Source organism: Melospiza melodia, chromosome 24 (assembly GCF_035770615.1).
Source record: "Melospiza melodia melodia isolate bMelMel2 chromosome 24, bMelMel2.pri, whole genome shotgun sequence".
Taxonomy (NCBI): Eukaryota; Metazoa; Chordata; class Aves; order Passeriformes; family Passerellidae; genus Melospiza; species Melospiza melodia.
Window position 1 is genome coordinate 3873238 of NC_086217.1, and position 116483 is coordinate 3989720.

General features: G+C 50.0%; 3 protein-coding genes across 8 annotated transcripts; 1 reads left to right on the forward strand and 2 right to left on the reverse strand.

The window, feature by feature from the left end:
- Positions 1-2360: 2360 nt before the first annotated feature.
- Positions 2361-29409, reverse strand: PRPSAP1 (phosphoribosyl pyrophosphate synthetase associated protein 1). 6 transcript variants are annotated; one of them, XM_063175869.1, is made up of 11 exons: positions 29257-29409; positions 28480-28591; positions 20392-20444; positions 18688-18754; positions 13410-13582; positions 12898-13013; positions 12149-12204; positions 10915-11060; positions 4980-5050; positions 4168-4314; positions 2361-3454 (listed from the first exon to the last, which is right to left on the reverse strand). In XM_063175869.1, the coding sequence occupies exons 2-11, from the start codon at positions 28560-28562 to the stop codon at positions 3296-3298; spliced, it is 1071 nt and encodes a 356-aa protein (XP_063031939.1). In that variant the 5' UTR covers positions 28563-28591; positions 29257-29409; the 3' UTR covers positions 2361-3295. The 6 variants fall into 6 exon arrangements, with proteins under 6 accessions (XP_063031939.1, XP_063031940.1, XP_063031941.1 ...); XM_063175870.1 differs by lacking the exon at positions 29257-29409 and adding an exon at positions 29097-29194; XM_063175871.1 differs by lacking the exon at positions 29257-29409 and adding an exon at positions 28871-29049.
- Positions 29410-36343: 6934 nt separating this feature from the next.
- Positions 36344-43669, forward strand: SPHK1 (sphingosine kinase 1). The gene is made up of 5 exons (XM_063175846.1): positions 36344-36761; positions 40752-40901; positions 41602-41696; positions 41910-42025; positions 42471-43669. Exons 1-5 carry the CDS (start codon positions 36344-36346, stop codon positions 43246-43248), a joined length of 1557 nt encoding a protein of 518 aa, XP_063031916.1. The 3' UTR covers positions 43249-43669.
- A 1730-nt stretch (positions 43670-45399) lies between these two features.
- UBE2O (ubiquitin conjugating enzyme E2 O) lies at positions 45400-107910 on the reverse strand. Its single transcript, XM_063176044.1, has 18 exons — positions 107528-107910; positions 74087-74146; positions 68967-69077; positions 68223-68320; positions 66718-66781; positions 64910-65053; positions 64167-64276; positions 63212-63362; positions 61974-62479; positions 58994-59148; positions 58002-58114; positions 56843-56968; positions 55791-55880; positions 52856-53513; positions 51861-51997; positions 51154-51357; positions 50432-50489; positions 45400-49078 (listed from the first exon to the last, which is right to left on the reverse strand). Exons 1-18 carry the CDS (start codon positions 107900-107902, stop codon positions 48372-48374), a joined length of 3867 nt encoding a protein of 1288 aa, XP_063032114.1. The 5' UTR covers positions 107903-107910; the 3' UTR covers positions 45400-48371.
- Between the last annotated feature and the right edge of the window lie 8573 nt (positions 107911-116483).

A 116483-nucleotide genomic window follows, 5' to 3' on the forward strand; every position in this document is an offset into this window, starting at 1 on the left:
GCACAGGCCAACAAAACGGGAACAAATGGCAAGCTGTCAGGATGATGTGTGTGTTGTACAGGAACAACAGGGATTTATTTGTGAGAGTAACACCAATGCTAATGGCCAAGACATTTGTCTTGGCACTGAACAAAATGTTTGTCATTTTGAAATACATCCTGCTGAAATGCTTGTAACTGTATTTATATACATTGGGAAAAGCAAAAACTATTTGTGATTCCATAGAGACCACACCACTATAGAAATAAACCACGATTCAAATATTTGGGTTTGTAGTTTTCTCCAGAATTAGAGGGTGTGACTTCAACTATTCAGTTCTGTCCCAACCCATGGATTGTTACAATCTACCTCCACATCCCAGCAAGATTTCCTGCTCACCCCCACTGGAATGAACTTTGCACTGGTGCAAAAATTACTGCAGCACAAAGAGCTGTGTTCACTGCTGGAAGGTGTGTGAAGCAATGGATGGACACAGAGCTCACCATATTCATTAAACACAGAACAGATATATCATGTGATGAGAAATGGAGAACTCACTGGTGGGATTGTGTTTGGGTGGTCACCTGCTGCAACAGGAATTCCAGATCTAACACTGCATCCTGTTATAATTTTGCTGATTTCTGTCATTTTATGTTTAATGTGCTGTAGTGTTCTGTATGCTGAAGTGTTTATATCAGCTAGACAGGTAGCACTGTCCCACAGATGTCCTTGCATACATAATATTGTTCCCTCATATTCAACAGTCTTAAAAATCACAGCATTTAGCTAACCTGATTGAAAATTTCTCACAATTTAAGTTGGACATAACAAATCCCTGTTAATAGGCACAGAGGCAAGAGGTGACCACATGGCCACTCTGTGGAGCAGGACAAGTTGTTTTTAGTCACAGGGTGGATTCTGGTGGTGCCTTCCCCCAGCTCTTGAGCTGCCCTGTGATCTCAGAAATGCTTGTTAGGCCTTGAGAACAGCACCTGGGCTGAGCAACTCTCAATCTTATCAGAAACACTGTCTGCTCCCAGGAACTTGTGCTGTCTAACAAACTCCTGGTTCTTAACAAACAGCCTTGGAAACTGTTTTTCTTGCCTGATTAACAACCCGAGCAGAACAACATTTTTGTTATCAAACTTTCAAAGAAAGCTGCTGACCTGAATTGTGGCCAGGATGGAGAGGAACTATGACCATTCCTTGAGGCTCAACTCTTTGCCTGTTGAGAAGATGCAAAGATATCTGATGTATTTCCAGGAGCTCGAGGGGAATTCTTCAGAGGTTCTTTCTTCATAGACTCCTTCAGGGCTGTGTGTGAGTGGGAATGCACTGCAGCAAATATATTGTGGACATTGCTCTCCTAGATTTTTAGGTATTTTAAATTTTTAAGTAAATGCTATATGAAATTGTTAAATTGTTAAATTTCAGCCTAAGCAATAGCTTAACAGCTTCTGCTGTTCAGTGCTGTTGAACTTTGGGGCCTAAACTGTTGGTCAAGTCTGGGGCTCAGTTTTGCAAGGGGGTCTGCTCTGAACCTTGTGACTCATCCTGTGTTTCCTTTTTATCCTTGCCCTTTCCTACCCTTCCCCTTCCCCCCCTCCCCAGCCTCAATGTAGATTTTTTGATTAATTTTGGGTTTAGATTGATTGGATTTCGATTTTAGTTTGCTTTTACCATGTTGTAAGTAGTAGAGTGAACCTTGCCAACAACTTTGTGGAACCTTCACTTCTATACTAAACCTGGTCTTGCAGATACCTTAGCTGGTGATTCTTTAAGCATCCATAAAACATTCACTCATGACAAAGGCCCAGGGCACACAGGCTCAATCCTCTGCTCTGAAACCTCATCCAGTTCTGCACATCCCTCATGGAATTTGACATGGGGGTTTAATCCGTGCTGGATACTGAAGGTGGCCCAAGCACTCCATGCCAAGGTTTGCCTGTTATTCAAGGTTTGTCCTGCTCAGTCACTGCTGGCCCCTTGGCACATTTTTTATGTTGGAATGTATAAGATAACCCAAACTGAACAACTAAACATTTCCTGTGCTGCTTCCAGCAGCTTTTATTTGTCCCTCACATCAGCAGACCAGTGGTGTAGGTTTTTTCTGGAGTGTGTTTGTCTCATCAAGGGGAAAGATCAGTTTGGGAGTTTATCCTTATATCATCCTGGAGACAAAGCCTTCCACATGCATCTTGTGCTGTTTCCTCAAGTGTCCCCTCCACCCAAAAATCAGCATCACTCAAGAAAGGAGTGATCAGCCAGTCCTACTTCCCCATGGAAGAAGGCTGCAAGCTGAGCATTGTTACAGCAACAGCCCCACTGAACAGACACAGCAGCTCCTCAGAGGGCACAGCATTCATAGGAAGCACCAAAGCTGAAAAATCTTACACTTTTTATTGCAGGTTCAGTGTTAGTGTTTTGGAGAGCACAGCTGCATTAGAAGCAGATATTGTTCCAACTTCCCTTCCCCACAAGACTCTGCCACAAACTCAGCCCCAGGCAGCTCCAAAAATTGTGCCTGGTTTTGCAGTGCAGACAAGTGTCCCAGAGAGGAGCAAGACCCTCACGTGATTCATCACTGAAGAGCAATAATGATCCAAAGCTTGCAAAATGAAAAGGCCAACACATTATCTAGCACTCCTGCTCTGCTGGGACACACACAGGAGCCTTTCCCAGCTCCCTGCCCCAGGGATGGCAGCAGCCCTGCCAATGGGTTGCCCTAAGCTGTCCTTTGGGATGTTCTGCTCACTGAGCTTTGATGAAAGTCCCTGCTCTGCTGTGCAGGAGAGGAGAGGCCACTGAGCTGGCACAGAGCTGCTGTTGGCTCAGCTCTGCCAGCAGCACAGCCTGAACATTCCCTTCCATGCTCTGGGGTGAGACACAGGCAGAAACAACCCCAAAGGCTGCTCTCACTGCCCACACAGCAATGAGCAGTCCCTGTTCCCTTCTCACAAGCTGACAGCTACTTCTGTTTAGCTTTTCTTTCTGCCCCTACAGGGCAAGAGAAAACACACTAAAAAAAAAAAAATCATTAAAGGAACTTAAAAATTCAACAACACCACCTCATTTCTCCATCTCTCTCAATTAAGGTGTAATTCCCCCCACTGCCAGTGGCCCCTTCTATTGACTTGTAAAGTGCTGGTCAGGTTGATTTTTTTTTTTTTTTCTATTAGATCTCACGCCTCAAGACCCTGAAAACCTCAACACTCCTACAAAAATAAACAGCTGTGTTATGCCTATGTTTTATGGTATTGCCTTTCCATGCAGATTTCCTTCTCTTGTGGAATCCAGGACAGGGGCAGGCTCAGGTCTAATCATCGACGGTGATGTTGCGGAAGAGATAAGCCATGGACTCGCCGTTGTGGATCCTCCTGATGGCCTCAGACAGGATCAAACTGATATCCACAGTCTTTATCTTGGGGCACTGCAGCTTCTGCACCTCGTGGGGAACAGTGTTGGTCACCACCACCTAGGGAGGGCCAGAAAGGAAAGGAAGTTGTGCTGCTGAGATGTTCACCCTCCCTGAGCAGCCACGCTGAGGGGTGTGTGCTGCTGCTCCACAGTTCAGGGGGAGAACTCCCTGAATATCAGGAAAAAAGATGAAAATAAATGGTCTCCCCTCTGTGACAGTCTGTTGAGGGGACCAGCATAACCAGCACTCTCCAACAGGCTGATGGGTCCACTCAGATCACAGGATCTAATACTGAGTGCATAACCAGCACTCTCCAACAGGCTGATGGGTCCACTCAGATCACAGGATCTAATACTGAGTTCATACCCAGCACTCTCCAACAGGCTGATGGGTCCACTCAGATCACAAAATCTATTATTAAGTTTGAAATCCTGTCCTCTTCATGTACCAGCAGCCCCTGATCAGCTGGGGGAGAGGGGCTCACAGTGAGATGGCAGCCACACAGCCCCAGCTGCAGGGAGGGAAGTGTCCAGGCAGGAATGACTAATATTTTTGTTAGGGAGAAAATGCACTAGAGGGAAGCAGATCTGATCTGAGCAAGGATTAATCACACACACTTTTTTTTCTGTGTGTGTTCCAGTGAAGAACCAGCTAACTGAAAGCACCTGATTAAATGAGTAATTCCAGACATGAGCTACGTGCCTTGGGAAGGACATCAATTTGTGAATTTTGGTGCCACCCCAGCTCTGCAGTCTGGAGAGCAGCCTCACCTCATCAATGGAAGATTCCTCTATGAGACGAGGGGCATCTGCTGACAGGAGCCCATGAGTTGCCATCACAAAAATCTTGTAGGCTCCACGCTCTTTCAGGATCTCTGCAGCAGCTACAAAGCTTTCCACGTCATCAATGATGTCATCCTGAGCAGAAACAGAAATAACATCAAACCCAGAGGTTTTCAGAGCCTGCAGGGCAGGAGTGGATCTGCAGGCTACTGCAGCTTTGGCCATGCACACAGATGAAAAATAGAATCCCTGTCCACTTCAGCTGCTGATGAGGACAGCCACGTGCATGACTAATCTGTGAATGCTATTTCCCTGGTTTAATGACCCTTTTGCTAGTGTGGAGAACAAGTGTTGTGTCTTGGAAACAAATCAGTCCCTGCACATGCACTCACAGTTTATCATCAGCAAGGAGTATTTTTCCATGGGGCAGGAGCTGCATGTTGATTACTTACACTGCAGCATGGCATAGCAAGTAAGAGAGGCTTGGCAAGTGTTTTGTTTGGGGTTTTTTAACACTTCAGGAGTTTTCTGTGTGCCCTGGATTTATTCATTACTTGCAGACATCTGACACACAGAATCAAGGCAGCAAGGACATTTAAGGGCTTAAAGAGCTGAAGTGCAAATGGTTTTCAACAGAAAGTTGAAATAACCAAAGCTACCAACATTACTGGAGAAAAGAGTGTCTAAAAACCAGGTTCCCACTCCTACACCAGGCATCCCTGTGACCCTCAGGGATGGAACAGCTGAAGCAAAGATGCTGTGAGGAAGCCACCCCCCACCTGTCCCCCTCACACTCATACCACGATGATGGCAATCCTTCCTCCAACGTCTCCAACCACAGTTATTGGCGGTTTCTCCTTGGCCATCATCACTAAAGAAAATTGAAAAAAAAGAGTCCAGGTGACTCAGGCTTGAGTCAAACCCCCACAGTTCCACCAGACAAGAGGCTGAACCATTAAACATCTTACACTGATGCAGACACAGATGTGCTTGACATGATCCTGACACCCACCTAAGTGAGGAACTCGTTTAACCATCATTTTTCTCCTCAAATGAACAACACTGCTGCATAAAGAGGAGATTCTGTTTCTGTGGGGATTTTGTACTGACCTCAGAAACAGAAAGCAACTCCAACTCTCTAACAGACCCCTGTGCAAGGAGAGTTACAAAGCAGCACCTGGTTTATGGGCAATATCAGTGACCTTCTCTGTGCTCCAGCACAGGACTTGAAAAAGGGTCCATTCCATGACTGGGAACAACAAATGGGCATTTCTAAGCAGCACCTCTCAAAGGGCAGGTGCTTTACAAGGTACAACTTTTCACCTCTTGGACTCAATAAATCATCTGTAGGACCAGAGACTTGCAGTGCAGCTCATTTGCTTTCTCACATCACCAAACACAGAGGGGTCTTTGAGAGGGTGTAAGAACCTTAACACCACCTGCTCAGGCAAAGAATGCTTCAGGAAGTTTGCAGAAGCAAATTTGCTGATTATTTTTTAAGTGGATTAATGGAAAGAGTAGGACAAAATCCAGCTGAAACTCAGTTCAACAAGCTCAGTGCAACCAGCAATTGGATCAAAGCACACACTGACAGGCTGTGCTACCTGGCACACAGTGAAGAGATGTCCTGGGAAATAAGGTTCCATTCCCTCCTGACACTACTTTTGCACTGACAGGGTCCATGCAAAACCACACCCTGCTAAAATTCCAGCAGCATCATGAAAACACCAGAGATCTGAGATGCACTGAGAGTGTTCAGATGTAACACAGCCCTCAGACTTACACCAAACAGCAACCAAGCTCCAGCACAGGCCAGGGCCTTGCTGTCCATCTGCCAAACCTCTCACCTGCCATGGGGGGCTGGTGCAAAACCCTCCAGCATGGAAAGGACACTGTGGTGGGCACACATGTGTCAGCAGGTGACAATCTGGGCTGATCTAACCACTGAAGCCAAGAGGCACCTCCAGCATTTTGTAACACTTACCTGGCCCACCTCCACACCCCACAGCCCTATTTTGTACTCTTGTACTCTCCACAGTGAGTGCAAAGTGTCCTACCAAGGCACTTGGTGCCCCCCTCCTTTTGTAAGCTCAGGTCTTGCCAGGATTCTGGCCACAGAGGCTTCTCAAGTGCCTCAAGGAGTTCAGACAAAGCAAGATTTTTCTCTTTTAGGATAATTCACTTCAATGTAATACCTGAGCAGCAGGAGAACACACAAGGCATTGCCCAGCAAAAAGCCTGACTAAATATTGATCTCTGCTCTCCTCACCAAAAAAGTCTCACATCAAACTCCCCATCCTGCACAGCAGGATGATCCAGCAGCATTCCCATATCTCATCAGTGCCTGGGAATGCTGAGAGTGCAAGCACAGCTGGGTGAGTGACTCACACTGAGGGATATGATGAAAGCAATTATAAACACCACAACTTCCAAGATTCTAGTGTAGAGCTGTTCTTCACATCCATGACCTACTCCACAGGCTGGTTTGCCATAAACCTACCAAAACTGTATAAAAGGTGTCCAGTAATTCTGTTCTGCCCCAAGTCCCATCACTAACTGCAAAACCTGGCAATAAAAGTCACAGCTACCTTGGACTGAAGAGTTAATCAACAGCTCTTCATGGCACAGACTCCTCAGCCTCCCTTGCATGGTTATTTCTGAGTCTCCTACCAAATGCAAAGTCACATCTAAATCCTGAAGGAAAAATATTTTTATGAGAAGGAAGATTATTTATAATAAATGAAGATTAAGCACCACCAGAGATAAGCAGATCATAAATTCCAGTTCCAGGCACTACTGACCTGCTCAGATTAGTTATGAGTTTACTGTCTAGTCTGGACAGTAATAGAGCTCCTGGTGGGAGCTGGGAAGTATCAAAAGGATTCACCTGGCTGCCATCCCAGCCTCTGTGTGTATCCAGTGATGAGTGCCATCTCTGTTTACAACAGCCAGCTCAGGGGAAACTTTTCTACACAAATGGTGAACAGGCCTGGGGAGCTGAAATTCAGCACTGTTTTACTCACAGAGATATGGAGTTTCAGCAAATCAGTTTCCTTCTACTCCATGAAGGAAGCAGCCACATTCCTTGCTATGCTTAAAGGCTAACATGGCAACCAGCAACATTAGCAGTGCTTTGCATCTGTCTGGTTTTTAAAAGCTGTATTTCAATTTTGGTTTATTTTTAAAGAATGGTAGGCAACGTGTCGACCTACCCGGATCTTAAAGAGATGTTCTCCCTTTTCCTTGTTCAATTTTCTCTGCAAAAAAAAGAAAAAAAAATTGCAAGCCAAGGATCTACCCACAACCACATCAAATCTCAACTGCTCCAAGGTGATGAGAGTCTACACAAGGGTTAGTGCAGCCAGCTTCTTCTTCAGAATCTTTGAACATATCAAGAAGTGCAAGTCAGAACTGCTACGAGGAGGTGCCTTGAGAAATGATTCAAATAATAAAAGAATATTTTCTTCCCAGACACAACCCTCTATGTTTGTAGACAGAAGAGAACAGAAATAAGCCATGCTGGTATTTCTGTATGGTGTAACCCCTTGGATCATGTACAAGTTTGGTTTAAAGAGTTGCTGACATTTTCTGGGGAGTAAGAAAAGATGCTTGTGGTATCTGTAGCTTCTGAGGGGGAAAAAAAAAGAGGAAAAAACTAGACCAACCACCATTTCTTTTTAAAACAAGAATTTCAAAGAACATTTTCATTCAGATGTGCATAACATACACCAAAGTACCACATGTTAAAGGCAGGATCACTGGCACTAAGAAAGAACATTCCCAGGTGTGTAAACATGTTGCTTTAATTAAGTGGTCAAAACCAGGTTAAGAAACACTAAAATAAATTCTGTTTGGAGCTGACAGTGCAAATTAAAGTGACAATCACCAAGAAATATAATGCTGCATTTACATCAGAGCCTGGGAGCAAAAGGCTGCTCAAGAATGAAGTGTTTTGGGTAGAGATAACCTTGGAAGGACAGCAAACACCCCTGTGCCCAGCCTAAACACAGGCAAGATGGGGGTAGGGAATAGGAACAGAGCCATGGTCACTCCAGTTTCTCCCCCAAACTCCCTTTGTGGCAGTTTGCTGGGCTCTGGGACTCAAGCAGACCATTAGCTCTCTGTACAAAGTTCTGGAATGATTTAACAGATGGTTCCCCACTCTTTTCTCCAGGAAACAGCCAAAGAGCCCCCCTGCATTTGTTAAGGCACAGCCCCGAGCCAGCTGCAAGCTCAGAGACACAAAGGCACAAACCAAAGGGAATAAATAACCCTGGAGTGACATCCTGCCCCCAAGGCTCTGATCCCAGGGGCTGCACTGCTGAGGGCTCTTGCTGCTGCTCCAGTGAAGCATCTGAAGTGCAATTAGAAGCACCTCTGGCATTTTTCTGTTGTGGCTCCCTACCAACCACAATATCACATCAGGCCACACTCAGAGGACAATAACTAAGCCATTACACTGCCTAGCACTCATTAATTAGAGGCACATGATCCCTGCTAGAACAGGGGGAGGAGGTGCATGCCAGGACACAGGGGCCCATGGAGAATGGCACAGAGCATGAGCCATGGCTGTGGGGCTCTGGGGCTGCTCCCCAGCACAGGTCTCACCCCTCTCCTGCCTCTAACAAACTGTCTGGAGCTTCAGCTGCCAAGTCTGGGATGCTCCACACTGATCTGGTTGTAGCCCAGGGTGGGATGCCCCACAAGAAGTCTCAGGCACTCCCCAGGAACATCCCCAAGCTCCCACCTGCCAGGCCCAGGTTTGGTTGCTGGGCCAGGCAGACTCAAAGACAACTTTTGTTTTGACAATCAGAGGGTGTGAGGGCAGTTTTGGTGTAAGGAAAATCCAGTTGTGAGCAGCAGCACGTGTCTGACCTTTCACAACCAACCACAGAGCTGAACCCTGCTACACTCTGCCCTCAGAGCTTTCACCAGCAGGAAGGCAGAGCTGAATGAGGGTTTGGAATCATGTGACATTGAGGTGGGAAGATGCTTTGAAAATGCCTGAATTGGAGAAGAAATGAGGCACAGCAGAGGGGGTCAGCACAGACACCCACAGCACTGCCATCCCAGCTGCACTTTCAGAGACTGTGACACCACCAGAATGCACAGACTGCTTTTAGATAGGGATAATCTCAATTCTGCACCTCCAGAACCCAGCTCACTCAAAATCAGGCATCTCTCAGGTTAGAAAACTGCAGAGAAAAGCAGCCTCTGCTGAGAGTTTTGGGCAATTGTGCCTCACAATCCACCCCATGACAGAGCTGCCAAGCCACAGCTCAACTGTTTTACACTGTGCCTTAGGCATGCTGGGATGTAAGGTCATTGGTCAAGTGCTGAGTCTGTGCAGCAGGAGATAAAATAAGAAAGTGGTGATACACAGCAAATTAGTCTGTGTTTGGATAGCTGAGGACTGAAAACAATTTCCCATTGGATTCATAATTAAACTGGACAAGGGCACATTTCTGTATGAACAACCATTTACAGGGTTCTCCAGCAGCACAACCTTCCACAGCTGAGCTTCTCTGAAGTGACATGGCTGGAAATAAAATTACAATCACATCAATTCCTCCATAGCAGACAAATGTCAGCTACTGATATTCTGGAGGACAGCATCCTCCAGAATAGGAGGGGAAGGAGAAAGTGAAGAATAACCATGCAAATTCCTGCTTTCCTGGACAGGCATGAAAAAATCCCCTTGTCAGAAGCAGAACAATAAAGCCCTAAACTACATTGCCAAACCCCACCTGCCCCTCAAGGCCCAAGAGGAGTTTCACCAGCAACAAAAGTACTGTTTAACTGATTGTACTGCAGTGAGACACAGCTGGGGTGATGTAAAAGGCCTACAGTCTTACTTGCCTCCCCTCCACAAGCTGCCCACTGACTGGCTGGATGTTCTCCCTAAATTTCCAAAGATTAGATGATTATCAGCAACCCAAACCACTGCTGGTGTTGCCACACACAGCAGCACACAGCTTTTCCCACGGGCACTTCTCAGCCACCTTCCTGCTCTCAATTTCTGTCCTGCCACCACCTGCCTAGAAAGCTGAAATCCTCCCAAAAGGGAGCTGGATTTTGATTGTACTGTTGGTATTTGGCTGCTGCAGGAATACAAGCAATCCTGAGGATGGCATTTCTCAGAACACAAAAGTTTCCTCTTTTTCTTTTGCTCTCAGCTCCCAAATCAGTGGCAAGAGCTCCAGAAGCAAGTCAACAATGTTCTTGGAGAACCTACTCACCCCAGCCACATAAACCTCAAATCCTTGACATTGGAATATGATCATCTGGGTGCCAAGGTGAAGATTTCCAGCAGTAACAATGGCTGCAGAGAAGGGAAGACAAAGACCAGCCCTCCCCTCCCCAGTGGAGCCAGCAGCCTGTCTCAGTGGTTGTTATCTCATTACTTACACTTTTACATCCCCCTTGTTTCATCAGCTCAATGAATTCTGTTGCTAAACACTGTAAAAGCACCACCTTTATCAGAGGTTTGTCAGTCTAACACTATGGAGCAGGCAGAGCCATGGAGAAAATACTGCATGGCCAGAAGGAGTTAAATAAGAACCCTGTGACCTCTCCCACAACTCACTGATATCAACCTTTCTATGAAAAAAAATCCCACTGGTCTAACTGCCTTTGGGTTGGTTACACCCACACAGATAAACAAACAGAAATTTCCCACCAAACTTTCCTTTTTTTTCCCCCTCCCAAAAGGTAAGCAGAGAAGCTTGATCTTACATGGCAGCTCCAGGCCAGGATGCACAGTTGCATTTTTGAGCATGGGAGGGGAGTGCCGCCCGTCGTCCATGTCCTGCTCGGTGCACTGAGCCTCGCCATGGATCACTGCCAGCCCCAGGCGCAGCCTCTCGGCGTAGGACTGAGCCCTGCAAGGCAAACCAGCCCCTCAGGGACCTGCTGGGCTCAGGCATTTCACAGCCCACCACAGCAAGGCTCCACCACACCTGCAGCAAGCACAGGCCGCGCCTCTGCGGCTGTTTCGCTGCAAGAAACCTCACTGGATGTGATTCTTCATTCCTTATTAATATCCCGCTCTACCCCTTTGTTGTGGTGTGCTGTAATGTCCCATTTTGGCCTTCCAGGTCACTTCCCCAGGTGTGCCTATACCTCTCTCCCTTCCCCCTTGCCCCCTTGCTCAGTGAGTCCTGTCAATCAGGCTGAACATTCCAGCAAGGCCTCGTGTGGTTGGTCAAGTTCAAAGGATGCCCCTATGCCCAGGGGTCATTGGCCTGACTGGGTGTCATCTTCCCCTGAGACCCTGCCCCTCTCACCTGGTTGGTGGCTCACCTGTACCTCCCCTCCCCTGTCCCTGAGCTTAAAAGGTGATCAGACCATGCGGCCGGGGTTCTGTTGGAGCAGTTGCTCACGTTCAGACCTCTGTAACCATGGAATAAACCTCTGGACATTAAACCCTCCAGCAGAATCCTCTCCTTTTTCTCTTCACCATCGCCTGAAGCCATTCCTCCCGAGGTAAACGGGGTTCCTAACAAGCCTGGACTTGTTCAGTGCCCAGCTGCAACCACCAGCAAGCCAAGGTATCTCTGGGGTGACACACCACAGTTGCTGCCTTTGGCCCAGCAGCGAGGGTCAGACTGGCCCAGGCACAATCTAACTGGGAATATTGGGAGCATTTTTCCAATACCCCTTGCCTCCACCACAGGCTCTCCTGTGTTCCTTCCACATTTCTAATTTCTTTCTGAGATGGTCAGGCACTGCTGAAACTCCAGCAGCAAGGTGAACCCCAGCTGAACCATTTCAGTGAGACTGCCAGAGTTACACCCATAGGGGTGGGAATACAAAGTTCTATCTGCACCGTGTCCATCCCATTTCCAGCCACAAAAGAATTATGATTCTCAACCCATCTGCCACCCTCCCATACTTTCCCTGGTATATCTTCCACCAGCTCAGGTATTTTCCAAGTAACTTTTAACCAGCTAGCAAAGGATCCATTTACCTTTTAGCAGCACCAGGAGATTTGGCTACAATAACTGCGTTTCTATAATCTGGAATCTGGATATGATAAAAAGTTAATTAATTTAAAAAATATATTCTTCCTAGGGTGTAAGTAGTTTGAAACATGGCTGAATAATTTCACCCATCCTCCTCCCCAGAACCAAATAATCATTCTGTGACAAGAAACTAGAGAGGAACTGCACTTGCTTCCAATTTGTGCATTCTGCAAAGGTGGGAATGTTCACTATGTTTAACCCTTCCCATATGGGGAAGCCTTGCTCTCTCCATGTGGGAATAAATCATCATCTTTTGCACATGGAGAACAAAACCTCCATGCCCTGCTCCCAGCCCTGCTGTGCTCAGCACTCCTACACTCAGCCCAAGACAAAGTCTATCAATAATTCAGAGCAGACAGAAATCCAGGACAGCACAAAGGGAGAAGGGGAGCAGTTTAACAGGATTTCAGAGGTGATTAGAGGCAGAGGCACAAGTAGCATCTCTCAAATGGCACTAACTCCACAGAGAGCAAGCTTCTCTCCTGCTTGTGCTGCAGTTCAGTTTCTACCCAGTCAGAGAAGTGCAACATCTTCCCATGAAACATGCAATAGGTATCCCCTGAGAAAGAATTCATTAACAGAAGGATTGACCTAAACTGACACCATCACCTCTACTTAAGGACAGCCCCAATGCTGGCATGACATGAAAATGAGCTCAGACAAGTTGATATACACAGAACTAGAGTAACCTCACTTCTTCCTGTATATACTGAAGCAGGAAAGGGGATGCTCTCAGGTTGTCTACTGGAAAGCTGAAGAAGCCTTGGATTTCCTTTTGATGAAGGTCCATAGTGATAATGTGTGTTAAACCTAAGGGGGGAAAAAAGACAACAATTTATTGAAAATATTCCCACGTGGCTGGAGTTCCTTCAACATCTCCATTTTCCAGACTGTTTTAGCTATTACTCAGACTATTATGCCTTGGCATAAAATAATCATGAACAGATTAACACAGAAAGTTCCACAGCCATAATGAGAAGCAGGCATGTGATGCCACACTGCATTTCACTGTAACATTTCTAGGCCACCTCCCCAGGTGCAAGTTACAAAGAAACACAAGAAAGCTGAAGGAAATTAACTCCCTTAATGTGGCTCAAGATCTCAGCAACACATCCCCACATCAACCAGGAGAATGGAAGGGCAGATGAGCTCTGGGATGCCCAGCAGCACCAAACCTGCTGTGCTGCTGCTCCCTGGGACACTCACCTGCCTTGGCAAGCATTGAAGCCAGCAGCTTGCAGACTATGGAGCCCCTCTTCCTCATTTTGCTCTGTTTGCTGTAGGGGAAGTAGGGGATGACCCCAATGATGTTCCTGGCACAGGAAGTCTTCAGTGCATAGGCCATGATCAGCAGCTCCATGACAGCAGTATTCACATCTCTAGGAAGTTTGAACACAATTCCAAATATCAGCAGGTGTTTTTCCAGTGCAACTCCTTTTCCATTTATACCCAGATTAGCCCTCACCAAAATCCCAAGGAAATAATGCTGCATCTCAGGCTAATGTATGCCAGACCCAGATTGCAGCCACACAGCTCCTTCCACCACGCCACAACAAATTACAATCAACTCTTACACATACAGGACATGACACCAGCACTCAAGAGCTGTGGGCTGGAATTTGATTTTATATTCTAACATAAGGTGAATGATGATTTCCCTCCATAATCTGACAAAAAAGGCTTTTGATAGAATTTACTTTGGAACAAATGTCACTTGATACAGTGTAGTTTGAAATAAAATAGTCTTTTAAAGAAGCAGCACACATGTAGCCAACATAACTTCATCCACATTGGATTTCTTAGGGTTTTTCCTCTTTAACAGTGTAAGGCAGGTTATTTTTCCTGCCTTAAGAAATGCTGCAATTGGAGCAGTATAAACTCCAGATATAGCACTTTGGTGGGCAACAGCATCTCCACACTCTTTAGCTGATCTAGAGATGGAAGGAACAACAGCACAGGAAATGCTAGAGGACTGTTTCTTGAAAGAAAAAACAAACAAACAAAAAAGTAACCTAGGCAGAGGAATCACAGAAGATGCTGAGTTTGAGCATGCATGAGCACAATTGCTAATCCTGCAAAGGACACTCCAACAATCCCACCCTGTCCCTGAGTGCTGCTCAAATGCTCCTTGAGCTCAGACAGGTTTGGTGCTGTGGCCACTTCCCCGTTCCAGTGCTCAACATCTCTCTGGGTGAAAAACCTTTTCCTGGTATCAACCTAAACCTCCCCTGACTCAGCTTCATGCTGTTTCCTCGAGTCCTGTCACTGGTCATGAGACTGAAATATCCCATTTACAGTTTGCTCTCCCACAATGACTGGAGTGGCCCAGTAGAAGTGCATTAATCTGCATTTTAATTCATTTTGGGATGGGGGAAAAAAGCTAAGTTCCCTTTAGTTCCCCTTTATTTCTTAAGGCCAGCACCAAGAGACACTGTGTGCATCACCACAGGCCCTGTTTTCCTCCTGACACAGCTTCTCCAAATGCCCAGAGACATGACCCATGACAAACCTCTGACCATTTCCATTTCCCCACTGCTCTGCCCTCCTTTGGAAATTAACCTCCACTTGTGCCCCTTCTTTTGTCTCTGTTGTCCTGCTGGCCCCAGCAGCCTGTGCACACAATGCCATTTACACACAAGAAAGCTTTGTTGGCTCTGGAGCACCCAGCCAAGAATTACATAAAACACAGCCCCCTGCCACACAGGACAACAAAGAACTGTTTCTTCCCTTTGGTGATTTAGCTGTGCCAGTGGGGCTGGGAGAGAAGAAAAAGATGCTACTATCAGTGTCATACAAAAACAAAGTGGTCAAGCTGAAGCCTATTGAAAGTTCATCTGAGAAACTTAGTATTTTTCATCATTATTTTTCGACTTATTCTTTGAAAATCCATACATATTCACATGGAAAGCAGGTAGAGAACAAGACTGGGGCTTCAAAAGGCACCAGCAGTCCTGGTGCTGCTGCAGGACATTGTGACAGTGTTCACAGGGGTCTTAGGATGAGGGAAGAGAGGAGAATCTGACTCCATGTTTCAGAAGGCTTGATTTATTATTTTATGATATATATTATATTAAAACTATACTAAAAGAATAGAAGAAATGATTTCTTCAGAAGGCTGGCTAGGAATAGAATAAGAAGGAATGATAACAAAGGTTTGTGGCTCAGACTCTGTCTGAGCCAGCTGACTGTGATTGGCCATTAATTAGAAACAATTAACATGGGCCAATCACAGATGCACCTGTTGCATTCCACAACAGCAGATAATCAATGCTTACATTTTGTTCCTGAGGCCTCTCAGCTTCTCAGGAGGAAAAATCCTAAGGAAAGGATTTTCCATAAAAGACGTCTGTGACAGGACACCAGCAGCCACATTGATGAGAAGTTATCCAAGGAGGGGACTTCTCCCAGCATTCAAGCAGGATCCCAAGCTGGACTCTGGGAGGCTCCTGCAGTGCAGCAGCCACAGGCACTGGGCAGAGGTGGATGTGTCTGTCTGTCCCTCCAGCAAGGCCCAGGGTGGGTGGGCTGAGATGGTTTCATGCTGAGCCACCACTGAGCTGCTCCTCTGCAAGGGGCACTGACCCCAGCCAGGGGCACCAGCTGGGAAAAATGACAGTGGTGGAGGAAGCCCAGCCCCAGCATCTCCTAACAGGTACCCAAGGGAGCACCCCAGGCTCCTTGCCGCACCCCAAAGGAGCACCCCAGGCTCCTTGCTGCACCCCAAGGGAGCACCCCAGGCTCCCTGCTGCACCCCAAGGGAGCACCCCAGGCTCCCTGCTGCACCCCAGGCTCCTTGGTGCACCCCAAGGCAGCACCCCAGGCTCCCTGCTGCACCCCAAGGGAGCACCCCAGGCTCCCTGCTGCACCCCAGGCTCCTTGGTGCACCCCAAGGCAGCACCCCAGGCTCCTTGCTGCATCCCAAGGGAGCACCCCAGGCTCCTTGCTGCACCCCAGGCTCCTTGGTGCATCCCAAGGGAGCACCCCAGGCTCCTTGGTGCACCCCAAGGGAGCACCCCAGGCTCCTTGCTGCACCCCAGGCTCCTTGGTGCATCCCAAGGGAGCACCCCAGGCTCCCTGCTGCACCCCAGGCTCCTTGGTGCATCCCAAGGGAGCACCCCAGGCTCCCTGCTGCACCCCAAGGGAGCACCCCAGGCTCCTTGCTGCACCCCAGGCTCCTTGCTGTATCCCAAGGGAGCACCCCAGGCTCCTTGCTGCACCCCAGGCTCCTTGCTGCACCCCAGGCTCCTTGCTGCACCCCAAGGCAGCACCCCAGGCTCCCTGCTACATCCCAAGGCAGCACCCCAGGCTCCCTGCTGCACCCCAGGCTTCTTGCTGCCCTCCCCATCTCCAGCCCTGAAGTCATGCTCAGTTAAGTTACTGCTGGGAGGGCTGAGCCAAGACCTCACACAGGGGTTGGCAGCTCATCACCAGGACACTCAGAGACAGCTCAGCTGTGCCCCACGCCCTGCCTGCCACACCAGAGCTGCTCCTGATCTCTGCCTGGGCCACCCCTGACACCCCTGCTCTGGAGGCTGAGCAAACACCCTATGGGAAACTCTCCATGGGCTTTGCAACAATCAGCACCAACACTCAGCACTAAAAGGCTCCTTTTGCCTTTATGGTACCACAAAATCACCAAGCCCTTCATTTTTCTATTCCCTAAACACGAGCTATTTGATTTTTCCCTCACACAAATGCCAGTCCACGCACCAGTCTTGGATGGTAACTGTCCTTGTCACCCTTTTTTTTGGTTGTGCTACAGCTTCTGTGACAGGGAGCCTGTATCAAATATTCAGGTCTTTCTGTGATCTCTGTGCATTTAAGATGCAGACTGTGAATTCACACTGCAGCATAACAAGGTTGTTTTTCTCTCTACTAACAAGTCCTAATATTTACTTTTCAAACCACTACTGAGTGTAGAATTCCTATTCTTAGATTATTCCCCACAGTTGTTGTTTTGACTCTCCTGAAAAGCTCCCTGGAAGCCACTGCAGAACTGAGATGTCCTTGAACCTGTCCTCTCCAGCAATGCAGCAAGGCACAGCTGCAGTTCAGGAATGAAAGATGACTTGGCTGCACAACACTGGCTCCTCACCTGGAGGGCCTTGAACATTCTGGCTAAAAAAGATCCATTTCTTGGCCCAAATCACTGAACTCAGTTAATGGAAAAACAAGGGGATCAACAAGTTAAAACCAAAGGGGAGGTTTTCCCCTCCCAAAACTGCTCCTGTCCCCAATGCCCTGAGTTAGCTCTCTGAACACTTGATCTGTTTCATGTTTACACAGCTCTCAGTTACAGGTTATTCCAGAAAACTCCTTCACAAGGGACAACAGAATGGCACCATTCACCCAAAACATAATCCTGCAGCAGGGGATTTTCATCTTGCAGAGATTTAGCTGCTCCCTGAGGGAGGAAACACTTGGGGCATCTCTCTGGAGAGAGATGAGCCCTAGGAACATGTTTCTGCCTGCAAGAGGAATTCCAGAAGTGAGTAAGCTGCTCTAGGAGTCCTACTGATTTCTCTGCAACAGGCCAAGCATTTCACAGAGGAAATGAACTTCAATTCTCAGTGGGTTCTACTTCTCTGGCAAGCAAGGAAAAATCCTGTATCCAAGCAATTGTGCTCCCTGCTACTTTTGAGCTAAAATTAAGCTCTGCTAACTTATTACTTCTTGTGATCTCCAAAATCTGAGCAGAATTTGGTAACTTGGAAAAAGCTATCAGAGCAGGAATGTCCTTGGTTTGCTCATATCAATACCTCATCCCTGAAAACAGCACCTCCTCTATTCACAGTAGGTCAATTGGAAGTTATCATTTATTTGTAGGCTCCCTTCCCTAGCATTTATTTGTGGGCTCACCCTAGTGCTGTTCCTGAGGCAGCAGGCAGCAAGGTTCCTGGGGTTACCCATGCTTTTCCAGGCCCCTGCTTATTTGCAGCACTTCTCTTACTGCAAGCCTAGAACAGCCCAAAATAAAACCCAAAAAGACCCACCATCCTCACAAACTGTAAAAGCACAGGAAGGAGGCTGTGGAATTCCACCAGTTCAGTTTCACACCACTCCAGCAGAAGGAGAAGGGTAATCCAGCCTGCAAGGAAAGCAGCAGCTGCTGTTTGATGGTGGCTCTGCTGCTTGGTGGTTGGGAGGCAGAGGAACTCCCCCATCCTGGGATGGAAATCCAGTCAGACATCACCCAACAGCTGAGCCTGCAAGGCCACAGAGCAGGGATGCTTCAGTGGAAAGCATCAGTCACTCTGCTTCTGCCTCAAGTGACACACTCCAGCTATTTGATGGGAAGCTGCAACCAATCCCCTGGGAATGTTAACAGCTTAGCACTATGTGAGCCTTAATCTCAGTCACAGCAATGACAACAGTGCAATCCCACTGCTCATTGTGCTGCTTCACAGTGAGCAAACCACTGAATCTGCTGATCCAGGCATCCAAAGCACATCCCAGGTGCAAACCTGAGCCACAAGTGCCTCACCTGGGGATTGTCTGTATGATGAAGATATCCTGTCCACGGACAGACTCTTTTATTTCAACTCTTGTTTCTGCAAAGGATGGAAAACAGAGTCAGATTTGTTTCCAAACATCAGGTTGACAGTGACAACACACCATGCTGTAGCAGGAACCTTGCCCCCTGGTCAGGGCAGGTGAGGACTCACTCTTCTGCCCTTTGTGCATGCACATACACAGATGAGCCAAGTGGATTTTCCAAAGGCTGGACCTGGGTACAGTTGGCATAACACACCAGTGAGTTAACTGTATTTACAAAGCAAAAGCAGGCTGAATTGCTGTTTATTTTTTATAGAATTTAGAATTTTAGAATTTAGAAATTAGAATTTTAAAATTTAGAAGACAATTTACCTAACTCTCAATGAGAAATCATTTTCACACTTCCATGGAGGGCTGAGAGCTGTAAACAGCACATTCATTAGTGAGCAGTTAACCACCCAAGGCAGAACAACCTTCAGTACTTCCAAGAAGGTAACTCAGCACTTTTTGCACTTTGCTCTTTCAGCTCTCCAGCTCCAGGCTGGCTGGAGAGCTCAAGGCAACACCAGCAGCACCAAGTTCAGAGCAAGAACTTCCCAATCTCAAGACATTCCAACACTGACACAGGCTGGAGGTCTCTGCTGAGCACCACCCCTACAGTCCCTGACTCAAATGCAGAAGCTGAGCCTGGAGCAGCTCTGCAGAGCCAAACAATGAGTGCAGGTTTCCCAAGGTGCCTGCCTCAGCCATTCCCTTCCCACACAGTCCTGGCTGGAGGGCAGGGGTGAGGAAAAGGAGAGACAGCTCCTCAGCTGTGCAATTCCAATTGCCTTGGCCTGGCAGTGACCCTCCAGGGCTCTGCTGAGAGCACTCATTTGCTGTGCAGTGATGAAAAACGACTTCAGACCTCAGAGCAAGCAACCTGATTTAAAACCAAGCCCAAAGGGCAACGAGCTCTCCTGGGCAGGAATGCACCAGCCAGCCCAAGCATAACCACAGCAGCTCTCCCACTGTGAGGCCCATCCTGGCTGCAACAGCAGCAGCACCCCCACAAATCCTCCATCCCTCCCTCCAGTCTGGAGCAGCTCTCTGGTTCTACTCTCTCTTGCAAACAAGGTATCAGAGGTCTTGAAACAGTAAATGACTCTTGGCCGCAGAACTCTGCTGGCCAATACCTTTGTGTTTTAGCCCAGCATCTGAAAGTGGTCACTTGCAGAGTATTAACCTCCTTAAAAACAAAAGCAACCTCCAAGAGGCATTTTCCCCAGCACAGCCATGAATTTGCACTTTTAAAAGCAAGGGCAGCTGTAAATTCTGTGTGACAGGGAAGGGCTGAAAGAAAGGGAGAATTTAAAAGCTCACAAGGCAGACACTGAAAAAGCAGGGCATTACTTTTAAATCTGGAGATGTTTTGCTCAGCATAGGAGCATAAAAGATTTGGCAGCAGCTAAAACCTGAGGCAGAGCTCTAGAGGAGAGTTTGCAGATGGGCAGACAAACAAGATAACCAGGGAAAACAAGAAACATGTTTAATTGCCTTGTCCAAGGTCAGCCTTGGAGGTTTAGCAGTGCCAGGAGCAGCAGTAACATCACAGCTGAATCACTGCACTTCTTAGACAGGTCTGGCCAATGGAGGTGCCCAGCATTTCTAAGATTACCTCAAAACAGTTGCAAATAGCAGAGATTTCTCTTACCTCCATTGGTCTCCTGGTACACCACAGATTTCCCCAGCTCAGCACCGAGACGCCTGCAAAGAAGAAAAGGACATTAGACATGGAGAAATGGAGGAACCAGCAGTTTGTGCTGCCAAGCAGGACTGGACCAGGTCACACACCACCAAAACCACCTGGTGTGTGACTGGACCAGGTCACACACCACCAAAACACCAGAGCCTCACTCAGCTCTGCCCATGAGGGAGCTGAGTGAGGCAGCCAGGCTGCAGAACTACATCATCCTCCCTTCCCTGGGGGTCTCCTTCCCTCTGATGCCCCTGGGACACAGAGCTCTGCAGCAGGTCACTGCTGTACCCAGAGCTGCAGGAGTGACCACAGGCTGTGATCCTGGTGGCAAAGGACACCTTGCCAGCCTTGCAATGCCCCCTCGGGCAGGCCTGATGTGCAACTAGAGTTCAATGATTTACTCAGACTCAATTAACGGCACCTGAGTCACTTCTTTTGACTCCCACCTCTTTTCCTTTTTCTCCTTGAACCTTCCTTCTGAAATAACTCAAATGATTAATGAGATTTTAACTTCAGTTTTTTTTATTTTATCAAATTACTCCTTCCTTTTCTCAAATATCAAATCTACAACACTCATCGCAACAAAGATTAGTCACCCTCCTTCTCTTTTTCATTCCTTTCTTACAAAACAAAGACTGACTTTGAAGAGCATTTTAAAAGGCTCCAAAATGCAGACTTTTCCCTCAGGTGACACTTCAGTATTTAACTGTACTGACAAGTAATCCACTAGTAAGTACTTAAAGGCTTTTGTGCTTTAACCTGAGCCTCAGAGACCCTGCAGCAGTGGAGATGCTTTGGCCAAGTGAGATGGAGTGGGGCAATTCCCTCCTCTCCCAGGATCTGCTCTGTGGCCACGGCCACACAATGAATTAGGAAACAGTTTATGCCTGAAAAAGACCTTTGTTCACCACGCTGACTGTGGCAGCAATTTCCTGCCTGCACTTGTACTGTATTTACCTGGATATGTGCCAAAATCCTGCAGATCAGGACTAACTCCAAATAGAAGAGTCCATATCTTCTGCTGGGTTTTTTTCTGGTCTACAGCCTTCAGCAGTTGGTCTCACTCCATCTCCTCAGCCACTAACTCAGCCCTGCACTTCAGTTCTCACAAAGATCTGTGCTGTCAGAAGTGAAAGCAACACAGCCTGACCCTGGCTTGCTTCTGTGCCATCAGCAACTGCAGGGCTCAGCTGTGAGCCAAAGCTGGAGGTCCCAGCTGAAGCTGGCCTGGAGAGTGTGCCTGGGACAGCTGAGATAACAGACACTCAGATGCCATGGGATATGTTTGCTTAGCTGGCTCCAGAGCACGTCCTGGCACACACCCCCTGCCCACTGAGTGTCTGGCAGCACCTTTTGCAATGGCTGGGCTGGTGACTAAACTGCCACCACGAGAGCTGGACGTGCCAGACTGTCACCAGCCCTGCTCAGGTACCAACTGCAGCATCTCCCTGGAGAGCTGGATGTGCCAGACTGTCACCAGCCCTGCTCAGGGTCCAACTACAGCATCCCCTTGGAGAGCTGGATGTGCCAGACTGTCACCAGCCCTGCTCAGGTACCAACTGCAGCATCCCCCTGGAGAGCTGGACGTGCCAGACTGTCACCAGCCCTGCTCAGGTACCAACTGCAGCATCCCCCTGGAGAGCTGGACGTGCCAGACTGTCACCAGCCCTGCTCAGGTACCAACTGCAGCATCCCCCTGGAGAGCTGGATGTGCCAGACTGTCACCAGCCCTGCTCAGGTACCAACTGCAGCATCCCCTGCAGCCAGACAAGTCTCACAGATCTCTGCCTGGGCTCCTCTCAGCTCAGCTGGGTTAAAACTTGCAGCTGCAATGCAAAGGCATCCTCAGTATCTTCAGTGTCAAGTATAAGCAAGCCTGGGCACCTCAGGGCCAGACTGACACAAGAGGTGAGTTTTGCAGGTGGGATCTTGCTGTCCTGATGAGGACAGTCTGGCATCTGCAAGCACCAAGCTTAGTCCTAATCACTGCTAAGGCAGCTGAGTCCAAACAAGCTCAGAAACACACACCCCCAGCCCAGAGCAGTGTGTGATGGGAAATGTTTAATGACTCACACTTGTTCCTCCACAACTGCACAGCAAGTCCTGCAAGCTCCCCTTGGAGGCACGTGTGCCCTGACCTCACTGCAGACAGCACAATCCCACCTCAGTACTGGGGAAAAGAAATCCATTGGAGAGGCTGTGCAAGTGCTCTTAGTCAGCCCTGCATCTCAAGGCAGGAAGGAAAGCTTCAAAACCAGTCCAGGCAGACTCATCTCAGCAAAACAGCCCTTGGAAGGTGGCACTTGCAGTGCTAAGTGCTGGCAAACAAAACCAGATTTGTGGTGCTCAAGGGGAAATGCTCTCATGTTGTACTAGAGGAGGTTTGGATTGGATATTAGGAAACACTTCTTCCCTGAAAGGGCTGACAAGCCTTGGAACACACTGCCCAGGGAAGTGGGAGTCACAATCCTTGGAGGGGTTCAGAAGACATGGAGATATGGCACCTTTGGCAGAGCTGGGTTAACAGCTGTGCTCAGTCTTAAAGCTCTTTTCCAACTTCATGATTCCATGATGCAGCCAGCAGAAAGCAGAGCCCAGTGCTCTCCTACTCAGCACAGAGCAGCAATGCAGTTTGTGTGCTGCTGAAACAAGAAATCACAAGTGCAAGTTTGCTCCCATGGCAAGAGGAACTAAACCAGCCTGGCTTGGGGCACTAAAACAGCTCAGTTGTCAAACCTGGGTGCAGGGAGCAGCAGACACAAGGCAGATGCCAGCTTAGGAAAATGAGCAGCTCTAGTCAGACAATAAATCCCAGCTCTGCTCCAACTGTTGACTACAAGTAAACAAGAGCAGTGGATATGAGATAAAACTGCCCATGAGAGTCCCAGAGCAGCCCTGCCTGCAGCACTCCAGAGGAGCCACAGGCACAGCAGGATCCAGAGGCAGCTCCCCCAGAGCAGCTGAGGTATGTGCACCCCAGGGGCACACCTGGCACCAAATCCCCTCCTCCAGGCTTCAGTTAGACAAGGTATCAGCCAGGGAAGGAGTCTGATAAACCCTGACTGAGTCAAGAACAATAAAGAGGGGAGTGTTGGTACAATTCCTGCTGTGAAGCACCAAATTCCAGAGGACTTTATCAAAAGGGATATTTGCATGGAAGTCAAGGGCAGGGCACACACACAGCCTGGCAGCAGCCAGAGTTCAAAGACAAATTTCCTCTTCCTATTACCTCTCCCTTGTTTTCTCTTCCATCCCAAATCTTTTCTCTCAAAATCCTCTCCATCCTGAAGCTCCCAACTGGCTATTGCTTTAGAGGATAGAGGAATTGAATTGACAGCAAGAGCTGTTTTCATCCAGCTCCAGGACTAACAGCATAATCACAAGAACCTGGGCTACCACAGTTACTGATCACTCCTCTGCAGACACAGGCAGAGCTGCCCTAGGACAGAGAAAGTGGCACTGCAGGTAACCCAGACCACACACCCAGAGAGATAAAGCTGCTTCTAGGAAAAATAACATTTTAAGTCCTGCAGATAAATCACATCTCCAAGCAAAATAAGCTGCTATCCTCACGCTAGCTCCATCACTGCACCAACTCCTCTGGGACATGACAGCATCTAAGAGAAAACAAACAAACAAACAAACAAAAACAAACCTCTTTATGGCTTTAAAAATCCTACTCAGAGCGTTTGGCCAGTAAAAATTCCTATTGATCTGGAATCTGTAAACATTGCCCAGGAAGGATGATCTAACTTTCCGCAGTCTCAAAACATGCCAAGAGGATATGAAGTTGTGAATACAAAAGTGTTTATAAAACATGGCTCAAATTCACATCTAAATGCAAACAGCTCAGGAGTCACCTGTGGTTTAATGAGGAAGTGACACACTGCAGCATTTTAGGAAACATTGTATCAGACCGGACTTCAAAATGCTCCGCTGAAGACTCAAAAATCACCGTGCCAGGCTCTTGAGACAAAGGGCAGCCAGAGAGACTCCACGTTCAGCTGAATCCATTTCGAGGGGCAGATGTACTCACAGTGTTCTGTGCCATCACAGCCTGTTTCAGTGCCCTCAGCAAGGCCGTGCTTCCTTGTCCCCCTCTGTGACCAGAATCCAAAACATTTGTCAGGTTATCTCCAAAGGAGCTTCTGGCCAGCTCACAGCACAAACATTCCATGTGAAGAGAAATCTGCACTCAAAGCTCTTAATTACAATAATTTTATTTTGGCAATATCCTCTTCATTATAAACACTTTCCCCGGTCTCACCTCTGCAAACTCCCAACTCTCCCTACATGTACAGACTCAGGAGGAGCTGGAGCAGAGGACAGAGGGTCTGTGCTGTGCCTGACTGTGGCCAAATCAAGCCACAGCCTGACTCTGAATTGCTTTTCAAACTTGAACAAATCTTTAAATAAAGATCAGTCATGGTCCAGCCAGCACAATGGCAGCTCTGCTGTGCACTTCCTAATCCCCCAGTATGAGAACAGCCAGGAAAGGAAAGGGAATGGCAGCTTCCTGGATACAATCTGTTGGGATATCCTTAAAACTATCTGAGCTCTCCTTTGCCTCTCTCCATCCACCCAGCACAACTGGGTATTTGAAGAAAAGTCCCTGCTGCTCATTTGTCACTAGAATCACTTGTTGCAGCCACACCAAAGCCATGCAGCCCAGCTAGTGGCAAACACCAGGCAGATCTTGCTCTGCTCCCACCAGCCCACTCCTGGTGAAGGAACCTCCCCTAAAGCTGTGCTGGCCAGCACAGAAAGCTCCACATGAGCCCAGCCTGCTCATCCACATTCTGTGCTCCACCTGAACAGCACAGAGATGCTCTGACTCCCCTCTGCCAGCCTTTTATTGACCTAAAGAATACATTTCCTACCAGAAATCCCCCTTCAGCTGAGGGAGGCTGCTGCAAGTCCTCTGAATGTACACTCTTCCCCCATAGCAGGGCTCCCCTCCTACCCAGTCACAGAAAACACCACCCTGGGTTTAGTGCTGTGACCCAGCTCCCTGCAGCCACAGGTCAAAACACAAATCCCCATGTTCTCCTAATTCCATGTTGTTTAGGCTCATGGCAATGCTTTATCTTCAGATCACCAGCGTTTTCCACGCTGCAAACTGAGTGAATCTCTGGAATACTCACATCCAGGGCTAGCAGTGAGACAGTATCACATCCCACATCACAGAGCTGCAGGAGCTCTGGGGAGGCATTAGCAAGATTCAATCACCACCCCCCTCCAAGCCAAACACATAAGCAGTGAGTAGAATCTAATATTTGTACCTGCTGAGCCAAGCACTGCAGTCAGAGGGAGATCTAAATGCATCTGTTGGATTAAAGATCAAAAAGATTTCCCAGATCTCCCTCCCCCCCAGCACACAGGCCCATTAGGGACCAGAATTAGGACCCATTAGGTCACAGAAATTATCTTTCTCCCCTGAAAATGCAGTTTGTAATCAGGTCCCAAGTCTCCTAATTACAGCAAGAGTTTTCTTTCCATCATGGAAAGAATTTTAAATAAAATAATCATCACTCTGAATTTATAAGGGAAAAGTAAATATATGGGTTTATTTATGTTTCAGTGGTGCTGAATCTAAGGAACATCTTCACTATTTCAAGTTTCACAAGGTCTTCATAATCCAGAACCATCTCCTCTCCCTGGCAGTCACTACCACCAAGTAAAGCTCTGAAAACCTAAAGTGAAAGTAAGACTGACCATTTATCTCTGTCCCATAACTATAGAATGCTCAAGGGGAATGATGAAGATCAGAACTGTGCCAGAACATGATGCTCAGAGCCTGAAATGAAAGCAGCTCTGGAAGTTCTGCAGAAAACAAAGCAAGGAGATAAATCAGGTGTCTGAAAGTTGGGCAGTGTCACACTGCTCCTCTCTGGGCTTGAGATTTTAAAAAGGATAAGTCAGAACCACTCAAGTAGAGATCTTAAGCTCACACCTACAGGTAAAGGACAGAGCTCAGATGGACAGGTGTCTCAAGGGGCCCTCCTAATATTGTGTGTTGTTTTAAAGTTCTTTTAGTACTTTTACTCAAAGTCATAAAAAAACTTTAAAAGGAACGCACAATATTAGAGGACAGACTCACCCTTGTAAGATGGCTCCAACTCTATTTAAAGGTGCAACTGACCTCCCCAGCAAAGAACAGGCTGAGATGTGAGATGGGGGAAAGGCAGCAGCCACGCATCTTTTGCAACCTGAAAGAACAAGGGATGTGTTACAGATCAGCTGAAACAGCCCTTGAGCTCCCAAGGGAAGGCAGTGCAAAACCACAGCACTAGATGCTGAAAATACCTTTAATTTTGGGAGACTTTTTACTGTGGGCAAATCTGTACTGCACAGAGTTCCAGATTTTGCACCCACAACAAAGGTAAATGTCCTTAACCCTCAGTTAAACAGCAGCTGTGTGTCACAGGGTGCCACCACCAGAGCATCCAACATCCCACTGATGGCAGAGCCAAGGCAGAAACCTCACATTGCTCCTGCTAGAAATTTACTTGGTGAGAGATCAAGGAGGGAGTGGAGAGGTCATTCTGGATCCAGATCCTCCTTCTTTCCCCCTCAGAGCATCCCTGGGATAACATCAGCACATCACCCCAGTCAGCACCACAGCCTGGGGAAGCCTCTGCGTGTCTCTTCTCATTTCATCTTTAAAAAGAAGGGAGTTATTTTTAAGACAAAGAGCAAGGAAGAAGGATGGCCTGTTTGCTCCTCCAGTCCTGAGAACTGGGAGCTCATCCCCAGGGGAATTCTGTTGTGCTATGCTGATGCAACAGAACAAGCCCTCCAGAACTCTGTTCCATCTGCTGCAGCAAAGCTTACTTTTATAGAGAGACATTAATTTCAGAGTTCAGTGAAAGAACTGACCAAAGATAGCAAGAATACATGAGCCAAAAAAAAAAAAAAAAGCTTTCCACTCCCAAACACAAGGATTTTCCTCTTAGCCTCACACTTGAAGAAGTTCATCACTATTATCCAACACACCTCCCAGCCAAACAGCCAAGTCAGCTCTGTGGAGATAATCTGTGCTAAGGACTGAACACTATTTATTAAGTGAGCAGGACAAACAGCAAAGTGTTTTCATAGTTTAAGGTGGCAGCACACCTGTACTTAAGTCCTACTTCCAATTTAAACACACCCTTGGAGATGGGAATGGGACACAGACACCTACAAAGGATAACTGGGATGCTGTAACCTGCAGCAGGGAAATAAGCACTGAGACCCCTCGATTTTGGGATCAACTGCCTATGAAAAGTAGCTGAGAAACAGCATAAAGAAAATCCAGACCCTGTTCTAAGCTGACAGCCCAATACACAGATACCCTTCTCAGAACAGTCCCTTCGGCTGGGACTGCTCCAGTTTGAACCAAACTCATTCAACCCCTAAGTTCAAGTGCTGGGGGAAACTCAGAGCTCTGTGCACCAAAAGCCCCATTTTGGAGGCAGCTGTGACACCCTTCACTCAGCAGGACCCAGCGCACCTGTCCCGGACAAGACAAGGTCAAACTCTGCCTAAACCGATGGGGTGAAGAAAACGGGGCAGACTTTTACCCCGCACCAAGCAGCACAGGCTGCCCAGCTCTCCCAAATCCGCTCTGGTCAGCGCAAGGTGCGGTGCCGATGTGCACATGGACACTCCCCTCGCCCCAAGCACCGAAGCTGTTGGGAAAACAAGGTCAGGAGTCGGAGAAAGTTTTGAGCATCTCCCAAAACTGCTCAAACTGCTTTTCTGAGGTTTGTCCGGCCAAATTTCACCTCCTCCCTCCCCAAAAGTAACAGCTTTTGCTGCAGCCCAGCCTCTCCAGCAGTGAAATGGACGTCAAAGAAGGGAGCAAGCGGCGGGTCCATTACCATCGCTGGCTCAGGCAGAGTTGGTGAAGATTCTCAGTGCAAAATCTCCACAAAGGTGTTCGCAGGAGACGCCTTGGCAAGGCGGGGGGATGCCAGAAGCTTCTCCAGCCGCTCGGAAGGGCTCCTGCCCGCGCAGGGGAGCGATGGGGGAGAAAGAAACTTGAAAGAGAAGGTAACTTACTCCGTGATCTTCTTCGCCAGCTCGGTGGAGGCTGCGGTGGAGTTGGCCGAGAAGACCCGGTAGCCACTTCTGGCCGCGTTCATCGCCAAAGAGTCATGCAACCCCCGGGGAGCTCGAAAGTGAGAAAAAACAGATTTATAAGGCAACAACAGCTTCCGTGGCATCCTTTTCTTTCCTCTCCGCCGCGATCACCGCCCCTTAAGGGGTGGGGAGGAGGAGGGGGAAGAGGAGGGTGGGGACCCTTCCGCTACCTATGGACTTGCTGCTCCATTCCTGCGGCAAAGTATGAACGGGAGGGTGGAGATTATGATTATTAAAATAAAATGGAGCAGCGGCTGCCTCGGGGAGCAGAGGGGTATACAGGCAACGGGTAACCCCACCCCACACCCACCCAGTGGCCCCTCATGCAGGAGGGGAGGGATGAGCCCAAAATGAGGGCGGGAGCAAGGCGGAGAGGGGCTGCCTTGGCTGGAGAAGGTGCGGGTGAGCTGAGGGAGAAAGGCTGGGGGGGTTCTTTGTGATGCAGCAGGGCTGGACAGAGGTGTCCGTGGCAGGGTAGGAAGTCCCTGTGAAGGGGGAGGTCTCTGGGGGGGACGGTCCCATCCCGCTCCCCTCACCCAGCCAAGCACGTCCCGCCACCCGGCTAGAGCGGCGCTCCCTCCGCCGCCATCTTCTCGGCGGGAAAAGCCCGCCCCCGCCGCCATCTTAGGTGAGGGCGCCGCCGCCGCACTCCCCGTCACGGCGTCCCCTCACCGCCTGCCCCAACTGCGCCGGTACCTCGGGAGGACAGCGGCAGAAACGTCCCTCCTCGGGGGATAAGTACACTTCCCGCTGCCTGAGGGCGGTTCACAGCGCGGCTGCCTCCCGCTTGTGCTCGGCGGTGAGAGGCACGGGGTGTAGGCGGTGGCTGAAGTGCCCGTGCCGAAGATGGCGGCGGGGGAAACGGAAGCGCGGCAGCGGCGGCGCTCGGGCCCCGCTCTGTGGCGGGGGCGGCGGGAGGATCCGCCCGGGCCGCGGCTCCCGCACCTCCTTCCTGAGGGAACGCTCCGTGCCCGGCGCTCCGCTGTCCGCTCTGGAATCCTCACGGGTACAGGCACTCAATGGCTTAGTTAAATAGGAAAGGTCAGCTCCAGCCCATCTGGCAGAGCGCTGGGCTGACCTTTCCATGCACTGAGAGTGTGCTTATATATCTATAATAACACCTATAAATGAAACGTATTAACGCGTATATTATAAATAATATACACTTTTATAGGTAAAATACATAGCGTGTATAAAGTATTAAATATATAACATAATATATAGTGTGCATATCACATATAATATGCATAATATACATTATATTATATATTAAATATTATACAAATGTGTTAGTAATTATATATAAAATATATGTTATATGCATATAATACATGCATATATGTATATAAGGAGGAGGTGAAACTTGGCTGAACAAATTTATTTTATATATATATATATAGGTATTTACACTTCGTTTAAAAATTTTTAATGTATGTACAATATGCATCTCAGCCTTGGCAGCTGGAAAATGACAGGAGGTGACAACACTGTCAGGATCCGTCCCCTGTGGTCGGGATGGATCAGAGCACCCCACAGTGCAGCAGAAATGGGGGTACATGACAGAAATTGTGTTGCAGGGAAGGCAAACTGCACTAATTTAGTCACCAGCATCACCCCACATCACTCAGCTCACCTGGAAGGAGAGATTTTTCCTGGCAGTTCTCTAAGTTGCCTGTGTCCTCCCAGCTGGGAGTGAGGGAGAAGGAGAAGGAGGCCTGGTGGGCTTCATTCAGGACACTGATGAGGTTCCCCTCCATGACCCAGTGGCTCTGCAGCTGCTCTGGTGTGTGACAGCCACGGTGCCTCCAGCAGTGAGTCCCTGTCACAGCCTCAGCTGGACAGCGCTGCCATCAGCCCCCTTACACTGACACTTCATTAAAGGTTGTCTCTCTCAGACATCCTCAATGCAAACAAGACAGAACTGTCCATGTCCCCTCTGTATGCCAGCACTGCCCAAGGACTGGCACAGAGAGCTCTGTCTCCCTCCACCACACCTGGTGACACCTTACCTGTCCCTGCAGTTCCAGCCCCACATCTCTCTCCTGCTGTGCCTCCTGCAGGTCCTGAATTCATGGTTTGTCAGAGCAGGGGCTATTCCAGCTCAGCTCCCACATTCCAGCTCATTCCCCCAAGGCAAGGCAAGAGCTGACAGCATCAGCTGCCCGAGTTCACTCTGAGGAGGCAGCACAGCCAGGCGTGGGATTCAGATCAGCCCTCCAGGCTGGCATCATCCTGGGGTGAATCCACAACATCCATCAGCCAGAGAGCCCTGACACCCCTCCTGGGCACCCCAGCCCAGGCTGAGAGCAGTCACAGCACCCATGGTGCAGGCAGTCACTCCTCACAGGTTCCTGCCTTTGTCCTTCAAAAAATTTGGTGGGAGCCAGACTTTTTGTGAGGTGGGAGGCTGGCTGCTTCCTGCACCCACCACAGAAATGGCAGTTCCCAGGGGAGCCAGGGAAATGCCCAAAGGGTGGGGAGGGAATTGTGCCACTGCAGGAGCCGTGGCACTGCAGAGCACTCAGCTCTCCTCTATATAAAGCCCTTCTCTGCCTGGAATCAGGCATGTGGAGAAGGAAGGACAGTTTATCCCTTCCCAGCTGGCTCCTGGCTCAGCAGCCTCAGCACAGCAGCCCAGGGATGATGCTGTGGCATCTGAGTGCCCTCAGCCTCTGCTTTACCCTCCTCCTGTCACCATTCCTGCTGTCCCGTGAGGTGCTCAGAGCCATCCCAGCCATAAGGGATGGATCTCATCAGCATTGTCACTTCCCTGCCCTTTCCCCACCTGCTGAGGCTGAGATGCAACAAGTTTGTAGGTTCTGCTGCAGTGCAGACAAGGAATGTGACAGTGCACACCTTGGAGGGGCTGGGTGTCCCAAACCCCCTCGTTTTGTGCTCCTGAGATTCCCCCTCAGTGAATCACCGGGGGAGAGGCCAAAGCCTCGCGGGGGTGGCCCTGCCAGTCCCACCGGGCTCGTTGTCGAAGCTGCAGGGTTGGGATCAGCCCTGGCAAGGGTGGCAGGCAGAGATCACGCTGTTATCACTGCCACAAGCAGCCTTGCTCCTGCAAAGGGGAGCGACTCTGATTTCTCTGCGGGCTGAAGGTCACGCTCGGTTTTACAGCCACGCAAAGGAGAAGAAAGGAGCAATTTTGTTTACTTAGGGAGTCATTAATATCCCAGCTGCTGGCATGTACCGAGGCAGCAGGAACCTCCCCCACAGAGCAGCAGAGAGCGAGGCTGTGCAGCCTTTTATTATTCCATTATCAGGCAGGCAGGATTAGGAGGGCGGGTCAGGGAACAGTGCCGGCTTTGAGCAGGTTTAGCTCCTTTCCAAAGGCTTATCCCGGCTCAGTCTCACTCTCTGGACTCCACTCACTTATTCTCTACGTGGAGGGGTTTGAGTAATGCTGGGGAGAGAGTGGGCACGGGGTCACGGAGCTTTAAGGGCCCAGCAGGCAAAACCTGGGAGGTTCCTTTAGCAGGAACTCATTTTATATGTGGAATTTCAGAGACCAGGCAGAGCAGTTTCTCAGCTCCGCCAACTCCTGCATTGCTCCCCAGGGAAACCCAAGCCTTGGTGCTGCTTTGGGGCACTTCTGTTCTCGGAACAAGCTGGTGCTGGGGCGGGACGGCCATTCCATGCAGCTTCCTGCAGAGCTGGACGAGGTTTTGCTCTTTATTCTTCCCCAAGTTTCTCCCTGGAGCCCGGGTGGGGTGGCCGCAGCGTACCGATCCCAGCCCGGCAAGGGAGGAGGAGCCGTGGGAACCGAGGCAGAAAATCCCTTTCTTCTTCCAGGCCAGAAACGGGGTCTGTGATGGGATGTTTTGTCCCCCATAAGTAATTCCCCTCTGGGAGTGCTGCCCGCCGCCATCGAGCATCGCAGCAGGGATCACCCCTGCATCGGGATGGAGCCTCCCAGCCTAAGCCCCAGCCAGGTGGTTCTCATTGCAGCCTCTGACTCACCTCCCAAAAATTCCTGCGCTCACATCAGCGCAGGAAACCGCTACCGGGAAGTGGTGAAAGCCCTGGACGGCCTGAAATTCGGCTTCCCCCAGCGAAGGGGGAGATCAAACGGCAGCCTTTGGCCTCAGTCCCTGTGACGCCAGGGCTTGTCATCGGGGGGGACGGCTCGGCCAGCGAGTGGTGGGTGTGTGGTTCCTCCAGACTCAGCAGCTTTTTGCCTGGCGTTTGGGAGTGTTTTCCCTGAGGAGGCCTGAGCTCAGAAATATTTTTAAGCAAATTATCAGCTGGGAGGAATGAGCTCAGCTCGTCGGCATTGTTCAGGGCCTCCTGGTGAGGCCTGCAGTCCCGGGCTGTGCCGGCTGCTGCAGGGAGCTCAGCTGAGGGTCAGTGGAGGGGAGCAGCCCCCAACAAGTTGCAGGGCCTGGCTATGATTTAGGAACTGCCACAGAAAAACTGAGCTCCTTAGAGGCTGAGAGAAGATGGATTTTGGGGTCATGGGGGCAGATAGAAGGTGCAGCCACTTTCCCGAGGCTCAGGTGGGATGTGATCCCAGTCGCTCTCCTCCAGGAGATCTCTGTTAGCTGCGTCCCCTCTGCACTGTGCTGGACCCCACGTCAGCCCCAGCCCCACGGCTGAGCGGGGCTGATCCGCACTCCCGGGGCTGGCTCTGCATGGAAATGGCTCCATCTCCGCCCCGGCCGCTCCCGCAGGAGCTGCCTGGAAAGTTCCCACTGCTGCAGTCGCTGCCTGTCCCCCTGCCAAGCCTGCAGCCCTGCCAGCCCCGATGCAGCGCCAGCCGCGCTATTTCTGGCTCCACCTTGAGACGTGCACCTTCAGCAGTGGGAGCGATGCTAAAAGAGATGGATTCGGGAGGAGTGCATCCCCCTCCCGTCCCCGTCCCCGTCCCCGGGTGGCTGCCGGCGGCCGCGGCGGAGCGGGCAGGGATGTGGAGGAGCTCTGTGCCTCCAAGGGAAACACTGCAGTTCATCTCACAGCACAGGCACGGCCTCTGCACGCCTCCTCCGGGGCTGTGATGTGGCAGTGGGGCCGGCGTGGGAAGCCCCCAGGCTCTGTGCTTCTCTTCCCCCAGGGTAACTCCCAGTGCAGATCAACCCCTCCAGCAGCTGGGGGCAGGAGCAGGAGAAGCCCGGGCGGGAGGGAGCTGAGGGAGGCTGTTGATTTAACCCTTGGCTTCTTGCACAACTCAAGAGAAACCTTGTCTGCTGTTTCTGCCTCAGTTTCCCCAAACTCAGGGCACACATCATCTTGCCCAGTGAACCCAGGCTTCAAATGTACAAACCTTCTCCACCAAATGATGTCTGCAGAGTCTGGGATGCCCCAGGGCTCTTCCCGGGACAGGAGCTGGAGGGATGTTTGCTCCTGAAGGGAGACTGGTGCTCGTGGCTGGACTGGACTCTGCTCCATGGGCGAGTTCCCTTTGCAGTGAGGAGTGAAGGGGGGGATTCTCCAGGGGCTGTCCCCCATCACACCAGCTCTGTGCCACATCCCCACCTCACATCCCGGCACTTCCCTCCCACACACAGGGCCCGAGCAGCGCCACGCGGGCGGGAATGGAGCCGATCAGGACTAACCCGACCAGCAGTGGCCTGCCCACAGCCTGGGAGCTGCTGAGCTCCCTTCAGGCTGCCCTTGGGGTCGAGGGGCCTCAGTAAGGCTCTCCTAATTAAGATAGCCCCAAACAAGTGGTTATCAGTGCAGGGAAGGAAGTGATCCCACTTCCTCCTTAGACATCACATCTGGAGGCAAACCAGCGGTGTCCGTGTGGGACCGGGCTGGATCAGCCTGTGCCTGTGGAGAGCCAAGGGACTGCCTGGGGCTGGTGGTGGCCACGGTGCTGCTCACGGCATGGAGTGGCCATCCAAGGGTGGTACAGCACCGTTCAGTCATTGGGAAGTCCCCACAGACCAGAACTGAGATAGAAAACCCCTGTCTGTCTCCCCTGCCATCACAGAGGCTGAGCCTGTGCCAGTCCCATTCCCCATCTGCAGCCCCCAGCCCTTGGCATGCCCACCGTGCCCAGCCCTTCCTGCACCCACCTCCAGCCCTGACACCTCGCCATGAAGCCACTCTCAGCACCTTTCTCCACAAGCATGGAGGATGGCCAGCAGAGCCTGGACGGGCATTCCACTCCTATTTAAAGCACAGGCTGGCAGGACGAGGGGGGATCCCTGCAGCCCCAGGGCACACGGCCTTGGACGGATGTAGCACGGTGAGGACGGAGCCCAAAGCAGCCTCATCGTCCCATGGCACCTGCCAGGAGCAGTGGGACAGCTGCTCTCACATCCTCCCAACACGACTCACGCCTTCCTGAACGGAAATTGGGAGCGGGTTAGTCACCGGGAAGGGTGAGGGGCAGGTCAGGACGCTGCACTCCCCGGCATGCAGCCATTTCCTCCCATGACACCTTGCTGAGGAACCTCGGAGCTGTTTACAAACGCGGGACTGTGTCATGGCAGCGGCGGGGAAGCGGCTGAGCCCGGATCTCACCCACAATCAGCTGTGAGTGCTGCAGTTCCCAAGCCAAAAGCATCAGGGTTGGGAGCAGGTTTTGCCCCTCTGAGCATCCCTTTGTGCCCACAGCGCCCAGGGAAGTCTTTCTGGAAAGCACAATGCTCCAAACCACAGCATCTCGGCTCTCCTTATAGGTCTGCTCTGGGAAAAGAAGACTCAACCTTGTTTTCTGCCCAGCTGGTCATCCCGTGCCCTCCCTGCAATTTCTTGGCCAGTTCCAGAAGGTTTCAGTAGAGACAAAGGGCTCGCTGCTAATTAAACTGCCCTAAGTGTGAGAAGTGATGCCTCCCTGAGGTGCAAGCTCAAGGTTAGGACAGAGTTACATCCATGGGGAATTGGTTGGTAAAAAAAAAAAAAATCTTTGTTGGGCTGGGCCAGACCCCTTGGAGCCCAGCAGTCCCTTGGGAGGGTGAGGTCAGTCCTGTTGCCAGCAAAAACTGCTGTCAATGATTTTTGCCAGCTGCCGTGAACACAAAGCAACTCCCAGCCTTGCTGGCACCCTCCAGACGAGTCCCCTGGGCTCTGTCCCCAGGGCTCTGTGCCCCAAGGTGGGGTTCACTGCACAACCCACCTCCCTCCACGGGGCTTCACTCCCATGGCAACCTCGAACCCCACGGATGCCTGATGGCGAGCCACCGGTAATGGGTGGGACATGACCCTTCTCCGTCCTCCTCCCCCGCCGTCTCCCACTGTCCTCACCCCTCACCGTGCCTCGATTTCTCCAGGACCCCGCCTCATTCCTTTCGTGCTTGGAGAGATGCAGAAATTGTATTAAAATTCTGTTCAGTCCGAGATGGGCGCTCCGGGCACACCTGCCAGCGCCCATCCTGCCTTGCTGGGAATGATGTGCAGGAGCTGGGGCGGGGGTGGCTGCCGGCTGCTCTGCCTCCCCTCTGCCGGCAGCGCCGTGCCTCTGTTCTTTGCATCCCCGGCACCGTGGCAGCACCCACGCCAGACACCCACCCCAGCAGCGCAGAACCACCCGCGGCAAACCCACGGCGTCCCTTTGCCCCCGCCCGTCTGCAGAGCCGGTTCCCCCGCGGAGCACTGCCCGGAGCGCGGGGCGGCGCTTGGGGAAACTGAGGCAGCCGGCGGGGGGTGTGGGGGGTACCGGACCGGCCCCGGGACGGGCCCCCCTCGGCGGGGGAAGAGGTGGCTGGGGGGGTGGGTGGGTTAAATTTTTATGAATGGGGCCGCCCCGCCTGCCATCGCCGGGCGTCAGCAGCGAGCGGCGGCGGGCGGCGCTCCCCGGTGCCTCCCGCTCCGCTCCGCGCCCGCTCCGCCGATGGCCGCCGGCCGCCGCGCTCCCCCGGAGCCCGGCGGGGGCCCGGTGCTACTTCAAGGCATCTTCGGCGCGGGGCCGGCCCCCGGTGCCGCCGCCTGCTCGCTGTCCCTGACGGCCCGGGAGCTGCAGGTGCGCCGTGCCGGCGGCTGCTCGGGCGGCTCGGCCGGTCCCGACGCCGCGCTCCGCCTGGCCGACTGCGTGGGCTCGGCCGCTTTCCCCGCGGCCGCGGCCGCCGCCTGCTTCTCGCTGGTGTGTTACCCGCTGCGGGGGCCGCGCTGGGGGCCGCCCTCCCGCCAGCGCCTGGAGCGGACCTTCCGCGTCTCCCGGGGTCCCGACGCCGAGGGCAACCTGCGCATCGCCCAGGCCTGGAGCCGCCGCATCCGCGAGCTCGCCGTGCCCGCCGTGCCCGCGCAGGACGGTGAGTGCCGAGCCCCCCCCGCGGCCCCGGCACCGCTGCCCGCGGGGCTCGATCCGCCGGGGCCGGGCGGGGATCGGGGCCGGGCTGGCGGCCGGGGTCGCTCCGCCGCCGGGCCCCACGCGGGATGGCTGTGGCCGAGCCGCGGGCGCCGCGCGGTGTCGCGTTCCGGGGACGCGGGGGGGACACAGAGCGGGTGTGACCGTGCCACCGTGGGGTCACTCGGACACCCCGTCCCCCCACTTTCGCCGAGTCGGGGGGGACAGGGACATCCCCGCTCGCAGCCCCAGACAGGGGTTGGTTTGTTCGCTTTCCTCGCACCTTTAATTTGAAGGCCAGCAGGGACGTGGCCACACTACGGGGGCCCTTTGCACCCCCTATCCCCATTGCTCCCGTTCGATAACTCCAAAGCTCCAAAGGGCAGCATGATCCAAGGAAAAAAAGTAATCATTGCTGACGCAGGCAGGACGGGAGCCAGGCACTGTCCCCAGCAGGTCCCATCCATCACTTGGGATTTGGGGACAGGCAGATCCCCCCAGGACCCCCGCGGTCCAGCGGGCTCTCAGGGCAGCCTTGGGGCTGTGTTTCTGATCCTGCTCCCCTCGGGAGCTGTCCGTGTCTGCAAGGGGAGGGTCCTGCTCGGGGGCCGCATCCCCCAGCTCCCGCAGGCAGGGCAGGGCGTGCTGGCAGATAGTTGAACATCTGAGCAGAGATTCAATTATATGCACTACTTCATTTATTTGGCTGTCCAGTCGCTCTGATCAGACTTGGAAATTAAGAGGCATGCGGTTAGAGGGATCCTGTCAAATCACATTTAGCCCAGCTCTTCCTTGCTTGGATTTTAAAATGCAGCTCTTTTTTTTATATGACCTGCAGCTACAAAACAACTTTCTGTCTCTCTTCCTAAAGAATTACAAAAAAATCCAGTGGAATGGAGTGAGGGCAGAACCAGTTCCCCAGCTCTATTTCCAGCCTGAACTCTGCAGCTGGAAGTCTCGGAGCGCTTTCCAACCCTCGCCCTGTGAGCAGGCGGTGCGAGGGTGCTGGGGCAGGAGCAGCTCATTGCACGCAGGGCCCTGAGGGCAGCGGGGGGAAGGAGGATGGGAGAAGGCAGCGCAGAGTTTTGCAGTCACTTTCCTCGCTGAAGGCCATCAGGATTTGCAATCCTCCTCCGTCAGTTTGGGACAGAGCTAAAAATGCCCCTGGTCCACACCCAGCGCTTGCACGTGCCGGCAGAGAGGCCTGTGCGGGACTGATAAGGCCGTGCTGGAAGCTGCGGGTGAGTCCGTGCAGAGAGTCCTGTCACCCTGTCCCCATGGGGAGGGGACCTGGGGAGCCACCAGCGATCCCATCCTGCTGCTGTCACAGCTCCAGCATCCGCTGGGATAGAATGCTGCAGGATGAAGGGATGATTCCCCCTCCTCAAGTTCCTCAGCAGCTGATAACCCCAAAGCTGGGGCTGCCCGCAGCATGTCCCAAACTGCAGCTACCCAGGAGGGAACAAGCTGCCCCCAGGCTTGTGTCCCAATAGGGAAATCCAGATTAGGAAGCTCAGCCCCAGCCTTATTCCACCTGGCATGCCTGCTCCTTGTACCTGGAGTTTCCAGAAGGATGCAGGGATGCAGTGGAGAGGTTTGGGCTGCAGACAGCAGAGCTGTGGCAGTGTGGTCCCAGCCTGAGCACAGCCAGGGCACATCACACAGGAGGATGTGGGCAGAGGGAGTGGAGCAGAGTTTGTGGCAGCAGCTGGAGCCCCTTCCTCCTGCTGACTCAGATTCTGCTCCACTCAGCATCTGAGGCTGAAAATGACCACACTGTGCTGGGAAGTGGAATCTTGCTGGGATGCCAGGGACTGGCCGGTGTTGTGCAACAGGAAGGGTTGGATGGGTCAGGATGCTGCTGAAATCTGTCTGCTGTGCATCACCAGTGCTGGGCTCCAGCTCTGATCCAGCACCCTCCAGTTCCAGCACAGGGCTGAGCCTGGTGCTGTGGTGTCACCAGTCCCACACTGGCATCACTGCTCACAGCCTGGCACCAACAATCTGTCCCCTGGGAGGGAGTCATGGCATCCCTCTGTGCCCTGAGTGGGGTTTGTTTCCCCCTCCAGCCAAGGAGCTGATCCTCGGGGTCCCAGCCCTTTTCTGCTGTCCAGAGGAGGCCACAGGGCAGCACCCACAGGTCTGGGCAGGATTTTTAGGCAAGCTCCAGCTTTCAGCTGCAGCTCCCTGTTTGTGTGAGAAACAATGTGCTTGGTTAACACTGCAGGGCTGAAAACTGCATTTAGGCTTTTGAAGTGCCTTTGGCTTTTGCTTTTCAATATCCAGGGCTCAGGGGAGGAAATAGAGAGAAAGCCCCCCAGAGAGAAAGCAGCTGGGCTTGGGTTCAAAAGCTGTGTGGGCCTTGTCTGCATTTGCTTGCAGGGGATTTAGTGCCTGTGGGGACCAGGGAAGCTCCAAAGGGCTCAGAGCAGGGTCAGCCCAGCCCTGGGCTGCTTTTTGTTACCCCTGACCCAGCCTGGAGTGGCCTCTGCTCTGGGTGCTTCACTGCTTTCCCCGAGGGCAGCTGGTCCCTTTGTGTCTGGAACCCACTGATAAGGGGCTGGGGAGGGGGGTGGGGGGAGCCACTGGCCCTGGGCAGCAGTGGGGACAACCAGCTTGGAGCCAGTGCCTGGAGCCAGCACCCAGAGCTGGCACCCAGAGCTGGCACCCAATGCCGGCCTGGAGCCAATGCCCAGAGCCAGGCTCAGCCCTGGGGCCCTCACAGGCAGATCTTTGTTGTGGACTTTGTGACAGGTCCCAAGCAGCTGGCAAGGGGACCAGGAGGTGTCCTGGAGGGTGATCCATGGGGCCAGGAAATAATCCTGAGCTCTGTGTGCTCCCAGGCATGGACAGCAGATGGGATGCTCCAGTGCCACCTCCCTCCAGGCAGCTTGTGGAGCTCATGGCCGTGACTGGTGTGATGCTGGATGTCACCCAGGGGAGGTGACACATGTGGTGTCCTCCACGGCCCCTGCTCACCTCTCCCCACCACTGTCCCCACTGTGGGTGCTGGGAGGGTTTAGCTGTAGAACACCAGCTCAGCTCGTGTGTTCAACCAGCTCAAATCACTGCAGGTGAGGGGGGACACCCCCAGTGCCAGGGGGGCTCAGAGGGATTCCCAGCCCAGGATGGTGCTGGGAGAGGCCTCTGCTCTCCTGACTCAGCAGCTCTTCCTGCTGAGTCAGCAGGGGCAGCCTCGAGCTGGCTCTGTGTGCTGGGGTGGGCACCCAGGCCCGGGGGCACAGAGCTGGTGGGGACAGCCCCAACAACCCCAAATGTGGCTCCTCACTGCAGAGCCAGGGATCTCCAGAGGCACTGGGGGAGCCTGAGGCTGCTGCCCTTCCTCACTCCAGGGCTTGTTCCTGCCTCCTCCTCCTCCTCCCCTGCCTCTCTCACAGGGCAGCTCCCCCTGTCCCCCTGCATGGGGACCACTGGGCTTGGGGAAGGAGAGACTTGAAACAACTGGGGAGGCAGAGGGCTGGGAGCCCTGCCAGGCTTGTAATTACAGCCCAGCCTGGGCCCTCGCAGGCGAAACCTGAGCCCCGTGGGGAGCAGGAGAGGAGCGTCCGTCTGGCAGCACAACTGTCTGTCCTGGCCCCGCTCCATCTGCGTGCATGCAGGGAATTGGGGCCTGCAGGTCTCATCCCCCCACTCTGCAATGGCTGGAGTGCTGCAGGCTCCATCCTGCCTGTGAACATCTCTGCTGATGGCTGGGGAGCTCCAATGAGTCCCTGCAGGCCCCTGTGTCCTGTCTGTGTCCTGTCTCTGCCACCTCCCCAGCATTCCCAGCAGGGACCCTCCATCCCTCTCACCCCCGTGTCCTCTGGGTAGGGATGCTGCTGAGGGTGGGGGAGGGCCAGTTCCCCTTTCCCTTTTCTGTATTGGCAAATGCTGCCCTGGCTGGCAGAGCCCTCCCAGGGCAGGGCCGTGGCCCTGAGCCCCCTGTGTCCCACAGGTGACAGCTATGGGGTGCTGCCCCGGCCCTGCCACGCGCTGGTGCTGCTGAACCCCCAGAGCGGCTCTGGCCGTGCCCTTGATGACTTCCAGGCCGTGGTGCAGCCCATGCTGGCTGAGGCTGACATTGCCACCACCGTCTTCGTCACCGGTGAGTCCATGAGCAGCTCCTCCTCCTCCTCCTCCTTTCCCTGGGATCCTGCCTGGGCCCTGCCACGTGGGGACAGCTTCCTCCAAGGGCCTCTGACTCTGCATCAGCACTGCTCTGGGTCCTGCAGAGGAGCAGGGACTGCCTTGCCTCCTGCATCCCTGCCTGGGGTCACCATCTGGGGCTGGGGTCTCCATCTGGGGCTGGGGTCAACATCTGGGGCTGGGGTCAACATCTGGGGCTGGGGTCACTGTCTGGGGCTGGGGTCACTATCTGGGGCTGGGGTCACTGGGGCTGGGGTCACCGTCAACATCTGGGGCTGGGCTCACTGTCTGGGGCTGGGCTCACTGTCTGGGGCTGGGGTCACCATCTCATCTGGGGCTGGGCTCACTGTCAACATCTGGGGCTGGGCTCACCATCTGGGGCTGGGGTCACTGTCAACATCTGGGGCTGGGCTCACCATCTGGGGCTGGGCTCACTGTCTGGGGCTGGGCTCTCTGTCTGGGGCTGGGGTCACTCTCCGGGGCTGGGGTCTCCATCTGGGGCTGGGCTCACTGTCTGGGGCTGGGGTCAACATCTGGGGCTGGGCTCTCTGTCTGGGCTCACTGTCTGGGGCTGGGCTCTCTGTCTGGGAGGTGGCAGCAGGAAGGGCAGAGGGATGGATGGAGGGTGATGCTCCAAATCTCTCCCCTCTCCCCAACAGAAAGAGCCCACCATGCCCATGAGAAGGTGCGAGACGAGGACCTGTCACAGTGGGACACCTTGGTGGTCATGTCTGGGGACGGGCTGCTCTTCGAGGTGAGGGGCACAGCTGGGGTGCCTGGGGCAGGAGCCAAGCTCTGAGTCACAAAGTCAGGCTGGGAATGGCAAAGGAGAGATGGCACCAGGCTTGGAGCAAAGCAGCCATCACCCCTGCCTTGCCCTGGGCAGGGGCACTGTGGGCTCTGCTCCCCCCAGGCTGGGCAGGGGCTGCTGGGTTCCTTGGGTACCACGGGTCCTTCATCCCCACAGGTGGTGAACGGGCTGATGGAGCGTCCAGACTGGAGGGAGGCCATGAAGAAGCCGCTGTGCATCCTGCCGGGAGGCTCTGGGAACGCCCTGGCTGCCTCTATCAATTACTATGCAGGGTGAGTCCCAGCCCCGAGGCACCCGCTGCCCCCTGCGGGAGGAGAGCGGCTCTTTGGGGCTGCAGCCCGGGGAAGGGAGCAGGGGTGCCCCGGGGTGCCTGGCAGGGCCCTCACTCCCCACAGGCTGTGAGCAAGGGATCAATCCCTGTGTATCCAACTCCCCCCACTCCCTTTCTCTGGGCTCAGGGACTGGTAAAGCTTTAACCCAAAGGACCCACCCAGGCACAGCCAACCCCCCAGGATTGCCCTGGCTCGGTTCCCTCTTTCATGAACTGGTTTATCCCTCCCATCCCCAGCAAAACGACTCCCAGCAGCTGTCCCTGAGGGACGCTGTGACCCAGCAGGGACACGTCCCAGCCATGACACAAGGGTGAGGTCTGCAGGCGGATGCTGGGGCAGCAGGAGAGTTCCTGAGCTCCAAACTCACTCTCTCCATCCCTCACAGCTACGACCACGTCGCCAAGAAAAAGCTGCTGACAAACTGCACCTTCATCCTGTGCAAGGGGCTGTACACGCAGATGGACCTGGTGTCGCTGAGCACGGCCTCGGGCAAACGCTTCTTCTCCTTCCTGGGCTTTGGCTGGGGCTTCATCTCGGACGTGGACATCGACAGCGAGAAGTACCGCTGGCTGGGCAGCGCCCGCTTCACGCTGGGCACGCTGCAGTGCCTGGCCAAGCTCAGGGTGTACCAGGGCCGCCTGTCCTACCTGCCCGTGGCCGCGGAGCAGGGCGGCAGCTCCCCGGCGCCCCGGGACGGCCCCGCGCCCGTCACCAACGGGCACATCCCGCAGGCCGCGGGCACGGCGGCGCCCGCCTCGCTGCCCCCCGACTCGCTGCTGCCGCCGCTGGGCCAGCCCGTGCCGCCGCACTGGACCGTGGTGCCCGAGGAGGAGTTCGTCCTGGTCTACGCCATCTACCAGTCCCACCTGGGCACCAACCTGCTGATGGCGCCGGCGGCCCGGCTGCACGACGGCTGCATCCACCTCTTCTACATGAAGGCCGGCATCAGCCGCGTGACGCTGCTCAAGCTCTTCCTGGCCATGTCCCGGGGGACGCACCTGGACTTGAACTGTCCCCACCTGTCCTACGTCCCGGTGCGGGCGTTCCGCCTGGAGCCGCGGGTGCCCGCGGGCGTCATGACAGTGGATGGGGAGGCGCTGGCCTGCGAGCCCGTGCAGGGCCAGCTCCATCCCCGCCTCTGCCGCGTCCTCAGCGGCTCCTGAGCTCCCCCCGTTCGCCCTCCCTGCGGCGCTGAGCTGCCGGCACGGCCCGGCGCGAGGGTGGCAGAGCCTTCCTCCCACTCAGGAACCCCCTCCTTCCATAGCAATAGGTCTTGGGGGGGCGTGGGGCTCATCCCCTCGCTTGCCCCCACGCTTAGCTTTACCCCCCTTGGGACGGCCACCAGCGCTGTTCCCAAAATGAGCCACAAGCCCCATCAGGTACTCGGTGCCGGCGAGACGCCAGCGTGTTTTATCCCGGTACGAGGTCCCGGCCCCCAGGCGGCTGCGCCGGCACAGCCCCGTCCCCTCCCCGGCTCGGACGCACACGGTGGCATTGCTGTGTCCCCGCCCCGGAGCCAGTGCCACCCCCAGGGAGGGTCAGGACCAATAGATCTAATACAATAAACCGACTTTTTGAAGAATGTTTCTACCCAAAGCTTCCTGTAGAAGCGGAGTTTATTCTTGTGAAAAAAATGCAAAATAAATATCTAGCGTTTGCAAAAAAAAAAAAAAAAAAAATCCTTCCTGGGTTTTGAATCCGAGCTCACGGCCGCTCTCAGGGGTTGGGACAGGTTTAGCTCAGCACTGCAGCCTTTGCTCCCTGACATCCTGACACGAGCAGCCCTGAGCGAGGGGCCCTGGAGATGCTGCCGGGGAGGTGCTGAGGAGGCAGGACAAGGACAGGGCATTGCTGCCACCACCCATCCTCATTTTCGGGGTGCAGCGCTGCCTCCCTGCTCAGCCTCATGCTGGGGCTGATCGAATCCAGGGAGCTCAGCCCTGCAGTGACACTTGGGGACATGCTGGGGAATGTTCGGTGCCTCAGCGACAGCAGGGAAGGACTCATGGAAGAGGTTCAAGGAGGGGTCGCTTGGCTTTCTGCCTGCAGCAGGGGCCTTTTGAGGGACCCTCGCATCCTTTGTTCCGGCTGCCCGGGGCCAGCTGGAGCCCTGCTACAGGTCCCTGCCGTGGGGCTGGCCTGGGGGGGATTACTCAGCCTCTTTGATATAAAATTGCAGTAATTAAACCTCATTTTCAGCGCTCAAGTACAAAGCAGAAGAGTAAACAGTGGTGGCTGTTTGCATTTATTCAACTGCAAACGATGCAATTAGGATGGCAGATCCGGGAAAGAAGAGCACGATTGTCCTTCCCCCATGGCCTCACTCGCTCATGGAGAGGAGCCCTGTTCCCGAGCCAGCAGCTGGGAACCACCTCCCCAAATGAAGTTATTTCCCCCGTGGCATGGGGCCGGGTGTAGGAACAGGCTGAGCAGTAGCTCTGTAACGCTGCTGAGGCAGAGCCCCGGCAGGGGATGCGCTCGGAGCTCTCGCTGTCGCTGTCGCCGCGCACGGAGCAGCGGAGCGGAGCCGTTCGGGCTCACAGCCCCTGAAAGGCTCCCCGCAGGCTCCTCGGGATCCGTGTGCCGCTCTGCAGCAGAGGCTGCCCGGGATCGCCCTCGCCCTCCCTTTCCTGGGTTTCGCAGCCTTCACCCATCTGCTGCCAAGCCCTGCTGGACGGCAGGAACGGGCTCCTAGCGGGGAGCCCCTGCACAGCCCCGCGCTCCCGGAGCGAGGGAGGGGGCAGAGGGTGCTGAGAACAACCCCAGCACACCGGGGCGCTGCCCGGCTCGGGCACCGGCACCTCGAGCTGCCCCTGCAGGGAGGGCACCCAGGGGGACAAAACCCAAGTCAGGATCCCGACTCCACATCTCCAGATCCCAGCAGCACCCGGCAGTGCTGCGTGCAGCCCCATCCATCACACCCTTACCCGTGTGCCGAGGTGCGGGGCAGGGCAGGGCACAGCTCCCAGGGGCCCACAAAAGGTTTTCTTTTTGCCTGAGTCTGGCCATGAGCACCGGGGCCACCAGAGCCGTGCTGGGGCAGGCACTGAGCCACCCGCAAGGAGCACGGAAAACAAAAATCCCAGCCTGACAGATGTCCTCTGTACATCAGGGGCTTGGAGAACATTTCATGGAGAGCCACAGAGCAGCCCCTCCCTGGCAGACCTGCCTGGATCCCTCTGGACTCACCGGCCTTGGCTTCAGCCAGCGGGACCCCGTCCAGCCCCGAGGCTGGCACAGGATGGGCCAGAGAGGGGCAAGTGCCAGGAGAGCGGCAGGGGGTGGTGGGGAAAGAAAGAGACAACTCACAGGTCTACTCACAGAGGCAAAATTTAATGGCAAGTCATCTTCCCTCCTTTATTACACCTTGGTTAGCCAAACAAAAAAAATCTGCAGGTAAAAAAAGTTTTAATGGTCACACAGCACTTTATACATATATCATAAGCAACCAAGCATCCACATCTGCACGTGAACGACACACCTCTAAGCATGGCCTCAATAGTCAGGTTTGTTTTTTTTATTCATTAAATACTGTACAGAATCAAGGCTACAAACTGATTTTGTAATGCTTCTTCCCCCTCCCCAGCACTTAAAACAGTTACAGGCTGCTCTCATTTGTACATCACACAGTCGTGTAGCCAGTTTTAAGGCTAACAATATGCATCATGCTTTGGCTTTTTTTGTGTTTTTAATTTTTTTTTAAGGTTTTAGCCTTTTAAATTTTGTTACCCTTAAATATTACATACATACACAAAAAATTACATAGCTGCAGTGTGCTCACCACCAACCTCATCACCCAGGAGCTTCACATTATCAAAAGCTTTAGAAAATTTGTAAACCTCTGTGCACGCTTGGGTTTGGGACAGCTGCAGAGAGCGAGCGGTGCTGGGGGGAGCAGTGTCCCCTTCCAAAGGCCAACATCCACCCCCTCAGAGGGAGCCCAGCCGGTGCAAAAGCTCTTGTGTAGGGTCAGAGACTTTTTGGGCAAAGGGGAGGACGTGGTGCCTGCCCTGTGAGATGAGAGCTGCAGAGTAAAGGAGGGGAAAAGGGGAACTCAACAGCTCCTCCATGCCCAGCAGGTTTCTCCCTCCCTCCTTCCATCCCTGGTGCTGTGGGTCACGGGGCAGCCACAGCCTGGCTCTGGGGACAGAGGGTGTCACTGTCTGGATCACAAACTGTGCTTGTGCCTGCAATCAGCCTCTGCCTGTTCTTCCCCTGCCCTGGAGCAGTGGCCGCCCCTCTTGCCCCCAGCCCTCCGAGACACAGTGCTCTGTTCAAAGGGATCCATCCACTCCAATCCTGGCTGTGGTTACAGCTCCAGCCTGCCCTGCCCCACCCACAGCACCCAGCACCTCTCTGCTCCCCAAATCGGCACCTGCCCGACTTCCCACCAGCCAGGAGGGCTTGGGGAGCAGGGCTGGAGCTGCTGCAGATGATGCACCCACAGAGCAGTGGCTGGAGAGCTCTGCAGCCCAGGTCTTCATCACAGCCAAGCCCTGCATCCTCTGGAGCACCGGGAGAAGGACACGTCTTCCAAAACCCCAGTGGTGGATGGGGACACGAGAAGGGCTTTGTGCAGCCAGCCCCCGGCTCAGGAGCACCATGGGGGCAGCAGGAAAGCACAGGGAGCTGAGATTAGGGGGGAAGGGGGGTGGATTTGGGCTGTTGGGTGCAGCCCTTGGTGTTTCTGGGAGCAACAACACGTTTGCATTCTCCTGCTGTTCTCAGTTTATAACTGCGGCCACAGTGAGCCAGAGCAAAAGCAAAGGAGAGCTTTGGCTCCATCCTTACCTCTGGCAGAGGCACCTGCTCAGCCTGACTCCTCCCTGGGCAGCTGCAAGGACTCTCCCTGACACACCGTGCTCCCCATGGATGCCCGTGGGTGCCTCTCCAGTGCCTGAGCACTGGGCAAAGGCAGCAGGGCTGCAGTGTGACCACCCAGATCCAAGTGAGGGTGTGTGCAGGCTGGACCAGAGGCCTCAGGAAGGGGACTTGAGCAGGGGACAGGCAAAACACTGCCTCAAAGTGCTCATGGGCACCAGCTCAGGCTGCCAAACACAGGCTGCCCTCAGCAGGTGTCTCCCTGAGTGTCCAGCAGCACCGTGGCTGGGAGCAGGGATGGGAAGTGCTGTGCCCACAGTGCTGCTGGCCACAACCAGGCCACCATGGGAAAACAGCTGGCAAGGGAAGGAGCTGATAGAAGCCCAAAAGAGTTGCTGTAACAGCACAGGAACCAGCACAAACTGGTGCTGCCACAACAGGGCCTGGCCATGACACGGCTCCCTTGGCGTGACCCTGAGCACCCGTGTGCAGCTGGAGGAGGGAGCAGCAGCCACACCAGGCTCATCCAGATCTACAGCAGGCCCCAGGGTCACTCAGTGCTGCCTGCCCGGGTGAGGCCGGGATCCAGGGTGGGTGTAGTGCTGTGTGACAGCTGGGATGGCTGGAACAAAAGATACCTAAGCAATAACAAGGGCAGAACCCTGAATCCCATGTATTTCTAGAAGACAGGCATGCATGGTGGGGAAAGGGAAGTTTGCCTCACTCTGGAGAAAAAAGAAGTGGGGATGGCTAGACTTGCCTCCAGGAGACTGACCTGGAAGTTGCAGAACTGCATGGAAATCTGCAGCACTCCCAGGGCAGCACAAGTGCCAGTGCAGAGCTCTGGCCCTGCCTACCAATCCCGACTGGAAGAACCTTGTAGCTATGGGTGAACAACTAAGACTAGAGCAACTCCGTATGGTGTAGACAACTCCAATGCAAACACAATCCAATGTCTAAGTACAGATAAGCTGGGGTAGACTTCATAGAACCCATGGGAACGCTGAGAAAAAGAAAAGACTGGGAGGGCATTGCCCTTCATTTCCAGAAACTACAGCAATCCCTTCTCCTGGCTGGAACCCCACCAGAACAAACTGCTGGGTGTAGCGCTGGGTGGGAAGAGTCCTTGTGTGGAAAGGTGCCCCAAGATGAAAGTGCAGAGGGAACGTGGCTGCAAGACTGCTTCTGTGCAGGTCTCAAATCTTACCATTGCAGGGTCAAACTTGCGAGAAGAGCACGTACATGGGACAGGGAGAAGGAAGAGGGGTTGGGGGAAAAAAGAGTTATTCATGCTTAAACAACCTTTCCTCAGAGGAGCAGTCAGGCCTACCACCTTCTTTGGAACAAACCAAGCTGAGGAAGAAAAGCTGGAAGGAGAAGCCAGTTGATTGATAACAGCATTTGCCAATTTACTTTCTGCTGCTTTCCCTTCTCCCCTGCACCTGCCTGTCCCTAACCTGATGGTTTATTTGTCCTCTGTCCACTCTGGGATGTTGGCCCCTGCTAAGGCAGCCCGGTACTGCTGCAAGACACCGCGGATGCTTTTAATGAACCCCTTGGACAAAGGGAAGAGGGGAAACCCGATATCAGGGTAACCGCTCTTCTCCGGCAGGAAACTCCTGTAGCTCTTTCTCCTTTTCTTTGGTTTCACACTGGGCTGCGAGGCCGAGTCCTGGGCAGCCTTCCCCTCGTCCGTTCGGTCTCTGGCCAGGTCCCCCCTGGCTTGGCCCGTGCTCTCCGAGTCCGACAACTGTTGGAGGTCGCCGGCGTCGGGCGTCTCGTCCGGCTCCTCCTTCGCGTCCGGCGCCGAGTCGGACAGTTCAGCGGCGCCGCCCTCGGCCAGCGCCCCCGCCGCGTCCCCGGGGCTCTCGGCGCACGGCAGCGAGGCGCAATCCGCCCCGTTGGCCCGTTCGTGGCTGCGCTCCACCAGCTCGTTGGTCTCCAGCCAGGACTCGATGCGGGACACCAGGCGCCAGCCGTGGCAGCGGAAATGCTCGCGGATCTCGTGCTCGAAGACCTCGACGGGCCGGCGCAGCAGCTGCATCATGGACTGCACCACGCGGATCAGCGTCATCTCGTTGTAGCAGCGGCTGTTCTCGTAGCCCTCCTGCAGCCCCCGGTCGCTGTCGAAGCCGGCCTCGTTGTAGTAGGGCTCGTTCACCAGGATGAGACCTGCGGGAGAGCGGACAGCGAGGGGTTAAAGCATCGCCATCCCCTGCCAAGGGGGTGAGGCACAGGCCGGGCTGAGCCCCCAGAAGCTGCAGGATGCAAAGGTCTGCTGTGATGTGGTAGGGAGTGGCATCTATGCTCCTTGGCACAATGCAGAAGGCACACAACAGCTGAGGAGTTCAAAAGGGCAGGAAGGGAGAGGTTTCACAGCTCCTTTCACTTCCCTCCTGCAGAAAACCCCACAAACACAACAAAAGCTTTTATTTTCCTCCTCCTCTAAATCAGAACAAAGGCCAGACTGCATCAACAGGATCTGAGCTGGCCATATTCTGCTCTGTGCAGCAAAGTCCCATCCCACAAGACATTACAGTTCTGAGACACAGAAGACTGTGACAAGCCACCTTTACCAAGATTTCTCCTGCTTACTTCTGGTCTAATGAAATTACAGGTATGTAGCAACAGCTCCAGCACTGCCAGGCTGCTGGCAGCCTGCCACAAGTTGCATTAGAGCTGGAGAGATCATGTGTCTCTCAAAACCCAGGCAGCAGGAGAGGAGATTTTCCCCTAACACCAAGTTGCTCCAGTAAAACATTTTGTATTTCATTTTCTAAATTTGGATCCTTGGCTTTGGAAACCAGAAAAGGCTTTTATTGTGGTGTCCTTCCCCCACAGGAGGATACAGGTGGACTGTGGGAGTTCAGAGGAGCAGGAACAGCCTCCAGTCAGCAGGAACCCTTGCTCTGTGTCAAAGGTTTCTCATCACATGCCTGAGCTCCCTGCACAGAAAGTCACCCAGGAGGAATTTATGTGATTTAGTGTGTCTGCTCCCAAACTGGATGGGGCAGAGCAAAGCCCCATGGCAGGAAGCCCTGGGGCTCGTCTAGGCACACCCCTGATTATTCTCTGCTTTGGTAGGAGCATAAACACCAGCATCATGTGAAAAACATGTCCCAAGTAGGATGGGTGATGACTCAGTGGGGATAAAAAAAAGTCCTGCAAAGGAGGCCCAGTTTGGCAACTTCAACTAACTTTGGTAACAGGCTGAGGACACGGTGGTTCACCTCTGTCAGCTCAGAGTAACAAGCAGACAACTCTGTGCTTGGCTGCTGCAGTGAGAAAAGGGAAAGCATTGTGTCAGAGCCCTGGGATGCAGCCAGAGCTCTGGGCATGAGAAAAGCTGGCACTTGCTTCCACTGCTCAAGCAGAGATAAGGACACTGCTTTGTCCAGCAAGGTGAGACCAAAAGGCAGCACTGACCCAAGTGGGGGGCAGATCCCAATTGTGTGCCCCCCATAAATCAACATCCCTTCCTCCCTCCGCCTTTTCCTGCCCCACAGGCTTGGCAGGAGCATTTACCTTGGATGGAGATGAGTACTTGAAGGAGACTGGATTTACTGGTCCACCTTTCTGTCCCCTGAAATGCAAACACAAATATGTTAAAGGACTGAAGCACCATCAGTTTGCTCTGTGACTATTGTCAGATGAAGTGAGGCCCCAGCTCTGCATTCCTGTTGCTGACATCCTGTGGCTCACAGCAGGAACAAGGAACTGACTCCATGAGCACGTGATGTGCTGCTGTCCCATCTCAACAACACATCTCCCCGTTATTTTTTTACCAGCACCACACTCCCTCAGGCCAGTCCTGTCTGGAACTGTGTAAACTTACACACCAACCATCAGTTCCAACCCCTTCCCAGCTGCCCTGTCCTGCTCAAAACCTATTTCCCTGGCTCTGCTTATTCAAAGTCTCCAGCTGCACTTTGTACCACATGATTTGTCCACAGTGTTGGAAGACAGAGCCCTAACCCACAGGCACACCCCATGCTGGTGCTGGCATCTCTGCTATGGCTGGACTGACCACAGACTTCTCATTGAGGAGAGACAGTTGAGCCGAATACAGACCCAGAAAAAGCCAAACAACACCAGTTATCTGCTCTAGACACCTAAACCAGTGCCCAAAGCCCAGGCCACTCCAGCTCAAGCACCACCCAAGAGAGAAGTCTGGTAGGAAGTGACTTGCTCCAAAAGCAGCCCAGCACAAGCCCTGCTCCCCAGGGCCAGGTGGAGGACAGCATTACCTTGCCAATCCAGGTGCCCAGGAGGCTGACACACACTTTGCCATTGTCGTAGAGGTTGGGGTTCAGCCTCCCACTGCACTGGGACAGGTAGCGGAACAGGGGCGGCACGGCGGGGTAGATGTTGGGGAGCTGGATGTCGAACAGGAAGAGTCCATCTTCATAGGGTGTGCGTGTGGGCCCTTTGATAAGTGCTGAGAAGAGATCCTGTGGGGAGAGGCAGGAGGTCAGGCACTGGGAAACACCCTCTTACCCTGGCAGAGCTGTATTTACACACAGGGAGAGCGGGGATGTGATTGACTGGGCCCTTTCGAGTGTCAGGTCAAGCAACACATCTCAGGCACCTTCCCCTGCCAGAAGTTGCACCCTGAGAGCAAAGTGAGCTTTGCAACTGAAACAGGGCTTCAAGGAGGGCCAAAAATGCCAAATTTAAAATTTCCCTGCTGACACAGCCCCTTGCTGGTTGCCTTCCCAATCAGCACCCAGAACAGGCTCCCTGCAATCAGCAGCTCCTTTTTTGCCACCCTGACTCAGGGAATGCAAAAACAGCAAAAGCAGCCATTTTGGGTAATTACAGCCCTGCTTCACATGATGCACACATTCCTGCAGCTCTAATGCAAAGGATTAGGGCTAAGCAGGCAATTCCAAAGACAGGGATCTGGATGCTGAGCCCAGCACCAGCACAGAGGCATCTGAGAGCTGGCACTTGCCATTCGATCCTCGAAGGTTTTCACCATGATGCCATCGGGCAGGGAGGTGGCCAGCAGAGCCATCTCCTTCCGCACTGTGCTGAAGAACTTCTTGGCTTCTGGGGGCTGGAACTCCATTTTCTTGAAGGCATGGGAGTCTGTGGGACAAAGAAGACAACAATTACAGCCTGCCTTTGGAAACTGCCACAGGTTCGTCATGAAGGCAAATCTACCCATGTGTAATATGCATCAAGTGGAAGAGAGGAGTTCACTTGCTTTGGTGCTGAGCCAGGAGGCAGGAGAGAGATTTCCCACACAGTGCAGCAACCACAACCTGCATCTCCTGTTCTCACTGTCCCACACAACACTGTCCCCTGTGCTCCAGAGAGGAAACCTGTCCCACAGCTGGGACAATCCCACAGAACAACAGCCCTGCCAAACCTAACACAGCTCCCCACTCTCCCTTGCCCACACCTGCAGCTTCACAACAGTCTGGCCACCTTTCCCACCCAGGTTGGAGCACCTTGGGTTCCACTGTCACCAATGTTCCACACAGCCAGGTGCTTTTTTTAACACTGGTGCCAGTGAATAAGGACACTCACTCACCAAGGACACCCAGCACAAGAACACCAGCTGGTTTTGTTCTGCTTCTCAACCAATTCAGCCTCGAAAAAAAAAGCCTGAACAAACCCTGCAACTTGCAAGGAAATGTGTGCAATGGAAAGCAACTGATGTCTGCAGCCCTCCAATGTTAGTCACCACCCTGGGAAAGAGGGAAGCACACTTCTGAGGCTTGGGAAGGTGCAGGAGTGCCTAGAGATGCTATCTAAAAGCCATGCTTAGGTCCCAGAACACACTGTGCTACGGCACTTGGCTTAATTTCTCTTCTCTAGTTAATGAGCTATGAAAAGGACTAAGAAGAAGAGAGGATACAGAACCCAAAAGGTTTGAGGCAAAGGTTTTGGATAAAGAAACACTGCAGGAGAACAGTGAAGGACTGAGTGTCCCACACCCACCTGGAGCATACTCCAACACAGAGAACACTTCTCCCTTGGCACTGGTGAAGGTGACTCCAGGCTTCCCTCCGCTCTGCTGGCAGAGCACTGGGGTCTCACTGGGCCACTCTGACCTCACTGGTGTCTGTGCCTCTGCTTTTTCTTCCTTCTTCTCCGTCTCTACCATGGCTTCCATCTTTTCCTCCTCAGCAATAGCCACATTATCCAAGGTCTTCTTTAGATTTTCCTGCAGCTTTTTAATATCGTCCAAGAACTTCTTCTCTCGAGTGGGTTTTTCCAGTTCCACAGTTGGGGAGGTGGGAGAGCCAGTCAGCAGCTGCTCCACAGTCATATTTTTCAGGCTTTCCAAGATCTTGATGGCCTCCTTTAGTTCCCTGAAGCTCTTTGGGGCTCCATCCTTGCCAGTTTTTTCTGTAGCAAGATCTGCAACTGCCATAGCCACAGCTCCCTGGACTTGTTCTTCTACTTTTTTCACCTCCTCTGCTGCTGGTTCCTCAGGCTCAAAGTCCTCAATTTTTGGGTGGTCATCTTCCATGAGGCCATTATCTGTCTCCCAGCTGTCACTCTCATCCTCCCACTCTGAGGATGCCCCGCTGGTGCTGCCATCAACAGAATCATAGTCTGACTCCTCAATTTCTGATTCAATATTGTACAAGTGCTAAAGGAGGACAGAGTTACATGAGAGTTAGGCTGAAGCATAGTTTTAGACGTTTTTAAAATAAGTAATGAAAAAGGAGTTTCCATTTGGAATTGTTTGGGCTGTTTAAACCCATTCCATCTATACTGGCACAGATTATGAAACCACACAGTCCCACCCTTCACTTTTCCAACTATGCCATTGGGGGTAAAACTAGGGCAAGTTCTAGATGGGCTGCAGTCCTCCCACTGTCTGGGATCCTGCCCTGGAGAGCAGGCAGGTGCCCCACAGCTCCCTGGATGCCCCAGGGTTCCAGAACACAGAGCTTCAGAAGGCATTTAGTATCATGTGAGGAGTTGGTATTTCTGGTCCTGCTTCTGCACCAGCAACTGTGTTTGGCACAGAGCCCTGGTTTGGCTGCCTCCACACTCTGTCCTTCCACAGAGACAATGCTGGAACCAGGAACACATTCCTGTAGCAGCTCTCCTCTCCTGTAGCACACAATATTTGCCAAGAGAGCCTTGCTAGACTGCTTTAGCTGTTATATGTGGCTACTGCTTAAAATTCAGCTGGGACAATGGAGCCTCACCCAAGTTGCTGAATAAGCTCTTACATAAAATACTCTCTTCCCTCTCACTACTGGAAGCTGAACACATCCCCACTCCATCCAGCCTCACCTCCTACAACTTGCTTTTGCACATGCTACGTCTCAGGAGGTCTCTCTGCAGAGGTTTACAGAGCTCCTCCAGCTTTAAGCAGCAACACAGAACCAGGGGAGCAAGAACACTTTTACAGGGCTGTGCTTGCAGTGACAAGATAGAAGCATTTTATCCACAAGCTTCTAATACTTGAGTGGCAGCCCAAGAATCCTCTTAATCTTGCAGCATACAACCCCAGAGGCTGAAGCACAGGGACCCTCAGTCATCCTGTCAAAGGCTTCAAGTGAACCAGCACTGTTGAGCCAGTCCTGTGCCACCCAGAGCCAGGCAGCCAGCAGAGGTTAGCTGGGTTCAACACAAGTGACTGCAGGCACCAAAAGCCATCAAAACTCACTGCCCTCAAAGCTAATCCAAATCTGAGTTGGAAAGTTAATTAGTCTGTTATGCCATCTTTATTTTTAGAGCTGTGAAAAAGCACCCAGACAGCTCGTCTCTGGGCACATGGTCAGGCATTGATAAATCATGGTTTTACCAACTGATAATTCATGCTCCTGACATTTCCCTAACTCCCATCATTACGCAGAGGAGCAGAATCGAAGGGACTGGTGTGACACAGCAGGAGCTGCTGCTGCAGAGCACACTGCAGTGTGAGAACAGCCCTTTGTGAGCAGGCATCAGACCTCTGATTGTGCCTGTGATCCAAGCACATGTGACAACGGGGAAGGGAGACAGCAGCCTGCTTTGTACGCCCCAGTCCCCTGCCACAGTGCAGGCATTGACTGTTCTACTGTAATTAATGCAGAGCTGCTTGCTTTAGAAAGGGATCTTGCTCAAGTACATTGTATTTGCTAAGGCATCTCTGCAGTGGAGGCAGTGGCTGTTCTGGCAGGGACAGAATGGACTCTACAGATGTAGGTTGTCTTCTATCTTTAGGCTGTCTGCCTTCATTGCAGGCAACAAGGAGAGAAGACATGGGATGAAACTGTATGGGGAGTAGCAAGTACGAGTACAAGACATTACAACAAAAGCCTTAAAAGAACCCCAGACAAATGAGCAGGGAGCACTGGATTAGCAGTGTGGCTCTATCTGTATTTTTCAGCTTGCATTCAACCCTTTCCCTCCCTGCCTGGGAGAAGATTTGAGTCTGATCCCTAGGTTAGCTAAGGTGACAATTTGTGGCTCTGGCCCAGCTTCTGGAGGAGTTTCTTTAGTGAAAACCCCACCATGGTGGCGTTTCACAAGAGAGACAGAACATGCAATCGTCTTTTGGCAGTGCCCTGGTTGGGCAATGCACTAACCTGGGCTCCAGTCAGAACCAATGATCCCTGAGCTCTGCCAAGCCCCAGGTGCCTGAGGCCAGGAGCAGGGCAGTGGGCAGAGCTTGTGAAGGCAAAAAGAGCCTGTCCAGGCTTTCCTAACCACTAGATTAGAGAGCAGTTATGACCAACTATCTGCCTCCTGATAAAAGGATTTTCCTGTGATAACAGAATTGGAAAGCCACCCTATCACATGAGACTGCACCAATCAGTAGAGCAAGAGTCCCTAACCCAGTGAATCTCTCTACACACAGCATTTAAATCCACATCTCGTCACTCAGCTAAGAGTTACAGTGACACTGGGAGCTGGAACAGGACCTCACCTGAGGCAGAATGATAGTCTTGGAATTGTCAGCCCACACCACTTCCACCTTGCTGCTGACATCCACACGAGCCACCTGTCCGACTGAGGGCTGTGGAGACAAGAGTGCTTTGTCAGTCCCTTTTCCTCCCCAGGCACTTCAGTGCAGAGCAGGAAGGATTTGAAAAATACATTCTCCAGCTGGAGAACCACCTAGAGCAACACATCCTCCATAGAGAAACCACACAACTCTGCCATGGAGGGGGCTCCACAAGGAGCAGGAGTGCTGGTCTGGCAGGAGATCCTGGTATTTGTCAGGACCAGCAGCCTTTCAGTGCCAGCCCTCTGTGGGATGGGGGTGCCCTCTAGTGGGGTGCCCTCAGCTCCCCCAACACCCAGCACCAGGGGCTCCTCAGAGAGAGAGCACAGGCATGAACAAACAAGCCACAGTCTTGCAGGGTGTGCAGGCAAGGAGCACCTCGCCCTGCAGCAGGTTATTTAGGTCAGCTGAGCAGGCTGGGATGTGTTTTGTGCTGTAAGAGCCACACTACACTTTTCAACACTTTTTTAGGGCAGCAGGCTCAAAACACCCCAGAGGTGTTTTGTCTACAATATAAATTGTTCCTTCCTCCCCCAAGGAAATCAATCAGCTCAACAAAATTAACATGAACATAGCTCAGTCACCATAGCTGAACCCCAGTCTTCTGTTGCCAAGTGAAACAGGTTTCATGACAAATCCACCTCATGGTTGCTCAGGAGCCCACAGAATATCCTTTTATTACAAGTTACTCTGAAATCCTAAGCACGAGTTCTATGAAAAGCCCTCAGGCATATGTTCAGTCCTTGTCTCAGCTTCACTCTTGCTCTGCTGCAAAGCACCATCAAGGCCAAAGCATTTCAAGGTTGCATCTCCAGCAGCCAGAGCTCTGATGTGTTACTCATGACAGCAGGGGACACCAGTACAAAATCAGGAAGCTAGGGAGGTTATTTAGGATGCCACTGCGGGGTCTAACACCTTCCTATCCACCTGTCCCTGTGTGACACAGTGGGCACAGCAGCAGGCCCAGGACCCACCTCGTCCTCCTTGGCGGCGGCGCCGTCGGAGTTGCCGATGCGGATGACGATGTCGGTGGTGCGGAAGCGGAAGTCGGGGTGGTCGGCGATGTCGTAGACGCTCACGTCCTCCTCCTCCCCGATCAGCTGCACCCACACACAGGGACAGGTCAGCCCCAGCAGGCTGCACTGAGCCCCAGAACACACCCTCAGCCCTCCAAAGCACTTGGTGTTTTGTTTGATCCCTTTTCGGCCTGCACGGGGCTGCTGCTGTCCCGCTTTGTCACCTCGCCCAGTGGATCAAGGCACAACAACGAAAGGAAGCAGATATTCTGTCTCATCTGCTCACCCTCACTTTTACCTCAGGGTTCATGTCACCATGACAAGGAGATGTGCAACCACAGTGCTTTATTCCCTTCTGAACACCCAGATTTCTCAAAGCAGTTCTCAGGGGCCCAAAGGGCAAGAGCTTACTTTTGAAATTATCCAATGCAACAGGAAGTATATGACAAAAAACCTGTCATTTAATGGGAAACATCTTTCCTTTGATTTCTCCTGGAGAAAGAGAGCTAGGAGCTCACGAATTATGAGATATAAGTGAAGCACAACCCTGGGTCAGACACATGTTCTGCTTCTGCATGTGAAGGGCCCTGCTCAGTTATGACAATGTGCTCTGGCAGGCCAAGACAAAGCAGTGTCGAGGCCCCCTCTGCATCTTGATAGACTACAGTCTGTCAAGACTCTGGAAAATACATTGCAGCATTCCTACAAATCCCAAGAAAAAGGTTAACTGTGGGCAATAGTACCTGGCAGAGGCAAACACAACAATGTGCAATAGATTGATCCTATTTCTATGAACCATGCAAAGACATGGGGAGGAAAAATTTTCACAGTGAACTCAAGAAATCAATTGTCTGTGACAACTTAAGCAAAAATATTCATCCATACCAGAACCTGATGATGCCATGGGATGTAAATTATCTGCCTGATCTTTGCCACCTCACAGGCATGTACAAATATGAAGTGACATCACCTCTAGCTAAGTCTCTCAGGCCCATAAGCATTGTTCCCTTCCTCAAGGACACACAGTCAATGCAGAGCTGATTTCCAGGCTTATCTGCGTTTATCTGTGAGGCATGTGTTATTTTGTGGCTGCTTTCTCTTTGCTAGCTGCACTTACCTCCACATCATCTCCACTGGGTTTCAGCTTGAACCACTTCACCACACAGGTCCGGCCGATGTGGTCCCCAGACTGCACCACTCCATACAACCCAGGGTCCTGGGAGCTCTGAGCTTTTGGTCACAATGGTAGGGAAGAAAACAGACAAATCAGACAAAGGAGCACAGACTTTGCTCAGTGACTGAGGCTGTCAGCTCCTGGGCTCTCATGGCTAAAGCCTTCCACTTGTGAATGGCATGAGGAAAAACACTTCTTCCTACACAGTGAGAATTGTTGCCAAACTAGAATGGTAGAGCTGGAGCTGATGGGTAACTTTACTTTCCACAGACTACGTGCAACCCAGAAGACCAGTCAGACATTACTCATCAGAAATGGCCACATAAAACAGCCTCTATTTATGCTAAGCCAGATTTCCTGCTTCCCAACCTAAGTGTCTTCTGGTCCCCACTGCTGAGGGTCTACCCTTGCTAGAAAAGGAGCTGAGAGCCAGATGGTTTCATCAATATTTCATATCCAAAAGCTCTAAGTCTCCTTGAACTTGTCCTGTAGCCTTCACTAGCATCAGCAATTGGTTTGGTGAAGAAAAGGGATACAAGAAGAGGCCTCTGTATCCCAAAACTCTCAATGAAAAAAATGTGAGGGTCATGATAAATCAGTCACACAGAGATAACAGCCTGAGGTAAGCTGTTTGCTTCTCCCCTCACTGTGGCACAGAGCTCAGAGCTGTTGGCTCTTTTAAGGTAGGCAACTCCAGCTCTGCAGAAATACTGAAAATCTTAGTTTGGATCCTTGGTATTTATTCTTTCCACATCCTTCCTGTTGTCATAGTTCAACTTTGGTATGTCAATAATGGTTCTCTGCTGCCCTTCCCACCAAGTCAGCTGAGTCACTGCTGTCCCTGTCAGGTACCCACCTAACAGCTACAGAGCAAATTAAGGGATCCAAACTGAACAATACTTTGCAATTAAGAGCATTGCTCTGACACCCAATACCTCTTTTGTCCACCACAAAATCTCCAGGGCAGAACTCGTTGTTGTCCAGGTGGTGGACAGGGATCAGCTCGTTGGAGCGGATGTTTGTCTCCACGGTGCCATCCTGCCACATCACATCAGCTGAAGTCATCGTGGTCACCACTTCCACAGCAACCCTGGCAGCACAAAAAGGCAATGAATTAGCAAAGGGAACATCAAGGATCAAGATGGACCTCAGCAACACAAAGGAACACAGATCAGCAGGCTGGGAAGGCAGTCAGAAAACCCTCTGCAGGGCACATGGACACAGCTACACAGCAGGCTTTGTTTTGATGGGCTCTCAAGCCCTGCAGGAGTTACACTGCTGAAGGAGCACTGACTTTCCAGGGAGCTCCTGCTGAGTTCACTTTTATTCCTAAGGAGGCAAATTAACATCTACTAGCACCCACTTTCTGCCCCTGACAGGAGATGCAAATAGTTTGAAGCTTGAGATCTTCTCCACTGGAGCACCTTCTAGCTCTGAGGAGTCTTTGAAAGCAGAAGAATACATGAGTGGAAAGATAAATCATCACAGCCCTTCCAGAGAGAAAAAATAAACAAAACAAAGGAAAGAGGCTACACATTGAATGTGAGTAAAGCAAAAGGATTTTGTTTAAAAGAGAAAAATGTCCTCCCCAGCTGTTCAAACACACATGTGTCTCTGCAGCTCAGAAATTAAACCCAAACACACCACAATGGACCACATGCTGGTTCTCTGCTGTGGGGCTTGACAGGGATGCTTGACAAGGCAAAGTGCTTGGGGCAGGAGGGGCAGCCTAGCTGGACACTCTTCTAATGAGCCCTCCACTAATTTCATGTCTCCTACAGAACAGAACAAACCAAACCCCACACTGGCTTTAAATCTTCCCTTTACTTTGCTGGCCAGGCCTTCCAGAATAACACAAGTGCTGGATTTATGTTGGTTTCAAAACCAAATCAGAATGAAGATACAATAGGCAAATACAGCTGGTTTGTCCCCAGCCCTGTTTTTATCAATGTCAGAGAAATATTTTTAAGTGGAAACAAGATGAAGTTTTAGCAGGGCCAGCACATAACAACAGAAATTATCAGAGCAGAGTCTGTAAAAGGCCAAGTGTGTGTGTGATACACAACAAGATGGTTTCTGGGTGACAGAGGACACGTCTGGGGGACAGAGGACACGTGCAGCTGAGGATGGGAGTGGAAAGGCTGAGCAAGGAAATGAGGCACTCTTGTCTGCAATGGTGGCTTTAAACAAAAATCAAGACTTGATGTTAATAAAAATCCTTATATATCCTCACTGAAAGATATCCAGCTGTCTGTGTGCTGCACAGAGAGCTGCAGCAGGTCACTCACTGATGGCAAAGCCACATGCTGAGCTGGCCCCTGCAGCCACACTGCCCAGGAGCTGACACATCACATGTGCATCACTGAGTGCAGGCAGCCCAGGCATTTCTCAGCAGTGCCTGGCAGAACATCTCTGATGACCAGAGAAACATCTCTGATTCCTCAGCACCCCAGAGGAATATTCAACAGCACTGGTCTCTCACACTGAGCTGTGCCCAGCTGCCCCATGTACCCTTCACAGCATCAGCTGGGGGCTCTCAGTCTGTGCTCCTCTAACTCCTACTCTGTGTCATGGTTGTCTCTGCATCTCCTTGTATAGAGCTGCCCTGATCAGCACTGGAATTTCCTGGGGCTGACACAGGGATTTCTCCCCTCTGCCTGCATGGTACAGGGAGCCACCAGGTGCCCTAGCTGAGCTCTCCTTAGCAAAACCTTCAGTAAAACAGAGACACTCAGCGGGGGAGTGAGACATGAAGAGTGAACCGAGGATCTGTTCCCAGCAACTCTATCACACACTCCCATTTTTTCTCACACTTGGATGCTGCTCTGCTGGGCTTTGTGACCTTCAAATCTAATTTCTCCAGAACTTACAAGGACTACAAGAATCACTCACAGGCAAGGCTAAATACCTACAAGAAATGCCAATGAAGTTCGTGACATTCTCAAACTAGTGAATCTCTTGAATAATTTCTGATAATGTCACTTTCCTGAGAGAATTCTCCCATGTTCTCTGGCATCAGTTGATGCAGAATCTGTACACAACTGAGCAGCCCAGGGAAGACAGGCAGACCACTCCTCAGATATCCTTCCATCCCATGAAAATAGTTTAAACATTCCTAAGTTAAAGGTAAAAACTGCTGACATCCAGTTTTGTCTAGAAATGGGCAGATATATGCAGTGCTCCCTCCTTCAAGCTACTGAAATAAATTCCTCCAAGGAAATCCCATGAAAACAGTTTAAACATTCCTAAGTTAAAGGTAAAAGCTGCTGACATCCAGTTTTGTCTAGAAATGGGCAGATATATGCAGGGCTCCCTCCCTCAAGCTACTGAAATAAATTCCTCCAAGGCTCTCAAGGAGTGAGTGCAATTTATTCATTAAACAATTCTAATATTGAGAAGTATACTGCTGGCAAAAATGGCAGACCTCTGCAGAGCAGGGCCAGGATAACAGAACCCACAGCAGCACTACCCTTGCCAGCTCAGAGCTCTGGAGACAGCTCTCCAGGATAAGCTGTCCATTCCTAGCATGGTCTGTCCTCAGCCTCTCTGCAGAAGCTGCCAATAAGGGAACAAATTAGTGTCATGTTTAAGCTGTGTGATCTTTATTCACCTCCTTCCCTGCACACAGAATCTAGCACAGCACAGATATGCTGTCCATGCCCTGAGGCACAGCTGAAATGGAATAGCATCAGTGTCAGGTCACATGGCCCCAGTTTCATCAGAAGCTGGACTGAGACCAAGCTGATTCCACACAGGCCACTGCACAGTCATCACAGGATAATTGCTGTCAGTTACTACCAAGCAGAGACCAAACTCCCCATCGTCCAGCACCCGAGTTCAGGTGCTGATTTACAGCTGAGCACTTGGGGAAAGGAGATTTTGGCAATTACACATGGGTGTGGAAGTTCAGCTCACCTGTCTCCTGGTTTAAACTCTCGTGAAACCTTGGTCTTCTTCTTCTTGTGCTTCCTCTTCAAGTTTTTGATGGAAAGAGGGATGCTCTTCTTGCGGCAGGTGCCACTGCCACTCTGGGACGAGGCAGTGGAGCTGGCAGAAGAGGTGACAGAACTGGTGTCATCAGTGTCATCAGCTGCCTCATCATCAGCATCCTGCTCCATGGACTGCAGCCTGTAGTCAGGCAGCCCTTCATCCTTCAGGAGAAACGGGGCCTGCTGCTGCTGCCGTGCTGCTGCTCCCCCTTTCTCCTTGCCTGTTTCTTCAGGCTGCTCCTCCTTTCTCTCCCCAGGACTTGGTGCACTGTTGGAAGAGTCATCCAGCTCACACTTGGATTCAGGCTTAAGCTCCTCTGATTTTTGGTCAGCAGCTGCAGCAGACTCTTTGTCAGGGGCTTCACCTGTGCCCTGAGACTCCGGGGAGCACGACATGATCTTCACAATCTGCTTCTTCAGCAGCCGCCTCACCTGGACAGAGCAGATGTGGGTCAGACCTGTGCCTGGGCACTCAGCAGCCTGGGGAATGCTCAGCTTTGTGCAGGAAAAACAGCACTCATGGGGCTCTGCAAATTTCACCTGCACCAGACTACTCTGCAAACCAGCAGCTCACAGTGCTCTGCTCAGGAGCAGCACTGCACTAGCCCATGTAAAGTGAGCTTTGCTCCTTCAGCTTATTTTAGGCATGTTTTGAACTTTTTTATCATGGAAGGTCACAAGTAAATCCATGCAACATGCACAGAGGTCACCATCTACACACTGATGACATCCTGTTATTCTAGGAACACCATGACTACAGCCAGCAGGTACAGACATGATTCATGTGGCCTAGGAAGCAAAAACAACTTCCTTGCTTCTCTGTAGCAAGGATTTAACCAAACATTTCAGCTCCATGAGAATGCTAAGGAAAACAACGTGTTTTTAAATCCCAGCTGTCAGAGCATACTTGACCCTTGCAAGGTGCCATTTCTGTGCTGAGGCCTTGTTTATGCTCTCTCAAGGTGTAGCTGCATGCTTCACCCAGAGCGGTCAGAGTGCTCCACAAGGTGACTTCCCTGCTGGCAACAACAAGCCATTACTCCTACAACCACTCCAGGAGTCACATTTCAGACCACATGACTACCAGGAAGATCTCTGCTTTAAAAGCCACAGAGACCACAAATGTTCAGAGATGTCAATGCCTCCCTGGACCCTCCAGCTCACCTTTTTGGCAACTGCTCCTTCACCCAGGACACAATTCCTCTCTGGACATTCACAGGTGATTTTTGCAGGTTCCACCTTGTCTGGGAACACGTAGAGGCACCTTTCCCCAAGCTGCCTTTGGGCATGGTCAAAGCAGCCCAGACGCTTCACCCTGGCAGAACAGGAGAGCCATGAGCACAGAACAGAACCAGAACCCAGCAGTGCCCAGGGCCCTGACAAGGCTGGCACGGCCTCACACCAACAGTGTTGCTGCAGGGCTGGCACAGCACCACACCAAATCATTTCCAGGCACACAATTCTAAAGGAGAAGTGGGAATCTCACCAGAGACTGGGTGGGGATACAAAGGGTTTGGGTGGGACACAAATCACTCCTCTCCCTGTAGCTCCCCTCCTCCTCCCAGAGACAGCTGCCAAGAGACATTTGGGGCTTTTTGCTGTAATTTGAGAGTTGCTCCCCTCCAGCGCAGGAGCTCCAGGCAGGACCTACACTGACAGTGCTGCTGCTCATCTGACTTGTCTTTTGAGCTTTCCCAGTCCATTGCAGCAGCTGCAGCCTGCAGAGGGCACCAGTTACTGCCTCAGCACCAGCCCGGGCTGCAGCCGCACCCCTGACACACACGGAGCTGCAGCCTGCTCCAGGAGTCCAAGGACAAGGGAAGAAGGAAGCTGCTGCCAGACACCACCCTGTGCACGTGTCAGCTGGAGAGAACTTGGCACTAGCAGGATGCTTGCCCTCGTGCTGGTAACTCAAGTGTCTGCTAAACTCATTTGGAAGTTCTCTTGTATTTATTTTAAATAAGAGATTTAAATGCTCTGGGATATGCAGGCATGTAACATAGAAGAAAAAGTCCTGCTGGAAACAGAAGCATTGTGTCCCTTCACCTGGTATGCCTGTCACCCACAGTCAGCAGGGCCTGAGTGCTGGGATTAAAAAGGGGTTTCCAAGGGATCTCACCTGGACAGCTTATCCTGGCTGATTATTGAGGGAGGAGGGCTCACACTGTCAGTACCTCCAGGACAGAAGCTTTTAGTGATCCAAGTAACCTTTAGTTCTACCACCTGTACCTACAATATAGTGATAGAAAAGGCAATTACACATTTCAGAGACTTTCCCAGACCCATATCTCAGATGTCAAAGTTTACACACAGAAAGTGGCAAACCTGCTTTTATCATTTAATATGGGCAAGTGAAGTTTCACCCATCCAGGACAATCACAGTGCCCCCACAGCCTGACCCCTGACAACAGAGATTCTACAAATTTAACTTTAAGGAAAGACCAGTGGCTTGGGAAGGAAGCTATGGTACATGTAAATCAGCAGTCCAATGTCACAAAGAGATATGCTAATGGACTTGGAGCTGCTCCTTCTTTAAGCAAAGAATCAGCAATATTTCTCCTTTTTGGACAGCATACAACATTAAGTTTCAACAGGAGATGTGCTCCTACTGCCCTAATGATCAGCAGTACTGCCCTCTGAGTGTGCTGACACATGATCACTTTACAGGGTGCCAGCAGGGACCCTTGCTAGGATGCTCCAAAGTCCTGCCAGTCCCCAGTGAGAAATTTGTCACCTCAGAACAGCACAGGCACAGCACATTTGCTCTTGGGAGGTTACCATGGCAAGCTGACTCTGCTCCAAACAGCCAGCCAGGGACCATGCAGGCAGAAGGTGGCCATGTGTCAGGGTGTCAGTCCTTACCTCCTCCACCACCACTCTGAACTTGCTCTTTGTGCTCAGAACAGGCTTCACACCCGACAGCCACTGCACACTGGAGAACACTTTGGATGGCCCAATGAGGACTTGTCCAGGATAAAAGCCATATGAATCATCAAAGAAGAGACCCTGTGGGAGAAATAGAGGGGAGAAATAAAGGACTCTAAGATTTAATATCCCAGCATTTCCCTTCCACATTTTGTGGTCAGTAAAATTAACTATAAAGGTAAAGTCTGCAAGATGCCCATCTCCCGTATCTCATCCTTTCCTGAAGGCAACCCAACAGTTCCTATAGCAACTTGCTGTGTCACACATTCCACCAGGACCAGGACTTGGTGCAGGAGAAGCAAAGGGACTTGCAATAAACTAAAGATGCACATTTCCACACAGAGGTTCTCAGTAACAAGGTAGCCAAGGTCAGCAGGGCAAGGACATCTCTTTTTCATGCTCTAATTCAAGCACCTATATCTTTCAGAGGGAATGGATGTGTGCCTTCACTCCCCTGCTTGTCATATTTAGTGTGTAAGTATTATTCCTGTCTCAGGTGGATTAGTTAATATGACAGTTCTTTGAAAACAAAAACAGGACAGTAAACACAACAATTGCTTTCCTAGAGCTCCTTCCCACTGATACTGAGATTCAGAGTGTGGGGGCGGACAGAGCAGTTTAGGGTAGATAAAACACTGAGCACAAAACTGCAGCAAGTCTTGTAATTTGTCAGAAGGGATAAGAGCAGTGTGACAAGATCTAACTCAGGTACCCAACTAACACACAGCAATTCTGAGCACAGGATCAAGAGTAGCACTGGAGACAGCTGATTCAGCCCAAACTGAATTCCCCAGAGGGCTGTGTACACTTTAAAGGCAGCCTGACTCAAAACAAGCCATCTCAAAATTAGGTAACCAGAAGCTAAATGTTGCTACAACATCCATTTAGTGAGCAGAAAACACACTGCAGAACCCAAAGTAGCAGAGGCTATTGGAGAATATCGAGTGACAGAGCACTCCTTTTCTGTACAGAACCAGAAAACCACAGCAGCACATCCTATTGAACTGCTATTCCATTTACTCTTCAACAAGCTGGCATCAAGTTTTAGCAGAAGTGCAGTTTTAGATCAAAGAGACCTTTGCTTTCAAGGCTGGGAAGGATAAGAGCTCAGTGCTTTGCTAGTTCCTGAGCATCACACGTCATCCTCTGTCATCTCCCAGCACTGCTGCCAGGAGTGCAGCAAGGCCCTTTGGAAGAACAAGCAGGCTGTCATCAGCCTTTGAAGGTGAGAGAGGTTAGATCCCATCACACAGCAAACTGTTTTACCCAAAAGCAAGCAAAACCTTCCCTGCCATGTGATTTGGAAAATGCCAGTGTGGTGGCAGGTCTCTGTTCAAAAAACACCACGGACTGCAGTAACAAGAGACATTACATTACATGACCTGAAAACCTGCTTCTAGCAGAGCACCTGTTAAACAAAACCCCTTTTTCCAGAAGAGGAACAGTTTTTAAAAGCAGCAAATGGCGTAAGAGCCTTCAGAAGCATGCGCAGACAGAAGGAGCAGTGAGTGAACTGCCTTGACACCAGCCATCTGACAGTGTGTTACACAAGTTGTTTACAAAGAAACCAGTTGGATGTATCAATTGTAATACCTCCTGAAACCCTGCTCGTGACTAACATCACCTTTAAACTGTTACTGGAAGTGATACATTCTTAGGATTAATAAATTCATATGAATTTTGCCTTCTCCCTCTGTCCTGCACAAAAAGTTTCCAAGACAAAGTCAGGAGAGGCAGCAGCTCACCGAGTCACTGACGTGGGGACAAACATCATACAGCTTGGCTCCATCTTCTGTGCTCATGGAACACCTGGAAACAGACAGGAGACACAGGGTCACACTTCCAAAGTCATCTACCCCAAAGGCAAACAGCACCCAAGGAACAGCCTGAGCACTTCTGGCCATGCACCCAGCAGTGTATCACTGGGCTTTTATGGGCCAGAGAAAAACTGCTCATAGACAAGCTGTAAAAGCATTAAAGGTATCTAAAGGTCCCATTCAACATGTAAAAAAGCAAGCTAAGTAACAGGCTGGGTGCTGGACAAGATCTGTCTGCTGCAGAGGTCCCATCTCTTACACCATGCTGGGACTTAAAGGCAATTTGGGCACATTTCTTTTAGTAATTGCTTCATTTCCAGAGTAAGTTCTGGTGGCATTTCAAATGATTCATTAGGAAGAGGTTTTGCAAGCAGTCCCTCACTTTACACAGCTGTGCAGGAGCTGCTACAAGATTCCAAGCAAAGTTTTAAATTGCACCAATAACTGCAGGCATTACAGACAGATGTGTGGCTATTTTTCACTCCTAGTTTAACACAGACCTAAGAACCTTCCAGCCTGGGCTAACCTCACAATAACAGTCAAAACTCTCAGATCCATCCATCCACCAATTATCTGCTACAGCTCCCACATTACTGACTTCTCTTAGACTCAGAGCTGGCTGCAGGGTTGGAGATTTGATTGTTGTGTTTTAAACATCAATGTCAACACTCAATTTACAAGACAGATGTGTTATTCCCCAGCTGCCAGGCCCATACACCTCTTGGCCCTCCACTGGTTCCTTCCTTCCCTTGCATCAAGAGTTTGTTGGATAAGACAGGCCTCAGTAACAGAGAATGTAGTGAATCCATAAGGTTAGCACACAAGTCACTGTCTCACATGCAAGAGGAACAGAATTCAGATCCTTCTGCTGGCTTTGCAGAAATTTCATCACATATTTCTTTCAATATCTCTGGGTAAATCTTTCTCTAGACTTTGGATTGTGTTTTCATTTATAAAAAAATCAGTGAAAAAAGAAAGCTGTTCTATATTGGGTTGCTTTTTCATATTTGATAAAAACCACAAGCCTGCAAATTTCCATCATTTCACAGAGCTTTTTTTAAGGTAAGAATTCTCCCTACAGCTCGGTGAAGTTATGCTCTTCTACTGAGAAATAGTCTGGAACAACCACCCATCCTAAACAGCTACTTTTGCAGAGGAGAAGTACAGTTTAAAGTGTGCTTTACTTCTGGAGCACTGATCTGCTGGGATTGAAAAATATTGCCACCTTTCAGGCTACAGCTTTTCCAGAGGGTTGTCAATGAATCTCAATGTTTTCAGAGAAAGAAATATTCTTTTGCTCTACATCTGAAGATCATGCAAGAAGATAACTCAGCATTTTGTAAATGAAGCCCAAACTGTTTCTTGTTCTCATAAAACAGATCAGGATTGTGAAAACCAGGGAGGACAGTCTTCCAAAGGAAGGAGAGAAGTACCTGGCTCCATTGGAGAGCTTGAGGATGACCTGGTTCTTCAAGTCATAGACCTTGCCCAGCCAGCAGTCATAGGCTATGTAGTCACCATACATGAAAGGCTGTGATGAAAACAGGAAACAAAACTTTTTAAGTAATTGTTGCAGCTGGAGCCAATTTTTATCACTAAGACTAATTTTTCATCCCAGAGGAGCTCATATCCTACTTTCTTCCCACAGGCTGTGACTTGGGATGAGTTATGACATTCCTGCTCTTCACTCCCAAATTATCTTTATCTCAGAGGAAAAGCAATGATGAAATCCTATCCTACCTAGTCTCTGGAAACCAACTATACACTCAAAGAGAGAAACAGATATGTTTGAGACTGTTCCAGCTCAACAGAAACATGCTTGACTCATCTCAGCATTTTTATAGCCTGTTTCAGCAGCAGTGGTGTCACAGCTCAGCAGCTCTGGGCTGCCCTGGTCAGGCTTTCCACACTCAGTGCAGAAGTTCTCACATAATTTCATGTCAGTCTAGCTCTTCAAGAAAATTCGGTCTCAGCAATGTGATGAGAAACACAGAACAGATGGGGAGATGAGGAGATGCTGCATCATCTTCTGCTAGGGAGGTTTTTAAAATAAAACCAAACTGCAGATGCATCTTGCACAACATGGATGCTTTGCCTTCAAGAGAGACTCGAAGTGCAGCAGCATCCCTGCACACCACCAGGCCCTGGCTCCCAGTGTGTTTTGGCTGTGTTCTCACCCAGATATGCTGCAGGTCTTTGCTGTTGACAGGGTAAAGGATGCAGTTGGTTCCCACCAGCTTCACAGCACACTCGATGTTGACATCAATTACGGTTCCACACTGACTGTCCTGAAAACACAAAAGGAAAACAGGTTTGTTACCTAGGGAAGGTCCTACATACAAATGTAATTGTTTTGTGTACAAGTCATAAATTCAGAGACAAACTTCAAGACTAAATCCCCTCTTACCCTTCGGGTCCTTGTTCTGCAGGGGAATTTCATACAACACTATGAGAGCTCAGAGGTGAGATCACTATTACAGACCTATAGTGTTTTCTTCCCAGGTAGAACCTGAAACAGATGCTAAAGCAGAGACACCTACACCTGGTCAAATAAGACCATACTGTATCAGGTGATTAGTGTTTACTTGTTTTAAAATCTGCCTGGCTCACAGCTCCACAGGACCATTGTGAGGTATTGCCTTGAGTCAGCAAAGGCAGGGGCAGATCAGCAACAAAACAGAAATTCTTTAAAGCTGTCGTGACTTTAACTCACAATTCTGAAGGACATTATAAATAGTCTTTATTTTGTGTCATACTGGAAAAAAAATCTGGCACCTGTGGTCAAACTTCAAGGTTTGCAGCCAGATAATTCACAGTTGGTCTAATTATAAGATGGTCTGTCATTATCTCCCTCACTTTTTAACGAAGTTTTAATCTTTTTTGTCCCCAAGAAAAGAAGGCATGCTGTCAGGAGCCTTCTGGGGGCAGCTTGGCAGGGAGCACACAATGTGCACGTTGCTCACACATATGGTGAGGGCCTGCAAGGAAGGGCTGCTAACCCAAACAGTGTCAAAGGCAGCAGCTGCCCTGGCCTCCTGACAGCTGGGACAATCAATAGTTTTATTTATTAAAGACCACAAGTCCATTATCAAAGCTGACTGAGGGCCAGCATGACAAATGCCCTGGTATGAGCTGTCCTTATCTCAAACATCAAGGTCTCTGCTCTAGCAGGACTTGAGCACAACACTCAGAGGGCTCATACCCTGTGAGAAGTGAATTTGTTTGCTCAGTTCTGTTCTTTCAACCAAGGGAAATGTTTAGTCAAGGCTTTCACTCAGAGCCCTGGGCAGCCCTTGTGAGAGTTCAGGAGTTTGCTGGTGCTCAACTCATTCAGTTTTACCTTGAGGACCGGCAGTTGGAGCAAAGACAGTGCAGGTGATTCCTGGACAGACTGCTCAGCCCTTCTGGCTGGTTTGCTTTCCTCTCCACCTGCCTGCTGCTGGCTCTGTCCTCACCCACACCAGGGCCCTGCAGCCCTGAGGCTCCCAAGGCAATGGGATCAGGAGAGGGGGCCAGCCCCAGGCAGAGCTGTGCCAGCAGGGCTGGCAGAGCCCAAAGCAGCAGGGGCTCACTGCCTCCAGCTGCCCCACATATCACTGCCATGCCTCTCCAGAAGGGCTGCAGAGCAAAGGGAGCCTTTCCCAGCTTCAGCTCCATCACAACACACTGCAGCTAAGCCTGCTGCCTGCACAGGCTGCCAGCAAAGAGCCCAGAAGAGCTCTACCATCATTCTCACCTGAAAAGGGTTGGCCAGAATTACACTGGCTTCACAACAGCTACTGCCAGCACGATCTGAGCTGTGGGATGAGTGAAGCCTGCTCAGAAGTGGCACCTGCTCAACAAACCCACAGCTTCTGCAGCCTGCAGCACAGCCACCTGCCCTGCTTTTCCTCCAGAGTCAGCTAAAACAAGTATACCCACACCATCCTCTGGCTGTGCTTTGCAGTTCAGGTCCTGTGTTTTAGACTATTTGTTAGTCAGAACCAAAAACCCCTCCAGAAACAAATTCCTTGCCCGACACTGCACATTTCAAAATTAATTTTTTCCCTTTATCAGCAGCCAACACGACAGCAGCTCTGAGACATGATACAATCCAACACCTGTGATTTCTGTGGATCATATTGTCTCCTGGTCTAAAATCCCTTTAATGGATTGTGAAAGTACAGCAAGCAACAAAACCAGGACTGGAGTGACTGATGTGCGTCAGCATCCTTTTGCCTGTTCTCTAAAAGAGTTTCCCCATGGAGAAGGCACCTGCACCACCCTAAAGGTGCCTCCCACCTAACACAGCTGGGTGCTACTAGTCATGGCCAAGAGCAACAGGTTTAGCTCAGCTTGCTTCTCCTTCCAGTTATAAAATGCTTGAGCAAGTACAGAGCCCTGTCTGTGGTTAAGAAAGCAAAGATCAATGTTGTGAGCAGCCCTAGGACCTACAGGGCTGTCAAATGACAGCTCTCCTCCCTCACCTGCCACTGAACCTTCCTTTATTATGAGTTCACTTATTTCTCTGTCACATGAAACATCAGCCTGTGGCAGAGGATGCAGATTTGCAGGCTGAGGGGTTCTGCTGAATCACTCTGAGTTTATAGCAGTGCTCAGCAGTGCAGTCCCAGAGAGAGACATTGCCAACTTGTCCCATCTTCCAGGGCAGGTCCTCAGCTGGGCACAGCTCAAGCACACCCATCCTTTCATTAGCTGATCCCATTAAAGGAGGGGCCAAATGAAACGAGCTGACATTTCACAGCTCTGTTACAAAAATCCATTTCCATCAATTCCAACAGCAGAACTGGAAAAGGGAGGCAACTGAACACTCCCTGAATGAGTAGAGCTGAATGAGGAGAGCTGATGGGTTCAAGCCTCACTCACTCCACAACTGAGTGCACTCCCTAGACCTTGTTCCTGCTTCTTCTGGTACCCTGACATCATGCTGGAGATACTGAATATTTAAACAGTGAATTGAGTCCTTCACCATCAGAGACAAGGCTTTAAGGCAGACCAGCAAATTCCCATCCAAGAGCCCAGCAGCTCTGCAAACACAGCCATCAATCCCAGCCATCAATCCCACATCTTCCACCTCCCATCCTTCCACTCTTTCCCTCAGCACCCTTTCTAATAAGAGGATCTTTACACCACTCTTATTCCTTTGTTTAAAAGGAACAGCATAGCCCAGAATCCTTTGAAACAACAAAATCCAGGTGTCTGACAGATTACAGATCTACTTCTTACCTTCTTCCCAAATTAGCATATCACCTGGAAAAATTACCTCTGCCACTTCTCCTGCTTCTCATCCAGTTGGATTAGACTTTCAGGCCCAACTGCATTGAGTGAAAATGATCTCATTTTATGCATTTCCCCCTGAAGAAGTTTTTTCCCCACACTCAGTGCTCAATGAGAAGCACATGGATTTTGAGTCAGCTCTCCTCTCTTGAGGAACAGAGGATTTTGAGTCCTTCTGGCTCAAGGTTAAAAACAAGCCCTAAGAGAGTGTCTTGAATACAGAATAAGTTCCACATTCTCCATTTGCCAGGCCAACTGGCACAGGGCAACCATCCCACATCCTGAATTTGGCAGGCTGACTTGCAGGTTTTCTATTTTAAAAGCTCCTGTAATTTTTGGAATATATCTGTTAACAAGTGAAGGTTTTCTTTGGAATAAAGGGGGCTTATTGTTTAATTTACCCCCACTAACATTTAGAAACTTGTTATGCTTTTCAACAGAGAGAAGAAATTGAGTTATAATCTCACCATTCCATCAATTAAAAAAATGAAATTACTGGGCACAAGGGTCAAGCAAATACCATTATTTAAACATGCAAACAAAAAAAAAATGAATGTGCAAGACAACTGCTGGGTACATATCTACCAAAGCATGTGCAGCAAGCCAGGGGAGCCTATTTCTGCTCAAATGAGAATGGAAATTGCAAACAAAAGCAGCACATCCATGTTTGCCAAGAGGAGAACAACCTGCTGTCCTGAAAGCTTAAAATGACTTTAAGAAGCATTGGATAACAAACAGCTGAGAGACAGGACTCAAAGCATCCCCCTGAGTGAGAAGAACATTCTGACAGCTCCAGCTGTGCCAGGTACAACACTTTTAACAGCCTATAATTCCAGTTTCTACCTGCTCATTGTTTTGGATGAGAACTCTTCCATAAAGCTGCAGTTTTAGAAAAAGATGTTGACTTCAAATTTCCACTTCAAACAACTATTAAATTTCCTAAGGAAATACTTTGCTTCAGCCATTTTCAAATTATTATTCAAGCTTCTCCTTCCTTTTTTTTTTTCTTTGTAATATTCTGTGGAAAAGGAGGGTGGGTTTACTTTTATTAATTGACAAAAAAGGCTTTATTTAAAAATAACAAAAACCCAAACAAGGCAGACAGGTCAGAGAAGAGCCTTCTCTGTCCCTGTACCAGGCTGCACACCATGTGGTGCAACTGCAGCAGTTAGTGGCCAGCTGCTTCCTTCAGCACAGCCTTGGTAGCCACATTGCTGGAAGCAAGTCAAGAGAAGAAGAGGCAAACACATGGCAGGGCCATATGGCTCAGGGTTAGAGGTTAGCTCTGAGCCACAGCAAGAAATTGCCAACCTTGCTGAGCTCCTAAAGAGTGCAAATCCCATCTGATCATCAATACTCAACAAGCTCCCCAGTATTCCCTGCACAAAACCCAAATCTACACATCTCTGATAGGCACAAGTGCCATACAACTAGAGCAGAGGGGCTGGGGCATAGAACAGCATGCAGAAAGAGCAAAGGGAACAATTATCAGCTGCTGTTTAAGAACCAGCTTGCTCTCTGTCAACCTAGCTGTGTTGGATGCTCCAGCAGTGTTTGGTTTGCTGAATTTCTGGGAGAAGCTGGAAAAGATGCTGCTTACTGTAGATTGAGAGGTGTGTCTGAAAATATTCCCTCCAAATTCTCTATCAGAGAAAACAGAGGCAAAGGCAAGCAGTGGAACTGGGACCTGCCCCCACTCCAATCTCCCTCTTACTGGGAGAGCAGGCCCACAACTCAGAATGGATGAATGTAAAACTTTAATAATGGCAGGGCAGACAGGCTTCTTGTCTCCTGCCCAGGATTGCTTGCTCAGGAGACCTTTGCAGATATGCAACTGCAGAGAGAAGCCTTAGCAGAATTCCATTTTCACTGGAGGCAGCTCAGTCCATCCAACACACTAAATATAGAACATGCTCAAAGCATTACTGTCCAGCTCCATTCAGGCAATTTGGCAAGTCCTAGAAATCCATGCAGCAGTATCACAATCAAAAAGGACAAAGGAAAAAAAAAAAGCACTTACACTGGAGCTCATGTGTCTGACCACATCTCGAGGGACCACTGAGCGATCTTCAAGTTTCAACTAAGGAGAGAGAGAGAGAGAGAGAGAGATTGGCTTTAGTGCTGACCCCAGATGATATTCAGTCAGAAATAACATGACAAATACAAATGCACAGTATCCCAATCCTCCAGACTGAGAAGGATTGCAGTGGAGGATGCTGAGGCACTTCCACACACAGAGTTAATCCCCTTGGCACAGTTGCAAAATCCAGTTGACAGATCTGACATCAGCAAGCAGGGGATCCATCCATGACTGTGCTCTAAGTCAGCAGACACATCAAAAAGGGTGCAGACATTGACTCATTCATCCCCTCAAGTCTCCCTCTCCTCTTCCTCTGCCTGCACCACGCATTATTTCCTACCCACATCCAGTTTATGCAGTAGAGAAGACAGAAGAGGCACAAAGCAGCACATCACATCACAGCTCTGTGTCTCATCCTGCACAGTTTTCACCCAAGATACTCCCAAATATCTGTGGAAAGCCTATTTGGCTTGGGACACAAACAAGGTCCTGTATAGTAAGCAGTCTTGGCTGGCAGGGAATAGGTGACAAATCCACTGCAGGAAGCACTTGTCTTGAAAAAAGAAAAGGAAAAGAAATGGCTGTTTCTGCACTTAGAAACTCTCAGGTACACACAGGTAACAAAACATCAATAAGACCAGGGATAAAAAAGCACTGCTTACTCCAGCTCCTGCTAAAGCACTTGCTGGCAAAGAGCTCATTCTGGTAATAAAGGATGTGGTTGGAACATCCTTATGTACTCACAGCTGACACAGACCTGAGGGCACCAGGAGGGCTCTTGGAAAGGGAACTGATCCCTTGATGGATCTCCAGTGATCAACCAAGTGATGTCCTTCCAAAAGTGGCCCTTCATCCAGCTGTTTCAATGACCTCAAAACTCCTTGCAGGCTATTCCATTAAGTGTTTTCAACAGCTTCAAACTACAAAATGCAGCTGCCATTGAACACACTGGAATGCTACATGAGGGATGATGTCCTACTGAGGCCACAAGGCTGAACTCCAATTTCAGGCTTGCTCAGCCTCCCAGTAACTCAGCTAAAATCTCCCTCTGCTGAGCAGGGAGAAGCCTCATCTGCATTTCAGGGTCCAGAACTTATTTGCATTGGTACCTCACTGAGCCCTGTAAATACACTCATTCCACACCCTGTGCTCTGGGAAGTGCCACATGAATGCACCACCAGGGACAGAGCCTCTCTCATGAGTCACTTTCAGAACCAGCCTTGCCACTGCTGCTGCATTCCTGGCTTTTCCTTGTTCATCCCAGCCTGAACTCCACTCTGCTCTGTCAGCATTTCATCCTAACCCCCTCCCTGGCTTACAGCCTGCTTTGCTAAATTAGACAAATCTATAATCCAAGAACAGGAGCTGGAATTAAACCAAAGGAGGTTTTATTATTTTATATTAGATGATGATAAACCTGAGTATTTATCATCTTCTTGACTGTGTGTTTCAGTAAGAGGGGAAGAGACCCAGCCAGGCAGGCTTTTAGACCCCACTTCTGGAGTCAGAACCACACTGGAGTGGGAAACCTGAAGCCCACAGCACATTTCCAGATTGTAGAAGTGTTTTCACTGCCTCCCACATCCCACTGTGGTATATAGATAGACACCAATTTTTATACAGCTTTCTAAAATTATTTATTAAAGTAAGTATGGTATAGGCAGCCTTTTAAAATCCAGAATTAGGCTGCAACATTTACATTCCAGTAAGTACTCAAGCATGAGCAGCAGTTTGGGTACTGTAACTGAAGTATTCTCACTGCACAGCTCCAAGTGTATGATGATACTTTAATTTCAAAATGCATTAGGGCTTAAATTGATGCATTATGTTTCAACACATCACTCAGCCACACTGCTCCTATGATGCAGCATCTGAAGAACCCAGATCATGAAGATGATTTGATGTTACCCAGCAGCAGCAATATCTTTGGGTAACTCAATGCTGGTAAATCCCAGAAGCTGTCAATCGGCAGCATCCCCATTTTGTGATCATTCCTCAAGAATATAATAATACAAATTCTTCCCAAAGCAAAGCATAAAACTTCCTCTACAGGGGAACTATATTTAACCTATTTTCAGGTCTCTTGGCTTTTAAAGGCACCACTATTTTCAGCTTCATGTGCCAGACCCACCTGTCTCAGTGGCAAGAAAAAGCAAGCCCAGCAGCAGGCAGAAAGCCAGCATCAACAATAAATACTTCACAGGTCTGTCATGTCACAAAAGACTCAAAACCCACAAGAAACCCAACCAGAGTGAGCTGGGATGGCTGCTGATGAACACAACAGTTCAGTGATTCCTCCTGTCCTCTGTCACACCCAGAGCAATGTGATCATCAACTGATGGACAGCACTGAGGGAATTCTGTTGCACAAGCACTTTTAAAATAGGTCCTCACAGCTGCTATATTTACCTCTATGAGAGTCAGTATTAACATGGCTGGGTTTCTGTTCTAGCCATGTGCCTCAGTAACAGCCCCAAGAATGAGAAACAGCAGTTTCCCAGAGATGCTCTGAGGAATCCTATGCTCCTGTATGCCAAGCTGAACTCCCTCCTCAAGATGTGTTTTGTGTTGCTTTTTAAAACATAAATTCACTACTACAAATGTTAAATAAGGCAAATCAAAGACACCCATCACTACACACACATTTCACCCTGCTGAAGAGGGTGACACACCCAGCCTGGGGTCAGTAATGCTCCTTAGGGCCTTGACTGCACAAAGAAGTGGCAGAGCAGCTCTGGCCCCCATTTATTTCCTTTGCTATTCAGGTGCTCCTGGTGCTCAGCACTGAATCAGTGCTTGAGCTCCACAGCAAATTTACTCATCAAAAGGCAGCAGCTGCAATGTGGAGAACACTTGATACTTTAGCAGGGCTGATGATGCTCTCAAACCACACACAGTAGGAGGAGTACACAAATTCTGATTTTCTGCATAAAGAACAAGCACCAACAGGACACATCCCCCTTCTCAGCTGAGTCATCTCACCTCAAACAAAATAAGGGAGCCATCAGGGCTCACACCTGGAACTGGGCAGAATGGGAAAGGACTGACACTTCCACTGAGCATTAGCTCATTAAGCCTTGGGAGCTTTCTGCTTTCATCCACTTGCCTAATTTTTTATTACAAACTTGTCATTTGAAACAAAATCTTTGTGGTTTTGAGTTTTGTTTGTTTAAACTAACAGCAGAGGTTAAGAGAGATGTCTGTGACAGAAAACTGAATTCCCACTTTAGCAAACAATTTGGCAGTGAGGTGCAAACATCCCCAGGCAGGGGTGGGCTAAACTCCCACTGTGACTCTCTGGGTTTAATCTCTCAACTCCCTTGAACAAATGCAAGATTTGGTGCCAATTTTCCTCTCCAAGAGCTCCCTGCTGACAAGAGCTCAAACCCAGAACAATTTACTTTGATGATCTGGACTAGCCACAAATGCCAAATATTGTGGCAGGTAAATAAGCAACAATCACTTCTGAAGTTCAGGGGTAAATACTGTGGGAGTTGCTGGGATTGGTATAGGGACAAACAGCCCTGGGTGGTGTGAATCCAAACAAACTGAGTACTGGAGATCCTCAGTAGTGGCTTAAATCCCTGGTCTCTCTCTGCATAACTAAAGCAGAGTTTTTCCTCAGTAATCAGCAATTTAGGTTTGTTTGTAACATCACTGGTACCTCAGCGGTGTCACCATCCCTCAGAATGTTTTATCCAACCCAGGAGAAAGGACAACTCGTTCACACCTACTGCCAGCACATCCCTTCCTTTGCTATCCCCACGGTTTCTTTTCTGCATGGGGCAGGAGCGCTGGTGTTTCACTTTAGGAGAACAGAAGGTGGTCATTCTGCCAGGGGGTAATTCAGCACAATGCCTGCCAATGCCAGCCCCCCTGTTACAGCTCATGCTTGGCCAGTGCTGTCTCACATTCTGGAGCAGCTGAGGGAGCTCCTTTCCTCCTTTGGCCTTTACTTTGGCAAACCCTACAAATTTCCCAAGTCTTCTTCCTTCCATGCCCTGATGGGCTTCTCCACCACCTCCAACCCCCCCATCTGCAGCAGCAGCAGGACAATGCACAGATGTGCCTCAAATCTTTTCATAGGTATCCTGCCCTGAAGACTTAATATCACAAAGAAGTTCCAGCCTGAACAATAGCACACCTCTCATTTGGGTGAAAACCTGTAGGAACAGGTTTAGCACTTTTTGATGGTAAACTGATGTCCCTCTGTATTTTCTGTTGTTGATGGTAGTGGTTGGTTTTCGATTTTCTCTGCTCATTTCTTCTTCCTTTAACTTCAGGATCTTGAGTTTATTGGGTGTGTTCTACCTGCAAAGGGCTAGAGGTAGCTTCATTTCTTCCATAAATCACCATTAAAAGTCAATTCAGAGAAAGAGCTGAGGGAATATTGGACTTGGGAAATTTACTGTCAGGGAACCAATTAGATGAGCAAAGCAGGCTCAGGGGGATCTCCTCCTTGTCTGCAACTCCCTGATAGAAGCTGTAGTCAGGTGGGGTCAGGTTCTTCTCCCAAGTAACAAGACAAGAGGAAGCAGCCTCACCTTGTGCCAGGAGAGCTTCAGACTGGATATTAGGAAAATTTCTTCATCAAAAGGGCTGTCAAGCACTGGCACAGGGAAGTGGCAGAGTCACCATCCCTGGAGGGATTTGAAAGATGTGCAGCTGTAACACCTGGGGATATCATTTAGTGGTGGGTTTGGCAATGCTGAGTTAATGAGAACTCAAAGGTCTTTTCCAACCTGAAGAACTGCAGGGTCTGACCAATAAAGAATGACATTTACTCAAGGGTGACAGTGGGAACCCACAGCCTCTGCCTCCAACGCAATCACTGTGGTAACAACATCACTTTCTATTCCAGACACATCCTGAATTTCATCCTCCAAAACAAGAGCTCTGGAAATAAGCTCTACAGATGGAGGAGAAAAAGCAGCACACACACATTGCTATCTGCTTATAAAAATGACAATACAAGGCACCACAACAAAAAGGAGGAAAGCCCAATGCTGGATGTGAAACTCTGTCTGTTAACCTGAACTGCTGCTGATGGTTGAGATGTTCATCCAGCTGACTCAGAAGTGAATTTTCTGTTATGAAAGCTGCTTCTGCCTCCTGACTTAAACAAAGGTTTTAAACAAGGACTTGGATAGCAGTGGCCACCACAAGGACAGAGGCCAGGCTGTGACCTGCACAGACCTGTCACTTCTGCTCACTCTGGGCTCCTTGCCCATCTCACAGGTCCCAACCCTCCCCTTGCACATCTTGTGGAACTGATCTCATTGCAAGCACTGCTCCCAGGCTCTGCACCTACAACTGTACACAAAAAAAGAAAAAGGGAAAAGGGAAAAGGGAAAAGGGAAAAGGGAAAAGGGAAAAGGGAAAAGGGAAAAGGGAAAAGGGAAAAGGGAAAAGGGAAAAGGGAAAAGGGAAAAGGGAAAAGGGAAAAGGGAAAAGGGAAAAGGGAAAAGGGAAAAGGGAAAAGGGAAAAGGGAAAAGGGAAAAGGGAAAAGGGAAAAGGGAAAAGGGAAAAGGGAAAAGGGAAAAGGGAAAAGGGAAAAGGGAAAAGGGAAAAGGGAAAAGGGAAAAGGGAAAAGGGAAAAAAGAAATTACTTGCAATTTTGTGAAGCCTTTTTTGAATTCTCTCAATGGGACTAAGAAAGAAAGTGTGAGGGGAAAACATAATAATATAATAATGCCCTTTTAGATGTATTATCATTTTCTGGCCTCCTTTCTAGTCAAGCCAAGGTTTTATCCATAGAAAACATGTCACACTTGTCTTTTTGTGCCAATAGACAAAAATTGTGATGGAGGAGACATGAACTGGGTACCTGATTTCTGTCCAACATCAACAGGTAGAACTTTAGACTCACACAGATGGAGGTTTTTTTAAAGTTGCACTGGAGAGTTCTCCTAGCAAGTCAATATCTGAAACGTTCTGGAGTTAAAAATTAATCCACTCCCTGGGACATTCCTGCAGGGAAACCAGGGCTGTCACTGTCCTACAATCACCACATTAGCATTCTGTTTTGAACGGACAACATCTACTTGAGAGCTTGGAAGTTGCCATGGAAACTTGAAACATCAATGCTCAGAAGAAGAAGAAACCCCACAGGTTAAGAGCAAAGCACAGGGAAAGCAACCACTGCAGCAACAGGTAACAAAGCATGACAGACCCCTCCAAACCTCAGCACCACACCCCATAACCAGGTAAAGCTAAACCCAAATGCCTGGTGCTGGGAAAAGGTAAAACCTTGCTTCACTGAGCTGACAGAGACTCCTTGGAGGTATTTTGAAAGCCCTGGACAGCCTCTCAGCACCTGAAACAGGACATGAGGTACCACAGCTCCCATGCCTGGTTTCTAAACCCAAAAGCAAACAGATCCTTTCCTCCTCCAGTCCTGAAGCTGTGGCTTGGAAATCTCACCAGCTGCACTGGGCTGTGACTGGGACCAGTGCCAGGCTCTTACTGGAGGTTAGGAGGAACCTTCCTTACTACATGAAGCAGCTCCTGGCCACCAGCAGCCCCAGGTATCAGGAGAAAACAGCAGCTCCAGAGCTGCCTTGGCCCTGGAAGGGCTCTGGGGTGGGTGCTCATGGAAATGGGCAGGAGGGAGCACAACTGGCAGCAGCCAACCCAACTCAGCATCCCCCAGCTCTTATTTTTTAACTCCAAGGTCTGATTACACACCCAAACAGCTAAAACAGAAGTGTAGCAATCAACTCAACACAAGCTGTTTCTATTTTAAATCTAGATGAGGTGTCTAAAAAAGCAAGTCAGCTGTCCAAATATAGCATGGATACACCAAGTTAGATGACACAGGTTCAGAAATTCAATGACCCAGAAGATCTGAAGCCAAGATATTTTAATATCTTTTCAGCATCAAAACATTACCAATGGCATCACATTTTACTGTTGGAAAAATATGTTTCATATCCAAAGTTCACCTCCAGTGAAAGATTTGTGTTACATTGATCAGATTGCATTGCACATGAGCAGTTGTGAAAAACAAGGAGAGAAGGAAAAGCAACAGCAGAGAATTCCCTGGAAGCTCAGAGCTGATTCACACTGTGACATTTAAAGTGTTTCACTTCTAACTGGAGTTTTCCAGCCACACTGGGTTTTTATGGGAAAGAAAGATGGGCAAATGGGACAGAAGACAGACTTAGAGAAACTTAAGACTCCTGAGAACTAAAATTCTACTACCCAGAACAGCTGAACAATGAGCTACACAATACAGAGGGTTTTAAAAAACAACCCTTGAGGGATGCAGCTACAAAAATATGAAAATAAATCTTTTGCACTGATTGGTACAAAGTTCTGCCTGTGACACCTCCTGGCTACTCCTACGTGGCAAGCAAAGTAGTCTGTGGCTCTTCCAGACAAAAAATTCAAAATCTCAGGAGGCTGTGGGGAGATTTCTGCATTACTTACAGAAGAACTAAACCCTCTGGGACAAGGTTCACCTTCACCTGCACAATTATTACATGTCAGAGTAGTTTGTGTGGTTCATAGCACAGAACTGAGCTGGTCACTGCTCTGCCACCTAACTCACACCTTTAATTCATAGGATGGTTTGGATTGGAAGAGACTTTAAAACCATCTCATTCCACCCCTGCCATGGGCAGGGACACCTTCCACTATCCCAGGTTGCTCCAAGCCCTGTCCAGCCTGGCCATAAACACTTCCAGGGATGGGGCAGCCACAGCTTCTCTGGACAACCTGGAGACACATGGAGATTTTCACCCATTTCACTTCAGCATCAGTCTGCATTTTTATAATATAATATATAATATATTCATATATGTATATATATTATATAATATATATCTAATATATATATATTGTATATACATTTTTTATGTATCATGTATATTGCTTGTCATCTAAAAGCACTCAAAGAACCACAAAAGGAGAAAATATTTAAGTTACTTAGGAATTGCATCAGGAGATTAAAAATTTGTTCAAACTGAACTAACTCTAAAGGAGCCTTGAGTGACTGAGGAACACACAGTTCCTTTGGTTTGGCCAAAGCAAGGGAAGGACAGTGAGCAGGATCTTTGTTTCCTGTATCCTGTACAAGAGGCCAAAAGCTTGCTCATGAGGCTGCTTTGGGCAGTGCAAAACACCCCTCTGTGAAAGGTCAGGTTGATGATTAACTCCAGGTACACAAGGACAGCACAGGGGTAGGCAGTGGGGTGCTAAAATGCTGCCCTGATCTGAAATAGATGTTTTAGAACATTTCACAGAGGCTAAGATGAAACCAAGACAGCTTTGCACCACAGCAGCTCTACCTGCAGGCAGCCCCCTGATCACAGATCACAATTCCTTTGTTCATGCAAGCTGCAGCTCTGAATGTGCCAATCATCCAACATTCAGCACAAACTGAGATTCACCACTAAGCCAACCCCAAGTAGTGCCTGTTACCTGCACACTACTCTGGATTGATTGTACAGTTTGAACATTTTTTTTCAGGAAACAAGAAAAAGGTATGGCCTAAAGCAGAATTTCCTAATTAGCTCATGAAGATTCCATCAGTGGTAGGGATGAACACAGCAGTTTCCAGCCCCAGGCCAGCACAAACTAAAACACACTTGTCTGTCACAAATCTCCAAGCCCCCTGTACTAAGAGAACATGATTTTTTATCTAATTAAACACAAATTGTACCCAGGGCTGCCAGAGCCAGGCAGCACCTGAGTAAACAACAGGAGAGTTGAGTTTGTGGCAGGCAGCAAAGAAGAGAAATCTCTGTGACACCCACAGGAGAGCAGGCAACCTGAAAAATGAGAGCCAGATCATTGCCTCCACATCACTGCTCCCTTCTGACACTGCCAGAGGTGCAGGGAGCCTTGGAACACAGCAGTTCAAAATCCAGCTGTGTCATTAGTTCTGATAATCTCCCAAAGCTGTGAAGCCTCCCTGGGGACCTGCAGCTCTTGTAAGACAAAGTGACAGCTCAGTAATTTGTCTTTATGATATATTATGGAGACACAGAAACCTGAAGTCACTCAGTTGAGTCTCTTCCAACCGCAGGCTGAAGCTTCCTGAGTCTCCCCTATTTTCACATTGATCCCCAATGGACTTGTAGCTACTTTTGTTCTTGTTCATATTCTGACCACAAAAGCTATTTTTATTTTTGTCTTCCACATTATTTTTGGATAATAAAGTACAAAATTCCTTCCACAGCAAAGTTTTGGTCTTTCAGACACAGCCAAACAATGCAGGATCTTCCCCTCCTCCCAACAAATATCACCTTTGAGCCTCCTGGCAGAAAGGCACTGAAATATTCTACTTCTCTTTGCCAAGAGGCAGAAATTAGTTGAAAAGTCTGAATAAATCAATGGATGAAACAAAATTTCACTGTAATTATAATGTGGGTAAATGTTGTGCTTTGGAGCAGAAGAATATGGCTTTAAAAGAAATCTTTTGCTAAGCAAAAGTAAACCTTCTACTTGGATTTCCCTTGTCCAAGAAATATATTTATTTTACTGACAACAAATCACTTCTGTGGTTCTGCATATTTACATGACATTTTGGAAAACACTACAACACAGATTCCCTGGCCCAGTGAACACACCATTCTGAAAAAGAAGTACAAGGCAGTAGTTCAAGGGAAGGGAGATAAGAGAACAGGAAGATTACTGGGTTGTTATTATTTACAGGAAAATAAGTAGGTTTGGGAGCATTTCCCAGAAGAGAGAATGTGCCTGGGAGAGAGGAGGATCCTGGAAGTAGACAAGCAAAGCTGCATAAACAACAGCCACTCGCAGCTTTTCAGTATCCTCAGCCTCACTTTTCTATCTGGTGTGTAAATGTCCAACACCACCACACACTCACATGGTGCCAGCCTGGCTTGGATACCTGAAAAAGGGGTAAAGCAGCAAAGACAACCTGGTATCTAAAGAAAAATTACACAAGAGTTTGAATTTTGCCAACCTTGTCACCAAGTGCTGTTTGTTCAAACAGCACATTCCATATTTTCACTCCCATCAACCAATAATCAGGATTTTCATGTAGAACACAATCAAACCCTGTGTCTGCAAAAAGGTTTGCAAAACTTTAGAAGAAATAAAAATAATAAAGTAAAAATAATTCAGAAAGTGTGAATATAATAATGCTCAGCATAAAGATATAGAAAGGTAAAGTTTAAAAGTACATGGCTATGAATAGAAAATATGTAAAGATCTTTCAAGAGAAGATTTAGTGACTAGGAAGTCACTTAGAGCCCTACAGGGAATCTTTCAAATATGTCCCCAGTTACAGGATTTAATCTAAATGTTGGATTTCAGTTCTTAGCAGCAGTTTTAAGTAAAAAATTATCACCCTCCTGAGTGTTTGCAGTTCTTGCCTCATGCACTCAGTCTTCTTGTAGAGCAGTTCTGGGAACATCAAGTGTTAAACAGAAAAGACAAAAGGATCATGTGCAGGTGCAATGTCCCCAAAGCCCAGACTATCACAGGACACCCCCTCCCACCTGGTGACAGTGAGATGGCTGAGTAAGGCAATTCTGCTCTGCTATCACCTCTGCCTGAGCACTTGAGGAAAGCCTGACCAAGAGCAGTGCTCCAGCACCAGATGGCACTGTTACCTGAGGAAAACCACAGGAGAGCAGAGTTACAGGCACAGGAGAAGCTGGCTGAGAGCAGCAAGCAGCAAAGTGGACAACACTTTGCCTCTCCATCAGCCAGCACTGCTCACAGAGGCTGCTCAACACTCCTGCAGCAAAGCCTCACCCAAAATACAGATGAGAGGCAGCAACCCCCAGGAAAAACTGCTGTGAGAACCCAGCAGCTCCACAGAGCCCCAATCCCTCAAGTGTGACAAGAGATGTCTGCTCCCAGCAGGAGCTAAGGAATGGCTGCACAGACCCTGGAGAACATCTGAGCATGCAGGTGACAGCAAAGGCTGTGCAGCTCTCCTGGCAGCAGCTGAGAAGCTCTAAGGGAGTTGCATTTCACTGCTAGAGAAAACTCCCCTGAGGAGCTCACATGGATGCTGACACACCCAGTGTGACAGGAAGAAGAGATCCCCATTTCAGTCTGGATTTCCAGGATTCCTAACAGCCCACTGTTTTAACTTTAAGCTGTGCTCCTCCTTGTGTGCAAAAATAGCCTGTCCAGTAGCTCTTTCATTTACCTGAAGCAAAAGAATTCTTGAAATTGCTGCCTTGGGAAGGAGATGGCAGTTAATATGCAACAGGTTTTCCAGGTTTTTGCTGGACCTGGATGGATGGGGATGCCATCTGAACAGCATCAGCAGCACAGAAATTAGTCACTGGCTAACACTCTGAGCTGCATTTGGGGCACATGCCAGATCTGGAGGAAAGAGTGAGGCTGCTTAGACCCCATCTGCCTTTCAGAGGACAAAGATGCTGTGAGGAGATCTGTGTGACTCTTGCTGGCCAATTCACTCCTGAGGCACAACAGTGTACCTCACCTTTCTACATCTTTGAGAGGAGAAGTCAAGAGTGTATCCATGAAAAATATTCCTTTGCTCCACATTCCTGAAGCAAAGCAGAGTGGGCTCTTTTGCTGAGCTAAACTGGACTCCAATGGGTTGGTGGCAACTCTGTGCTAGGGCACAAAACATCCTCCTTCCCCCTTTGCAATCAGGTCAGCAATGTGCAGGAGAAACTCCTCATTAGCCCACAGCAAAAAATCCACCTTGCAAAAACTGCCAGGGAACAACAAGAGGGAAACATATCAACAGAAAATCACCGTGTCTGCTTTCCAGCTGGTTAGCTCATTTGCTGCTGCTGTGAATACAAACCAGCCATTTAAATTAGCTTCTAATTGTTCACAATTATTCCGACACAGCATAACCTGCAAGCAGGAAGACGTCAGGCAAGTAGGAGAGAAAGAATGGTTTCAGATGCCTTGACAAGATTCACATATTCATGCCTTGCAAGTCTCACAGCCTTGCCTCTCTCACAGACCCCCCAGATGTACACTTAGCATTGCAGAGGAATGAGATAATCCACGGGTGTTCCTACACTTCAGGTTTCTACTCTTTCTTGCTCCCATTTTTGGACTGGTTCAAAAATTAAACCAATAATATTTTGGTCTACCCCAGTCGTTCACAGTCTCTGCACACACAGGCAGTTTGAGCAACACTATTTATAAAGCTGCTTAAAATTCTGGCCACAGCCAGAGCTCTTTGATAGGATGTCAGCCATGCGACACCCGAACGTAGGAGGTTGACACAGGATGGTTAGTGTAATACAGCCCACTCTCCTTTCCCTTTCTTTCACCCAGAGCCTCCACTGCCACCCTCACAGGAGTCCCTTCCCCCCACAATTACTGCCATTTTCTCTCCTAGGGAAGATATTAGTGTGTTATCCTTAAATCCCTAGCGTGCCTGTTTTAGTTTACATGTGAGACTCAATGCAAGTCCAGTCTGCAGGTCAAATTACTGCAGGGGACTGAGTCCAGACATATCTTAAAGAAAAAAATTCCCTCGCATTCAGACCTGTTTGGATCCAGAGCTAGAGCATTGCCACAGAGCTAAAATACTCAAATAGGTCTAAGAACTTCAGCAAATTTAATAAACTTGAGCAAGAATATTTTATCAAGTACAGAATCTCCTAGAGGAGACAAAATAACCCTGAAAAGCAATGTATAAATAGCTGTAGCTGAAAGCACAGCAAATGCTGTGTCATGCCACATTCCCAAGTCAATCCCAGGCAGTGAGTGCATGAAGCTGCCCAGCCTCCCTTGCACCTTCTCTGAGGTTCATGCCTGCTCTGGAATCACAGCATCCCCCTGGAGAAATATTGCTGGTTGATCTCACACGCACAGCACACTCCCAAACCACACTGCAGTGCCTCAGTGCTGTTAGACAGGAGGAGCACTGCATGGACAGACAGAATGCCTGCAGCCCGAGGAGAGGAGGGAATGCAGTGGATTCCAGAGGCAGATCAGGACCTGGCTGGCTCGGCTAAGAAATACAGGATGCTCAGGCTGGCCTCGGGGGCAGTTTCCACAGCCAGTGATTAAGAGCACTCTGGGGACACTCCAATTCAGCTGACAAGGAAACCAGTTGTGCTGTCTCCTCATGGGGCCACAGCCAGGGCAGAGGTCTGGGGTCACCCCTCTCCCTCCTGGCACAGAGCAAAGGCAAACACTGCTTTAGATGCACAATAGCCAATGCTTGCTCCAAGGCAGAGCAAGCATTCAGCAAAGGCTTCCTGTTAAATAACACTCCTTCTGAGACAGCTGACACAGTTAAGTCACACATTTCTTAAAAAAATAAACAATCAATGCCTTTACATTCAGCTGAAGCAACCTCTGGGATGCTAGAGAGAATCCACCCCAAATTCAGAGCCAGTGTGGGTACCCCGTGCATGCATTTACTTGTGATAAACAGCAAAGCCACTCCCCCAGCTCACACTGCAGAAGAGTGTGTGAATGCTACTGGGACAATGCAGCACAATTGCATCATTGCCCAAAAAACCTCAGCTGCATTTTCTATTCACTGAAAGAGTTCCAGTTATCCCCCACATACATAAATGCTGTATTGGCCATTACAAAAAGGAGGAACAGCCCCTACTGAACACATACACCAAGCTACAGAAGCCCAGATATTTAATGACTGCATTTCTGCAACTCCTGCACTGTGACATCCCTTTCTGTGAGGGGTGGATCCACCACCTGCACAATAGCTGGGGGAAGACCAAAACATCTCCCAGCCACAGCAGGTTTAATTCACTGCCTTCTGCTTATACACTCCATAATACAAAAGCAACCAACCTTCAATTCCTTTCAAAAAATCTGAGAAAAATCTCAACAAGAACTGGTGACAGTTATGATACAATAGAGACAGAAATATTAAAGCCCTGCAGAGTTTGACTTAATACCCCTGGAGCAAAGCCTTGTTTCTCCCCCCTTGCACAGGTAAGTCCACTGGACTGACTTTTTCTTCCTTCCCATCTCAGCCAGGGCACAAAGCTTTCAACACCATCTTTAAAACTCATCAATGTCATCATAACAACACTCCTGTATCATTTTGCCTTCAGGTGTTTTCTTGGCTGACTTCTAAACCATTTACTGTAAGCTCTCCAGATTCTGCCAGCAGCCTGAGACAACAGAGCATTTACCCAGCACAACATCCAACATCCACATGGAAACACCACTCTCCTCTCCACACTACTCTGCAGGTTCAGTTATTCAGCAGCATATTTGATGTGGCAATAATTCAAGTTTATAGCTCGGGGAATCTTCTTTTCTCCCCATCTCCTCTTTAGGAACTAAACAAGCAAGCAGCACATCCAGAGATGGCTCACAGAACTCACCCAGCCCCTGGTGTCAGTAAACACTCACAGCAGTGGCACAGGAACCACAGGAGCAATCAAGCCAGATGTTCCCTGGTTTCGTACAGTGTACACACAGTTCCCATTCTAAACCTGCTCAAAGGTAGATTATTAAGGTCTCCTCTACACATCTTTTAAGGCAAAATCCTTTCTATGTGCATTAATCCTTGCCAGTGTTGTTTTCCTCTGGACATAACATACAGACAGCCACAAAATTCTTGTAGGAATACATCTTTATGCTCCTCTGCTCTGCACAGGCTCTACAGCCCAACAGCTACAGAGCAATCAAAAATTACTGGGAAAAATGTCTCCCAGGATACTCAAATCCAGTTTTCAAGGAAGCCTTATGTGTTTAGGAGACCCAGCATCTGAAGAGTCCCCAGGGGAGTAACATACTTCTAGACCAACCAGGAAGCTGTGAAATATTCCATTTTTAACAAGAGGAGTGCTTCTGAGAGACCTGGAACTGCCCCTTCACTAAAAACATTTCTGAAAGGTCACCTCTTACAGGCAAGCAAGGTGAGATTGATTGTTAGCAGAACTCACCTCAGAGCTGACTATTTCCCCATAAATGTCAAAGACTAAAGGCACAGGCTTTTCCAAACTGGAGTTTAAAACTGTTTTAAGGGATGCTTTGCTGCATCTTTCACCTTGCATATAGATCAGGAAGCTGCTCCTAGCAGGAAAATTTCTTTAGTGTCTTCATGGCCCAATGTCACAAACATCACACAGTAACATCACCTGTAAGGTATTTCAGTGCAGAGCTGGTTAGAGAAGATGCTAAAACATGATTGGAGGTCAAGTTTGACTTGGAAACTGTCAAATGTTTCACATTTACAAATTTCACATTTGTACCTACTGTCCTTCCCACCCCTCCTTCAGATGTGCCAGCTCAGCCTAATGCCTGAAATGAGCCAAGGTCCTTCACCTAAAGCACCTTTCCTGCCTCTGAGGACTCTCTCAGGTGTAACCCAACTGGATGCAAGCAGCTCTACTGAGATGCCCTTAAGGAGTAAGTGCTCACTCCAGACAGCACAGGCAAAAAGCACCAAAAGCCTGTTTGCCCAAAGTCAGCAGCTCTGCCACATGGCCACGCAGTGAGAGGCTGTTTCATCCCCTCTAAAAAAAGCATCCAGAGCATCTTTCAGAGCAGGGAGGTACCAGGTCCTAGCACAGATGCAATACAGAGTCTTGCACCGTACCTAACACCAAATATCTTAACCAAGAAGAAAAAATGCTAAGGATAAAAGATAAAGCTAATCCATTACAAAGCCACTGATCCTTGTCCTGGCAGTGGCTTGACTCCAAGTGCATGCTTTGTACATCTGGATGCCTCTGCATCTACACATCAAACAATAAAAAACAGTCTGGTGAACAACTAATCAATAGTCTCCTCTGCAAAATAAATTTTACCTTCTTAAGCCAAGCCTGTTACCCTTGACAGCAAGTCCCATATTTCCTGGAACTGTAATTCACTTGATGCCTACTTCCTAAAATTACCTTTTTTTTGAGGATATATTGCTATGTACATATACAGCAGATAAGTGGGTATTTTGCTTTAACACCAGATTGTTATGTGCTGTACATACATAACAAGTTCTTTGCTTTAATGATTTCAGCTCTAAGAGAAGGATTTCAGCTCATCACAACCCCAGTGAAACACTGAGCCATAAACACAGGTAGAGCAGATTTGCAAACACTATAAAAACACCCTTGCAAGATAACTGAGAGGGCTCTGCTCCCCTGAGAGCTGGAAGAGTGCTCTGCCTCTTCTGAAAAATGGAGATTAACTGCTTTTATCTGCCTTTACCCAGCACTGACAAAATGCCTCAGTGAGAACTGTTCTGAACAGCCTTGAAACAGGGACAAAGCTGCAGGAAAGGAATGACTGGACAGCAGATTTCAGAGTTGCTGAAGAGTCACATGGCATGAACTGAACAGCATCAGCACAACAGTAAGCAGAACTGCTCTGAGGTGCTGAGCCCCAGCCATGTTCTGGGAAGGATCCATGGGTTGCTAAGCCTTAGGCTGCATTATATGGCCTGTCATTCCTAATTAAACACACAAACTAAGTTGCTCCTTAAAACTGCCCCTGCTCATTAATTGCCACTGTACACTGCTCAGATGTGGCAGGCTCCTGAGCAGGAGATGGAACTCCCAGCAGCAATTCCAGGCAAGTCACACGAGGCACTGCCAGAACACTCCTATGCTTACAGCAGTGATTTTTACTTTAAAAGGTTGCTCAGCTTTGCAGGCATATGCAAGGTACTGTGCCATGAGGCACTGAAATGCAGCAGCACTGGGGTTGGACAATGGCACCTATGAAAAACCAGGTGAACAGTTACACTGGGGACAATTACACACCAAGAAAATGGCACTTCTCCCTGCAAGGGTGAACACTCTGCATATACTCACGTATCTACTCATGTACTCAAGATACTGTCAAGATGAAAAAGTATGTTGAGTATACAGAAAAAAAAAAAAAACCCACAAAAGGGACACTTTTGCTAGGAATATGAAATGACCCACAAAATAAAGAAAGCACATAATGCAACAGAATCTTTACTGAGAAGTCCTCAACCATGAACATCTGCATAACAACCACCAGCCTGAGGCTTGCTGCTGACAGGCATTCCTCATCTTCCTGTCAGAAGTTTTTTGGGGATACATTCCCTACCAGGTGTGCATTAGGTGGTCCCCTGCATGTTACAACACATACCTTTGCAACAGAGTCAAGCAGTGACCAGAGCACCTCCTCCTCCCCACACAGACTCTTCATTCCTGCTCTGGGATTCATCTCTCATCACCCCAGAGCTCCTGTGTGGCTCACACTGCCATGGATGCACTGTTCCCTTTATCCCATCTGACACTCACCAGGGCCTCACACCTCACTGCTCCTCTCCACCCTGGCCTCAGGCTCTGACACCACAGAACCATGATCTGGACAGGAAAACATGGCACACAGGAGGATCAACTGCTCAGGATGCCAACACTAAACCCTCAAGGATTTTAAGTGCCATGTCATTCAGTAAGGCTGAAGCTGCTCTTTAATTAGGCTTGTTTAATGAGTCATATTAAATAGCATATATATAACACCAGGTTTTCTATTTGTTCAAGGACCTCATGGATTATTGCGGTGAAATGCTGCCACTACAATGGAGTAGCTTTTCATTTTATATACTTAACCATGACCTACATTCCTTTGCTCAGAGGATCCCCATCTCCAGAGGGAATGTGCCTCTAATCAGTTCCAGCATTTTTTCAGGGTTCAGCAGGGATGGCTGGAGAGGCCTTATGTCTCTTCAGATAGCTCACAGAAGCTCCACAAGAGAGTGGTAAAAAGCCACCAGATTCAAATAATTTCAAATAATGGCAGGCAGTACCTGCAACCTGGTTTGATGGGCACCCTTTGCTCCAGAGACCACTGGGATGGATGAACACCAAAGCCTCCACATGCCCTCAGGGAGCCTGGCCAGCTGCTTTACCTTGGTGGACAAGAGCTTGTCTCAAGCAGCTTGTCTCTTGCAGTCAAGATCAGATTTGAGGAGGAAGACAAATTCAGGAGGCAGCTTTGGGGCACTCCACAAGCTCAACCCTTTTCTCCACAGAAAAGAAGCCTGTGAGCCATTACTGCAGACAACAAAGAAAAGCAGACTCATGGGCTGCATTAAAATAAAAAAAATAAAATTAAAAGCAACAACTCACATGTAAGGATTATACTTAACTCTTGTGTCCAAAAACTTACAGGAAATTCAAACTGCTATCAAGATCCAGCCTCTACTAATGCAGAGCTAGCAAAAATCAACTCCCCACAACACACACACCCAGCTCACCCTAAGAAAGTCCCCAAGAAACCAAAAATGAAACATGGAAAGTTCAAAAGAGAAATTAAAAGAGAATTGTGTAATGAGAATTTAAAAAGAGAAAAGAGAATTTGTGTAAAGCTGCTCTGGGGCAGCACACCCAGGGAGCCAGGCCCATCCCTCAGAGCTGCAGCCTGAGCTGCTCAGAGCTTCCCCATGGCACACCAGGGACAGGGACAGTCTGTCAGCAGGGCATCAGGGACAGCAGCTCACACTGAGGCCATCAGAATGCAAGAGGAACTGAGAAAAGGCAGAAAAAGCACTGACAGAACAACACATCTCACTGCCACAGCCTTTGGAAAACACACATTTGAGCAGTGCATTCTCCCCATTGGAATTTGTTTCAGATATGTTTTTCAATCCCATATTAATTTCAGACATTCAAAAACCCAACAAGCTGAATCTCATCATTTTTTACAAGCTGAACCTCATCATTTTCCTGTCCTCTCCATCACCAGCACAAGTCCCTGGTCCCTCTGAAGGCTGCAGAGCAGGATACGCCCAGTGCTGCAAAGCTCAACACCACTGACAGCAGTAAAAATAACTCCTGCTTTGGTACACACCAAGCAGTTCAGAGCAGCAGATGCACACAGAATGTGCATACAATAAGCTGTCACAAAACAACAAGGATTATGGTGCACAGAAATAGGTCTCAGATTTAAACAGATATGAGATCACCAGGGGGCGGGGTAAGAAAATCACAGATGAAGAAAACCCCACGATTTTTCCTCTGGTTTGTGTCACTCCAAACAGAACAAACTAAGGAGAGATCAGGCTTAAAGTTCCTTGTAATTGGAAGGAAACAAGCATATCCTCTCCTTTTTCATGGTATTAACTCCTTCCTTTTTTCAGGCAGCTCTTCTGAGATGCTGGCTGGGAAATGTCAGTGAAAAGAACTTTGCAGTAAGGCAGTGGTCAGGCAGGCCTGGCAGCCAGAGCACATCCAAACCCAGGCTCCCCAAGGCAGGACAGACCTGATCCTCCCTCTGCAGCAGGACCCAGCACCACAGACACCATTTCTATGACATCCACCCCCTCACTGCAGCACCAGCATTTCTCAGGCTCCTGGTGCTGTTCAGCATCTCATCTACTCAAACTTCGACATCCTTGGGAGAAATGAAACAGATCTCCCAAACCCAGCTGTGTGCAAGCAGGCACCCTCACTCTGTACAGCATACATGCTGCTTCAGCCCCAAATTCAGAGCTCTTTACAGCTTTCAGTCTGGGCAGCAGACCAGGCTGAGATAGAGGGTAAGACAAAAATAGGAATTACTAAAAATCACTTATACAAAGGTGTGGTGCACTCTTGCCCATCAGTGCTTGAGTCTGCTACCACAGCCCTGCTCCAGATCCTTTTCAGGACCACATTGTCACCACAATGCCAATACCCACAGGCTCTTCACTAAAATCCTCCTTGACAGTCAAAAGCAGGGCAACAGGGATAACTTCCATGGGCTTTGGGTGTCCAGGTTCTCCAGATGGGTGCTCAGAAGCCTGAGTGTTAAAGCATTGAAGTGTCACACACCTTTTGAAATGGAACAGCCTGAAGATCTGATGTCTGCTTTAAAATCAAAGCCTGTAATTCAAAAGTCCCAAATCTATTTCATCTAGCAAAGATGTTTTCCATAAAGTAGCTTTTAAAAAAAGACTTCAATGAAGTTTAAAAAGAAGCTGCTGCTCTCATCTCAAGACCAAGTGATGACTGGTAAGTTCATCTTGGAAAATGATTGTAATAATGGCAATTTGCAATCAAATCCTACTTTTCTTCTACCACATGTACCCATCTCAGACCCTTCCACAAAGTTCAAGAAACACTCCAGGGCTGAATGGATGGATCAAGACAAACTAATTTTCCTCTTGCAGAACCCATCAGTGTCAGAAGTACAGTCCCACAGAACACTGCAGCGACAGCATGTGACAGATGAATATTCCATTGGGAGAGTCACCATGGCTCACTCCTTCAGAGGACTATTATAAAAACAGAACTGTGAAGATACTTAACAATCCACCAAAAAGCAGACTGCCAGATGTTGCCAACTGTCTGGGCACCCAAACAACACGTCTTTTCATAACAATGGAGAGAAAATAACCCCTTGTGATGTGCAGAAAAGTAGGGAACTGAAAAAGTATAGAGTTTCTTGAAAAAAAATCCCTACGGTGGCAGAATAGGGTGGGATAAAACCAAGACAAACCTTACAGTGTAACATTTTAACAACAGCAGCTTTTGTGAATGGAGCACTGAGATGATTCAAGGAAGTATCAGAGTTTCAAAACACTTCAAGAGTAGCTGTGATCGATATCTATCTCACCATTACAACATCTCTTGGCAGAGACACTGCACGTTTCAATACACCCAGCAAAGACAATGCTTCTCTTGGCTCAGACACACACTCAACGTGTCACTCAGATTTCACCCAAGTGACATTTCAGTAGCACCTGCCCCCAGTGAAAACAGCTATTTATAGCAAGGTGGGTGTTGAGAAGGGTGATTTCTCCCATCACTTGAGGCCTGGGTGTAAATCACAGACTGCATGCTGTCATTCCTGATTAAAAGCTCTTCCTGGTCTCTAATGAAGATTTGCCACTTTGCTAAATCACACTGGAGCTGCAAGTGGCAGGTGCCTGGTTTTCTTGAAAGCAGAAGATAAACTCAAAGGCTCTGTTTGGATGAGACTAAGCTTAAGCAGCTGCACTAGGTATGCACACAGCACATCCTCACCTTGCAATGTTCCTCCCAGAGCCTCATTTCCATGAGAACAGAAGAAACATCCTTTGTTTTACTCTTCTTCAGAACACAGACAATCCTGCTTCATTTTATACACCCTAAAGCAATTTGGGAAGGGGGGGGGAAGGGGAAATGTTATTTTAGCTCACGTGCTAGAAAAAGGAAAACCAGCAGGAAAACCTAAAAGCTCAGCTCAACATCACTTCTCAATTCAGATGCAACACTCCCAGGCTAGAAGGTCATAATTAACCAGTTAAGCATTTTGAGAGTATCTAGGAATCTTTTTTCTGATGAAACTGGAAAATTGAGAGAGCAAATGGAAGCCCTGCCAGACAGGGTAGGGACCACTCTCAAGAGCAATGAACATGCTATTGCCCTGAATAACTTAATTCTCAGAGAACAATGAAAATAGCAAAGATAAGAGATGTGAAGACAAAGGGTCTTTGTGTCTCTCCAGGTGTGGAGAGAAAACCTAATAAAAGGGAGGAATACTTCAGGAGCTCTGAAGCAGCCAAATGGTATCAAAATCAAAGAAAGAGTTCTGAAAAAACAACCTGCTGCAACAACAAACTTTTGTGTACAGCAGCAGCAGCACCTGATCCTCTTACAGCACAGCAGGAACCAGCTGAGCCAAGAGCCCAGGCAGCAAATATTAAAGAGCCCTTTTGAAGTGAACTTGGACACCCTGCCCAGGAAGGGTTCTCCAGGTCCTCACTGTGAAATGAGGCTTGCCAGCTGCTGCAGATTCTGGGTGATGGTACAGTATTCAGAGAACTGATGATGCATTGTTCTAAAGCACCATCCTATCTCTCATGTGCTACTAATTCTGTGTATTACCTTACTTATCTCTGCTTAGGGTGAGCTTATTGCTTCAGAGAAAAATTACAAAGCTTATAGTTGAAGTATTGGAATCAACTTACCAATTATTTAATAGTGTTTTAGACTTTGCTATTATCCCTAGCAACAGTTGATGTTTTCTCCACCACGCTCAGTTGAATACACAGGTTGGACAATGATGCTCTGAATATCATTTTGTCTCTAATCCTTGATCTTTTGTTTTAAGGTTTTATTCAATCCTTGCCAGCCCTGCAGATCACAGGCAGGCAACCTGAACTGTGCTAAAGCTGGGCTAAGTTAGCAGCACTAACAAGAACAACTGGCATTTCATAAAAATTTGATTTCATGATTTCCAAAACAACTACCATGGACTCCTCAGCTCCTGGGGTGCTCAGTTTGCTGCCACTATCACAAATTCTTCCAGCATCAAGAAGCAGAAAGGAGACACACAGCAGAGTTCTAAGATTGCTTATAAATGCTTTTTTAGAATGGTTTGCTAGCCTAAACAGTACCAAGCAGCCACAAAGATCCCAGTTCTGGAAAAGAACTCTCCACCTTGAGTTTGCTGCCCTCAGCAGCACCAGAGCACAACACTCACTCAGAGACATGGGTACAGGAGCACAGAGATGGGTTATGCCCTGCAAACACCACCTTGAAAGCTGATTTTTCATTCCCTTCATTTCTCATCACAGCTCTCCTGACAGTAAGCACTTATCACTGCCAGATTAGAAGAGATTATCACAAGAGAAAGTTCAGGTTCTTTCAGACAGCAGGACAGTAAAGGGCACTCAATGGTTACTATGGTGGGTGATGAGACCTCTACCCAACTGACCAAGGCCAAATGGTGCTTGTTAAATCAAATTACCAAACACTGCTTGTTAAATCCAAAAGGCTGGGTTTCCAGCACTCTCAGTTTCCAATCTGGCACAACCACTAAAAGGTAAAAAAAGAACCCCTTTTGCAGCTTCACTTTGGGAGCTCTCAGATAAGAGCATTTCCTCCAGAGCTGCCCTGCATGGCTGTACATATGCTAATCAGAGACTGCTGGAGCTCGAGAGAAAGCAACTGTGGGGCACTAACAAAAGAAACCAAAGCATCCCTGAGAGGGAGACCTGAGGTGTGAACACTCTGCTGGGTTTGCTCCCAGTGCCAATTAAACAGCAGAGTACAGGAATTAGTGCAACACAAACACTCAGGCTGCATTCACTACACTAAAATAAGAGCAAATTCAAAGCACAATTATTTTAACCATTGTGCACAAGCAGATAGATTTCAAATGGTAGCCAATACCTGTGGATGGCAATTTGGTATTAAATTGTGTTGCTGAGAACAGAAAAAAGAACACAGCACAATTAGGAGTGAGTCAGGAATTCAGCCTGGATTTCTTCCAAAGTTCAGAGTGTCAACACTGAAAAAAACCAGAAAGACTCTTCTAACTAAAGAGTTTACACATTCATTGAAGTGACCAGAGTAATCACCATATTGGTGATATTTATTTTCCATAAATTAAATTCTCTCTAGGTTCTACAACAGAACAAGAAACAGGAGAGCAGATCACACAATATTCCTGTGAAATGCAAAGAGTGCCTGGTGTGGGAATTGTTTTCATCTAACACTTGGGCTCAGGAAAGAAAAATTAGCAGCATTCAACAAGGGACTTGAGGCTGATCAGGGCAGGCAGAGTGAACTCTGATGAAGAAAGCCCAGTGTGAACTGGACTAAGTGTGGACAAAGGTTGCACAAACAGTGGGGAAAGAGCCTCTCTGGGAAGGAAGTTAGTGATGCACAGTCTGAGGGTGAAAAGGGAGAAAATAATTGTGCTTCAGCACATAATAGCACATTTCTAAAGACAGGCAGCTATTTAGGAGTTACATTTGCTTTTTGCTGGAGGAGATGGGTGTAAGCTGTTTGCATGTTTATGCTAGAAATTACAGCTTTTCTCACGCAGACTGACACAGGTTCCTAATGCAAGGAATCAAAGCAAAGAGCTAACTCTTTATAGAACTTTTCTGAGAGACAGAGCAGGCTGCTCCTGCAGTGGTGCCCTCAGCAGCACCAGCCCAGGCTGCTCACAGGGAGTTCCTGGCCAGCACACATTTTGTTACAATAAAGTCACCCCATACTCTGCTTTATCATTACAAGGCAGATTCCATTTGTGAACCAAATGCCATTTTTCTCCATCATGTACCAGCACAATCCCCATCACCACACAAAACAAAACAGAGGAAGTTTCTGGCCCCAGAGTCAAAAGCACCAAAAAGCCGAATCAGCTGTGCAAGTCAGATGTGGTGGCTGAAATAGTCACTGAGTCAATGACACACTCTGGATCTGCTTGTCCAATTTAACACAAAGTGAGATCCCACAACATTGACATGAGGGTGATAAAAATATCAGTTAATGAATGAAGAAAGCCATCATGAGGTTTCTTCCTAAACTAAGCGGCCAGGAATGCTGGTGTTTCCTGTGCAGTGTCACCTTCCCTGCTGGGGCATTCCACAGGGTGCTCTCTGTTTTCTTCTATTTCAGGAATGTACAGAGATGCACAGTTGAGGAAGTTCTGTGATTATGTACTACTACAACAAGGAAGAGCTTCCTAAGCTCTTTAACATACACCTAAAATGTTGGCCAGACCAGCCCTTACAGGAAGCAAATGAATCATCCACATCTGCAGACTTTAAGAAAAAACACAAAAGCAAGTTTTAAACAAAGGATGGAGATTCCTCCCTCTTCTCTGCTCCCACTTTCTGCTTTAAATTGAACCCATGGACAGCTCACTTAGACAAGGCTGTACCACAGCATGGGAAATCATAAAAACTTCAACCTGCAGCACAAGGACAGAGAAAAGATTTCTGACAGAAGTTCCATGTGCTAAGGACAAAACAAATCTGAAGAGGAGATTCATGATGTATCATTCCCAGCCAGTTATCCAACTGTGTAGTAACTCTAAATTTAGAAAATGTGGCTATTTTGTCTCAAGACTAATGTTGTTTCAAGGAACTTGGACTCAGAGGCTGAACGGAAGCATAAATATTACTTGCAATAGTCATGAGATTTATTCACTTGGATTTGATACTTAACCCACATTCCAAGAGGGAAAAAAACCCAAATTTCATCTTTGAAAGCAGACAGAAGGGCAAAGCCAAAGGACAAGCAGGGCCTTGTTGGAAATGCCATCAACTCCCAACAAAAATATTAAGCAGTGCTCTGTGCACACTCACTCCAAATACTGAAAAGCAAAGATGTGAGGGCAGAGAGCAGAGGCAGCACTGGACTCTTGGGATGGGCAGAGCCCCTCACACTCTGACACCCCCAACCCCTGTCCAGCAGCAGGAAAGCAGAACAGCCATTTTAGTGCCATGAAGATAAATAAAATACAAAGGCTCCTGGGCACTACTCAAGCTCCAACTGTTTCTGTAAAGCTGCTGCCAACAATTTCACTGAGGACTGAGATCTAGGACCAGTTCTCTAACAACACATCTTGAGCCAAGAGGTCTGAAACACCCACTTGATTCTAGAAACACCACCATGAATTAACTCCAGAGTTAATCTTGGCTGTTCCTCACTGACTACACTTTTCATCCAGCCTTGCAAAACCCCCAGCTCACTAGATTTCCACCTAAACTAACTTTTAAAATACTGGGTTACTCAGTTTAGCTCCTCACATAAGCGAAACCAAATCAAACTTGAGTTACTCAGTGCCAAGTGGTGAGTTCCCAAGCATCCAATTTCACACACAGACCAAATAACCAATGTATTGTGGCTCTGCCTGAGAGTAATTTTCCCAGACAAATCTCTAGCTGTAACTACTCTGAGAAATGTCACAAAGTTTTTCCACTGAGCAGCCAGGTCATGCTGTTGAGCCCTGGAAATGGTCAAATAGAGAAAGCACAGAGCACACAGCAGGAAAACACCACCTGGCAGCACTAATGCTGCCTGCCTTACCCAGAGTCACCTAAGGGGAGAGATTTTGTCACCTTTCCAACACCCACTGCCACATCAGAGCCCAGGAAATGCTTTGAAGATGAAAAGTGCTACTTATTTGCTAAGTATCCTTTATCAGCAGAAAAGCAGCACCGTTTCTTACACCCAAATGTTTCATACGTAAAGTTCTTTTATTTTCAAAGAAGTTCTATCCTTTCAAAAGTAGGTAAAAAATAAATCAGTCATGATGGAACTAATTCCAGCTCACCCTATTAGTGTATTTTACTAAGCACAAGATTCATCATCCACTGACAAATGACAACTCTACCCAGTCACTTCCATAGGAATAAGGTACCAGAACTCCCAGCTCCAGGCTAAGAAAAATAGTTTAAAGCCTTAAGCTCCTCATCTTTCCAGCTGGTGATTAAATAGCCCTCTTCACTTGTCTGTCTCCAAACCCCTCACAAGCAGAAAAGCTCAAGGTTTTACAGGCAGCACAAGAGCAAAGCACTGAGACTGTGTGTGATGTGTGCTGAATACAGAACCACACGGTACCACTGCTGCAGTTTCATTGTCCAAAACCAATCCTGCTTAATGGACCAAGGCTGTGGCTGTGCAGCTTCTCTTCAACTCAAGAGGCTGTAACCAGAGGCTGTGAAGTGATACCACTGCAAATGCAAGCTGAGCACGGTTTCCTTGTTCCTAATGTACTCCTGTGAATTTAATTTTTCCTGGCCTGGAAGCCACAGTGAGACACCAAGGGCTCCTGTCCTCTCCTGGCCTGCTCTGCTGCCAGTCCTTGGTGTCACCTCCTGCCCACAGCCTCCACACTGCCCATCCTTCACACACAGAGCAGCAGCACCAGCTGTTGAGGAAAGAAACAGAAGTCATGATTTTAAACACAATGGCAAAAGCATGGAAAAAACCAGCTCTGCAATCTCAAAGAAGCCTACCTACCTAGAGCATCCAACATACATCATCAGGGAGCTGGTTGTTCAAACTCTTTGAAAAACTGGACAGGTTATTTATGGTGTAGCTGGATGTGTCCCACTTTCAAGATCTCAGCATATGTGCACAAAAAGCATTTTCTATCTTGGCTTCCACCTTGTATACCCAAGTAACCTGTATGGCAGCAGCTAACACAGCAAGCAAACCCAAAAATCCACCAAAACTACAGAGGCTCATTGAGATACTGGTCTAAGACACCACTTCCACACATTAACTATTCATTTGTTAAATTTTAGACCAGCAGGTCAGCAGATCCACACTCCTATCTCACAGCAGAGAAGCATCAATGCTATTTAGCTGAAGTCTTGCCAGTAACCTGAACTGAACTGCAGGTCCCTGCAGTCAGAGCTTCTCTGGTGCAACCTGCACCTGACTGATGGAGAGGGCTGAACAAAGCATAAAAGTGATGCCATGTCTTCAAAAAGCAATCCAAAACATGTACAGAGGCACAGATTTCTTAGCCTTCAAATCTGCCCACTCTCAACCCATGGTTTTGGCCTCGACCTGCAGGTCATCCTGTGAGAGGAAGAAATTCCATCTGCAGGTACTTATTGGATCTGCCTCTCCATTAAGTTGCTCTAAATCCTAATACAATTAAGGGCAGAAAACAAAGATAACATCACCTGTCCTTCCCCTTACCACTCCTGCACACACATACATCCAACACAGTAACCAAATCCACATCCAGCACCCCCATATTAGTTTCCATCTACATCACCCACAAAGATTTGAGCCCAGTAAATGTTCACAATTTCCTCTTGTGTTTCTTCCATGGCCTGGTCCAAGTGCTCCCAAACACAGGGCAGAAAGCACAGCAGACACATGACCAGCCCTTGCTTTTGGCCAGATGTGCAGCCAGACACATGGGAGGTAACAAAAACCCTGAATGCACAGGAAGAGATGCTTTCTATCCAGAAATGTGTCTCCAACTGCACCAAGCTGGGCTGGGTGTACTTTGCACCACCACAGGCACAGGATCTTGTGAAATTCAGTCAGCACAGACCAGAAACAGCATTAAAGCTAAAAAGACACCTGTCAACTTGAAACTCAGGCACATCTGAAAGTGCTGCAGCTATTACAGTACCCAGCAATCCCCAGCATCTTTACTGTCAAAACCACATGCTGTTCATAGTATTTTATGTTTTTAATCAGCCCTAACAATCATTGCCCCTCAAAGTTTCCTGCTCCCTTCACAGAAACATTTAACATTCAGAAAGAAATAACCCTATCCCAGTTCTAGGTAGGATATTGTCATTAAGAAAAACTCACTTTTGCTTAACTTCACAAATTCAAGTTAGCGGAATATTTTTGATTCAGACATAAATATGCACATTTCTATTGAGCAGCCTAAAAGCAAATGGAAGAAAGCCCAAACATTACCATGGAGGTTTGTTTTTTTTTCCCCTAGGAGTCAGCATTCTCATACTTTGTCACAGGTCTAAAGGTCTCAGGAATGGAACACATCAGCTAGATAAGGTAGAGCCTGAGCTGAGTTACAGGTCAAGTTCTCTGGAGAAATATGTAAAACGCAGAAGCTGAGCCATCATCTCACATCTCAGTTCCAGGAAAAGTCAGGACTGCCAACCTCAAAAGGAAGCACAAGGATTTCAGCTCAAGTGATCAGCTCCTGTGCTCAGGATGACCTAAACACAGGTCCCTTTGAGCAGAGACCCTGCACAAGGTGGGAGGTAACAGCAGAATGGAAAAAATGAGGCAGGGTTTTCCTAAGTAGCATTTGAAGGTGTCATCATCTTCTGAGCCTTTGAAATCCCCCAAGCAATTAAACAGTCAAAGGAGGAGAGGCTTTTAGCTTTCCAAACACCAATTATTTCCCACACAAACACACATGTTGAACATTAAAAATAATGCCTTTCCTCTGAAGAGAGGAGAGGAGCTAAGGACAGCTGCCATAGGCAAGCAAGACCTTGTCCCAAAAACCATTTGTCAAAGCTGCTGCTATTTAACTTCAATAAAGAATCTTCAGCCAAAAAAGAAACTTTATAAAATTGCCTAAAGTGTCTTTTTTTTTTGCCAAAGTCTGCACTGGAGCTGCATCACATCAGCAAATAAATTTGTATGAGAAAGCTGCAGCAGAATGTCTCACCCACACAGGTATTTCAGAGCCTGTCACGGGCATCGATTGATTCCTTCTAAAGCTTTTAGTGCACATTAGTTTGTTTACTAGTCCTAAAAGCATTACTAATTTAGTTTGGGGTTTTTTTTTTAAGCTACAGCAGCACGCTGAAAGGGAGCACACCTTGGAAGAGAGCACATCACCAACACTGCTTGCTTGAGGACAGGCTTCACTCATTTTAAAAATAACACTCCTGTCTACATTTGGAATAATTATAATAAATGGCTTAGCCCAGATAGCCACTTTCAACTCCTGAATTACCAATTCACTCTGCACACAGCACACAGAGCAGTAACAATGTACAATGTTTAGTACTCCTGAGACTTCCACACTGTGAATTGTGCCTGATTCCACTTTTGCAGTAAAATATTAATGATGATCCCCAAGTCTATATCACAAGAGCCAAACAAATCAAAGTAAAATGGGGAATTGACCCAAGGGTACCTAACCTTGCAATGGATACCCACAGGATGGAAAGGTCACACATTAATTGGTTCTATATTATGCAGAACTGCAAAAATTCCAGTAAGCCTTTTCTCTTCTGTCTCTAACAGCTACAAACATCAGGTGGTTTCAAAGAACCCCCCTGGGAGAGTAACTGAAATGTCAGATGCAAGAAGAGGGTTAGATACAGCTTCCTCACGCAGTAAAACCCTCTGTTAATAGTTTATGGGCATGGGATTTGTGTGCTGCAACAAAACCAGAGCTTGGCTTTATGGCCAGCATTTCCTCACAGCCCCAGAAAGGATCCTGCTCTCCCCCTTCAATGTATCCACACTGCACCACTGCACCTCCAGATGGCCAACACCTCAGCAGGTTTGATGGTGGAAGATTTTTAAGGCTGTTTTCATGCCTCAGTTGTAAATAAGTTGCAGAGTCACTAGCCAGGATTAACATCTGAAGGGCACATGCTGGTGGGCCAGGATCCCAGCAGTGAGAGATGGCTCTGAGTGGACAGAGGGAAAACACAGACCTGGAGGGTCTTCAGAAACTCCTCCTGTGACCTTGTACTAGATCCATGACCCAATTTCTGAGGTCAGGAAATTCCAGGAGCAAAGGGTAGAAAAGAACAGAAGGTCTGTGTGGGAGAAGCAGAGCTGAATTCATGGAGAGCCTTTTGGAGATAACATCAGATAATTTCCAGATAATGAGTTTATCAGCCACCACCTTATGTCTGAGGAGTTTGAATCTGTTTCCAAAGCAAAGCTGAATGAGGGAAGAGAGTCATCTAAACTAAATCATAATCTGGACCTTACAAAAAAGGCTGTGAAAAACTTTTTTTAAAATTGCACCTGGACTCTTAGAGCAAACCTGGGGTCCTGCCATGGTCCCTGCACATCACCCAGCACTGCCAGGGTATCCCAGCATCATCCAAGCCCTCACTCCCAGAGGGAGGCACAGGGAGCTCGGGAGGCCTGGCTGCCTGAAGGCCTTCAGATAAGGTGCTGAAACACAACACCTGCACTTTCCATTTCGCCCAGCTGCACAAGTAGCTGATCTGCCCTGCCCAGGCTTTATGAAAATGAAAGGTCACAGAGAGCTCTGAGGCTTTCAGGGGAGAGGCAGGAGGAAGGGCAGCAGCATTTTAAATCCCCAGAACCTGACTAACACCTAGCATGTTCAAGCATTCCCATAAAGTTCCCAAAGGTAGCTCAAGTGTGCAGCAGGAATGTTGAATTACAGCAGAGAGATCCTGAAATTAAAATTCAGCTGGGTCCCAAGAACTCCTGATAATTTATTTTAAAAAGTATCAGGTGTTCACAGCAATTCACAGTACTTCCAAACCTGCTTTCCAAAATACCTCCAGAGATATGGCTTTAACCACCCAGAGGAACTGCTCTGCAGATTTGTTGGGTCAGACAAGACATGGATGGCAAATGTATTTGCAAAGGGAAGCTTTCTCCTTCCAGGTCTGCTTAGGTTTTACAACACTCAGCAACAGTGATTTCCCAGTGTCTTAAACAGGTGATATGGCCATGGAGAGCAGGAAAGGAGCACTTGAAGCCAGAGAGAGAAATCCTGGCTCTTTTTATCCTCATCATTGTTATGCTGCTAATGACTATCAACAGGGGAACCAAAGGCAGGAATGTGCTCACATGCACAATTCTTGGAGGAGCTGGTGGGGCTTTGCACCAACTGCTAAGCTCTATCTCAAGAGAAAGTTTCTTTTCCTGACTAATATCAGTAATTGTGTGCATTCTGCCACTTAAAAGATCTTCTGCCACTTGAAAGAGAAACAGCAAGTGTTGAACTTCCAGAAGCAACAGCAAAAATTACTGTCCAAGAAAAAACCCCAAATGGTCCAAGAAAAGACAGGAATGCTCAAGGATTATTAATTAGGTACTTTTGACTTTTGCACTGCTTTTTGACCTTTGCACTGGAAGTCAAAGGTGCTGTTTCACTGGACTCAAAATTTCCAACAGCTTTAATTCTCCCTTGGTTACAACACTCACTCTATCCAATACACACACCAGAATTCCCAGATCCTGAAGCACCTGACAAACAGGAGGCAGGCAGACAGGCAGACAGACAGACAGACAGACAGCCTTCTGTGTGGAATCAGGATCTGATTCACTAAATAGGCACAGAAGTCCTGGCCCCAAGAGCACCTTCACCCTCTGCCCTTTTCAAGATTTAAGGGAAATAAAAGAGTGCAGCAAGCATCCTCTAGAGCCCAGGGCTGAGCTGTCACCAGGACAGGTTAATGTTTTAGGGACATCAAACAAGACCTTAACAGCCAAAGATGTACCTACAAGCAACAGCACCAAAAAGCCAACAAACCTTAGACCCAGGATAACCATAAAATGCCTATGGTTTGTGCCAGCAGGGACAATGACAAGCTTGTCAGGCTTACCTGGCTGGTCCTCACACATCAGTGGAACCCAAAAGAGGCTGGGTTAGCAGACAGCTAAAAAACCCCAATTATAACCACAAAACCATGATCAGTCCCACTGCATGTTTCCAGTGGCGTCAGGTTTGTTTTCAGCAACCCCAAACTGCAGTGCAGGCTGTACACAATGCCTCTCCATTTGGTTAGTGGGCAGCTTTCCAGAAAAAAAGAGAAAAAATCAATACAAGTACACCTAAATTTCTCTAGCACTCAGGAAACTTCTCCCCAGGGTCCATTACCCGAGTGGTAAAGGCACCTACAGCAGGGCAGCAGCACTAAAAGGGAAAACAGACAGACTGTTTATTTACATAAGTGTCTTTGATTTCTGATCCTCCTCAGCCCAGCTTTTTCTAACACTGCAATGGGTGCAGCTACCAAGTGACTGAAGTCAGAGCTAACATTTCTGGATTTAGGAACCCAACAGCACCAACTAAATCCGTGTTTACTCACCCAAATGGAAGTGGTTTTGTTTAGATGCTGAAAACCAAACTCAACTTGGGACAAATTTTTGCTGCAACAACACATGAAGATTTTACTGGAAGGTTGCAGTGACTGAATTATGGAGTTTTTCTAGAGAAAAAGAGGTGGGTTTCTTTTTAAGGTAGAAACACATAACATGGCAGTATCTTTTCAGAATACCTGTTTTCGTTTTCCTTATCTCCAAGCAGTCACGTGTCTAATGACACTACCACCTAAATTTAGCTCATTCTGGAGCACTGGCAATCCTAGCGATGCCTTTAAGACTGCAACACACCTTTCTTCCTCTCAGTCCCCCCTCTCTCCTGCAGCTGTGGGGCTGTTTCTGGGCCAGCAAAGCAGACGGCTCTCCAGAAGCCTCCTGCTTCCCAGTGCCAGCCCAGAGGAGCAGGGGGAGCCCGCAGGGACAGTGCAGGCACTCGCTGTGCTCAGTGCAACGCCCATCCCTGGCAGCCCCTTTGTGCTCCATCACAGTGCCCCCCTCGCCCGCTTTTGTCTCGGAACTGTCAGTCAGCCCGGGCTGAAACCCCAGGCCACACCAACTTTGGCAAGTGGGGATAATATTCCAAGGCAGACCTACACCTTGTGGCTCGGCAGATATAATTAAGATGCCACAGATTTCCGTGCAACTCATTAGCAAGGGGTAAATGCTCACGTAAACAAGGGCAGATCCAAACCGTGCTTGCTTCCTGCTGGAATCTTTATCCAGGGGTGGTTTCCCTGCTCAGCTGCTGACTCCCCTAGAACAGGCGGTGACGACACTGCTCAATAAAGGCTGAGACACTGGCCTACAACTCCAGAAGTGAGAGCTGACTGGAAGTTCGCTCGAATCACCTTCACAGGCCCGCTTCTCCTTATAGCAGCGAGCCCCAGCGCCTCACAGAGCAGCCGTGCTCTGCCATCAGCGCAAGGCAGCGGCAGCATCCACGCTGGGCTGCCGAGGGAGCGTGCTGAAGGGAAGGAAGGGGATTTCACACCCGGAGAACACCGAACACCGTCCCCTTCCCCGCCCCGGCTGCTCGCCGCACGGGCGGCCGTCACGGGGGAAACGGGGCAGCAACCTCCGCCTCGGGAGCCTCCAACGCCCCGAGCCCGCAGCCCCGCAGGCCGTGCAGGCCCTGCCCCGGGAGGCCTCCAAGGCGGCGCCCCGGTCGCGCAACCGGCGGCAGCCCCCCGGGGAGGGCCCCGTGCCCGTGCAGGCCGCCCCCCGCCCCGGTTACCTTGGTCTCCTTGACGTGCTGCTTGATGCCCTCCGGGTACCACTGCACCCGCACGTAGCCCCGCCGCAGCGGGCTGGCGCGGCCATCCTCCCCGCCGGCCCCGGGGCCTCCCGACTCGGAGCCGCCCGAGCTGGCGGCGCCGCCGGCCGCGGCCCCGCGCCCGCCCTCCTCAGAGTCCTCCTCCGAGTCCTCGCCGTGGATGAGGCGCACCAGGCCGAAGCGCACGGAGCCGCGGTAGCGGCCCGACACCAGGTCGTGGGAGAACAGGAGGCGCTGGGAGCCGCCCGGCGGGGCGGAGAGGGGCAGCGCGGCGGGGGGAGCCGGGGGTGCCGGTGCCGGCGGTGCCGGTGCCCCCTCCTCGGGCTGTTCCGCCATGGCGCCGGTGAGCGGGAGCGCGCGGCCGGCAGGAGGGGGAGGGCAGGGGAGGGGCGGCAAGTAACGGCCCAGGGGCGGGGCCAGCGGAGGACACGCCCACAGCGAGCGCAGGCCACGCCCACAGAGGGCGGGGAGGGTCGGTGGGAGGGACCGGGGCGGGGCGGGGCGGGACCGGACCGGGGCGGGGCCGGGGCGGGGCCAGGGGGGCTGCGCTGCGTTACCGGCCCCGGCGCGGGGGGGCGGCACCGTCCGCTGATCGCCGGGAACGGGGATTGCATCATCGGCCCCAGGGACGGGGGGCTGCATCCTCCTCTGACCCCCCGGCGTGTGGGGCTGCTCTGCATCATCCCCAAGGACGGGGAGGATGGCATCGTCATCCCCCGGGATGGGGGGCTGCGCTGCGCCACTGGCCCCAGGAATGGGGGGCTGCGTCCTCCTCTGACCCTCAGGGGTGTGGGGCTGCTCTACATCATCCTCAAGGATGTGAGGGATTGCATCATCATCCTCAGGGATGGGGGGCTGCACAGCATGGTTCTCTGATCCCCGGGAAAGAGGGGGGGGCTGCACTGCATCGTTCTGTGACTCCCAGGGGTGTGGGGCTGCTCTGCATCATCCCCAAGGATGGGGAGGATTGCATCATCATCCCCAGGGATGGGGGGCTGCGCTGCATCACCCTCTGATCCCCGGGTATGGGGGGCTCTGCTGCACCATCCCACGAACCCCAGGGATTGGGGGGAGGCTCCATTGCATCGTCCCCAGGGATGGAGGAACCTGCACTGCATCAGCCCCTGCTCCCCGGAGATGGAGGGGCTGCACTGCACTGTCCCTGAGCCCCAGGGATGGGGGCACCCTGCACCATCCCCCAGTTCTCAGTCTCTGGGGGCTGCCCTGCATCCCCCCCGCTGCCCTGTGCTGCTCACAGACCCCTCTGCCTGGGCACAGCCGGGTGTCCATCCTGGCACTGGGCACTTCTCGAAGCTGGGAGCTGCTCTCCAGCTGACATCAAAGCCTGCTCTCGCTTTTCATGGCTCCTAGAAGCCCTCATTAGGGTGTGCAAATGAGCAGAATATTTGGCTTTGTTGGCTCGAAGGATTTTTCCCCTCAGTCTGCAGAGATTTTGTAAACAGAAAAGTTTTTTTGAGCAGGTCCTGCTGCTCTGGCAGGCAAAGGACTAAGGGAATCCAAAATAGCCTTCCCTGGCTATCTTTTACCACAGCACATCCTGCCTCTTCCCTCCCTAGACCTTCCTGCCTGTGCAGCGCTGGCTTGAATATCGAGAAAATGCCTGAAATCCTCGGCCTAATTTGTTCTCTTGCAGAAAAGACCCCAGGAGCAGCAGAATAGCGTTTTCCCTCTCGTCCTCTCCCTCGCAGCCTGCTCTGCCTTGGCTGGATCAACCAGCTGGCTTTGGCTGATCCAAATCCACCCTCCAAGGTTTCTCCTCTTAGGAAAAGCAACCAGGACGGAGGTCTGCCTGAGCTCACCTCCTAAATTCTGGAAGCCTCTCCTCAAGATTGGGGTTTTCCAATCTTGCAAATGTGCCTAAAGCCCTGGGAAGCAGCTGAGAAGGGGCTGGGCAGGCAGAGTGTGGGTGATGGGGGAGCTCTGCACAGCTCCTCACTACCCTGGGTGAGGCTGGCAGGGCAGCAGGATGCTCAGAGGGATGGAGAGGTACAAACTACCCCTGTCCTGCCTCCAAACCAGGGAGGGAACCCCTCCATTCCCTGTCTGCTCCCAGGCCAGCCTCCAGCCCAGCATTTAATCACTCCCCACAGCACCCTGTTCATCAGAAAGGCAGAGTGTTAATGTGATTCCAGGGATAAGAAACAGAACAGAGCTAAAAGGGACCGTTGGGTGGCTAAATAGCAGCATGGCCCACAGGGAAAGGCAGTTTAAATATCCACTCAGTGCCGCTGGGGGATTGCAGCTGCTTCCAGGGATGTGCTCCTGGGAATACAGAGCTGCATCCACACCCCCTGACCTCTGTGGGCAAGCTGGAGGGTTGATAGGCAGCATCCAGAGCACGAGTGCCTCTGGATTTCACCCTCTGGATTTCACCCTGAGGATTTCACCCTCTGAGCACCGCTGTGCTAGAGGGGAGAGTGGGACACATCCCCCCAGAACATTCATCCAGCCCACCTGGGGCTGTGGACAAGGTTCCAACCCCTCTCCCTCTGCAGCCAGGGAGAATTGTGCCTTTGTGGAAGCAGAATCAGGCCTTTCTCAAAGGCAGAAAGTGCCCTTTGGCTTCATTTACTCTGATGCCATGTCTCCTCGAGGTTTCAAAGCAGAGCTTTATCCAGCACAGCGATGCTCCTCATCATCTCCTTAATGTGCATTGCAACAGCCACTAATAAAATATAGATACAGTAATGGGCACAATCATGTGTGGAGATGGAAACTGTCCCTCTTCAGGGCTATTATGTGCTGAAGAGCAGTGGTGGGGTTTCAGGTAGCCACAAATAGCCAGGAAAACAATCACATTGTACCCCTGACCGGGCTCACGGCAGGGGGACTGTAATGGGGACACGTCAGGGCTGTTTGCTCGTTAGCTGGGTGTGTTTTTGCACTCTGATCCCTGCTGGAGCTCTGATATGCTTCCATCAGGAAGTGCCACTGAAGGAGGACTGATTGCTTTTTTTAGGGCACAGCAGCCCAGGGCCTTGGCTGTCACAGCACTGACGGCCTGCAGATTTTACAGTGCCCGGGTGTCAAAATGAGCCTCTCCCGTTTACCATCACTATCCAGATGTCCACTGAGACACTGTTGGGATCTCTCTAGCCGGTCAGAGTGACCCCAAGAAAAGTTGGAAAGTCTTTTTTCCCAGCCTGGCGCTTGAAGAAGGAGTCAGGGCTCTTTATTTCTTGGTCTCAAGGTTGTTCATTGTATCTTATCTGTAAAATTCTTTCTCCTGTCCTGCTGAGGTCCGCTCAACAAGACAGTCAGAGGCATTTTGCCTGCCCCTGGGGCGGTGTTACAATAAAAATTACGTGTACAATGTTTACAATTACTTCCCAATACCTATCACCTATGTTAGACAGTGAGCTTCTACTCTAAACCAATCTGAAAGTGCCAACATCACAGCAGAAGACGGAGGCCAAGAAGAAGGGGAAAGGCTGGACACGCCCAGATATCTCCATCTTGCCCCCTGAACACCATTCTAAAAAACCCTAAAATCTACTTTTTCACCTTGTGATAAATTCACTATCATTCTACTTAATTTGTCATGGCTCGCAGATCTTCATCTAAGGTTGGTAACTTGCTCCACGGGTCATAATCAAACCCACAGGCATTTTGGGCTCTGTGCCAGGGTCTCTGAGCCCCCTGGCAGGGGTCTTGGCTGCTCAGGACAGCCAGAGGGATGCCCTGGCTCCTGACAAGGCAGCTCTGCAAGTCCACACCACCCTGCAAAACACACAAAGTGCCACATGCCAAGCGGCCTCCCTGCCCAGTTTAGGGACAATTCTTGCTGGTGAGGCTCTTTTGGGAAGGGATGGCCTTTACTCTGCAGGAGAACATCCTCCCTGGAACCAAGCTGTGCCTGTGATCTAACCACCTTATGGCACTTCGGTTAGATCACCAGCATCTCCCTGCTGAGCTACTGCTGCCCAGAGGGTGTGTGACAATGCCCAGAGGGTGCCAAAATGCCCAGAGGGTGCCAAGATGCCCAGCAGGTGCTGGGGTACCCAGGATAGCCCTTATCTATCCATCTATCTACTGCTCAAAAGCAAGGCCTGCCCTTCCTCCCTGGGTGTCTCCCAGGCTCTCTTTGCTCAGCGTTTCAGGGGCAGGTGCTGGGGTGCCCACAGGGTGCTGGGGGTGCTGCCAGGTGCTGGAGGTACCCCAGGGCACAGGGAGGTGTGGCAGTGCCAAGGATGCCAGCAGGGCACCAGGATGGGTGCTGGGGATGCCCACAGGGCCTGGAATGCCCGCTGGGTGCCGGGATGTGCCCTGGGGGTCCCGGAGGGTGCCCGGTGGGTGCCCGCTCGGTGCCGGTGCCGGGCTGCGGCCGGCGGGGCTCTGGTGCCACCTCGTGGGCTGTCGCCTCCCGGCGGCCTCGGTGCGGCGACACCGGCCCGGGGCTCCCCAGGGCAGCAGCGCCACCGGGCTGAGGGCTCCGCGCTCGGGTGCAGGTGAGCGCTGAACCCCCCCATACTCAGGTACAGGTGAGCGCTGAACCCCCCATGCTCAGGTACAGGTGAGCTCTGAACCCCCCATGCTCAGGTACAGGTGAGCGCTGAACCCCCCATGCTCAGGTACAGGTGAGCTCTGAACCCCCCCATACTCAGCCCTCAGGTGCAGGTGAGCACTGAACACGCCCCCCCCCGCTCCGGGCTCAGGTGGAGGTGAGCACTTAACCCCCCCTTGCTCAGTTCAGGTGCAGGTGAGAGCTGACGCCCCTCACGCCCTTCTCCGTGCTCAGGTGCAGGGGAGCACTCCACCCCCCCTGTCAGGCCTCAGGTGCAGGTGAGCTCTCCATCCCCCCTTCTCCGTGCTCAGGTGCAGGGGAGCACTCCATCCCCCCTGCCAGCCCTCAGGTGCAGGTGAGCTCTGAACACCCCGTGCTTAGGGCTCAGGTGCAGGTGAGCGCTGAACCTCCCCGTGGCTCCGTGCTCAGGTGCAGGTGAGCTCTCCATCCCCCCTGCCAGCCCTCAGGTGCAGGTGAGCTCTGAACCCCCCCCCCCACCCCGGCCCATGCTCAGCCCTCAGGTGCAGGTGAGCACTGAACATCCCGTGCTTAGGGTTCAGGTGCAGGTGAGCTCTCCACCCCCCCTGCCAGCCCTCAGGTGCAGGTGAGCTCTCCATCCCCCCTGCTCCGTGCTCGGGTACAGGTGAGCTCTCCATCCCCCCTGCTCCATGCTCAGGTGCAGGTGAGCTCTCCATCCCCCCTGCTCCATGCTCAGGTGCAGGTGAGCTCTCCATCCCCCCTGCTCCATGCTCAGGTACAGGTGAGCTCTCCATCCCCCCTGCTCCATGCTCAGGTGCAGGTGAGCTCTCCATCCCCCCTGCTCCATGCTCAGGTGCAGGTGAGCTCTCCATCCCCCCTGCTCCATGCTCAGGTACAGGTGAGCTCTCCATCCCCCCTGCCAGCCCTCAGGTGCAGGTGAGCTCTCCACCCCCCCTGCTCCATGCTCAGGTGCAGGTGAGCTCTCCATCCCCCCTTCTCCTCTCTGCAGCCCCTCCCTGGCCGATCCTCCCCGTGTTTCCCTCTTTTGCTTTGCAGAGTTCCTGTCCTTTCCCTGCTGGGAAGAGCTGGTGCCTTCAGGAAAGGCCTTTCAGAGCAGCTGGTGTCACAGGGAATGCATGCAGAACCCTCCCCCAGGGAGAGCTGGGGGTTTATCTTCATCATCACGCTCAGCAGGAGTCCCTGTGTCCCCATTAACATCAGGGAACAGAAATGTGAGCGAGTGATGCAGCATATGGCAATCCCTCATCGTGTCTCTGTGATCCCAGAGAGCCTCTGGAGGCTGGCTGGGCAGGGAAGGAGATGCTCTGTGAAATCCCTTCCACCTCAAGGCATTCCGTGGTCCTGCAGGAATCGTGATCACCCAGCCCTTCCCCCTCTGGCTGCGCTGCCCTGACCAAACACTGCTACAGAGAACTCGGAGCAGCACAACCTTGTGCATGAACAGCTCCATGTGAGCACGATCCTCCTCCTCTCCCTCCTCTCTCCCTCTTCACCGAGACCTAGAGCTCAGAACTCCCCCAATGGCCTTGCTCCAGGCTCAGCCTTGCCCTCCAGGGTTTTTCTTCCCTGTGGGTGGCATCTGGTCCCCACCATGTACCGGGGTTAGGGCTGGGGACAGGACAGATCCCGTAAGCAGCAGGATGCCCCCAAAATTGCCAGGCTGCTGGAAGCTCCTCTTCCCAAAGCCACAGCTGGCTCCAAACTGCTTGGAGGGCTTGGTCTGGAGGGTGGGGCTGCCGCTGCTGGGCTCCTTCCCACCTGCCCAGCCCTCTCCTCGCAGAGAGGCTCCTGCAGCCCCCCCTGACCCCCTTCCCCCAGGACTGTGCCACGAGTGGCTGTGACCTAGTTACAAACCCAGCTCACAGACAGGAGAGCAGGTTAATCAGCAGCACTGCTGTGCTCCAGGGAGGGACTACAGAGGTCCTGGCTGGCTCCTGGCACCCGTCTCCTGCTTTTGGCTGAAAGCATCTGCCAGGCTTGTTTGTTCTCCTTCCTCAAAGGTAGAAAAGCAGCAAGATACACCAGGCCTGCAAAGGTGTGATGGTGCTCACAGGGGTCTGGGGATGAGGGAAGAGATGAGGATCTGACTCCATGTTTCAGAAGGCTTGATTATTTTATGATATATATTATATTAAAACTATACTAAAAGGATAGAAGAAAGGATTTAATCAGAAGGCTGGCTAAAAATAGAAAAAGAAAGAATGATAACAAAGGCTTGTGGCTCAGACAAAAAGTCCAAGCCAGCTGACTGTGATTCCCATTAATTAGAAACAACACCATGAGACCAATCCCAGATGCACCTGTTGCATTCCACAGCAGCAGATAACCAATGTTTACATTTTGTTCCTGAGTCCTCTCATCTTCTAAGGAGGAAAAATCCTAAGGAAAGGATTTTTCATAAAATGTATCTGTAACACAAAGGCACATGTTTACTGCAGGTCAAAGCCACAGTTCAAAGCCTGTTCACCTAACCATTGCTGAGAACCCAAAAAAGCTGTGAGTATCATCCCTTCATCCTTTCATCCCTTCCCCAGCTCCCTGAGAGGGTCTGTGGGGAGAATCAGTCCCACCACTGATGGCCCAAAGGGAATATGCCAAAGGGAAGACATACACATGTATATTTGCATGTTACTAATATTATAGATACACATATATAAACGCCTCAGAGCACAGAGCAGAAGTGGCCCCTCCAGGGCCTGTTCAGAGCCCCGTGTTGATATTTTGAAGGAGCAGCAGCTGGCAGGTTCCTAAACCACAATGTCCTGCTCCAGAGGAAGGGCTGGAACCACGCTGGCTTCTCAGGAGCTGCTGGTGGATTCAAACCACTCCTGGCAGCTGGAGAGGGAGCACTGAGGGATAGAAGCAGCAGGTGGGCAACCTGGCAAGTGCTGGGAATAGTGAGTATGTCCAAAGAGCCACGTCCTGCTGGGAAGTTACAGCAACAGCAAGCACCAGCACTGAGCGATGGAAAGGAAGGAGGTGAGGGAGAAGGAAATCAGAGCCCCCAGCTGGCCCTGCAGCAATGCCAAAGTGCAGAGCCCTGCTGCTAGGTCATTGCCAGGACAAAAGCATCACCTCCTTGGAAAAGTGGGTGCCAGAGGAAGGCGCCGAGCAGGGATGTAAACAGCGCCCAGCCTGGGAATTATGCAATTACGTGAGTCTGAGGGAGAAACCTCTCCAGCGGCGTCACACGGGGAAGGATCCGGTGCCATCTGCATCCCGTGAGGGCAGACCCTGCCTCGCAGCCGCGGCTGCAGACACCGCAAGCCGCTTAATGCGCTGAGCCCCGGGATAACGGGTGAGGAGCCCCTGAGCCGCCCGTGCCCGGCTCCGTCCCCAATCCCGGCACAGCGAGGGGGGCGAGCCGTGATTCATCTGCCTCCCACATGCGGCCCCTCGCAGCCAGCCCTGCCCGGCCAGAATCGCTGCCTTCCCGAGCGGGTTCTGCAGCGGAGGGACCGGCCCGGCTGCGGGGCCGCAGCGATGCTCGGGGCTCTCTGAAGATGCTGAGAGAGCTGCGAAATATGCAAATCTGGGCGCGCTGCTGTGGCTCTAATTAATTGGAGCTGTTGACCCTCCGCAGCTGTGTGGGAGCAGCAAGAGGCAGGCTGTGGAATGCGGCATCCCTGATTGAATATTCCAGCCACGGGCCAACCCCTGCTCTGCTGGGCTGCTTTAATGGCTGGGAGTTGCTCCAAAATGCCATTTCTGAAGAGCAAAAAGCTGCTGGGTCATATTTCTGTTTCAATTCAATGAAAAATCTTAAAAGAGAGCGATAAGGGCGTAGCTCCAGGTCATTTTGCCCGTGGCTGGAAGCTAAAGCACGTCCAGAGCTGCCCTGGAAATGTCTCCAGTGGAGCAAAGCCAGCTCTGCCTCCTGCTCCAGGCTTCTTTCAGGGCTGCATCTGGTTCCCAGTGATAATGATGATGCCAACATCGTGCTCCTGCCTGGGATAATCTCCCTTTTGTTACACGTGCCCTGATGGGGACAAACATTGCTGGTTCTGCCTGTCCAGTTTCTTATGTAACAGCTCCCAGGGACAGAGGGCTGCGTGGGGGAGAGATGCTTGGTTTTTGGAATAAGCTCCTTGGGCAAGAGAGCTTAGATCTGATTCCCCATCCTACAAGGAGTCAGCTGAGAAACTCCCCCCTGCTCGAGCCCAAGCAATGATCATGCCTGGCACAAGCAGCAGCCTCCCCATCCTTCCCCAGACAAAACTCATCCACTCTGATGCTGCTGGGGAGGTCAGGATCAGAACAGGACAGTGCTCCCTTTCCTGGCTGTCCCCTGCTCTCCCTGCCCAGCCCACAGAGCAATCAGCTAAATGCTTTATCCCTCTGCAGCCCGTCACGCCAGGGAAAAAAAAAATAAATTAAAAAAAAAAAGAAAGA

Coding starts and splice junctions, on each gene's coding strand:
- SPHK1 (XM_063175846.1), top strand. CDS start 36,344: ATGGCCGCCGGCCGCCGCGCTCCCCCGGAGCCCGGCGGGGGCCCGGTG. Junction 36,762..40,751: donor CGCCGTGCCCGCGCAGGACG/GTGAGTGCCGAG, acceptor TGTGTCCCACAG/GTGACAGCTATGGGGTGCTG. Junction 40,902..41,601: donor CACCACCGTCTTCGTCACCG/GTGAGTCCATGA, acceptor TCTCCCCAACAG/AAAGAGCCCACCATGCCCAT.
- UBE2O (XM_063176044.1), bottom strand. CDS start 107,902: ATGGCGGAACAGCCCGAGGAGGGGGCACCGGCACCGCCGGCACCGGCA. Junction 69,078..74,086: donor TCAGACACATGAGCTCCAGT/GTAAGTGCTTTT, acceptor TTGTGTTTTCAG/GACAGTCAGTGTGGAACCGT. Junction 62,480..63,211: donor AAGGAGCAGTTGCCAAAAAG/GTGAGCTGGAGG, acceptor TGCTCTGTCCAG/GTGAGGCGGCTGCTGAAGAA.
- PRPSAP1 (XM_063175868.1), bottom strand. CDS start 28,643: ATGCCACGGAAGCTGTTGTTGCCTTATAAATCTGTTTTTTCTCACTTT. Junction 18,755..20,391: donor GTACCAGGAGACCAATGGAG/GTAAGAGAAATC, acceptor CATCCTTTGCAG/AAACAAGAGTTGAAATAAAA. Junction 4,315..4,979: donor GAAGGATTGCCATCATCGTG/GTATGAGTGTGA, acceptor GTTTCTGCTCAG/GATGACATCATTGATGACGT.